Here is a 128,930-nt window from a genome sequence, read left to right as displayed (position 1 = left end):
GGAGCTATCAGAACCTCATGCTGTCACAAGGAAATCCTGTATAGGGAAGGAATTTTTTTAATAAAAAGTTTCATGTTTTATTGTGTTTTTATATGCTGGAACCTGCCCAGAGTGGCTGGGGCAACCCAGCAAGATGTATGGGGTATAAATAGTAAAAATATCATTATGGAATGGGGCGTCCCCATTTTCATCAGAGAACCAAATTTTAAAAAGTGCAACCATACAAATGTATACATCATTTAGGCTGTAATTCTAACCCATAGGATTTACTTCTAAGTAGACATGGTTAGAATTTGACTGTTGCTCACTGCCCTCTGTGAGTCTTACTTTTGCAGGTTTCCATGTGAATGCAACTTACACCTTCAATGAGCATCATTTTGCATCTTAAGTGTGTTTAGACCATGGGTAGGCAAACTAAGGCCTGGGGGCCGGATCTGGCCCACCTGCCTTCTAAATCCGGCCCACGGATGGGCCAGGAATCAGTGTGTTTTTACATGAGCAGAATGTGTCCTTTTATTTAAAATGCATCTCTGGGTTATTTGTGGTGCATAGGAATTCGTTCATTATTTTTTTCCAGAATATAGTCCGGCTCCCGACAAGGTCAGAGGGACAGTGGACCAGCCCCCTGCTGAAAAAGTTTGCTGATCCCTGGTTTGGACACTACACGGCATCGCTGTAATTCCTGGATTAATGTTGAATGTTGCAAGGGCTGATCTACAACATTTTTTTGCACAGAATCCAAATGGGGAGCCCAGGATTTCTTGTGACATTCTGTCAGAGAAATTTACACTTTTAAATGGTCACAATAAAAGATTGTGCCCATTTTAAGCTCTAAATATCTGGTCTAAAACAGGCTCCATCTTTTCCAGTGATAGTTTTGCTGTAGAATTAAGGGATTATTATTTTTAATATTAAAAAAAAACAACCCTGGGTAAGAAGTGAGTGTGGCAGGAGGGAAATGAGCACACATTTGATAGTCTTTTGTATCTTCTGCTGCTTTGAGTCAAGTAGCTTCGGCTAAGAACTGATGAAGGCTCAGTAGCACACCCACGAATTTAGATCCCCCATTCTGTGAAGGAGGAAAATTCAAGCTGTCAGGGCACTCTGACACTGGAGACAATTTGCATGCTAAACATACTGTATTTTTAGCAGCAGCTAGATTTCTCAGAATTTAACAAACCTGAAGACTTAATTATGGACTTTGGGCTTCTCAGGGCATCTGAAGCGTAGTTCTCGCATTGTTGCAACTCATTCTTCTGCCTACATTTTGCTCACTTTATTTAAACAGCACTCTGGAGCTGGCAAGACGATTGTTTTGTTCACCGCAGAACAACACAGAAAGCACAAAGACCTTGACTTGTAGCTGCAGAACTCGTGTTTTAGTATATGAGACTGGCTTTATCCTGCATTTTTCAACTCTATGCTGTTCTGCTCACGCGAGGAAAGTGCAGGCCTTGTATTGCCGCACCTCTGTAAGGGTATTGTAGAGCTGGAAAAGGGCAACCAAAACCAAAATGATCTAGAGCTGCAGCCCAAGACAGGAAAAGAGGTAGTAAGGGAACACCTAAGGTAAAGGTAAAGGGACTCCTGACCGTTAGGTCCAGTCGTGACCGACTCTGGGGTTGCGGCGCTCATCTCGCTTTATTGGCATACAGCTTCCAGGTCATGTGGCCAGCATGACTAAGCCACTTCTGGTGAACCAGAGCAGTGCACGGAAAAGCTGTTTACCTTCCTGCCGGAGTGGTACCTATTTATCTACTTGCACTTTGACATGCTTTTGAACTGCTAGGTTGGCAGGAGCAGGGACCAAGCAACGGGAGCTCACCCCATCCTGGGTATTCGAACAGCCGACCTTCTGATTGGCAAGTCCTAGGCTCTGTGGTTTATCCCACAGCGCCACCCGCGTCCCAAGGGAACACCTAGCTACTTTAAATGAATTCAGATTTCCAAGACCTGATGATCTGCATCCAAGGGTACTAAAGGAGCTTGCGGATGTATTTTCAGAGCCTTTGTCTATTATCTTTGAGAGTTCTAGGAGAACAGGTGAGGTCCCTAGAGACTGGAGGCAGGCAAATGTTTTCCCCATCTTCCCCAAATTTGGCCCTTCAGCTATTTTGGGACTACAACTCCCATCATCCCTAGCTAACATGACCAGTGGTCAAGGATGATGGGAATTGTAGTCCCAAAATAGCTGGAGGGCCAAGTTTGGGGATGCCTGCTCTAGCCCCATATCCCTACTCCAACACCTTGCCATTCTCATCACCCTTCAGGAATTGAAGGGTGAATTTGTTTTGGGGGGTATCTCCCCGCATTTTAGTACCCTGGTTACTCAATTACAATTATGCATGCATACTAATAAGTTACTCTGAAAGCCAACTTACTCACACAGGAAGTTGTCTTATATCATTGGTCTGCCATTGTCTCCACTGACTGGAAGTGCCTCTCTGGGTTTACGGACAACATCCTAGACTTGGGTGAGGAGAGGTGGGAGAGAAAGTCATTCCATTTGCATTTGAATGGGAACCTATCCTAGTCCCACTTCCTGAATCAATATGTGGACCAAAACACAACTAGCTTTGGAAATTCTCCCCATTTTTTTTAGGTGCAGTTCTCCTACAATCACAAAATGCATATGTTTGGGAAGATCATGCACAAAATTGCATACAATGGTGAAAATACTGTACAAAAATGCATTGTATTATGGATGAGTAGACACATGCCTTGTGCCACCTGGGCTTTTGATTATTTTTTCGAAGCAAAACTGTTTGCACAATGGGCACAAGGCTAATCATCCCACCGTAAAGAAAAGGGCCACGGCAATTAGACTAGCTTTTGTAGAGTGGGAGCTTAACAGGATTACATGTAAGCACAAGATTAATTTCCTCTGTAAACACAGGAAGGCAGCAAATCCCTTCCTGATCAGGAAACTGGAAATACCAAACTTCTCAAGAGCACCCGTGTTTCCAACTGGACGACTGTTTGTGTCTTAATCCAACTGAATCGACTCAATCCTGCAAATCAATTCTCCACCCTCTTAATTAAAAGGCTCAAACACCTTAAATGTCAACCTACTTTGCACCGTTAAAATTAAAAAGCGAGCGGCGATTTCCCCAGCTTCACTTGAGTGAGATCAAAACAGAGAAATGTCATTCAAGTGGATAAAATTCAGGTCATGGCGCCAAATCTGTAAGGAAGAAGGCGGGAAATCTCAGTCACAGGGTTGTGGTAAGGTTGCCAGGTCAGGAGCCTCCCATTCCCTGAGATTTCAAGGCCCAAATCTGAGACCTGGAGAGGCCCCTGGTGATGTCATGGAATGGGGTTTGGAGACGGAAGCTAATTGGGAGAGGGGAACAGAGGAAGGCAAATCCCCTTCCCAAGGGTCTATGCTATAATTTGCAGCAAGTTCCTGCCTCCCTGAAGCTTGCAAGCTGCATGCACAGTCTTCTTAATATATTGTTGCATGCCACCCCAGTCTTTCAGGGGGTTCCAGCTGCTTACCCAGGGTTTGGTTTCTCCCCCCCCCCCAAATGCTTTTTATTAAGATTTAAGAATACCAACACCAACCAACAAAAACATCACAATCTCCTGTAACTTCCACTTTGGGGCTATCAAAACTCTAGCTGCTGTTGTTGCATACAGGTATAATCTTTGGTCTGTCTTCTTAATTATCTTCTCCCACCAAACCTAGCAAAAATTCTTCCGACTTTTTTTGGAAAAGTATATTTAAACATTTTTTTTAACTCATTATAGATTGATTCCCAAAATTCTTTTATTTTGTTACATGACCACCACATGTGGTAAAAATCGTCGTCCTTTTCCTTGCATTTCCAACAAGTTTTGCTACTTGTCCTATACATTTTTGCCAGTTTGGTGGGAGTGAGATTCCAACGATAGACCATTTTCATAACATTCTCTTTTAAAGCAGAGCATGCAGTGAATTTTAGACTCTCATTCCAAAGTTTAGCCCATGCATCATAGACGCAGGGTTTGGTTTCCTCAGAATGAAGGACAGCGGAGACTATGATGTCTTCAGGATACATGGCTGATTTACACATATATACAACCTGAGCCTGCGATGGAGCATCAATACCTCAGGAAGGGCTTGCTTCTCCCATGGCCGCAATCTTGGATCCCACCACAAATCAGGCATGGCTCTGTCTCTCAGCTGTCCAGCCTGCCTCTTGCTTCTAGCTCACACACCTGTCCTTTGTATTTCTAACTAACAGGCTGTTGAGGGAGGCGGGTCCCACTCATTTGTCTTATGGCACAGAGCCACTTCCTTTGTTCCCTTAATGTTCCATATTTAGGGAGCCATATTTAGGAAGAAACTTTGGTTATCCCAGCAATCAGATCCTTGTTGGATCCAGGAATTAGAAGGGACCTGTCACTTGGAGGGGGCCAGGGAAACCTGAAGACTTCAGGTCATACCTGGAGGTCTGGCATCCCTAGTTGTGGTTGATAATTCCTGACAGTTAACCTTTTTTCCTACCCTAGAGGTTCAAAGAGGTTCAAAGACTGTTTCAAGGCAAATCTTTAAAAATGTAGTATAAGCACCAACAACTGGGAAACATTGGCCTGTGAGAACTCCAATTGGAGAACAGCCTTTACCAAAGGTGTCATGGGTTTTGAAGACGCTCAAACTTAGGATCAAAGGGAGAAATGTGCTAAGAGGAAGGCACGCTTGGCAGACCCTCACCATGATCAACTCCCACCCGGAAACCTATGTCCCCACTGTGGAAGGACGTGTGGATCCAGAATTGGCCTCCACAGTCACTTACGGACTCACTTTTAAAACTGTGTTTATGGAAGACAATCTTACTCGGCCACGAGTGATCGCCAAAGAAGAAAAAGGATCCCTTCACTGAGGAGAGGGACTCAACTTGAGTCTAGCTAGTTTCAGTCCTGCTGTGAATTCTGTGTGTGAGAAAAGTGTGTTCCCCCTAAAGCTCCAGTGTGTTAACAGTGGACTTTGTGTAAAGCACACTGAGGTAATGAGAGCTCAACGTTCCCAAAACATGATCATCGACAATTGTTAGGCTTAAACCTCAAAGGTGCTGCCTTATTCACCAGATGCATTAGTGAATTAAATTCCAGAGAGATCCATTTCCACGCCATTTTATTATTAACCGACTGTATAACATCGGCAAAGGTCTTACAAAAGGTACTGTGAACTGGGTACAGCTAGCAGTTACAGGGGTGGCAAAGGGTCTGTCAATTCAATGTGATGGCTGTGGGTGACAGTGACAGCTTCCTGATGGTGAACCACAAATACCTTGATGGTGATATGGAAACATTTAGTCAGAAAAATGCCCCCCCCCCCCCGTGTCTTACCAGAGACCAACTACGCATCCCCAGTGATCCCCAGCAATCTTTTTATAGCGAACACAAGTTAGAATTCTAATTAAACCTTTATTGGCAATGTCTGTTTAATTAGATTTCTAACATTTAAATGTTACTGCATGAAATGTTATATTCCCCCACTTTAAAAATTTATAGAGGATAGTATTTGAAGAGGTCACAGCAAGATGTCAAAGCATGAGATGTGACAGGAGACCTAGAAGCAAATGATCTCAGTCCCGGAACTAAGCCTGGATATTGAGGGTGGCGTTTTTGTCTCTTCTCAGTTAGACTGTTTGATGCGTTTTTTGTTGTTTTTTGCCTGAGCTGTGTTCTTACTTGATAACACAAAGGCCCAGGTCTGTGTCTAGGAAAGAATGCCATCTGGCACAGCCATTGAGAAAGGGTTCCTCAATCCATTCTTGCCCAATCACTGCAATGCAAACAGAAATGGGCAAATCCATCCATTTTTATATCTCCCTCCTTCTCATTTTTCTATTCTCCACATTCCCACATCATTTTGCATTTTTTTTTAAAAAAAAAATCCTCATCAAAACTCATCAGTGATTTTAGCGCAAATTTCTCCCAATGCACATTTTTGTTCAAAGCATTTCCCTAACAAATATAATGCATTTTTGTATGCTATTTTCACCAATACACGTGTTCTAATGCACATTTTGCTTGAGTATATGCTTCTTCTTTTCTTATACCTTACTTGGCTGGATAACTCCATTGCTAAACTCAGAGAAGTATTTCAAAGGACGGATGTGTTTCTGTTTGCGCATTGTTTCAGTGAGTATGAATTAGGCAGGCCCACTTTCAGATGTGAACTAAATCAAATTTCTTCCCCTCCCCAATTTGCAAGTCCTTAGGGGAGCACTCCCCTGAGTCCCTAATGAGCAATCCTGTATGGAACTTCATAGAAAGAACAATTTAGGTCCCTGCCCTAATGTGTTCGCTTTTTAAAGTTGCCGTAGATTGGGACTCAAGCGGAACCAATCTGCCTGAAGTGCTTCATTGCAAGATGGGCTTTCCATGCAACACGCTCTCCACAGATATGGGGCATGCTAGATTTTCGCAGCTTGGCTAAAGTTCCCATCATGCCAGAATAATGATGTCTCAGATAAAACCTTCTTGAAAATAAACCCTGTTCTTATGCCATACTGGCTATTGTTCTAACTCCACTGATGGAGGCAGCATGAACCTGAATTGCAATTGCTGGAAATTACAGGTGGGCATGATGTTGGCAACAGCTAATCTAAACCAACACAGCAATCTCTGACTGTGGCTCCCTCAGAGAGTCTTTCATCACTACCTGTTTGATCCTTTGAAAAATTTACTGGAGATACCAGGAATTAATTCTGGGGCCCACCGTGAACAATGCAGGACCTCTGGGTATAGGGCAGTATATAAATGGTAGCAGTAGTAGTAGTAGTAGTAGTGCATTTGCTTAGGGCCCTCGTATTTACGGGACCGCCTCTCCTGGTATGCCCCGCCGAGGACCTTAAGGTCCACGAATAATCATAGTTTAGAGGTCCCGGGCCCTAAGGAAGTCAGATTATCCTCCACCAGGACCAGGGCCTTCTCAGCGATGGCTCCGACCTGGCGGAATGCTCTGTCCCATGAGATCAGGGCCCTGCAGGATTTAACTTCCTTCCGCAGGGCCTGTAAGACAGAGCTATTCTGCCTGGCTTTCAACTTGAACTTAGCCTGATCTTTTATTCCCCTTCTTTCCCTCCCCCTCCCCTTTTTATGAAGATTACCCACTCTGGGATCCCACAGCTAATTCTCCCCTGGTCTCCTCACTGCCCCAAATAGGACTAATTTAGCCAGCTGGCCCTGGTGATCATCTAATGGTTATTGGATGGATTCCCCCCCCCCAAAAAAAATTGATTTTTGAATTCTGAATTTATTGTTATTCACGTTTTATGCTATTTTTGTTGCATCAATTAAGTGTTTTAAATTTGTTGTTAGCCGGCCTGAGCCCGGGTTTCTGAACCGGGAAGGGCGGGGTATAAATAAAAATTTATTTATTATTATTATTACTGAGCGGTCTTTTCCTAACAATTTATGCTTCATTGAGCGTTCCTTGGAGGTTTCTTGGAATGCTTGATTTAGGAACTAGGAAACTGCCTTAAACCAGACCATTAATCTGTCTGTCTTGACAGATTGACTGATTGGCATGAGCTCTGTAGGATTTGGGGCAGGGTTCTCTCCCAGCCCGCCCATCAGAGATTTAGCCTGGGGCCTCCTGCATGCAAAGCCACTGAGCTACAGCCCTTCCTTGTCTTCCACCTATCCTTCCTTGCCTCTTAGTTCTCTTTCATCCCCAGCTCCATTGGATTCCCTTCTGGACAATGGCATGTAATCAGAGAAGATGCTGGAGAAGGCAAGGAATGCCAGTGGATGCTGGTGGAGATGACTATTGTTTTTGAGCATCATGGGCAGACACTAATTACAATGCATACCATGCAAGACAAGATTTTGTATATTTTAATTTATTATTCTTATTTTTTTGGCTTGGGCTTCTGCTCAGTTCATTCAACTATATATATATATATATACACATACAAACATCATTGTTATACAGTGTCCTCCGCACTGAGGTTCCATTTTCTTACATTCTCCTCCTGGCAACAGTGTTTTGAGGCTACTGAATGCCATTATGCAGCCTGCCCAACCAGACCTTGAAGTCTGAAGACAAGGCCAATGAACACAATCCTAAGAAGTCCTGGCTGGTTTGGGGAGCAGTGGCAGAGAGAGGTTCTCCTATTGCAAAGCAGACAGGATGGTGGTGTCTTTGGTGAGAAATGTATCCATCAGAGCTACACACGAGCAAGTCAATGCATTCGACTGTTAGGCTCGGCTAATCACTGTGATGAATGCACTGGAGACCACAAGTGTTACTTGGGGCATTTTCCCTAACTGCTGTTGTTTCTAGCACAGTGCAAAGGTTGCAGTTGAAATGAACTCTTCTCCATCAGTCTCCCAGAATCTGAATGCCACCTTGGTCATGAATGAGACAACCTTCAACTGTTACAGTGGTTTCGACCCAGCTGACAAATGTATGTAGGCATGACACCCATAACATGGTGTGCTTCGTTGTCCAGGCAGAACACATGGTGTCTTCACGGTCCCTGTTAGGACCATGCTAATCATGCACCTGGTCCTCAGGAGAGTTAGCAGTGAAGGATCTTCATAAAGGCCTTCCGGAACTCAATATTGAAGGTGGTGTAGATAATGGGGTTGACAGCACTGTTGACATAGCCAAGCCATGTGAAGGCGTTGTACAGGGCCGGGGGGATGCCACAGTTGCAGTGCATGTTCAGGATGTGGGTGATGAAGAATGGGAGCCAACAGATGATGAAGACGCCTGCAGGAGGACAAATGAAAGGAGCCAGGTTAGCATTGCAGCGGCCAGCCAGTACTTTTTCACAACAAAATGCAGTTAACTTATGCAATCTGCTACCACCAGATGTGGGGAATGTCAGAGAAGCAAATGATATTCCTTGCCATTTGCAGCACGATACACGGGTGGCGCTGTGGGTTAAACCACAGAGCCTAGGACTTGCTGATCAGAAGGTCGGCAGTTCGAATCCCCGCGACTGGGTGAGCTCCCATTGCTCGGTCCCTGCTCCTGCCAACCTAGCAGTTCGAAAGCACATCAAAGTGCAAGTAGATAAATAGGTACCACTCCGGCAGGAAGGTAAACGGCGTTTTCGTGCGCTGCTCTGGTTTGCTAGAAGTGGCTTAGTCATGCTGGTCACATGACCCGGAAGCTGTACGCCGGCTCCCTTGGCCAATAACGCGAGTTGAGTGCCGCAACCCCTGAGTCGGTCACGACTGGACCTAACGGTCAGGGGTCCCTTTACCTTTACCTTTATGCAGTCGTACCTTGGTTTTCAAACAGCTTAGTTCTCCAACGTTTTGGCTCCCGAATGTCGCAAACCCTGGAAGTGACTGTTCCGGTTTGCAAACTAATTTTGGAAGCCAAACTTCCGAAAGGGCTTCTGTGGCTTTTGATTGGCTGCAATTTGGTTTTCGAACGTTTTGGAAGTCGAATGGACTTCTGGAGTGGATTCCGTTTGACTTCCAAGGTATGACAGTACGGTTGTTTTCCCCTGCATAAGGTGTGTTTTCAGCCCCACAATCAAGAGCCCCACAATCAAAGACCTTTCCAAAGTACCTCTGCCCGCTTTCAATTTCTACTGCATCTTTGGTGTTAGATTTCCCTCTTTATTTTGGCAGCTGCAGTTGTAATTTAATTCCTCACGTGGTAATGCTAGGATGGGTAACCTGTGGCCCTTCAGATATGGTTGGACTCTATAACTCCTGTCATCTCTGATGATTGACCATGTTGGCTGCAGCTGATGGGAATTGTTATCCAACAACATGTATTATGTTGGTATCAGCCTTGGCCAACCTGGTGCTCTCTGGATGCTGTTGGACTGAAACTCTCATCAGCTGTAGCTGGATTTGATGGGAATTGTTCAACAAATTTCAAGAAGAAATTCCTGCATCATTTGACCTTCTCTTTTATGATTCCTAGGAAGCAACTGCCTCAGACAGTGAAGTAACTATTGATCGCCTTATATTCAATGGAAGGAATCAGGTTGACAGAGGCTGTTGCAGAAATTATTATTATTATTTTAATTATATCTACTTTATTACTTTAATGATTTTTTAAAAATACCCACATTAGGAACTTTAAGAATGCAAACAGTGGTTTATAACGATTGATATAAATACATAGGACAAAGGCATCAGAAGTCTCCAATTTTCTATCAGACTCAGTGGAAGGTGGTTCTTGGATGGTGCAAGTGTAAACTGGAGGTGCAAGTGACATGAAACCCTTACCAAGCACTATGGCCAGCATCTGCGTGGCTTTCTTTTCCTTCTGCTGCGAAAACTTCCGCCTGCTCATCGTCTTGAGGGAGGTCCTCGTCTTGCCATTGGGCATTGTTTGGATCTCAAATATCTTGGCTGCTTTGGGGTTATCCATCGTATGCCCATTCTTCTCTACTTTTGGTGGGCCGTCCGTGGGCGACCGCAGAGTGGAATTGGCACAGAGGTTGGAAGCAGCTGGCATGGCCACTTCATCGTTACTTGGCACAGGTGGCTTGTGTTTGGTTTTCTCTGCAGGGCTGGTGCTGGTTGCCATCTCCATCTCTTCCATGTGATTTACTGCATCCTGGACAAAGATCAGATTTGCCCCCATTTTTAATTAATTTTTTACAAAAAGGATTTAAGAAAACCTACCTAAATTACTTCATTCAAAGAGTGACTCAAGGGGGGGAAACAGTGTAGGATGCAATTCTAAGCTCTGGTTGGCAGCAGCAGGGCTTGACGGAGCCAGGATTGTATCTGTAGCTCTGGTGCTCGTGCCATCCCAGGCAAAATATTGGGGAGGGGGGAAGTGCATTTTAACCCCATTCAGCACATTCAATTTTTTAATTCCAGATTTTAACAATTGCATTTGTAATCCAATTCATGGCTTCCATATACTATTGATATGTTGTTGTTGTTGTTGTTGTTGTTGTTGTTGTTGTTGTTGTTGTTGTTGTTGTTATCATCATCATCACTACATTTATATATCACCTTTCTTCCAGGATACAGGGTTCTCTACCCCCCTCACAACAACCCTGTGAGGTAGGTTAGACACAGAGACAATGACTGGCCCAAAGACACTCAGTGATCTTCGTGAGCGGGGATTTGAATCCTGTTCTCCCAGACACTCAACACCCAAGTGGCTCCGATTTAATGCACAATCTATCTCTAAGATGATACATTTTCATTCTGGAATATGAAAATATGTTATCTGTCCATGCCAAATGAATTGATGTATTAATTGTTCAAACTGTTATGTGGATAGATAGCCTCCTTTAAAAGAGGTTGGGGTGAGCTGTGAAGGGATGGGCAAAAGGATGGGTGAGGTGTAAAGGGAAGGGAGTTTGGTCAGGTGTAGAGGGAGGAGGAGCTGGCCAGGTGTGTGGGGAGAGGGTTGGTAAAGGGGCTGGCGAGCGGATTGAGTAGGAGCTGCAGCCTCATGTGATTTATATTTGTTACTTGCTTTTCTTAGAAAGTAACATTAAGGCCAAGTCAGAAAAGATAATAAAAATCCAAAAACACAGCCGTGTAAATATAGGGCAGGACTTACAGATCTTACCCCACTGAAATATGCCACAGTGCTAGCCCAAATTAAGGGCCAAAATGCTGGTAAAGAAAAAAAGTATTTGCCTGGCACCTAAAAGGAGATGAAGATGGTGCCAGGCATGCCTCCTCGGAGAGAGCATTCCACAAGTTGGGGCCACCACTAAAAAGACATGAACTCTTCTTGCCACTCTCTGAACAGGGACAGGGCACACAAAGAAGTGCCTCAGATGATGGTTGCGGGGTTCAGGTCACTTCATGTGAGCAACGCTGGTCCTTGAGATACTGGGGTCCTGAGCTGTCTAATGCTATACAGGTAACCAGTAGCAACAACAACATCAGGCATTTCCCCATTTTAAATCAGGTTCAGGGCTGGCACCAAAGGATGGCATTGTTGGGCATCTGCCAGGAAGAAACATTACACCAGTGAGCCCCACTGACAAGAGCGCTCCCTGAACTTGCTCCTCCTCTTCAGCACTGCAGCCCACTAACTTGTTCATCCACCAGTTAATTTGGCTCAGGCTCTGGTGGTGATGAGGGACGTGGGTGGCACTGTGGGTTAAACCACAGAGCCTAGGACTTGCCGATCAGAAGGTTGGCGGTTCGAATTCCCGTGACAGGGTGAGCTCCCGTTGCTCAGTCCCTGCTCCTGCCAACCTAGCAGTTCAAAAGCACGTCAAAGTGCAAGTAGATAAATAGGTACCGCTCCAGCGGGAAGGTAAACAGCATTTCCGTGCGCTGCTCTGGTCGCCAGAAGCGGCCTAGTCATGCTGGCCACATGACCCGGAAGCTGTACGCCAGCTCCCTCGACCAATAAAGCGAGATGAGTGCCGCAATCCCAGTCGGCCACGACTGGACCTAATGGTCAGGGGTCCCTTTACCTTTACCCTTTATGGTGGTGATGAGGAGGAGCAGGAGACATCCTTGCCTACATTTTCAGAAGTACATGTGATGAGGAAGAGGAGCACAGCAGCAGTTTATGGTGGTGTGGAGGCAGACTCACCAGGGAGCTGGACTCTGGGAGAGTGTCTTGCCCTCTGTACAAAACCTGGAGCTTGCATGGAGTGGACTTGCTGAAATGGATAAAGCTTGGGAGAAATCCCAGGGTGGACTTTCTCTGGGGAGGGGGGAGACTGAGGTTTCCTGAGCAGAGCAAGTGCTCAGAGGAATCCTCACTAAGTGTATGTCTGTTTCCCTGGAGCTGAGTTCCTGGCTCCAGCTGGAGGGACTCTAAGAACTGAAAGAGATCCTGCAAGCCTGAAGCCTGCTGTTGCTTGTAGTACAACTCACCACTCTCCGTTTGTGAAGCTGGAAGCTCCCATTGGTCTTCATGATGAGTGTGCAGAGCCTGACGTCTTCTAGATGAGTGCATTTGCTCTACGGGTGGGGAGGGAGAGAGTGTAAGGAAGGGAGGGGAAGCAAGGAAGGACAAACAGGGAGTGTAAGAAGAGATAAGTCTGGCCTGTGAGCTAGAGAGATGGATTTGAAATTCAGAAGACGGGGGATGGAGGATATAGATGTGAGGGCCCTGACTGTGTGTGTCTCCCTGAATAAACAGGGATCAGCTTGGCAAAGTCTGTAGCTCATCCTGGGTGAAGCAGGTGGGTGAAAAACTAAGTAAGAGATGTATTTCACAAAGTTTTCTATATTACTTCTGTAGCCTTTCCTTACAGAGGAATCACTCCAATCAAAATTATCAAGGGGCTGGAGCAACTCCTGTTTAGAGAAAGGGTAAGGGGTGCTGGTGGGTGGGGCTGGCCCACCCTTGAGCCAAGGTGAGGTAACTGCCTCAGGTGGGCAGCAGATTCCAATGTAGATCTTTATTCCACCTTGCTCCTGATGAAGAACTTCATTTTCACCTCTTCTTCGCTGGAGGGGAGGAGGGTGCCATTTTGTGGTTCACCTCAGGTGCCAAAATGTCTTGGGCCAGTTCTGGTGGTGGGAAATGATAGAGTTGTATACAATTATGCGTGGTGTGGGGAAAGTGGACAGAGAGATGTTTTCTCTCTCTTTCTCATAATACTAGAACTCAGAGCCATCCAGTGAAGCTGAATGTTGAAAAATTCAGGATTGAACAAAGCAAAGTACTTGGGTGCATTGTGGAATTTGCTTCCACAAGAGTCAGGGATGGCCACCAGTTTGGAGGGCTTTAAAAGAGGATCTGGCAAATTCGCGGAGGAGAAGGCTACTAGCCATGATGGTCCTGCCTTCATGCCAGAGGCAGTATGCCTCTGAATATGAACTGTTGCGCATCACCAGTAGGGAGAAGGCTCTTCTGCTTTCCAGAGCCATCTGATTGGCCACTGTGAGAGAACACGATGCTGGACAAGATGGGGCCCCTTGGGCCTGATCTAGCAAGGTTATTCCTACGTTGTTACGCCTGCAATTCTTGTGAATACCCCTCTTCAAAAAAAATAAACACAGATAGGCTCACAGTCATATACTGTGGCTTCCCAGGTGCTTGATAAACTCTATACTTTCCATCCTTTGGACAGGCAGCAAAACTAGAACATTTATTGAGAGCCTGAATGCATGGGTTGAGAAGCTTTGAGGGCCACAATCTGTATAGCCCCTGGTCATATTTTCCACTTTGATCTCAAGCTTGCACCTGTTCAGCTATTGTTATGGAAGTTGTCACTAAATGGTACAGGATGGGATGCCTCCAGGTTTTTGTTTTGTTTTGTTTTTTGGAGGTATGTAGGATGAACTGCTCTCCCCAGTGTCACTAGCAACATGCTTTTAACTGTTGCCTCAACTCCTGGTGTGCCAATTAAGGGCAAGGACAGTCAACCATGGTAGGAAGATGAAGTCCCCCTTTATTGGGGGTGCAATAATATAAGAAGAGCCTGCTGGATCAGGCCAATGACCCATCTATAGTCCAGCATTCTCTTCTCACAGTGGCCAAACTGATGCTTGTGGGGAAACTCTCAAGCAGGACCCAAGCCCAAGCGCACTCTCGCCTCCTGTGGTTTCCAGCAACTGGTATTGAGGAACATTACTGCCTCTGACCATGGCAGTACATCCTGGCCACCATGACTAGCAGCCGTGGATAGCCTGCTCCTCCATGAATTTGTCCAACCCTCCTTTAAAGCCATCCAAGTTGGTAGCCACTGCCATCTCCTATGGAAAGTGAGCTCCATAGCTTAACTATGCAATGGGATAGCGATGTCAGAAACCAGGATGGCAGCTGAGGACTGATGCCTCTTCTGCTTTTGTCTAGGAGCCCTACCTGAGTCAGAGAACCAAACAGCCATCTCAGGTCCACTCACGCCAAACAGCAAAGATTGGGGAAGGAAAAGGAGGAGATGGGAAATCCTTGGGGATAAATAAGGATCAGGGAGGAAAGAGGAGATGGAGATTGGTGTGTGGGTGTTGCTTGGGTTCTGATTACCTTCAGTGGGGCCTCGGTGTCAGGGTCCAGGCCCACGTTGGTGGCGGCGACGCGCTTGGTGTTGACCCGCTTCCTGCGTTTCCGCAGCACTATGTATATCTGCACGTACACCAGCAGGGTGACAATGAAGGGGACGTAGAAGGAGACGATAGAGGAATACACAACAAAGGCAGGATTGGCAATGAAACACTCATTCTTCTCTGGAAGACACAAGAGATTGCAGGAGCATTGTCCCAGCCATTAGGAGCTACTGCCAGCTTGCATGTGAGTTTGTGCTACTACAAGAAGGTGCAAAAGATGTTGTTTCTGGGGGAGAACCTCATCACACTTGGTCCCAACGCAATAAACTCCAATGCAAGCTTGAGATCTTCAGCAGTGGAGACTGCGTGGCTTTTATGGAAATTATCCAGCCTCATATACATGACACAGCCCCATCCCAATACACTGCTAATTTCAAGGGGGTGGCATGCTGTCTCCCTGCCTTACTAGTCTTTCTGACTTGCAGTTCCATAAAGTTATTTAAGAGACAAGGGGAGGAGGAGGAGAGTGAATGGCAAGGCAGGAGCCAGTCAGCAATAACTCCCCAAGTGTCAGTGAAGTTAACTTTATTCAAAGAAACAAAATAGTTCAGGCCTAGTGAGCACAGCAACTCTTCCCAGTATGTCTTGCCCCAGTGAGGCAGTTGTGAGGACTGAAGACCCCCACCTTCTCACAGCTCTCTAAGTCTCCTCCTCCCTTGGTTACTTCCCAAACAGTCTGAGGCTCCTTTGTTTTGCCTGTTTCTGCTTTACTCGTGTCATACTGCTGCCGGTTCTGGGTAACCAGCAGGGAGGGGAGCTGGTCACAGCAGGAAGGGGAAAAAACCCAGGCTTCTTCAGCAGCCTGCTTCATATCTTTCTCTGGGGTCCTCCTCCACTCCAGTCTCTGCTTCTGCCTCTGATTCTGGACTGCTTCTGCCTCTGATTCTGGACTGCTCTCTGCTATAGCCTCTTCCTGCTCACTAAACCCTGTTACCTCTGCAATTTCCAACACCTCCTCCAGTCCTCTTCCACTGACCACTCATCATCTCTCCAACTCTGGGCCTTCTTCCCTCGGTGTTACCCAGCTGCTGCCTCCCACCACACCTCTGTATCCAGCCAGTCCCTGACAGTGAGTGGTGGAAGTTTGCACCCCCTCAGGAGATCAGATGGTGCTGTGGCAGATATACAGCATGACCAAGAGACACCCATGGGGCTATTTTTCTAGATGGACCTTGGCCACTCTTTCCAAATGAACCATTGCGGATTCATAAAAATAACATGGAATTATAATTGGGGCAGGAGAATAAAGAGTATCTACACCAGCTTTTGACACAATGGTGCACTCCAGTTGTTATTGGACTACAACTCCCATCAGCCTCTGCCAGCACTGTTCGTAAAGGCTGTTCTTCCCAATTGCTGTGCTGAAAGTAGGCCTATTTTACTCTTTCTTGTGTGTGCACATGTGTGCATTTCAGTGGCGTAGCGTGGGGGGTGCAGGGGGGGCTGGCCGCACCGGGCGCAACATCTGGTGGGGGCGCACTCGCATTCGCAGCTCTCTGCCCCTACTAAAATCCACGGGTTAGGGGGCGCAAATTACTTGCCTTGCCTCGGGTGCTGACAACCCACGCTACGCCACTGGTACATTTGCTTGCTTTCTGCACAAACTACCCTTTGGGGTTACAAGAAGAGGAAGGCTGTGTTGTGACCAGGACACACAGAGAGAATGCTGGCTCAGTTTACAGCCTACCCCCCCAGACTTGAGCCCAGCACAGAATGCACCCCCTATTTTATTTTATTCTGCTTACTTGTGTTGTTCAGCCCAAAAAGCAGTGGGCAGGAGACAGCAAAGGAGAGGACCCAGACCACGGCGATCATGACAGTGACTCTGCGCTTGGAGCTGTAGCGTGTGTTGTAAAGCATCGGCATGGCCACAGCAGTATACCTGTTTGGAAGGGAGACACAAGAGTGGGAACTCAGTGTGGCATTGGAGCTCACCTGCACTGCTGAAAAACAAACAAGGAGGGGAAGGATGGCAGAGGAAAGTTCAGGTCCAGAGATAGCAAGGATTCGTGATGCTGTGCTGGAAGGAGCATGCAATCCCTTGCAAGCTGGGAAGCAACTCAGAGATGGATTCTCTACCTGTCGATGCTGATGGCGCAAAGGTTGAGGATGCTAGCTGTGCACATCATAACGTCCAGGGTGACGAAGATGTCACAGTGGATGCGGCTGAAACGCCACTCACCAACCACCTGAGAAGAAAACAGCATCGGTGTCAGGGATGGGGAAGTCCAAGACTCTGTACAACAATAATGAAGACTTGGGTGGAATCTACACACATATAAAAACACTGTGAAAATGTGTGTGTGTGTGTGTGTGTGTGTGTTTTAAAAAAAAACATTTTGAAAAATATATTGAATTAGCCATAGCTCACCATCGCCATCTAGTGTCACATTTGTATATTGCACTTTACAACACATTTGAAATGTTCTATATTCAGCTGTATAGCTGATTCCCTGGAGAGATTTGTTTATCCAGGTATACCTATTCCATTTTCCAGCCAGATGGCCTTTACAGCAGCCTCCCCTAGCCTCACACTCTCCTTATGTTCTGGGCTATGATTCCCATCAACTCCAGTCAACCTGATCATGCTGGGTGGTGATGATGAGAATTGTAATCCAAGCATCTGGAAGGCACCAGGTTGGGAGCCGGCTGCCCTAGAGGAACTTAGAGACAGTTTTGTTATGGAATAATCCAAGAAGCGCAGAAACAATGCTGGCATGGGCTGCATCTGAGCTTCTTTGGTGCAATCTCTTCAATCAATCAATCAATTTATTTCTCAAATGCCCAGAGCAAGACAGTTCCAGCATAACCACATAAGCGCTCTCTCCTTCCCTTTCTCTCTCCTGCACAAATCACACCTTTGATCAGGTTTCCAGATGTTCATCGCTTGCCGCTTTTGGCTGTTGCAGTCTAGCTTGTCTGAATGTAAAAATCTAGACCTGCCTGTCCAGAGAGATCAGCACTGATCCTATCAGCGGGGGGGGGGGGGATTTGGAAACAGACAACATGCTCCTGAATATACATCCAGCAAGCTGCCAACAGACTCCCCCCCACCTGCCCCTCAGCTCTCCCTGGCCTCTGTAATTCTTGGAATCTACATCAATGTCTCTCAGCATCATTCACTTTAAGGGAGAGGATGTGAGACTTCAGAAGGAATTAGAAGACAAACTAATGAAGTGTTACACACAATGCTGGTGGGGAGTGCACTCTTTGTGGTGGTTGTGGAACGCAGCTTACGAAGAGATCTGTCACATCAGGCCAGTAGACGCCCTGCCCCTGGCATCTGACACCCAGAATGACACTGTCTCTGGGATGTTTTATTTATTAATTAAATCACTTCATAGTGAAACTTTGTGAGTGGTTCATAGCAAAATAGAAAAGGTTGCATCCCCCCCCCCATTATGTCTTATAGCTGCATGGCAGAGAGGCCTTCTGGGGACAATGTGCATTTGCAACAGCATCCTTTTTAGCAGCAAAGCATTTTGGGTGCAGGTGATAGACAAGGCACCAAAAAAACATTTTGACTCTCATGTGGAGCACTCAACAACAGGGGTGTTTTTGATCTGGAGATGTAGGAAATGCAAAACCCAAACACCATGTGTCCAAAATGGTTTTAGAATTGTGGTGTTTTTTTAAAAAAAATGTATTTAAAAATCTAACCCCCCCCCCCACAATCACATACACTCTAAAGGGGAAAGAACACACCCATGCAAATATTGTTTGATAAACGCAGTTTCAGAAATGGGCAAACGTTCTATGTTTCAGTGGAATTTGATTTCTTGGCAGTCAAAAACTTGTTGGGAACGCTTTTCTTGCAGTGCATTCGTACAAATGAGTTTCATGCGTCACATTAAAAATATGCAAGCAATATTTCAACTGGAACAAGGCAAAACCATCAAAATCCAAATGACACTGTCTATTGTCTGATAAACAATCAGTCATTATTTATTTTTATTCTCTTGGAAAGGATAAACTGATATTCCATTTGAAAGCAGGTTGAGGATCATACAAAGGGAGTCCGGGTCTGTTGTTGCCTGTACTTGCTCTTGAAAAGTGTGGCAAGCATTGCCACAGATATATACATATAAAGGAAACAAGCTCCATTGATTTTTTTTGTTTGTTTGTTTACTTTGGAATGGAACACAGAAGAAAGAGCAGGAGAGGCATTCCTGTGCTGTAATGAAACTTAAATGTATGTCCATCCAGCAGGTGAATAGCATCCATTAGGGAATCTGTAAGATTCTCTATTATTGTGGGATTAATGTGGATTCCCTGCCAAATTTTGCCTCTAACAAAGTCAAACAACTCATCAAAGAAAAAATGTATTTGAACTCATTTGTATGAGTATATTGGCATACTCATTCTGGTATCCAATATATAAAACATCTTTTGGGCTGGAGCAATACTTCATTAATCTCACGCTGGCACCCCTTAGAAAAGCATTTACAGCTTTGTGTCTTCAGTGTATGCCCTCCGCGTATTGAATGGGAAGATTCAATAACATCCCTGTGTACCTAAGACTGCATCTGTTGAGTCGGGAGACATGGAGGACATTCAACGCTATTCGTTACGATGCCCCTTATGTACATCCCCTAGACAAAAATTCGTCAATTACATCCTTTGCTCTCTTTCCAACTGACCTCCCCTTGAGCAATTCTCTATTTAGCTGGCTGGCAATAACATATTTATTATTGCACTGGTTGCAAAACTTGCCTTGGCTGCAAGTAAGTTGAGAGCTAGGCGCCAAGACAAGTAGCATAAGGGGGAGTGTGAGATGTGGAGTGCTTAACTTATGCAGGTGTGATTTTTTGCATTTTTGTATGTTTGCTTTGCTGCTGTTGTTGTTCAGTTTCAAATCAATTATTTGCATTCTACGCATTGTGACCAACTGTGATGGCTTATAGCAGGCACCACCAGCCTGCGGCCCTCCAGATGTTTTGGCCTACAACTCCCACGATCCCTAGCTAACAGGACCAGTGGTCAGGGATGATGGGAATTGTAGTCCAAAACATCTGGAGGGCCGAAGGTTGGGGGTGCCTGGCTTATAGCTTTTGGCAATAAAGATTTCATTCATCCGTTCATCCACTGGGGAAATGAGTGTGCAAAATAACAGCTACTAAGGTAGATTTCCTGGAAGACTTGATGGTGCTTGCTAGAATATTGGGCCCCCTGCTTTTTGAGCCAACCAGGATTTAACTAACTCAAGGGCTTGCCTAGTTCCTCCCCACAGGAACCCCACAGACAGATCAACATCCTAATGAGGTGGAAGAGTAACAGGAAGGGGGGGGCATGTTTGAAATGGACAGGTCTTTCCTCAGCTTGGCAGTCTTTAAGTTGAAGTGTTAAGTAAGCGGGAGTGCTAAAATCTTGTGCAATGTTCTTGGGCGGGTGGGAGTTTAGCAGAGTGTAAGACATGGAAGGAAGGATTTTTAAAGTGAAATCTGTACAGTACCACAGCTGGCCCTTTGAACACTGCATGCATTAAAGACTGCAATGCCCTGAGCCAAAATTCCTGCTCCGGGATATACTGTATTTTTCGCTCTATAAGACGCACCAGACCACAAGACGCACCTAGTTTTTGGAGAAGGGAAACAAGGAAAAAAATATTCTGAATCTCAGAAGCCAGAACAGCAAGAGGGATCGCTGCACAGTGAAAGCAGCAGTCCCTCTTGCTGTTCTGGCTTCTGGGATAGCTGCACAGCCTGCATTTGCTCCATAAGACGCACACACATTTCCCCTTACTTTTTAGGAGGGAAAATGTGAGTCTTATAGAGCAAAAAATACAGTACATGTCATTACAGCCCAGGAGCCAAATGCAACCTTCTAGGCCTCACTGTCTGGTCTTTCTTTCCAATTATTTTCAATGCATTTACCTATAAAATACACATTTTGCATGGATCTTTTACATAAGATGCGTACATTTTCTGCACTGAAACAGCATCACAAAAGCAAGAAAAGTGCATAATCTGATTGGGTTCTGATTTTCAGTCAAGTCTGGGAGTGTCAGGTTGGAATGGTCCACTGTGAAGAGCAGGTGGAAAAAGTTCCTATCCCCTCCCTTTCTTAGGTAGTTAATTCAATTTCACTCTGTCAATTTTAATATTATATTTGAGCTTTTGCATGACATAAAACCCACTTCTAGCAGAATCTAATGGGAGTTTAGTGCTCCCTTCTGTGGTAATGGGTTCCAAAACAATCTGTTTGCAACCCCATTGACCCAGAATATTATGGAAGTAAAGTTACAAAATTTAGGGTGTTATACCGCCATACAGTCATTTCCTGCCATTTTCATGGGGGGAAACATAGTGAAACAGAAGCATGCATGTGTGGAAAGTGTGGGGGAGCAGCGACACTGTCTAATAACATTTGCTGTTATGTTATACCGTGCCCACTGGTGTGAATGGAATTTATTGTGGGATGACAGTATATCGATCAAAAAGCCGCAGTTCCATAATGCAACAGGTACTGCTCTGTGAAAGGAACATCTGAAAATGGGACAGAAGCAGTACCATTAGAATCAGAAAAATGAACACAATATTCCCCACATCTGAACACTTCCCAAGTGTTTGGGTCATTTCTTCCTGACCCTAAATGGATGAGCTTCAAGGCTTCTTAACCAGGGCAAGTTGCAATAGACTATTCCTAGAGTCTGCCTACCTCCAAGTAGACCCCCCATGGCATCACCAAAGTAGCCACAAGCAGGTCTGCCACGGCGAGGCTGACAATCAGGTAGTTGGTGGTCGTCTGAAGAGCCTTCTCCCTCGACACAGCCATGCACACCAGTACATTTCCAAAGACGATGACGAAGATGAGGAGAGTGAGGAGCATGGCATAGAAATTATACTGAGGGGGCTCCTGTCCTGGGCTGGACCCATTGAGGGTTTGGTTATCGTAGCTGTCATCATACGAGGACATGTTCTGGAAATCCATGAGGAAGAAGCAGCTGGTTTGGGGATCTGCCTCACCACAAAAGGGGAAGACAAAAGAGTTGGTCATTAACTGGTAACCAGCAGTGTGGAACATTTAGTCACAGATCTTAAGGCCACCATATTTGAACAACGATGTTTCAGAGAGAGGCTCCAGCATGAAACTGATGCTGAACTGAAATTTAATAAGATGCAGGCAGAAGCCAACATAAACTGGGGGGTGGTTGTCTCACTACAAACAAACAATTGCCCTACTTTAGGTGTTTATCATTTTCAATCATGCTATGCCAATTTATCACCAATGGCTGGTTGGGAATGAGCTGCCCATTCTAACTGGATCTTATATTCATTTCTGCTCTGCAAAGCAATGGGAGATTCCTGCTACTGTCTGTACACTGCACAGTCTTTTGATCTCACTTTGCCATGCCTCCCTTCCCTTTGTACATAAGTCTGCCTAGGACACCTAATATGATTTTATCCATTCATTCTCAGGATTTTTAGAACCTTCCTGTCTGATGATACATTGACACCTTGCAATAAGTCTGCATAGAAAGCTTTAAAAAGCAACACTGCGACAGAAAATAAAAATAAAAAATCTGTATTTAACAAAGTAGAATAGGGTTTGCAAAAATCGCCCTCCTTGAAAAGATCTCTTATAAACTGAGTGTATTTTAAGGGCTAAGCTCAAATGACCCATTTTCTTTATTTTTTTTGCTATACAAGGTGATTTTTATTTATCGGATGGATATTGTGGCACCCAGTTGCCTAGCATTACAAGTCTGTGCAAACACCTGGCTCATCTAAGACTTTATAGAGCTTTTATTGTCAATAACGATGGAGCTTACAGGTGGAGACTACTTTCATTTTTACCTATCTTTGATATTTGTAAAGGGAATCCTTGTATGAGTCAATACTTTATTATTCCTTTGGAGATGTGCTGTACCTCCTGTCCTTCCAGACTGCGAGGCTTTGTGGTTTACATTTTGATTCTTTGCTTTCTTTCATTTTGTTATATTTGAACTTCTTATCAAATCAATAAAAATATTTTTTTAAAAAATAAAAATAAATTCCAGGAATTTAAGAACAGCCTTCTGCATCAGCTCAATGGCACATCCAGTCCAACATCCTGTTCTCACAGTGCCCAACTACATGCCCCAATGAGAACAACAACTCTTTGCACTTGTGTTCTCTAGCAACTGGGTATATTGGGGGTGTGCTGGGGGAGAAACAGTGGAACACTTAGATCTAGAGGGAACAACTCCTTCCCCAGCTCCCTGACACACACAGAGACCCAGGAGAAATTTGTCAACTCAGGAGCTGGTACAATTCAATACCTTGTCGATATCCATTCCACTATTCCTAATAACAGCAGTGGATCTTGTCGTCTCAAATTTCAACGGCTCAATGGATATAAAATTTACAGCATGTTATGGTTTAAGAGAAAATTATATGAAAATGATATATCGTTGATATCTAACACCAAGTAAACTGACAAAAATGTATGAATCTAAATCAAACAAGTGTTGGAAATGTAAAGAGAAAGAAGGTTATTTTTATCATATTTTATCATATTTATCATATTTTATCATATTTATCATTCTGGTCAGGTTAAAGCTTACTGGGAAATGATATACAATGAATTGAAAAGGATGTTCAAAATAACGTTTGTAAAAAAACAACAGAAGCTTTTCTTTTGGGTATTATAGGGATCAAACTACCTACATTGCTACTAAGAATGCTACTCACCCGAAAATGGAAAGAAGCAGGTCCCAGCAAAAGAAGAATGGATACAAAAACTTACGGAATATGCAGAAATGGCGAAACTTACCAGAAGAGTAAGAAATCAAGATAACATTTTTATTATTATTAAAGAATAGATATTGTTTATTGAATATTTACAGATAAATTGCAAACAGGTAAGAACATTGGCAGGATTATTGTAATAACCCGCAGTTTCATAAGAGTTTATATTTAAAGCAGACAATTAAACGAGCAAATTAAACGAATTTGGATATGCAGAAGATATTTTAAAATAAATTTAAGGAACCACAGAAAGAGGGGGAAGGAAGTCAAACTTTGAAATGTTAAAATGGTAGTAAAGTTAATGGAATGTATACATTTGAAAAGTACAAATAAAAACTTTTTATTAAAAAATTTCAACATCCATTCTACATGCTAGTTGCTGTGCCCTCTGCAGCACCCCTGAGGCTTCGCACCCAGTACAACCAAACTAGTTGTGCTCCCCTAAATCTGTCTTTGAGGTTAGTTCGACACCTGAGATAAAGGGACTTGTAGAACTTTAAACTTTGCATATTGCTCAGTATGCGCAGGGGGGAGGGAACGCCCCTCCAAATGATCCATCTATAGCTTATTCAAGTTTCACTTCTTGGACTGAAAGGCTGGCTGGTCTGAGATGTTTAGTATTCCTTCCTAGCGGCCTCCCCTTGACTCAATGGCCTCCCCTTGACTTATCTCGGTGGGAGATAAAACAAGAAGGTTAACCATATTAATTGAAGAGGAAGTTGGATACAAGACTATAATCCCCCTCTATATTGCACTTGATGAGCTAAGCCATCTTCTTGGCCAAGTATACAATGCTTTAAAGCTCCTTCCTTGCTGTTCCTTTCCCCTCCCCTCTGAGATGTCCTTTCGGCAAATTATAGTCTACTCTTGGTGAAATTTTCTTCCACCTGTGGGCTGGAGAGAAGCAAGGTAGGGCATCCCCTTGGGAGGCAAGACCACTAACACACTTCTCCTGGTTTTGTGAACTTCTGTCAGATAACTTCACACAGAGAGTTAAAAAAACTACTGGGGTATTGGGTCCTAGAATTGCCCCCAAAGGTGGAGAACCTGTAGTTCTGACCCACATGAGTCTCCCAGACCCAACTCCACACCCTCTGTGCATGCTCTTGCATGGCTGAAGCATGTCCTTGAATTATTTTTATTTTGCCTGGATGGAAAGATGGCGAGGGAGTTGTAGAAACCCCTGGCTTTGTAAGCCTGAAATGTAGCCCACTGAACAAATCCATTGCTTCCCCAACTTTTGCCTCTGGCCTCCTCACTTTCATCTCTGGTCTCACTCACTATCAGTGGCATGCAATTCTCAGAAGGTTGTCCACAAGGGAGTGCTGCCCAAGTTCACCCAGCAGCTGCATGTGGAGGAGCAGAGACGCGAACCCAGTTCCCCAGATTACGAGTCTATCGCTCTTGACTACTACACTACCCTGGCTCTTGTACAGGGGTAGGAAATTGGATCTGGTTGGTGGGACAGATCATGGACCTCCCCCATGGACCACTCACATCTCAATTCAGACCCACAAATGCACAGCTCACAAAGTGCCTTTCAAAGAGCTCTGCAAGACCTGACAAGCAGCTAATGGATGGAGCTTGTGAAGCAAGCCTCTTTTGGCTGAGCCAGGTCATATATGGTGTCAGGTGGGAGAGGGTTGGCCCAAATGGCCCCATGGGCCAAATGAGGGAGGCCTGGTGCTTTCCCCATAAAACTAGTTGTTGAGTAGGGTTTGAAGATGGAGGCAACAGAAATCTTAATTGATTTCTCAAAAGCCTTGAGTGTACCTTCCTGGTTCTGCATTACAAGGGCACGCTTCTTGAGAGGAGAATTGCCAACAGGCATGTCTCTTAGGAAGACTCTAAGAATGCCAAACATATGATTAAATGGGCAGAAGATGTAGGTCACAACATTATGATGGATGATTGGGAAAAATTATGGAAAACTGACTTAAAATTTACAGATTGTTCCCTATCAAAGGAGAATTACATGAAGATGATGTACAGATGGTACACAACACCAGTGCAGTTAGGGAAAATGTACAAAACTAGTTCAAATATATGTTGGAAGTGTAAGGAAAAGGATGGGACATTTTATCTTATGTGGTGGGATTGTAAGGTAATTAAAATTTTTTGCGAAATTATATACAACAAATTGAAGAAAATGTTCCATTTAACATTTGTTTAAAAACCCGAGGCATTTTTGTTGGGGATTATAGGGAAAGACCTGCCAAAAAACTTGAAAAACATCTTCATGTATGCAACAACGGCCGTGAGAGTTCTGGTAGCACAAGGATGGAAGACTGAAGAAACCCCAACTAAAGAATCATGGCAAGAAAAATTCATGGACTATGCATAACTGGCAAAACTGACATATAAGCTATGGGACAAGGATAACTGTGACTTTAAGGATGAATGGGAACCCTTTACAAGGTATCTGAAGATGCAACAAAGCGAAATGGACTCCTTGGCAGGTTTTGAATAAACATTCACAAACTTTTTATTGATCAGCTAAATAGTTTGAGGATCTATACAACTTTGTAACATGCAGAAAACCGCATTCTTAGAGAAACCAAAGACTGGAACTGAGTGAAGTCGGGAGGTGGGGTGGGGGTGGGTGGGTTTTGTTTGGGAGGGGGTGAGGAAGGAAAAATTGGGGGGGAAAACAAGGGTGATATGTTTTTGGATAATATGTCTTGTTACAATTTTGAATAAAAAATAAAAATAAAAAAAGAATGCCAAACATGCTTGTCATAGGTGAAGCCTGTCACTACCTTTCAGCCTTGGTTTTCTACCTGTAAAATGGGAAGAATAGCAACATGCTTTCATGCCTGGATTAAAGCAACTGGAAGCCCTGAGCTAGGAGACCTTAGGAGGCCCAAACCTAATAGTATCTGATAACGAGAAGCAAAACTTTATTCTCTTCTTTATATACTCAATGAAAGTAGAACATTGCTGAAATTTTAGCACTGATAAAAGGATTATAAATTTCTAAATAATCTTTTATAAGTTTACAAAAGTTTGGAATTAATGAAGATATTCACATGGAATATTTGTAGGGGAATCATAGCAAGTAGGGGAAATTTACACTGTATACAAAGTCAGAACAGATTCGTTTGAGCTCTTTTCAATGCAAACTTATCAATTATATTAATATAATCAGTAAGAGAATGCTTAGATCAGACAACCAATCTTGGAGCATTGTTGACCGTAGATCATTCTTTATCCTTTTTAGTCTAGAAAATGATCTTTTGCCAGTACAGTTTGTAACCATTAAACACAGGAACAATCTGAACATCATTTCCCCATTTGAAAAAGCTGCCTGAATTTTCTCCTAGAATATGGCTGAATTTGTCTTTTTCAGGGTGAGCTTGTTTTATGTACAGATGGAGATGGAAGAGTTCATTGACTAGACTAAGGTTAACATCCTTTGGACACTCAAGAACTCAATGCCATTGTGAATCTGTTCCTTGGTTGCTCGCAGATTCACCAAAAATGAAAAAATTCCCAGCTATACTCCCATACACTGTTGCTCTTCTGTTTAGGTTGGTTTTGAGAACATCCATGATAGTTAATTGACCAACATGGGAAACATCAGTGGCTGAGTTCACTGATAAACTAAAATAACCTGCCTGTTGGATGTGCTCCATATGGCTGCCATTCTGATGGACCTTTCTTAATGCAGAATATTTCCTTGTTATTCAGTGTGGTCCATAAGCCTACATCATTATTGTCTCTGAAATCACTAGTAGGATGAACAGCTGGTATTTTTGTGTGTGCAATGCTGAGTTTCCACTAGATAATTTACTTTGTTTTCCAATTCTTTAAGGCAGCAAAGAGCTTGAATTGCTTCTTTGTGTGCCACCATCCCCTAGCATGTTCCTTTAGTGCCTTTTGTTAATTCTTTGGTTAGCCATTTCATTGTCACTTTCTTCAGAAATCTCTGTACTTGTACTGGTATTTACTCACAAAAGTTTTTGAAGTTCTTGAGAGGCTGTGTTCTGTATATTAACTGGTTCTTCATTCTGTTCAGACTGCTCAGTATAATCTACTTGATTGTCTTATGCTTGTAAACAAGAACATTCTGCATCTTAGGGATTGTGTAAGGCTGTTTCTGTCCGCTGTACAAAGCCATATGACATGATTGACTTTAAAGGTTTGTGTATTTCCTTCTGTTCTTTTTGTCTCTTGTTTACAAGCACCGCTTTCATATTGCTTACTCATTATCATTTCCACAACAAGTCAAAATTAAATATGGTTGTGATTCCCAATGATATAAAAGAATCCTCACTTGTTCTCAAAATGATAAGACAGTGATATGAACACTTGCATTGCTTCATAGCTGACTTTATAATTTGATTCTGAATAAAACCTCCATGCATTTTGCTAAACTGTTAGTATGCACTTGTGGGACTGTTAAACAGTCATAGATTCACATGCCACATGTGTATTGCTAATAAGCAACTGGGTCTAGATCGGGGATGCCATCTCCCAGGGACCAAGCCCATTTTTTGGAGAACCCAATATTGTGGAGGGAGTCAGCCCCCCCCCCATGTTCTGGTGGTAGTGGCAACAGGAGGAGGAGAAGCTGCCGCCATGTTTGGCTACACCCCGGCTCCTCTGACATCCTGACGTCACACACCGTGTGACACTGACACCCTCATTCTCCTTCAGAAGTTGGCACCTCTGGGCTAGAGAGTAAAATCTGCCTGGTGTTTGAAAAAGAAAAATTGGCAAGATGCCAAGGCCCCCTTAGATTATGAGGCCCTTAGATTATATGTAAAACCAACATGCCTTATTGAGCAGTCATGGGGGGGGGGCAAGAGGGGCAGAAGGCACATTAAAAATTGAAGTGCTGCTCCATAAGTTTAAATTGCTCTGTAAATGGTGGTATTTATGGTACAGTTTATGGTTTGCTGTTTAATTAAAATATGGCTCCCGACAGTTCCGAACACACTTTGGCAGGGGTGGAAGAGTATTAATTATTTCCCCCTAGAGATCTGTTTTAGTTATGCAACGAAAATGCTGCCAAAGTGGTCGTCTCTCCCCCCCCCCCCATCCCTGGCAGCTTCAAAAGCTTCTGTAACTGCATCACTTTTTTTTGCCATTTCTGTTTGATTATGCCTTTATCTAGGTCGGCTCAAGGAAAGATTAAACACTGATTAGAACACTTCAGTAAACAAAATGATTTTGCAAAGGTTTATGCTAATTGGATATGGCTATGGTGCTCATTGTCGAAGGCTGCATATAATTGTACAACATAATTGAAAAAGGCACGTTTTTCAAAACACTGCGCTGCAGAAAAGCACATAATGACAAGAGACTGGAGATTTACAATTCCACGGCTTTTGATGGAGGATTTTGAGAAACATTTGAGAAACGTTATCCTGACTTTGATTGAGTGTGCAGCCATGGCGAAAAAGGCAAATTCCATGCTAAGGGTTATTAGGGGGGTGATGGGAAATCTAAGTGCCAATATCGTAATGCCCTTTTGCAAATCTCTGGTTCAGCCACACTTGGAATACTTTCAAAGAGGATATTGAAGAACTGGGAAAAGGTGCAGAAAAGGTCAACTGAAATAATCAGGAGGGAGTGCTGTGCCTTTTATAGAGGGGAAAGCAGACTAAACCCCAATAATGTCGCATTAGTAAGGGAGGCTCAGTAAAAAATATGGCTGTTTGTACTTTCAGCCTGCATTTCTGTCTGCGATAAGAAAGAGAGCCACTTCAAAAAGAGTCCCAAAATTGTAGTTAAATGGAAAAGCAAGAATCTGCCTTCACATATAGGCAATGGTTTAGTGGTCCAGGCTCATGGGAGTGGGATGGGGGTAAAGACCCATTACTATTTCTGCAGCAGGGTGCCTGCAAGGTCACTGTCTCCAGCATCCTAGAGTTACCTAATCACCATGAAAGAGGAACTTTTTAGCCACTGTATGTTCTGAAGCTAAGCATTTGGGAACATGGAAAAGAAATGGGGCTTCAGTTTCAAGGGAACGGTGCACAAATTTTGCTACCTACAATGGAGCTTCAAGGGAAACACACCTTAAGTCATCCAGAAAGAAGATATTGGAGCTTTCCAAATCATTTGCCCATGTACATGTACAGAAAATATTAGATATAGGTGAACAGCAACACATGGAGATCTGCACTGATGGTTGCAATGCATCCCTGAATACTATTGTATAATTTTAAGATTATTGTGTAAATTTGTTGTTGTTGTTAAAATTTGTATACCACCACGTAAGGTAAAGGACCCCTGGATGGTTAAGTCCAGTCAAAGGCGACTATGGGGTTGCGGCACTCATCTCGCTTTCAGGCAGAGGGAGCCAGCATTTGTCCACAGACAACTTTCCGGGTCATGTGGCCAGCATGACTAAACTGCTTCTGGCACAACGGAACACCGTGATGGAAAGCAGAGTGCACAGAAATACTGTTTATCTTCCTGCCACAGCAGTACCTATTTATCTACTTGCACTGGTGTGCTTTCAAACTGGTAGGTTGGCAGGAGCTGGGACAGAGCAATGGGAGCTCACCCCATCTCAGGGATTCAAACTGCTGACCTTCTGATCAGCAAGCTCAAGAGCTCAGTGGTTTAGACCACAGCACCACCCATGCCCCACCGCCCTGTACCCACAGGTCTCAGGGTGGTTAACAGGAAGGTTGTTTAGAAGGTTGTATAATCTAAGAAAGGGTGAGGCTATGACATATATGAAGGGACCTTTCACATCTGAATTTGCCACCACATTTACTGGGTGAAATGAAGTATGGTAAGTATTAACCATGAACAAGATATGCTACTCAGCTTTGAGTTTGTTATTTTTTAAAAAGGTGATTTCTCCGGAATAATGGGATTTGCAAAGGATAATGCACTAAAAGACAAGTTGTGCCAACCACATCTGCTTTAGATGTACAGTTTAAGATTATTGATGAATGACAGCACTCTGGGAATACCAGACACAATGTTGACTGATTAGCTATTTTATGCAATTTGCACCCATCACTATTTACGGTGAAGTGGCGGCAGGTGGGGGAAAGGAGAGGGAACACTGCAAATAAAGAGGCAACAATGGGGCAAGGCTGGAAGTGAAAGTGGGGAAAGGAAGAAGATAACTCAAGTGACATAAAAGGTGTCAACAGTTTGGCCGAGCTGGATCAGCACAGGGTTAAGGCATGTGTGCTGAAATAGTCATATGGTTCTTCGAGTAAGCCAGTAGGCTCAGGCAACAGAAGCTGGGGAGAAAGGAACACTGTCCTCTAAGCTAGCATGCTATCCTCTGTTGCAGTGGAGGACCACCACCAATGTTCAGGGAAGATCCAGCAGCCAGTCTGGTTGGCTTCTGTACATTGAGCCGGGGGCACTGTAATTTGGACATGTGGCAGAACTATCACAAAAACCCTTCATTAGGCACCGACTTATTCATCCTTGGATTTCCTCAACTCATTTTCCAAAGAAACCATTTTGGCTGTGCTTGCTAGCCCAGTTTTCCACCACAGTTCTGCTGCATCTGCACCCAGGAATCAGATCTCTGTTCAGTATAATTAATTTAATTGAAACAGAAATGGGAAATGTATGTGTATTTCATGAAGGTTTAAAATGGAAAAATGGCTGGATGCGTATTGCTAATGTTTTTCCACAGTAGTTTTCTAAGTGGGCTCTGATAATCAATTCTCTCTTGTTTTCTGCTAGCTAACATGTGAGTGTTGTAACCTTAGATCAGGTGACCAAGGTCTTGAGTTGCAAATTCACCATCTTGAAAGGCTGGTGGCTGTTAGCCTTTCTCTGAATGCAACAAACAGATGTGATAAATGGCTCTCTCAAAGCTGCATAGCCTTAAAGCAGGCTAAGGCAGGCTGGAATGGGGGAGAGAAACACCATTTTTGATTTTTGGAGTTACCTTTTATTTCTAAGATGCTGAGCTTGTGCTGGACAGCACAAGACATTGCATAACAGTTTTGGATGTATCATTTGAGGCTTCTGTTTTGTTTTGAAGAGTTCTGCCAGTAAAACTTCAAATACAGTGGTACCTCGGGTTAAATACTTAATTCGTTCAGGAGGTCCGTTCTTAACCTGAAACTGTTCTTAACCTGAAGCACCACTTTAGCTAATGGGGCCTCCTGCTGCCGCCGCACCGCCAGAGCACGATTTCTGTTCTCATCCTGAAGCAAAGTTCTTAACCTGAGGTAATATTTCTGGATTAGTGGAGTCTGTAACCTGAAGCATATGTAACCCGAGGTCCCACTGTAATACTTTTTTGGGTCTGGACAACAATTCCTTTCAAAAGGACTCAGTTCTTATGCTTCTAGTACATAATATTAACATCTGCAATAATCTCCACCCAGTTTAAAGTGCTCTCCCCAGTTCTGATTCAAACTGTGGTGCACGAAGTGGCTAATTAGACAGCTTAATTAACCAACAACTTCATGTGTACCATTAAAAGAAGGTTTTAAAAAGAAGAAGAAAAACACTTTCTCCTAACTGTGATTTCCTCCAACTGATTACTGTTGACACAGTTTGATTGATCTGAGCCGCCCTTCTCAACCTGATGCAGAGTGTGTGTGGGATCTGGGGTTCTTCAGCAAGGCAAATCCAGAAGAAACCAATTCTGAAAGCCTCTCCAAGCTGAGCCCCCGGAGCTGCCAAGTCTCACCCTGTGATTTTCTGTTTCCCAGTAACGAATGACTTCTTGGCTCTGGTGGCTCTACAGCTGAGTACTCAGCAGGCAAACAGGAAAAAGATGTATTTCATTTGAACTAGCCACCCTCTCCCCATCCCACCATGGATTTAGCATTACTCTGAGCACTTTTCAGTTTTTGGAACATAACAGCAGCCCTGCAGGATAAAATCAAAGTCTCATCTTCTCAACAGCACCCTCTCCTTTCCCCTGTGACCAACCAGATGTCTCTGGAAAGCCTACAAGGGGGTGGGCCTCAATGTAGTATCCCCCTCCCACTAGTGGTACCCAGCAACTAGTATCCAGAGGCATGTTGGGTGGATGTGTTGGACATTTACTGATGGAAGAAGATATATGGCTACTGTTGTGCTGAGAAATGAATACCTGAGACCCTTCCACACCTTTTCTCCTTTTGCCCTCCTTCAAGAGAGTTTGCAAATGAGCTCACTCTGAAATATAGATGGACGGATGGGAAGATAATCTTGCATTTCACAGAGTGGTAGGAAGTTTAAGTGGTATCCTTTGTACAAAGCAAGTTCTCTCCTGAATAGTTGGTGTTTTTCAAACATACAAGTTCAGAGGAGTGGCAACCTGGTGGCCACTGGTAGCCTACAGAGTATTGACATTTCCCCATAATTACAGCCTGGAATACTGTCGCACCCCCCTCCCCCCGCTACCAACTGCCCCCATCCCACAAGGCTCCTTCTGTGACTGCCAGTGTGGTGTAATGGTTAGAGTACTGGACTAGGACCTGGGAGATCAGGGTTTGTTTGAATCCCCACTCAGGCATGAAGCTCACTGGGTGACCTTAGGCCACTTACTGCCTCTTGGCCTAACCTACCTCACAGGCTTGTTGTGGGGAGAAAATGGGGAGGAGAGAACCATGTACACTAGTTGCAGCTCCTTGAGGGGGGGAGGTGGTATAAACATGTAAGAAATAAACACAGAGAGAGAGAGTGCCAGTGACCTGCAAAAACACCAGACTTCTTTCTCATTTGCTTGGCTGCATTGTAGCTCTTTTTCTCCCCTAAGCAGGTAAGAAGTGTTAAATAGGTAGTTACAACCAACCATCAATGTTCGTGGAATGAAGCATCTTTCAGCAGCCATTAAATTCTGGAGAAGAGGCACTTTGTATGACTATAATCGTTCTATTTCCCAGCAACCCTTTCAACTGGAACCAATAAGAAATGGCTATGCTTTGTGGTTTTCTGTGAAATTCTGCACTGTGCATGACGCAAAGCACACAATGGCGCCTTCTGATGGATTGTTATGGATTGTTTTAAACTAGAAACGTTTCAGAGCAGCTTTAGGCATCTGAAAATCTCTACCACACAATGTGCAATAAATTATTCCCTGTTTAACAAGTTTCACGCTGGGGAGAAGAAAACATATTTGATGACAAAGCGAGCAACAGGAACCATAAAATGACAAAAGAGTGGAAAGCAAAAGGGAACCTGCCGCTCGTGGTATGAGATTTGTTTGTCCAAACACTTCAGCTGAATCATTCCAAATGACAAATTCGCTTAGAGGGAAGAACGAATTTACCAATGAAGCAGGGAGACGGCCAACTGGTGCTCACGAATGCAGAGTAATCATTCCACGAGAACAAACCAGATTATAAATGCTTTGTAAACATGTTTTATTTTTTGGGTCATGCACATTCCCTTTCTAGAGGATTCGTGTCCTGAGAAGACCACCACATTCCATTCCTTCTAAACAACTGTGCCATTAATATGTGCAGTACAACTGCCTCACCTCCATGGGAGATGGACACAATTTTGAATGGTAGAGGAAATGTTCAAAGCATTGCAACCCCCAAATGAAGAACTATGGGCTCTCAAGAAGTGCTAAATGGTACGAGGCACAGTTGTTTGGCCCTTACTCAAAGGATTTTTAAAGTGGGAAATGAAACACAGCCTTGCTGGAGGGGTGGGGTTGGGAATTGTGTTAGGAGTGACGGGAATAGCAAGGGAAAGGGGCTGATAATTAACTCATTCTCCATAGACTGTTTGGCCACTCAAGGCTTTTCCACACCTCAGTTTGCTGCACTGCTTCCCCTCCAGAAAATCCTTGGTTTACTGCTGAATGGTTGTCTTGATAATTGAGAGTACCTCAGTTGGTAATTGTGTTTTCCATGGAACGGATCTCTGTTTGTTCTGATTTTGAGGAAGATGTTGAGAGGCTCCAGAGGTCTCTCCATCAAATGAAACTGACCACAAAGGATGGGAGGACAGGACATTCTCCCTGTGCTCAAAATCCTTGTTAGAAACAGTTTCCAACATGCCTGCTTTAGTGTTAAGTCATTCCATTGGCCTTTTCAAAATACTGCATAAGTAATAGATGGTGACACACAACCAGCTCCTTGAGGTTCTCTCAGTTATCAAGATAACCATTGACCTCTCCTCGAATTAATAAATTGTTCTGCTTTGCACATCTCTTTGGCAATTTAATCCCAGTTTGCAGAGGATCTTTTTCTATTGTCAATGAATCATTTTTATGATGACACTTCTCTGCAGCTCTCTCCATTTTCAGAAGCAGTATGCTAACAATCATAGCAGGTCTGAGAGATATTACAGCATTCAGATATTAGACTCCCACAAGGAAGATACTCAGAAGGGTTTCTAAGGATCAACCAGGAAACTGCCTTTTAGGGTAGTAAATTATGCATTCTCTAAATTGCTTTATATAACCTACAGTTAAAACACACACACACAAACACTCAAAGGCAAGTAAGAATACACACCACTCTGCCATCTCTTAGTTACTTGAAGGGAAGAACAAGCAAGGGACAACCCCCCCCCCCAATAAGACCCTAATATTGTGTTCAGAGTTTTAGGTGGCATAATAAATATATCATCCTTATACGGGTTATAGAGGAAAGTAAATTCATTTTACTTTGCCCCCAAAAGCCCCTGGATCGAGTTGTCTGCAATTTGGCAATCTTCATCCACTCTGGCTGGGCTCCTGTGGCTGCAAAGTTTATCCACTTCTGCCAAATGTCAAAAAAGTGATAGCTGTTTTTGTATTTTGAGAAAGTTCATTTTACACAGAGCAGATCAGGACAGAACAACAGATGAAAGCAGGCAGGGGGCTCAGAATCAAATCAGATTTTTTTTTAAAAATGTGCAGGTATAAGGTGGCTCTTGGAGCTGGCACACACCTCTAGAAGTAAATATTTATCTACAAAACTTTATATTCAGTGTCATGTATAATTTGACCATGAACAGTTTATGAGAGTTCATATTTGATGCCCGTGAAAAATCAAAGTAAACAAAAAGACTCCAAGTAGAATTTCCTAGTTAATGGACAAAGAAATCTGAAATTTTGACCACAGTGTCAACTAATGATTTAAGGAACAATATAAACCTACAACAAAACACATTGCCTACTCTCACCTTAAAACCTTACCTTTCCCTTTTGAGGAATGTTGGTGTGAGTTTTAGGATATGCCCTTACCTAGGATGGCCATGTGGCCTGTGTTACAGAGCATAGTCCTCTACTGAAGTGTCATGTGAAGGGTTTAAGTTCTTATCAACCTGGACATCATAATATATAGGGCACCTGGTCACAATCTTAAACTATAGTAACTCTTTCTAAATTTGCCTTTATCAATCTGTATTTGCTTATTCACATTTTAAGCCAATGTTTCTCCTCTTTTTTGGGTGCTGTGCAAGTAGACACCCTACCTTGACCAGACCTTAAAAGCAGCAAAACTCCAAGAGCAGGACTCAGCAATCCCACACAGACATTGGGGACTTTCGGTTTGCAAAACAACTGCAAGTCTCCTGCAAGGCCGGAGGGAATCTCTTATGCATTCTTAAAATCCAGTAGCTGCACAGAAAGAAAGTGGAATTGTGATCATTTGAGGAGAATAGCTAGGGTTGCTGAATAATTTAGTTCCAAGCAGGTTTTCTCAGCAATTTCATCCCCTTTACACTAATATGGGTTGTTTCTAAAGAATGAAGCAAACACCGATAATTTCCTACTAGGCTTAAAAGCTGGGGAAATGTTTCCTTTGGAAGAACATACCAACAGCTTTGCTGAGTCAGGCCAAAGACTCATCTAGTCCAGCATCTTGTTTTCACCATGACCAACCAGATACTCATAAGCAGGGCATGACTGCAACAACATGCTCCACACTTTTGCCCCCTGGCAGCTGACATTCAGAGTTTACCCCTCTCTTTTACCTTTCCTGCACTGAATTTTAGATTCTAATCATCTTGGGACAGTGGCCTTGTACTTTGCAAAGTGTCATGCATGTTGATATAGCACAGGTAATTCTCACAATATCATTTTTAGCACAACACTTTGGCTCACACATCCAACTGGGTTATCAAGTAGTGAAAAGAAACCGAACTATGTGTGAATGTGTGTGTGTGTGAACCAGAATATGTCTACCCAGATTGAGAGTGGAAGCTTGAGATAGACATCCCTGCAGACACAACTAGGTGCAAGACAGAATCATCCCTGTTAAATGCATCGGCAAGTGATTAAGGAAAGAGGACATCTAATTTCATTTCTCTTTCTCAAAGACAAAGGGGGGGGGGGTGAGGCTGAGGTGTGCACGCTTTTTTACCTTTTAAGGGTGGTGATGGGGAGAGAATTACTAAGATAGCAAAACATTTGCAAATATCAAACTCTCCCGTGAATAATGAGAGGCCTTTGGAGCGCTTTTGTGTGGTACTTGATTCTGTCAAAGAACAAAATGTGTGGCACACCTTGGCAATGTGTGGCATATAAGTTTAAGAGCTGATAACTCCCAAAGGGCCCTGCTTGACAGTATTATCAATTCAGATTGACAGAACTACTAATGTCGCCTTGCAAACTGTCAAAGTGTCACAAATTAATTAAATGTTAGCTCTGATGATTCACTTTGCAGGGGGCGGGAAAGGGGAGAAGAGGGGGATCAGGATGCTAAGCGAAGCAGCAGCACTTAAGACTGTTCCCTTGTTCCCCTCGGAGAAGGCACTCGAGAAAGAGCCACACAACATCCTGTGCTGACCCCAGAAAGATCTGAAGTTGCATGAAATTGTGAGCAGGAGGCAGTGATGGCCACCAGCTTGGAAGGGCTTTAAAAGAGGGTTTGGACACATTCATGGAGGACAGTATCAATGGCTACTAGCCACAGCGGCTCTGCCCTGCTTCCATGGTTGGAGGCAGTAATGCTCTTGAATACCAGTTGCTGGAAGCCATGGGAAGGGGAAAGGACTCTTGTGCATCCTGTCAGGGACTGGGCAGAGGAGGAATGGTGGAGACCACCTCCCCAGCCTGAACTTTCCAGAGAAGAGGAAGACAGTATAGATGAGGGGTCAGCAACCTGCGTCCCACGGGGGCAGTTTAACCAGCCCCTGAACCTCCCCTGAACCAAACTGCCCATTTGGCGAGTCCCCGTGTGCTGCACTAAACCAGCACGGTGTGTGACGTTAACATATGAGAGTGCTGGAGATGAAATAGTTAAACAGGTTATCCAATCAGGGCCCAGGGGGGTGGAGTCAGAGGGACTATAAAACCAGCTCTGGGAGGGGCAAAGGGAGGAGTTCGTTGGGAGTTGGGTGGTTGGTTGGAGTGGGAGTGAATTGGGATAGAGTTTGTGGGTAGGTTGAGTTAGCGTAGCGAAATAGGCTGAGTCCGGAACAGTTAGGGGCTAGGCAGACAAGTAAATATCTGAGAGGTGGTTTAGTGAGTGAGAGCAGGTAGCAGAAGTTGTAGGTCTGGATAGGCACCTCATGAATGTAATTGACTGATACCGTTTATAAAACCACACACTTGTTAAACTGCAATAAATAAACAGAAGTTTATGTTCCGATTTAACCCTGACTGGACTCAGTATTGTACCAGATATGGCCTGGGTGATGGCAGCGAGAAATAAAGTGGTGGCACAGGGATCAATCGACAGTGAAACGTCCGGGGACCCTGTGTGATCGCCACACGGTGTGGTGCGGGGACTCACTTCTGTGGTGCTGGAAATTGCGTCTGCGCATGCCCAGATGCCAGAAATCATGCTCATGTGCTCAATCCGGCCCAGGCAGGTAAAACCTTGCTGACTCCTGGTATAGATTTACAACAGTGGTTTGCTGGAGGTCACAGCTCAGAGGCTGATGAGGGGGAAAGTTGGGAAATAATGGGAGAGGAGAAGGAGGCAGAGCCGGAGTGGCTGGCTGACACCTTATCACTAGAAAGCATTCCAGACCCACCCCCTTCTCCCAGAACCTGGCGAGCATTGAAAGTAAGAGAGCAAAGGGCTCAGCGACAGATGGCCCTAAGTGGCTGCCATAAGGTAGGTGGTGTCATTGACGAATGAGGAAGTAGGAAAGAAGAGGGGTGGAGATTTATTCGGAGCAACACCCTTACTACAAGAGGCTGCATTTCTACACTTCTCTCTGTGAATATTGAATAAAAACATTGGTAAGAACTTTCCTTGTCTTATCCATTCCTTATCCATCTACTGTGGCGGGTTGGATCCTCTGATGCCTCACACTTAGGTTCTGCTTGAGAGTTTCTCACAGGCATCTGGTTGGCCACAGAGTGTAGGATGCTGAACTAGATGGGTCACTGGCCTGATCCAACATGCTCTCCTTATGTTCATATCTTCTTAACACAATCAATAGGAAGGAAGGATGGGAGTGGGAGTCCAACAGAATGGCTACGGGTTCCCTCCTATGTAGGGATGATCGCTGGGTGCGGAGCACACTCCCCGCCTGCAGGCAGCCTCAGCTGCCTGCACGCATGACCTTGGGATGCGGGGCAAACTCCCCCTCACAGATAAAGCCACAGCTGTCTGAACACCTTGCCCTCTGTCTAACCTTTTGCAGTCTCAGTAGTCTGTGGTGTCCTGTCTGTGATCTTTGTCTCTGAGACCTTTGTCTCCTTCGTCATACACTGTGCAAGGGGAAAATGACGTGGTGGAAACAGGTGCCAAAATAACTTTGTACCACCCCACAATCTCGTGACTGGAAGATGTGTAAAGGTCACCACCCAAAATGTACAGTATCTGCCTGGGTTTGCATATTGTGACAATAAAAGGAGCCTTCACAGAGCTGGCCGGCAGCTTGCTTGCAACTCACCTGTGCCAGCTCACCTGCACTATCAACTCCTGCCTCGTGTCCTTCACTTCACTCCTACCCATGCCAAACAACCACTGCTGACCAGTGTAGAATTATAGAACTTTCTCCCACCAAGTCCCACCTGAGAGGGCAGCAGATGTGAGAGGTATAGTGACATAGCTTTCCAATTTTAGCTAGAATTTGTGGTACCAAAGAGTAGAGATCCACTGGGGAACATGCTGCAAAGGGGCAACCTATTTGCAGGAATGAAAGGAAGAAAAAAGGAAAAATCACAAATTTTCCCCTCAGAATTCTGTCCTCCGAGAAATTTCAGCTCTAGCTAAATTCCTCTTGGTCTTCCTTAGCATTATGAGAAGGATCCTCTGTGACCTGGAGCACTACACCTCTGTATAAATGAATATTTAGAAATAGCCACTTTACAAAATAGATCACATCTCATTTTAGTGGGGACAGCTGTAGCTGGGTGACCTGTGTTCCTGCTGGTGTTCAGGTGCTGCAAACTGTTATGGGCAACTTAAAGGATCTTGCATCTCTACCTTCTTATGGTTCTTCTTCTTTAAACCAGATTTGGACCAGACAGCTTTTCAAATGTGTGTGTGTGTGTGTGTGTGTGTGTGTGAGAGAGACAGAGAGAGAGAGAGAGAGAGAGAGAGAACTGGCTATTTATCCCAGTCCCTCAGCTAACTTCTGCAAGTCAAATGCCAACCTTGCTAGAGTGTTCTAAATTGCAGGACAGACCCAATGGCAATTCTGCACTATCCAGACTTAGATGAAGAAAAGAAGAGGGAGGTGGAGAAGTTAACATGCAACCATTCCCACAACACCTCCTGCTGAGGCAGACCTCACATCACATTTATTCTTCATTGCTGACATTAAGATAGATGCCGAAAGTGTTTAATTACTGTCGGTCTTTTGGAGATGGGGGTGGTGACAGCTCTTTCAAAATGGTTATACCTTGAAGGCTTTTTGGCAGCACATAGAATCAATTTTGTACTAGTGGCAGGACCTAAGTTACAAAAACTACTCCCTCCCTTTCTGAAATAGCAACACCAGAAAAACCCAGGGGCTGCGTGTCTCTCCCCGGGGAGACAGGCTTTCTCTACAAACTCCCATGACTGTGCTTTTAGGGAAAGGACATTCTTTGGGGAGTATAAATTGCCTGTCGTAAAACACAAAACTAATCTCTCACCCTACCCCCAATATTTTCCCTGAAGACTTGGGTGAAACATAAAACAGTACAGTGGTACCTTGGTTTAAGAACAGTCCTGTTTACGAACAATTCGGTTTACGAACTCTGCAAAACTGAAAGTAGTGTCCCGTTGTGTGAACTTGACCTCGGTCTACAAACGGAATCCAAATGGTGGAAGTGCACCAGTGGCGGGAAGCCTCATTAGGGAAAGTGCACCTTGGTTTAAGAATGGTTTTGGTTTTAGAACGGACTTCCGGAATGGATTAAGTTTGTAAACCGAGGTACTACTGTATGGTGGTACCTCGGGTTACAGACGCTTCAGATTACAGATGCTTCAAGTTACAGACTCCGCTAACCCAGAAATAGTACCTCGGGTTAAGAACTTTGCTTCAGGATGAGAACAGAAATCGTGCGGCAGCGGCAGGGCAGTGGTGGGAGGCCCCATTAGCTAAAGTGGTACCTCAGGTTAAGAACAGTTTCAGGTTAAGAACAGACCTCCAGAACGAATTAAGTTCTTATCCCGAGGTACCAATGTATAAGATATGAATGGTGGGAACACAAGTATTTCCCCTCTCCTGTTCTTTTAAATGGCCACAGAGAATTTGCAGGAGAGGTCCAAGCTCCCCACTGCTTATGTGTCACACACATCCATATGTTGCTGACCACAGTTATGAAACTTCCTTCCTTCCTGTAAGCCATTTGAATCAAAGCCCCTTTTAATTAGATCGAAGCAGAGGCAATCCTTGGCAGGATCTTGACATTTATACATTCTCGGCACATAAATAATAAAACATTTGCCATCAAATGTCACCTGTGTTCCTCCTGCTTTCTTACTACCACCAGTGCAGGCCAACTCCAGCTCAGTTCTTCATGGCACAGTGAGCCAGACTGGGTCTCAAGGTATGGAGAAATGCTACCTTAGGCTGTGGGGAAAGGTGCATGCATGCATGCCACAGGAAAAGAGGACTCCCAAGGTACAGGGCTGGTCCCATCATGTCAGAGACCAGACTGATGAGTACTGTTCTGATGAAGAATGGCGGGAACATCCCCCTTCCCCTGCTCCTGGTCAGGATCCTGAAGCTGCACAGGAGCAGGAGAGCAGTACTGATTTGGAACAATGGTTTGTGGAGCGACACAGTTGGCAGGGGGGGGGGACAGTCTGAAGAAGACAACAACAAACTGGCAGAGAGAGAACAAACAGGCTCTCCATCTCTGGAAAGCATCGAGTCCAAGGTCATGGAGATTAGATAAGGTAGTTGAACAAAAAGCTAGGTGGTGGAGAGATCATGTTTCCAGGACTGGAAGTGACGGGAGTAGCTAGGAGGGAAGTGGGTGTAACCTTTAATTGGGAACACCGCCATTTCAAGATGGTTGCTTTGTTCTTTTGTTGTCAGCATTAAAAGCTCTTTCACTGGTAAGAAACTCATTTTGCTTTGTCTTTCTTATCTCCTGGCCAAACGGGGGGGGGGGGGGGAGCCACATCCCCTAAGCCTGACACATCGTTGGGTAGAGTGAGACGAGCACCTCAAGTGACAAGTGCTGTTGGGCAGCAACAGCAGATGCCCAGCTTTTCCTCCTTAGTTACCCAACCAACTCTCACTAAGGGGCTAAGGGGCCACAGGGGTGTGTGCGTGTGTGTGTGTGTGTGCGCGCGCTTTCCCATCACTAGGGTTGGAGTCAATTCCTGATGCAAAATGAGAAGGGAACACCATCATGTATTGTAGCCAGTGCTTTTTTTTCTGGGGGGTACGCAGGGGTACGCATACCCCCTAAACATTTTGTGAATCTAACAGGAGAAGAAACTTAATTTTTTTAGTTTCTTCTCTAGCACAGTGAATCTTTTATGGACTTCGTTTTATTGGTTCATTCACATTTCATGAATTTTATTTACAGCATTGGATTGCTTGTCATGATTTTAAGGGTGATTCGCCTCCAGCCCTGAAAAACAGTCTAAAAATACTTAAATAAAAGGAATGAAGAAATAAATAATAGCTGTTCTAGCAAAAAATCCTCCTTTGCCGTTTTGCTTTGGCACTTTCCCCCCACCAGGTGGGATTCTGGCTGCAGTGCACGAGTCCAGACTTGCTGATCGGTTCATTTGTCCTGGTTAAGTGCAAAGAAACACTGTTAACTCAGGTTCCTAGCAGGAAATGCTCTAAAAGAAAGGAAAATAAAACCCCATTTTACCTCTCCACTTCTGGCTGCCACAATATTTAACCAGCGCTCACGGTTCATTTCTGGATAATTGCATCATTTGCAGCACTTGGCTCTCATTCCATAACATGAATCAGATCCCTTGAACTGAACTATTAAAAGGCTTATAGGAAAGAGGGAAATGAAGAGAAAGGGAGCTCGATCAAATCCTCTCCTGTCCCATATTGGGGCTTCCTGGTATATGTGGGATGGGGAGAGACAGGGGCTGCGTTGGCCATCCATGGTAGGGTGGACTGCTTCCACCTGCCATGACCCAGCTTCATTTCCTACAAGTGGCCGAAAGGGTTGCCATGTGTCCTCTTTTTCCAGGATACATCTACTTTTTCAGGGGTAAAATTTCTGTCTGGGTGGATTTTTAAAATTTCTCTGGCTCTACTTTCGGGAGGAGACATAGACATAACTGGTGGCTGAAGACTTGCTTTCCTCTTCTCTTCTCCTGCCCCCCTCAGCAATATATCACAGCTTCTATAGCTTACATATAGTAGGGGGTATTTAAAATGAGAGTCTTCATAGCATCCTCTTTTTTGCTCTTCAAAATATGGCAACCCTAGCAGGGGTGTGTGAAAGAAATTTCATGATGTTTGGGTTATTCCTTCATAGAAGCTGAGTACAGCTGGCTTAAACTGGTTCTCTTATCTTTTTCTGTCACGGTCATGCTGATTATAGAAGTAGGGCCAGAAGGAGCCTGGGTTTCACTTTTTCTATCTTTTTTCTTTCTGGTGTGCTGTTGTGTACATAGTATGCTTAGTCTTAAGGTTTAGACTTATCATAAGTTATTGTAAGTTTAAGTTAAGTCTGCTGCAACCGGATTTCTTGTGGACTGTGCCAATCCCAAACGTATTGGATTTGTGACCATTATGCTCATTTGTCTTCAGTAATAGTAAAGCTCTGCTGGATGAAGTACAATTGCCTCTGGTCTATTTTGGGGGGAACTCTGCAACGTGTTTAAGTTTTTCCTCCACATGACTCATTCTTCTGTAGAAACAAACTTACTCCACAAAGATAAATTAACATGATTTGCTCCACTCACTCTTGCTTCCAGCCCCACCCACCACTGGGCTGGAAAGAGGTTTTCAGCTCCTGGCCTGAAAAGAGGTTTCCCCCATGTCTGTTTTGAATCAGTTATTGATGACTGAATTGTTAATGTAGCGATACAATTTTTATTACCTGTCGGTAAAAAAAATCTGTTATTCAGATTTTACTATTGGAGCTTTACCCTTCAGTTTGTGTAAAGCGTTTTGAGCACAGATGTATCTGTGGAATATGTGGTATATTAATAGCCTGCCTCTGATTGAATGTATTCGGCTGGAATCCAAAGAGCCTCATCAAGGCACATATACAAGTACTTCTGTACAGAGTTTCTGATCTCCGCACTCCCTGGGACCACTGGGATGCCAGCAGCACAGCATCTTTTAATAGACCATTTTAGGACCATAGAATCATAGAATCATAGAGTTGGAAGAGACCACAAGGGCCATCGAGTCCAACCCCCTGCCAAGCAGGAAACACCATCAGAGCACTCCTGACATATGGTTGTCAAGCCTCTGCTTAAAGACCTCCAAAGAAGGAGACTCCACCACACTCCGTGGCAGCAAATTCCACTGTCGAACAGCTCTTACTGTCAGGAAGTTCTTCCTAATGTTTAGGTGGAATCTTCTTTCTTGTAGTTTGGAGCCATTGCTCTGTGTCCGCTTCTCTGGCGCAGCAGAAAACAACCTTTCTCCCTCCTCTATGTGACATCCTTTTATATATTTGAACATGGCTATCATATCACCCCTTAACCTCCTCTTCTCCAGGCTAAACATGCCCAGCTCCCTTAGCCGTTCCTCATAAGCCATTGTTTCCAGGCCTTTGACCATTTTGGTTGCCAATGAAGGCCTGGCATTCATTTCAGACCCTGGAGATCTGAGTGACAGATTCTTCTCTTTTGCACAAAAAAATCCTGCCTTGTGTGCAATGGTTTGGGATGAGCATAAATATTAGCCAGCCCAGAGGAGACTGAGCATTCATTAGATCAATGCGGGCCACAAAGCAAAAGCAGGGTTTTGTCACAGATTGTTTAAGAGAAGTCCTTCCATGCCCAAGCTAAGCCATGTGCTGGACGGCTACACTTTTTTTTACACGGAGGAGGCAGAGAAGGAGGAAAGAGTGAAACTGTTCTAGTGAGGGCTGAGCCAAAATTTCTCTTGTCTGTGTTTTTTTTTAACACTCTCCATCAATAAGTGGGAAAAGAAATTGCCATTGAAAATGGTCAAAGGAGACAGAAGACTTTAGAAAATTTTTCATGAATTGGGTGCTTGCTGAGTTTTTGTAATGTTCATCATACGTTAAGGCAGCCAAGGGGAATCTGCAAGTTCCCTTGTTCTGCAACACATTTTTCTGAGGTTCTGCATCATGCAGCCTCCCTGGGTGCTTGGGCTTCAAACAATGCCCAAAGGAAGACATCACAAGGTCCACTCCTTAGGTCTTTTTCCGATCAGGAAGCATGGGAAGCCAGAGTGGTGGAGAATTGTTTACTGGGAAGAAACACACACAGTCCTTGGCCACCACACAGCAATAGGATAATCTCCAAAACTCCACACCCACTGAAATTCTAAAGGAATTCTCAAGTTCTCTGAGAATGAGGTGGGAAAATGGAAGCTTTTTTTTTTTTTTTTTGGAAGCAGAAAACTTTTGAGAAACTAGGGGCAAGATTTTGGTATAATCCTAGCTCTAGCATCAAATTCTATCATCTCAACATTGTGTGTGTGTGTGTGTGTGTGTGTGTGTGTGTGTGGTCTATCTGGGGCTTACACTTAACAAACTGCATTACGCCGAATCACACCATTGCTCTATGTAACCTAGTACTGTTTTCTCTAAGAGACAGTGGCTCTCTGAAGTTCTCTTATTGGAGATTCTTGCAATAGCAATGCCAAGGACTGAAACTGAAACTTTTTGCATCCAAAGCAGCTATTCTACCATTAAGCTATGGCTCTTCCTAAAGTCTGAATATGCCTCTGGAAGCTAGCCCAGGCTTTCACAAGCCTGAATCAGGGCCATTACAGCCTCCTCAGCCAATGCTGTGGAAGGTTGGAAGACTATGGAAGAGCCCACAGATGGAAAGAAGACAAAGTCCCTACCCGAGAAGAATGGCAAACTAAGCTGTTGGACTATGCCAAAATGGCAAAACATACCGGAAGTCAAGAAACCAAGAAGTCCAAAACTTTAACAAAGAATGGGAAAATTTTATAATATATCTGGGATACCATTGTGATCAGATGAAAACATTAGCAGGATTGCAATAACACTTGTAATGGAGCAGATACTATGGACAAAATGGAGCGACATAAAGTATGGATTATGGAATAATATGCAGTTGAAAAAGTTGACAATTGGATCCATGGAGGGGGAGGTGGGAAGTCCAGAGATTCAGAGAAATCTCTAAATATGGGTATGTATTTTGTATTGTTACAATCTTACACTTGTAAAATCAAATAACAATTATTTCAAGGAAGGCTATGGAAGTAATGAAATCATGGGCAATGGGGGAAAATACCATAAAATCAAAAGTGGTGGTTGTACTGGGGAGAAAGCTTGTTTTATTATAGTAGTGGGGAAGCATATAAAATATGCTGGTGCTTTAAGAAAATGGGGTAGCTGTAACTCTGCACAAGATAGTGTCCTTCCACCCTTGTATTTATATACTGCCTCTCTTCCACGAAGGAACCCAGGACAGCATCCATGTGATTCCTGGGTGGTCTCTCATCCAAGCACTGACCAGAGACAGACCCACACCCACTTAGCTTCAGCAAGGTGGTAGGCTCTTGTGCCTTCAGACCATACCCTGTGATAGATTGAGTTTTATAAACAGGAATAATGTTATACAAAAAAGTATGCCAAGTTTTCTCATGTCATTTGTATATCACAAAAATAGCATAATAAATGTGGAAAAATATCTACAACATATGGATGGGGGTGGGGGTGGGGAGAGAAATTCAGCTCAGTTTACAAAACAATACAAAATCTGAAACACAGCCGGCATTAGAAATTTGCATTTCTCTGAATTTTGCAGTGCAGTTTTCAAGCCAAGTAATATGCACAAAAAATGCATCATAGCAGAGAAAATTGCTTTGCACAAATGGTTGATTAGGCACACAAAAACCTGCATATTAGGAAAAAATGTCCTAAGATGCTGATGGATTTACTGATGCAGAAGAATGGAGAACCTGAACTTAAGACTGGGGAAAGGCGGAAATGAGAGAAACTGAGGTTAGATTTGCCTTCACCTACTCCCATGGACTGCAAGAAAATCAAACCTATCCATTCTTAAGGAAATCAGCCCTGAGTGCTCACTGGAAGGACAGATCCTGAAGCTTAGGCTCCAATACTTTGGCCACCTCATAAGAGGAGAAGACTCCCTGGAAAAGACCCTGATGTTGGGAAAGATTGAGAGCACAAGGAGAAGGGGATGAGATGGTTGGACAGTGTTCTAAATCCATAGCCAGAATTCAAATGAGAAGTGGGATTAAGAATAGCTGCAACTGTCCCATTATTTCATTTGGTGATGTTTCTTTCTGTTGCATTAAAATCTGATGAAAGGGACAGTTTCCCCCACATTCGTTCTTAGCGCAGGTATTTTGGTACCTTGGATATTTTTCAAAAGAGTTATCTGTGGAAGAATCTAACAGGCTATGTGTTAAGGCTTCTTAGACTCAGCTTCTTCCAAAAATAAAGGTGTGCATTGGGGGAGGGAGGAATCCATTTGTTCCCAATCCTATGATCCAGTAATGTTCCCAGCTGAAGCAATGTCTCAGCTGTCACTGTAATCAATAACATCATTGAGGATTTGCGGGAGGTGGGAGAAGGAGCTCAGATTATACATCTTTGATCTTTAAATAGAAAAGAAAAAAGTCTTGGCAGTTGAGAGGAGAAAGTTTATTTCAAGGCAAGCTCACAGACTGCAGAGGCAGAGGTCTCTTGAATCAAGACATCAGAGTTCTCTTATCGGGATGCTTTCCAAAAGAGGAAAAAGATCAACAGGGAGCGGGGAGAGGCAATGTAGGAGAGGCTCCCATAGCCGTTAACTATATGCCTTTCTTCCCAAGGCTATTTGTTGGAAGCATAGCGTAGATGAAAGGTCTTGATTATGATTTCTGCATTCACAGCTAGCCTTTTAAAAAAACAACACAGCCACTTTAAAGGTGATGATCACCTTTAATGTAACATGTTACCCTGGTATAGCTCATCCTCACCCCAATAGTACAAGAGCTCTTTGCCCTAGACCACCTGAAGTGCCTATAATCTTATATTCATTCTCCAGCAACGGACAGGCAAGAAGCTTCCAGGGAAAGTGCCAGGGGTCAAGACTGCTTGTTCCCAGTGACTAGTAATTCACTGGCTGGAAAACTCTTTTTTTCTTGATGTCTGTCCATCTCCTAATTCCCTGCAACCCAGGTGCCTCATTAAGAATTGAAGGAGGCAGGATGTCAACTTCCATTGTTTCACCTTCTAAATATACCCATCAGTGAGATTCACAGCTATACCCTAAAGGGCTAGTAATTGTAACAGAGCTCTGTAGGAAGGACGTGGTGTGTACAGTATCCCCCACCAGCAAACAGGCAATCAACCAGCATCCTGCCTTGCTTCTTGATGCAAATCTTCAGACTCCTCTCTCTCTCTCTTTCCTGGTTGTATTCCCATTTCGAGCAGCTTCTCTGCAGCCTCTACCCAAGCAAGTAAGGAAATATGAAGTAGATAGTAGCCACCAACTATCAGAAGTCATCAGAGAACCCTCTCTATGCAAGGAGCTAGAGTTGGCTCTCTCTTTGACACAGTGACATTCTTTTTGGCATGTTATGCGTTGGACCATCATCACATACAAGATAGTTTCTGGAGGATATTATACCACCAGAAAGTATGCATTTGTAAGCCACTAAGCCAGTTTTATATAGATATATTTTTACCCACTGAATAGCTTTAGGCACAAAGAACTTCACAGTTGGGGGATCTAAGCTACTGCCATCATCTCAAATGAGACATGAATATTGTAGAGAATCCCAGCAGGCTTTCCTCCACAGTAATGATGATCAGAATCACAAATTCAATGTGTGAATGCAATGCCCTATGGAGCACAGACCTTAGAAGAGGTTCTCTTTGGTATAACTTTCCATTGACCTGCTAGTGCTACCTCAATATTTTGCATTTTTATTAGCAGAAAGTGGTCGTATCTAGGGATAGGGAGGGGAAAAAATCAGTTCGATTAACATTTTAATATGCACCTATCTAATTTGCATTTCATGAACCAATATGTAAATCTAAATACAGCTATCATTTGAGATTTTCACTTCTCTGAATTTTGCAAAGCAGTTCTCCATCCAGTATCTATATCTGTCTGTCTTTCTGACTGTCTGCCTACCTACCTACCTACCTATCTAGGGGTTTGCATAAAGATGCATATATTCATGGAAATAACAAAACAGCAACAACCCCATAATCTATTATTCAAGAGAAAACCCATTGCAAAGGAATGTTATATTAGGAAAAACTGCATAAAAAGTTGTATTTATTAAAATTCAAGTGACTTTCCTTGAGGATTGAACCTTCAACTGATGCAGAAATTTGGGGGATCTAATTTAAGACAGGGGGAAATGAAAAACTGAAATAGACATATTTGTTCACTCCCAGTTGTATCCAACCAAGTTCTACCAGTAGGCTCACTGAAAGAATGAAACTACACTGGTCATGTTCATTCATTCAACTTTCTAGTGGATCTGGAGGAGGAGGACTAATGAGAACCACAACCAGCCTGGCCTTCTCTTGGGACTTGAACAGGAGCTGAAAGTGTAGGAACCAGTAGCTGAAGCTTCTCACAACACAGAGATGAATGCAGTTCACCTGCTAAATGGCTGCTGATCAGAGGGCCGTTAATGACCAGCTATAGAGACTAATGCAAAAGTTGGCAATCTGATTTCAAAAAGCAAATTCAGTACCTCAGTTTAAGAATGTTAAACTGGTACCTCAGTTTAAGAATGTTTTCAGGTTAAGAACGGACCTCCAGAACGAATTAAGTTCTTAACCAGAGGTATTGGGTATCCACAAGTTCTAGTTTTATGACAGAGGAAGAAAAACTTTTCTTTATCCACTTTCTTCATGCCGTACATAATGTGATAAACTTCTGTCAAGTCACCTATTTTAAGGAGAGATTTGTTCTGGTTTCCCCCTGTTCTGTATCTGCATTTGGATTTGAAATTGTTTTTATGCATGAAATTGGCTTTGTTTTTATATATGAAATTGTTTCAGAGATATTTTTATTGCTGGTGTGCTTATTGTTCTATTGTTTCAAGAGGCCTCATAGGAAGCAATCTGTAAATAAAAGGAAATAGAGAAATAGAGAAATGCCTTTATCCTATGACCCTCCAGGTGTTGCTGGACTGCAGCTCACAGACCCTCCAAGTGTCCCTATTTTCCAGGGACAGTACCGGATTTACAAAAGCTGTCCTGGTTTTTTATTTTATCCTGGAATGTCCCGCTTTTCGTTAGGACATCCCTATTTTCATTGGAGAAATGTTGGAGGGTATGTGACCCCTAAGCCAAAGTGGTAACTAACTATACAGTTGTACCTTGGTTCTCAAACATAATCCACCCTAGAAGTCCATTCCACTTCCGAAAGTGTTTGAAAACCATTGTGTGGCTTCTGATTGGCTGCAGGAGCTTCCTGCACTCAATCGGAAGCCACGGAAGCTACGTCAGACATCTGGCTTCCAAAAAACGTTCGCAAACCAGAACACTCACTTCCGGGTTTGCTACGTTCAGGAGCCAAAACTTTTGAGTAACAAGGTGTTTGAGAACCAAGGTATGACTGTACAACCTTTAGAAGACATCTGAAGGCAGCACTGTATAGGGGAGGTTTTTTTAAAAAAACATTTAATGTTTTCATATATGTTTTCATATATGTTTTCATATATGTTTTCATATATGTTGGAAGCCACCCAGAGTGGCTGGGGCAACCCAGTCAGATGGGCAGGGTATACATAATAATTATTATGGAATGGGGTTGTCCCTATTTTCATCAGAGAATTGTTGGAAGGGTTGCAGCCCCCTGATGGAATCTAACAGCAGCTGGAGGGGGCCTACAAGTTTTCCATCTCTTCATTAAAGCCACCATTTCCAAGTGCTGGGGATTTAGCAGCAACTCCATAGAATTAAATGTGCCCATCTCAAAATACTCAGTTTCAAATCCAACATAAATGTTAAAAAAGCAAAACATTGCATTCACTCGCATCTCAGTTATCTTAAACACCAGCTTCTTCTCTCTCTCTTTCTCTCCATCCTGCCTGCTATCATTTCCATTCCGTAAATACATCTTGGCTTGGTGTGAACCCCAGGGAATATGGATCTTGGCTCAGTTTTTGTATTTGTTCACCTCATTAGGACTAGGAAGTGCAATTAAGATTCATTGGCTGGTTGTATCCTAACAACCATTTCCCAGGCCTCCAATATGATGGCATAATTCAACCATTAAAATGATGTAAACAGGACTAGAACTACTCATTCGTAACACTGACAAAGACCTTTTCATTCTTTCACAGCAATTGCTTCCATGACCTGTCTCATAAAGGAGAGGTCATCAAGGGAGCACACACCCAATCTAGGACAAAGAACATTTTCAGCAACTTTCACTTAAAATAAATTGGGATCATTTTTTTTTAACAGCATCATAGGTGACATTGGGCAGAAGTTGCCAACATTTCCTCTGACAGATGATTTTCCGTGTTGCTGAGTAGGTTTTGCTTCACCATGCTGAAGACAGACATGGCTCTATACTTTAAACTGAATCTTTTACTGTATCTGGATACAAAAGAAGGAAGGAAGGAAGGAAGGAAGGAAGGAAGGAAGGAAGGAAGGAAGGAAGGAAGGAAGGAATAATAATAATAATAATAATAATAATAATAATAATAATAATAATTTATTATTTGTACCCCGCCCATCTGGCTGGGTTTTCCCAGCCACTCTGGGCGGCTTCCAACAAAGATGAAAAATACACTAAAATGTCACATATTAAAAACTTCCCTGAACAGGGCTGCCTTCAGATATCTTCTGAATGTCAGGTAGTTGTTTATCGCTTTGACATCTGATGGGAGGGCGTTCCACAGGGCGGGCGCCACTACTGAGAAGGCCCTCTGCCTGGTTCCCTGTAACTTGGCCTCTCGCAGTGAGGGAACCGCCAGAAGGCCCTCGGAGCTGGACCTCAGTGTCCAGGCTGAACGATGGGGGTGGAGACACTCCTTCAGATATACTGGACCGAGGCCGTTTAGGGCTTTAAAGGTCAGCACCAACACTTTAAATTGTGCTCGGAAACATACTGGAAGGAAGGAAGAAACAGCACTGGCAACTCAGGAAAGCCACAAAGCTTTCTCTTCCTAGGTACATTAACAATTTGGTTTTTCTCTCAGCACATTGGGATTAATTAAAGCTTGTTGCTTGTTCCAACACCTCTTTCAATCTCAGCAAATTAATTACCCGGCTAGGCTAATTTTACTTAATAGTTTACAATGATGCTGACCTGATAAAGTTTTTGTTAGACCATCTGCTATCGTACCTTTCGTAGGACAATACTGCAGTGCTATAAACCCATCAATCTCTTAACAAACGATATTTCACACCTGTATGTGTGATTCCGGGGCTGATTCTCTCCATTTGTGTTCACAAATGAAATACATCCTTCGCTGCCTTCCAGAATTTGTGTAGGTCCATTCAGTTCTTGATCCAAACCATCGAGTCACCCTATTTGCATGCCAGCAAACCTACCCTAGTTCCATTACAGGAAGCAGCAATCAGTTCCCTCTCCACCCACATTTCACAGGCAAAAATGGGGATATTTTTTTTTTGGGGGGGCATTTGCAACACCTTGTTGTGGCACATCAGGGCACATTGCTTTGAGCTGCCACCCACCAACCCTTGAATCATTCCACATGTCTGATGCCTTTCTTCCACACATTCCGTATTCTGCAATGACCTGAAACCACTGGCTTCAGATGCCAGAGGTGTTCCAAGTGACTAAAGCAGCACAGAATGCAACTGGTTGTACTTAATGCAGAACAGTGTGTTATAAAGGAAAATTTCATGAGCATCAAAAGAATTGGATAGCCTCCTTCCCTCATCTCTCAAGCCTATGTCTGCCTCCTTTCCAAAGTTAAAACCATACTCAAGGCAGCTGACAACATATAAAAAATTACATGCTACAAAACATAACAAAAGCCATCATAAACAATGAACAAAACATAAAAAGGTACCCAACTAAATTGAACAATTTCCACATAAATGCGCTGGTGTTGTCCCCAACTAATTCCTAAAAGTCATTAATGGGTCTCCATGTATTCATTAAATGTTTCCATCTCATTATTTGAAGAGTCTACTATTTCAGATACGGACGTCAGATGGAACACTAATGTTTTTAATTATGGAAGGGCGAAGCTGTGGGTAATTGTGGAACTGAGGGCTTGCGGGGGAAAGGCTGGGCCGTTACGGCTCAAGTGAAACTCAATGGATTGAACATGTCAACTTCATTATTGGCGTAGCATTAATGTGCTCAGGAAAAGGAGAATTTGGGCAAAGGAAAGCAATTGGGAAATTGGTAACAGAGTTTATAACCTGTGTGGAGAGAAAACCTCTCATAATCTACAAAGTGAATTCCATTGCAGGATGGAAATAACTCTACTGTTTCCTTGAAATTTATTACATTTGTTGTTCCAGCCCCACTTTTCTGTTGCAAAATGCACACAAAGTGGCTCACATAAATTAAAGGAGCTCATTTCACTATATTGTAGGGGAGGAAGCGTCCCCATGGAACTCTGCTCAGGCCACACCCCCTCTCTAGAGGCCACACCCCTTCACTGGCCTGCTTTGCACCCTGAGTGTTTTTGTCTCTTTGGAATCTCTCTGAATTCTTATAAGGCTTCCTGCTTCTTTAGATGAATGGGTGTGAGTGGGTGTAGAAACTAGCCCATTGTGCAAAGGTAAAAATCCACAATAGTTGCTCCACCCGCTTTTGTCTTTGGTCTCACCCACTACAAGCACACCCAGTGCTATGGAGGTTTTGTACACTTGATGGAAATTGCTGTACAAAACCTACCCACAAAGAAGGATTATTCTGAAATGAGTCGGGCACAGAATAAATCTTACTTCAAGCATCTGCCATATCTTCCTTCTCTCCCCGCCCCCCCATACCCAATCAGTAGTACTTTGCCCAGTTTTCTGGTGTTTCTTCTGCAAATATTAAAGACCGTAAAACAGTAAATAAAAGAAAGAACCTAAAATGCCAAGCATTTTTCTGAAAAGACCAGCAGGTAACAAACTGCACAGTAAGTAGGCAGAGTGGAATCCCAAACTAAATGCACACTAAAAACCAAAATGTATTCAACAAATGTCAAAAAGCACGGTTGTTTGGCTGATTTCCAGAGGGAAGGTCTTTGACAAACTGGGTGCCACCACCGAAAATGTTTTGTCTGTTATCCGTGTGTCCCATATGAGGATCACTTGTGTCCCTGTGGAAGACGATGTAGCCAAAACTTTGGGTCATGCCTTTTTTTGAATGCAATCTTCACATAGAGGAACGTAATAGATTACTTTGCTCCCTTATAAAGAAACACCTTAGAAGGACACTGGAATGGTATCTTGAAATTTTTTTGGCTGATGCAAACAAATTAATAACAGAGATAGTGGTGAAGTTCCTATTCTCTACTCAAAGGCCTCTTAAGAGGATACTTTCACTTTAGCTGCAGTGTGTATCTCATGTTTAAATTCCTTGATCATATTGCATATCTCATATTGCATTTAAGTGTATTTTAATGATAACATTTTATTCTTTGTTCTGTTTTAATGGCTCTGCAACTGTATAATAAATTGATTGATTGATTGCTCCATCTGTCTTGGAATACAACTCCCATCAGCCCCCGCTAGCATGACTGGAGGGCATCAGCTTGGGGAACACTGGACTAATCTTACAGAAAGGCAATGCTGGCAGAAAAATCTCTATATCTGTGTCTTTAAGTGCTTGGTTGGGGGGTTGTTTTTGTTTGTTTGTTAACACAAAGTGCCCATCACCTGGAGTCAGTTCCAGACTGGGACCTGGTGTGTAGGGATCTTTAACTGTGCCCTTGTTCTGGATCCGATTTGGGGTAGCTTTTCCCACCTCAATCTCAGCAATTTAAATGGGTGAGCTGTGGTGGGGGTGGGGAATTGCCTTTCATTTCCTTAAATGGTCTTTCCTTTAACCTCCACCCTGCATGCAGATTTCTGGCATTGGATGAGGCACAACACCTTACAGTGGTACCTCAGGTTACATACGCTTCAGGTTACAGACTCCCCTAACCCAGAAATAGTACCTCAGGTTAAGAACTTTGCTTCAGGATGAGAACAGAAATCGTGCTCTGGCGGCACGGCGGCAGCAGGAGGCCCCATTAGCTAAAGTGGTGCTTCAGGTTAAGAACAGTTTCAGGTTAAGAACGAACCTCCAGAACGGATTAAGTTCTTAACCCGAGTTACCACTGTACTTGGAACCAGAGTGGGGGTCAAAGGGTTAGATTTTCCCCTACCCCACACTATGGGCCCAATCAGAATCAGGCTCCCACCCTGTGTAAAAACACTTTACACTTAGGGGCACACAGTGTTTTTTTTCTAAAAAAAAGTTTAGGGGAACTCTTATTTTGACTCAAGAAAGTCACCATTTTATAGGTGAAAAATAAATATAGTCAATGGACAAAAGTAAATATAGTCGGGGAAAATAAATATAGTCAATGGACAAAAGTACAAAGATTCACAAAATGTTTAGGGGTATGCATACCCCTGCATCGCCCCAGAAAAAAAGTACTGGGGGCACATATACGGATCTAACATAAGCCTCAGATGCCAGTAAGCAGGCACATGTTCATCAATATCCTGTTATTATCAGGGTTATTATTTCATTTCATTTATGATGTCACAGTTGTGACACTCAGCTTGTTGTTTATTTCGCTAAACCAGGTTTTTTTTTAAAATAAATGAATGAATACTGCCCTTCAGTTGAAACTTTCCAGAGGAGTTTACATCAGCTCATAAAACAGCAATAAAACAACAATGATCAATAAAAACAACAGTTGAAAAACAATAAAAAGGCAGATCTGAAAACAAATCCCAGCAGAAATAAAAACCAAGGGAACCAGAGCTTAAATGCCTGAGTCAGTTAAAAAGAAGAAGAAGAAAGGTATTTGCCTGAGGTGACTGCTACAGTCTCTGTTCTGGAGAAGGTTGCAGTTCCCCCTGTGCTATCGAGGAAGTGAATTAAACTGGGTGTCCTTGCACTGAAACCTCGTTTGATTTTGCACTGCAATAGACCTGGTTCCTTTGAATCTTCCTAATTCACAGTTGTCTCGCTGTGAAAATGTCAGGTGGAAATCCCCAGAGGAATGTATTGGATTGGCAGTTGCCATAGAAACTACACTCTCTGACCCCGCTCCAAACATCTGTATATCCCACGGAGTTGAGGAAAAGAGCAGAGGTTGGTGACATTGGTCCCCTTCCTTGATAACCTGAGAGCTGCCATTTCCCACGATGCTTTGTAGGCAAAGGCAATGCTGTCACTCTGCCTGCCCAGTGGGGGCTCTCAGTGGTAGAAAAGCCCCCTCAAATCAAGGGTGGCATGTTTCGTCGCCATTGTAAACTCGCCATGACATACAATGCCTTGTTTTACATGGCCATAATGAAATGCAGTTCCCTCATTTTTACCGCTGATGGGGTTAATTAGCACCAAACTTGGCCCAGTCTGCATGATCTTGTTCTTTTCTTTGCACCCTCCAGCCCCTCCACCTGCACAGCTCCTTCTTGGGTCTGTCTATTAATGGCATCTTGAGAAGTGGTTCTTATCATTGTACATAAATCTCTGCCAAGATGCTATTTGTAAATTGCTTGCATGTCTCAAATATTCCTCCATTCTGAAGTGAAGTCCTTGATGTTCAGTCCTATGAATATACATGACATATTATTATTTTTTGGATGGGTAAATAGAATAGTGTGCCACGAATTGTAAGTAATCTCCGTGTACATCAAGAACACAAAAGTTCACTCCGTACAGCTCCTGCCTGTCTATCACACCTAGCTCAAATTGAATAATATACCATACTTCAGCCACTCCACATTGTCTTGGGCTATTCATTGGCTTTGTTACCTTAATTTCCAGATCTACGCCAGCTGAACAGCAAGTTTGTTCCATATTATCAAATCTCCATGAAACTTAAAATCCACAGGGCCTGAATGGTATGTAAATGGAGAAATTGATACTAGCATACTTGCATGCTTTGAATTTTCAATGCCTGGTTTATGTAGGTTTGTATAAATAAGAACCTGGCGAAGAAATTCACAGAAGTAAACAACAGTTTGTATAGATTGTGCAGCTAAGGACCTATCCGAACATCCTTTTTATCATGCATTCATGATGATTTGTGTACAATCCGGTCTCTAGGGTGGTTATACACTACACCTTTTAAAATATAGTTTGCACCTGCAAAAGTTGCATGGCAGAAATATGCCGCTTCATTTCCAGTTGGTGAATGTCCTATAACGTCACACAGAAGAAATGCTTTCACCTTTTGTACTATGAATGTTCTAGGGTGCTTTTTAATCCTGCTTTTGCTGCATCAGAACACAAGTGCCCCTCCTTTGCGGAAACATAGGTGAAGCAGCACAGATCTAACAAAGCCAAATGCCATGTGGACAATCCAGAATAAATCTACCATTCATGCCCTAATATTGTATCAATGACGTGGTTCAGAATACACCAACCCTCCCATAAAAAGAAACATTGGTGTGAAAGGGCCATGAGGCTGTGGAAAGAAGAATTGGAGAGGTCAGGTTCTAGCCCAAAGCCTCCCAGTTCATAAGACTGTAATCACACAGTCATTCCCCTTTGAGCACATGTTCTGAGTAAACAGGTATAAAAGAGCTAAGCACAGAAGACAATAAGTGATTCTACAAAGAAGACATGAGAGGTAAAGTTCAAGGAGAGACCAGCTAAGATGCAACAGAGATGCTTTAAAGTGTTTTCAGCAGTGATGAATGAAGAATCTGGTTACTGGAAGGGAGAGATCAAGAGAACCATAAAGAGAGACAAAAACCAGAAAAATAAATATCAAACATGCAAACTACATAAGCACAGGAGGAAGCAGATGATGGAGTGTACACAGAAGAGGAAAGTACTGTGTGTGCAAGAGGCTGCAAATGCTTGCAGACCAAAAAGACAGGGACAGAAAGGAGAGGCAGGGAGGAGTCACACAGTCCAGGGAGCCAAGGGGTAGGATGTGCCCCCTTCAAGGAAATATCAGGTCCCTTCATTATTTTTTCAGCTTTCATCTAAAAGAAGGGGGAAAGGAACCCACTAGCCCTGTGGAACTATTAGAAGCCTGGAAGCAGGATCCAACCCAACAACTTCATTGAGAACTGGACCTGAGCATAGGTGCCTCAATGACTGCCAAGCATGAGAGGTAAAAATACAATAAAAGAAGAAACAGAGCCTCCAGCTTAAGAAGCCGTCTATGCCTGCTAAACAGATTATTGTGCCGCGCAGATTCTTGAGGTTACATGATTGCACTTTTTCACACCAGCAGGAGGTAGCTTCATGGGCCAAAATCAGCTGTGTCAATCTGCCGATCGGTCTCTTCCATCCTTACCATTCAAGTTCTGTGTCTCTTGTCAAAGTTCCATGTCACTGTCAAGCTTTTTTGAAACTATGTACTGAGAGAGCATTTCCATTCCATTTCCTTGCGGCCTCTGTACTGTTTTGGCCCAAAGCTGGGAGTGGGGAGGAGAGATGTTTGGAGAGTTTTATCTAGACAGAGCTCTACCCATTGTGTGTGTTATGTGTATTGGGGAGGGGCAGGGCTTTGTGAGAATAAAGCTGCTCTCATCCATTTAGTGCTGGTCACACAGGCATATAGTGATTATATTCTGGGTAGAACTGAACAGCTTTGTCTGAAGCCAGTGTAACCATCAGGGCCACAGAAAACCACTGTGACAATGTTGGCAGTTTGCATATCCTGATTCTCCAGCAGTATGGGATTTTGGTTGCCAACAGAATCGCTAAGTTGTAAGGGAACCAAAGTGAATTTGTTCCAGCTGTCAAACAATTAAAAGCAACAATGAGCTAACAACCAGATTAAAACACATGCCATATATTTTACATATCTGGGTAGGCTTGGCGAAACAAAAATCTTTTCAGCAGGCACCAAAAAGAGTACAATGAGGGCCTAATGTCACTAGAATACTGGAATATGAAATATTAGTTGTACAATTGTAGAAAGGGTCTTACTGATTTTAGAGTCGGTATTGTATTTTATGTCCTGTTATCTTATTTTAAATCACTTTTATAGCCTCAGCTATGGTTTATGGTTTAACAACAACAACAACAACAACAACAACAACAATAATCTGCCTTGGGTAGTTTGAGTTCCTGCTTCTATGCATGTTATTTTGAATTTATTTCATCCTTTCATGGTGTGTTCCTTCCCCGTTACTGCAAATAGCAAGAATCCCAGGGTAGCCAAATTCATTCCCAGAGAAATTATCATTGCTTTTCTCCTCTGTTCAGAATGGAACGGATAGTGGGTGCCCAGTCCTGGCATCCAGGGAAATCTTTGATTAAATGTGAGTTTAAGGAGGGCATATTCAGTGTGGGAAAGAGTGAGTCAGACACAATCTGAACAGCAACAGCAAACAGTTGCTCACACATTGTGGATTTGTGTGTGTGTGTGTGTGTTTACTGAGAGTTTTTGTGGGTGCTCTGGGGAAACCCAGCCAGATGGGCAGGGTATAAATAATAAATTATTATTAATATTATTGATATTATATTAGCTATGAAATATTGGCAGGCACCCTAGCACCTATGGGTGCTGAGCTGGTGACCTCTCAGAGTTTATTGTTTCACTTGGATTGCACTTCTCCAGACAGAAGCTCATGGCTTGTCTTTAAGTTCCATGGAATTGCTGCAGACAGTTAAGGAATTACCATAACATGAAGAGGCCAGAGCAGGTCATTCAACACTACTTGAGCTCTAGGAAAAGTATCCTGGGTTCCACTGGTCTGAGCCACCAAGGTGGCTCTGACTCTGTTGCTGTGCTTAACCTCTTCACCAAACTACTTTTGTATGTGGTGGACTCTCCATCAGAGATTTGTTAACAGAGTCTGGATGGCCATCTGGTGTTTTTAGCTGTGATTGCTGTGTTGCAGAGCATTGATGACCTTTGAGGTCCCTTCCAACTCTGCAATTCTATCATTCTCCTTCGCCCGCTTTCCAGAAGGAGCTGAGTCCAGCAATACTTCACATTCTCTGCAACATACCGGTGGCTGCACCACTCAACTCAGTGTGTGCCACACCCCCTTGGTGTCAATAGAATTATACTACCCTAAACCCCCTCTGTGCCTTCACATGTGGGCAGGCCAGCTCTGGAGGAGAATGTGATGCCTCAGAAAAAACCACCAAACTTTTAGGAAGCTTCTCTTTATCATTCAATCCACAGCTACCACCGTCAATTCCACACCATCAGAGGTGCTCGTAATCTTTTAATGGAGTCTCTTTATCCTCCCAGAACTTTTGTGAGGCAGGGAAGTGATGCTATCTGTGTTTTATAGACAGGAAAACAGAATACAGGTTTAAATTTTTTTAAGAATCCCTTTGGCTCAGCATTCCGGTTTCTTAATCAGATACTGGTTGATCCTTACTGCCTATCAACATATCTTGTGCTGGTTCACTCATGTATACATAGCAGTGAATTACTGGACCACTGATGGCTATCAGCAGAATCTGTGACTATAGACGCCAACTGAGCTTTGCAATGGGTTGGCTCATAATGACATGCTCACAAAGCTTATCAGTATTCTGAACTGAGCTATCGTCCCTTATCATTGTTTTGGCTCAGATTGTAATCTAGGCCCCCATGTATGATGGTATAGATGGTGTTAGGAAGGTGTGAAGTATCTTTCTCTTCCTCCCTGGTATTTAAAACACTGTTATAAGCTTACAAACACCAGGGGTGCTAGGATATGCCATTTCTCAACTCCTTGAACTGTTCCCCATAAGGCATGTCTGAATGCATCGCAGCAGCACATCCAGAAAACATGTTATCCCCATCTTTTTATAGCCATATACCAAAGCAATGGTGTCTGTATAACCCAGCAATTCCAAAATATAGACGTGCTTTTACCCTCACAAGATTGAATGTATTATATACCAGTATACTTGAAGGAGCGTCTCCACCCCCATCGTTCTGCCCGGATGCTGAGGTCCAGCGCCGAGGGCCTTCTGGAGGTTCCCTCAGTGCAAGAAGCAAAGCTACAGGGAACCAGGCAGAGGGCCTTCTCGGTAGTGGCACCCGCCCTGTGGAACGCCCTCCCATCAGATGTCAAAGAGATAAAACAACTACCTGACATTTAGAAGACATCTGAAGGCAGCCCTGTTCAGGGAAGTTTTTAATGTGTGACATTTTAATGTATTTTTAATCTTTGTTGGAAGCCGCCCAGAGTGGCTGGGGAAACCCAACCAGATGGGAGGGCTACAAATAATTAATAATAATAATAATAATAATAATAATAATAATAATAATAATATTGCCCTCGGCTGTACTTGAGGGATGATTCCAACAGATTCCACATGAAAAACGCTTATGTCCCTGCAGAGATGGCATCACTAAATCAGTGGCACATGCCCTTCTGGCTTGCACTCTTTATAAAGATTTGAGGAATGAGATTATCACCCCTCTTTTATTGTCCATTCCAGGTCGCCCAACCACTGCCACAGTGTCTTTCCTCCCGGCAGATCAAAAGGAGCAGATGACAGCAAAGGTTGCAAGGTTTTTAGCTGGGGCAATCAGAATAAGGTCCACTATTTGATTGCTGATTCAGGACCCTAAACTGTGTTTTATATAATTGATTTTTATTTTGTTCTGTGTATATTGCAATGTTCTTTTGTTGCTATGGCCGATGGCTAACGCAAATAAAGTTTTATTCATTCAAAGCAATGGTGTCACACAAAGCCAGACCAAATGTTGTGTCATGCCCCTGCCCAGTGAACCCAGCTGTGTGATGTGCATGACAGATGTATGCCCTATGAAAGCTAAATGCTAGGTTAGCTTCCAGTCTTGCTGCTTTTCTAGTGCTTGAAGGAGGAAACCTTTGGTAGGTGGTTCTTTAAGAATCCTGTGCACAACTCAGCCTTCCCTCCATCTTAATGCAAGCATTTGAAAAATGATTGCAGATTTACTTCAGATATTGGAAACGGGCATGCCATGGTGATTGGCCAATCAGCACTGTTCACAGAACTGTCCATTGCTTAGCTTATGTCAAAGATGATTTTACAAAATATTCAGTCCTGGAGAGGAATAGATACATTTGATCAGGACACTTCAAAACTGGCTTCCCAGCTCTACAAATATCTCACATTTCTTTACCCAGAAGAATTTTAGAAAAGTTTACTTTTCAGTTGTGCTCATTAAATTGTTTGCACAGTGGAACTACTGAGTTACCATATTCCAGAAAGAACCAGACTTTGTGCTGCTTTTAGTTCTTTGTATGGTATTGTTAATATTATATTTTGTTCCTTATTTTTTTGTGAGCTGCCCAGAAAACATATGTGATTGGGAAGCCAATCAAATGTCGTAACTAAGTGAATGAATAAATATAAATGATTTTGTTATTCGTTTTTGGTACGGCAAACCCAGCAGAATGGAAGACATAAAGTTGCTACAGGCTGCAGCTGTAAATCATCACCATCATATTCATTTGCAGAACTCTTCATTTGCATAGAAAAGAACATGTTGACTTTTGGTTTGCCCCCATGAGAACCAAGTTAATTGAAAAAGCTTTAATTGTTATTACAAGCTGTATGGAGTTCACAGGGAAAAAATGAAGCAGCTTTAAGCAGTCAATTTGATTTTATTGTGAGCTAAAGAGCTCCCAGCCAACTGCAAAGGCATTTCCTGCATCTTCCCTAACCATAGGGAGAGTAGAAATGTATCTGCTCCTTACTTGCAGGGTGAAAAATGAGGAATATTCCTCTGATTGCCAGATGCTGGGACAAAAAACAGCAGGGAGCTGACTAAGTGAGGCCCTGCTTAGAAATTAGAAATATTTGGGGCTGTTTGGAAAGAACAGCAAGTGCAGAATGTGGCATCTAGATTGTTAAGTGGAACATGAAGACATGGACATGTAACACCAGTTCAGGCCTGACTGTACTGGCTACTGGTTTGTCCTTGAGCCCAATTCAAAGTGCTTTTTTGACCTTCATAGCCCATTTGCTCTCCCCCCCCCAGCCCCCTTTCCATGCTGGGCTTTGGCTCAAATCAAGATCCCACCAAGCCCTCTCCACCCCACCCAGTCCCTTTCTCCTCCCTCAATTATACTCTGGAGTCTCACTGTCAACACCTGAGTCTCTCCCCCAGATGTTCCTTATCTAGCTTATCTCCCACCATTCTCCAGCAGGGACTTGATCCTGCATCCAGGGGCTGTGGGGAGGTCCCTGGTGGTCCTTCACACCTTGTATGGCTTAGAACCCCTATACAATAATACAATATGAACCTCTTTGGACCCTGAGATCACAAGCTGAGGCCCTTCACTGCAGATGACCTCCAAGGGTGACAATGAGAGAATGGGACTTCTCTGTAGTAGCCCCTCATTTATGGAATGATCTCCACAGGGAGGTCCACCTCCTGCCAACTTGGTCATTGTTTCAGCACCAGGCAAAGACATTATCGCTTTCCAGAAGTTTGGGTAGTGCCGATGATATGGTTGCACAGTTAAATCTATTTTTTAAAATAATGATGCTTAGGTGATTTTATTATTGCATTTTTTAATTAAAAAAATCTGGTTTGAAATTGATTTGAGGATTTCTCAATGGAAAGTGATGTACAAATGTAATAAACCTAAACTGAAAAGCATCTGGATGACCACTGTTAACACCAGATTGAGAATCCAGCAAGCAGCATTTGGGCATGCGGAACAGCACCTATTCCAAGCCAGTTTCAGCAAATCACATCAATAATACCAGCACAAATTAATGACCTTTCTAGGATTAAATCTTAGATAATATGTATTAGCAGCATTTTGAATGCTCTTGTCCTGTCCTGAACTGTTCTGATTGCAGGATATAGTGGATGCCTGCAGCACCTGTTTGGATTTTCAGGACCTTGGATAGCTCCAAGGAAGAAGCTTCCTCAACCAGGGCCCCCATTCAGGTTTTCCAAGTGCAAAAAGATTCCTGGGTAGGGAACGTGGAGTTCCTTTTCAGATGTCCATATCCAGCGTATGGACTTGATCAAGAATTTTGTATCCAAATAGAGATTTAATATCTAGCTCTACTGCTGCTTTTAAGGATTTGAATGACTACTGCTTTTAATAACTGTTCAAAAGCGATGCCTTTAAATACTGTTGTCATTTATTGTTATTTCATTTTGTTTGCCAATCTTTGAGTCAAAGAGTGGGATAATAGATTTAAAAAAATACTATAACAATAGCAAACAAACAACAGAACAAGTAAGGGCTATTCACAGATGCAACACATTTCACTTTCGCTGCAATACTTTTTAGTGGAGTCAGTATGCACCTTCAGATGAAACCTAAGAAGATACCCACTCTGTCAAGAAATATAGAGTATCTGTTGCAGCAGCTTGCACCCCACAGTGGTCGATCAGATGCCTCCAGGAAACACCAACAGAATGAGAAAGTGACAGCCCTCTATGACAGTGTCTCATCAGCAAATGGTATCCGGAGGTAGACTGCCTCTGAATTTGGATGTTCCATGCTGCCATCTTCACTAATAGCCACCCATTTCCTCCTGCTGCTTCATGAATCCCTCTAATCCTCTTTTAAAGTCACCAAAACAAAAGGCTGAGTTGGACAGCACTGAGTTCTAGCCTTACGAGAGATGGAGTAATACCTCTCTCTAGCCGCTTTCTGCACACTGGTTATAGTTATATACTTCCACTATGTCCCATCCTTCCCCAGTTCTATTATTTTCTAACCCCAAAGATGCTTCAGCCTTTCCTTGGAGAAAAAGGTATCCTACTCTCTGACCATTTCAGCTGTCTATTTCTGCAGCTGTATCCTGCTATTCAGAGCTACGAGGTTTCCCCAGATCAAGTGGTGCGACATGCCTGTGCAGACTGCTCCAAAGAGTCAAGAGAAATGCCAGAATACTTCCTTCACGAGATGTTGGTTCCCCACCTTATAGGCTGGGGACAGCCAATGTGGTATCCTCCAGTTATTGCAAGGGATCCCACCACTCACCAGCCCCAGCCAGCATGGTCAATGGTCAGGGATAATGGGAGTTGTAGTCCACAACATCTAGAAAGCCTTAAGCTATCCAGCCCTGTTTTAGATCAACACAAGAGCAACCCCAAGCAGAAAGTGCAACTCTTTAAAACTCCCTTTCACTAATGAGGTTCCTCACCCAGAGATTCAACACTCCCATCATTCCAGCCAATGTTCTACAAACAACTGGGTGTGCATATGCAACCAGACTTTGAACCAATTAGGCTATCTGAAATAATCACTCACAGTTCTACTATACAAAAAAAAAAAAAAAAAGCAACCTGATGCTCCCAACATATTCTTTCAGGAAGTGAAGTGTCTCAATGGCTGGCCTGGGAGTGGATTCAAGATAAATGGAGGAACGCACACAGAGGCAGATAATGCTGGCAGGACACAAAATTCATATTGACTACACACACACACACACACACACACACACACACAACGGGAGCCAACATATTGCTCCAGTGGCCTCAGTCCTGGCCTTCAAGCTGATAAGCTGCTACCAATGACTTCTCCATGCAGGCAACATGCTAATTTTGTTTGTTTGGTGCTTGAAAAACATGGTAACCCAACCAATGTTTGCTCCAAACAATGTACAGCATTTAAATGTGGCATCCTGATGTTGCTTTGGCTTTGCAGGCTGGTCCTCTCTCACACACACCTTCCCTTCCCCACCTCCACCATGTGTGCTGCACAGCATAGAAGATGAAGATGGCAACATTTACATTTTCTGAATGGGCTAATCACAGATTTGTACTTTCCACATGCTTGCCTCCTCCAGAGCTGCGTGGAAGGCGCAGGAGGAGCGGGCTGAAGCCAAAAAAACACATGTCTCTTTATGGGGAGAGGAGGAGGAGGAGGAGATAATTAGGAAGATGTACAAGGGGATAAGCAACAGCACATATGCAGTTGTGATGCTTTCTTTATTGAACAAGAATCACAAGGTTAAAAATAGACACTTGAGGGACAGCTGAAGGAAATGTGATGGGAGAAGGAACAATTGGGAAAGGAGGTGGTACTTATTATTAAGAATAGTTTAAGGCAGACAATATGCTGCTTTTAGAATGTTTCGAGGAGTGATTTTACTTTGACAGCAAAGCCTTCCTGCTTTTCAGAGCACTGTGGAAGGACCAGTTTGCTTACTCAGTGTGGCCAAGTGGCAAAACTTCCCCTGCATGCAAGTTCCACTTCAGGCTGTAAGTGGGAGACCACAAGTTTAATTCTCTGTCTTATACACACATGCACCCAAACTTCCCCTTGACAAAGAAATACATTGTGCCATGGGGAAACCTAGTCTAAACCCCTCTCTAAACCCCAGTATACCTGAAGGGGTGTCTCCACCCTCATCGTTCTGCCCGGACACTGAGGTCCAGCACCGAGAGTCTTCTGGTGGTTCCCTCACTGCAAGAAGCCAAGTTACAGGGAACCAGGCAGAGGTCCTTCTCAGTAATCCACCCACCCTGTGGAATGCCCTCCCACCAGATGTCAAAGAGAAAAACAACTACCAGACTTTTAGAAGACATCTGAAGGCAGCCCTGTTTAGGGAAGCTTTTAATGTTTAATAGATTGTATTTAATAATATTGTATTTTAATATTCTGTTGGAAGCCGCACAGAGTGGCTGGGGAAACCCAGCCAGATGGGCGGGGTATAAATAAATCATCATCATCATCATCATCATCATCATCTCCCGGACATGCTAGGTTTATAAATGCAGAGAGGATTTTAAAAGCATATATATGTGAACAAAGAAACATTTGTTCTCTGCCATCTGCAGCCTGACGTAGCACAGCTTTCCCACTTGGTTGTGCTAAATGCATGAATTGGATCTTAACCCTTCCCCCCCCCCACGGGTGTAAAAAATGACAGGTAGATGAATTGCATACAGCCAGTTAAACATATGGTTGCTACTTTTTAGTGGCTCAAACCACACGGGCAGCTGATCAGCAGCAGCCTCCACCAATCTGTGAGCCGCGTGCTGCCACTTCATGCCTCCTCCCCCGCAATTGTGAGAGTGCTGTCATATTTACTTGCTGCGATGCCAACGTTAACACAAATAAAAACAAAAACGCCGGGCGGAGAAAGCTCCCGTGTCACACCTTGTTTGAGAAAATTACCACTAGAGGTTGAGTAAAAATGAATGGGCACCCAGCGTGACTGGGATGGTGTGGAACTGTTGCAAGATACAAGTGTGTTTAGCCTGGTGAAGAGGAAATTTGAAGGGGAGGCCCAGCAGTAGTTTGCAAAGAAGCTTGCCCAAGAAGCATCTAAAATTAGAGGTGCATAACATTACTCATGGTGTGTAGAAAGTGAACAAGGAAAAGCTTTTCTCCCTCTCTTTCTCAAAACTAGAACACGGAGATATCCCATGAAACGGAACATTGAAAGATTTGGGACAGACGAAGCATAGTTAAACGATGGAATTTACTCAAATTCATGGACGAGAAAGCTATCAAAGACTGCTTGCTATGATGAAGTGTTGGATGTTGGATATTGCAGAGTTGGGAAAAGGTCCAGAAAAGGTCAACCAAGTGGATGGAGCAATGACCCTATGAAGTGGTTGCAGTGCCTGGAGCATTTTAGAGAAAAGATGAGTAAGAGGTGATATGACAGAAGTTTATAAAATTATGCATTGTATTACACATGGTGTGGAGAAGTGAACAGAGAAAAGCTTTTCTTCCTCCCATACGACACTAGAGCTCAGGGACTATCAATGAAACTGAACATTGAAAGAACACAAGACAGACATTTTTAGAAAATGTCTAAAAAGGAAAAAAGTTTATGTTGGAAGTGCAGTGAAACTGAGGGATCTTTATTCACATGCGGTGGTCCTGTAAAATAATTAAGGAATATTGGGAAACTATATATGATGAAGGGACGTGGGTGGCGTTGTGGGTAAAACCTCAGTGCCTAGGACTTGCCGATCGCATGGTTGGCGGTTCGAATACCCGCGGCGGGGTGAGCTCCCGTGTCTTGGTCCCAGCTCCTGCCCACCTAGCAGTTTGAAAGCACCCTTAAGTGCAAGTAGATAAATAGGTACCGCTTTATAGCGGGAAGGTAAACGGCGTTTCCGTGTGCTGCGCTGGTGCTGGCTCGCCAGAGCAGCTTCGTCACGCTGGCCACGTGACCCAGAAGTGTCTCCGGACAGCGCTGGCCCCCGGCCTCTTAAGTGAGATGGGTGCACAACCCTAGAGTCGGACACGACTGGCCCATACGGGCAGGGGTACCTTTACCTTTACCTTTATATATGATGAATTTAAAAAGAAACTTTTAAAAACTTTCCCCCCAACACCTGAGATTTTCCTCTTGGGGATGGTAACAACAGAGGTCCCACCAAAACAAAAGAGTTTACTACTATACGCCACCACTGCAGCTAGAACCTTATTGGTACAAAGGTGAAGAACAAGTATAGTATCCACTAAGGAAGAATGGCAGTGTAAAATGTTTGAATATGCTGAACTGGCTGGTCAGGATAAGAGAAAACAAATATAAGGAATATCAGGAGGAATGGTTAATGTTCAATGACTATTGCAAGAACTAGTATAGACAAATACATAGCTTAGCAGGTCTCGTGTAAATCCAGCAGAGTTGAAACGGAGTATTTAATAGATAACAAATTGGATTATTAAAAAGATGGGGATTACGCATAGCAGTAGAAAAGCAAAAGGAACCAGGAAAAGTGTGGAAGGCAAGTCATATGGTATATGTATACATGCTGTATTTGGTATGAAGTTGTAAGTGGGACAGAGGGAGGGGAGGGGGGTTAAGCATGCTCTCTGTTCCTATTATTGAAAATGCAAATATTATTTTTTTTAAAAAATAGAATCAAGAAGAAAAGAGTTTGGATTTGATATCCCGCTTTATCACTACCCTAAGGAGTCTCCAAGTGGCTAACATTCTCCTTTCCATTCCTCCCCCACCACAAACACTCTGTGAGGTGAGTGGGGCTGAGAGACTTCAGAGAAGTGTGAGTAGCCCAAGGTCACCCAGCAGCTGCATGTGGAGGAGCGGATACGTGAACCCAGTTCACCAGATTACAAGTCTACCACTCTTAACCACTGCACCACACTGGCTCAAGACAGACAATGCACAGCGAAGCTATAGAATTTGTTCCCACAGGAGGCAGCGATGGCCACCAATTTGGATGGCTTCTTTTTAAAAAAGCATTAGACCAATTTACAGAGGTGAAGGCTATCAATGGCTACAACCATGATGGAGGCTGTGCTCTGCTTCCATGGCTGGAGTCAGTAATGCTTCCAAATACCACTTGCTGGAAACTGCAGGAAGGGAGAATGTTCTTGTGCTTGGGTCTTTGCTTGTGGGCTTCCCCTTGGGGTATCTGGCTGTGAAAGCAGAGTCCTGGACTTGGTGGGCCACTGGTGTGTGATCCAAAAGGCTATCTCATGCCTCAGTTGCTGGGAATTGTAGAGGAGAGAGTTGCTGTTGCACTCAGGTCCTACCTGCAGGTTTCCCACAGCCCGTGAGAACAGGTCATCGGCCCAATCCTGCAGGTTCTTTTTGTGTTATTCCCTCTGATGTGCCAGAGGGAAGGGCTAGAACCAACAGGTGGAAATGGCAAGGAAGTGGGAAGACTTTGTAGCACTAAGAGCCACTAAGAGCCATGCAACCACGGAAGAGGCTGCCTCTGCCAACTGTGAGCTAGCCTTCACTGGAAGTATGAAGAGGCAGGTTGGACATCAGCCAGGGATGCTGTAGGATGCTGCTGTTTCATCCCGCATTGCAGATCCTGATTAAGCATTGGGTTGGACTAGATGACCTACAAGCTACCTTCTGATTTGATGATTCCAGCTGCACTCAGTACATAAGATGGTATGAGTAGCCCTTCTGCATCAGTACAAGTCAGGTCCCTCTAGCCTGGCATTCTATTCCAGCAATCATTCCTATTGCAAGCAATGCTAATCCTACTCAGAGCAGACCGACTGAAGTGAATGGGAATGACTAACTTGGTCCATTCACTTCAATGGATCTACTCAGAGAGGGACTAGCCTTGGAGACAAACTAGTGAAAGCTACCCGGAGGTCCATAAGACTCAAAGAGAGGAGCAAATGCCATTTGATGCAAGCAGGCTCCATTGAAATTAATGCAAGCAGCAAAAAAAATACAGCATAGAACGTAACTGAGCAGGAAATTGAATGGGTCATGGGGAAAGACCACATGAAACCACATGGATTGCACAAAATGATATGGGAGAGATGTGACACGATCCTGGAGACCAGTCAGCCCCGGGAAGCTCACAAACAGAGCGCCGTCAAAGATATACTGCCGCAAAACATGGAAGCTTCATTCAGTTAAAAGTTGCTGCTTGGCTTAAGCATCTTTACTTTGCAGCACCCTTTTCCACAAGCTGTTTAAAAAGCCAATAGCATCTTCTCCCCAGAGGCAAATTGCAGCTGGGGGAAGACTTTGGTCGGAACTGTAGCCTGGGGAGCAGAATAGATCGAAACCCCTTCTGTGCAACATGAGCCCCATCCTGTAACCCACCCATTGCTGCTGTTTAAAAAAATAAAACACAGAGAGATAAAGAAGCACATTGTGCCTTTAATATAATGCATTGTATGGCCACAAATATGTGACGCTTGACTGTGACTGACAGCTGAGTGCACAGGACACAGAGAAGCTCCATTCATGTTGATTAACACACTATTAAGTAGTCATGAAGCCATATTAAATCCCTGCTATTTTAAACGGTGCTGTGTGATCCCTATTGACCAGCAGGACTCTCCAGCATGCAGTATAATAGTTCACTCTGGAAGTTTTAAGGCAGTTTTGGGAAAGAATACATGGTGTCATACAGAATTTGCACTGGAGTCTTATAGCGTAGTGGCTCCAACTTTGAATTCCTAGTAGCAGATGATGGATCAGGCAGCAAGTAAGAGGAATGAAAGACCTCTCTCCCTCTGAGACTCTGGAGATCTGCTGCTCATCGGAGGGCTGTAGATGCACAAGTGATCTAATTTCAGGTAGCTTCCTAGGTTCACCTCTTTCAAAGCATTGAGCTGTACTCAGAGGAGACTCAGGGAATCATTGAACTTAATGCACTTGACTAACTTGAGTCCATTCATTTCTATTCTGAGTAGAACTTAGGTCACATCTACACCTTATATTAAAAGCACTTTAACAGTCATGCCCCCCCCCCCCAAGAATCCTGGGAAACTGTAGTTTACCCTCCACAGAGTTACAGTTCACCACACCCCAAACAAACACAGTGCCCATTATTTGTTTGGGTTAGCCATGTGTTTTATACATGCTTTAGGTAGGTGTATGGTGTGATTGTGACCCATTGTCTTGGAGAGGCTGTGATAAATTTCTGTCTTCAGTGTTAGATCTGTCATGTGGCCCATTCATTTTTATTGTGTGTTGTATTTATGTCACTGTTTTCAATGTGCTGTAGGTCGCTCGGAGACCTTCAGGTTGCAAGCAAGTCTAATAAGAATAATAATGATGATTCACACATCCATGTTGACACGGTAAAGTGACGTCCATGGTAAAGTGAAGAGCATGCACACAGGAACCCTTCCTTTAATCAACCTCTTTTTCTTGTGCCAAGATTGTCCATAAAATTTCTCTCAGAAAAACAACCACCAGGAATAAAAGAGAGAGTGGGAGAGAGAACTTTTTTCCATTCTGTTAGTACATGATCTATGAGGACTACATAGTCTAAATCTTTACTAGATGCTAACTGGCGTCCCTTTGCTTTGATGGCTGCTCATTTGGCTGCCCTAAGAACTCCACAACAGCATTATTTGCAGTTATTAGAGGAGGTAATCAGTTGGCAAATGGAAATCATTGTAATATCCTGCAAGGTCTTGAACCAACTGCTGTTGCATGCAGAAAACTTGCTGCGTACAGCAACCCCTGTGTTCTGTGTTTAATTAGTAACATATGAGGATTATTGCTGAGCAATAGGCAGGCTATTGAAATAATTATTATGGTAATATGGGGTTTGCTGATGCTAAGTGCACGAGCGTGGCATTTGGATAACATGGCATTCAAAGCCCTGTAGCGCATACAAAGAACAAATGCCTGTGTGTGAAAAGGAAGCCGCTCCAGGCATCAGAGGCATTCCTCAAACATATTAACAGGGGCAGGGCATCCTGGCATGTCCAATACATGTTTTGTTTTTCAGTTAGCATGGAGTGAAGGTGCTCGTGCAATGCATTACACAGGGTTTAGAGGACATAAGAATTCTTATGTGCAGTCAGGCAGCGGCCGGTATAGGATTTTCTGGTTCCCACCAGGGGTGGCCAGTCAGAAGCAGCATGTCTAGTATATATATATTCTGAGGAGGGAGGATGAAGAAGAGGGTTCGGGGAGGGGGTATCCAACTCTGTCTTTCATGCACAAGTGCAATGGAAGTGGTGGGAACAATTTGGGAGGGTGAAACGCTGGTCACTTGTTGTGGTACTTAAATGGGAACCAGCATGGTATAATGTCGGACTATGATCTGGGAGAGGGACGCGGGTGGTGCTGTGGGTTAAACCACAGAGCCTAGGACTTGCCAATCAGAAGATTGGCGGTTCGAATCCCAGCGACAGGGTGAGCTCCTGTTGCTCGGTCCCTGCTCCTGCCAACCTAGCAGTTCAAAAGCACATCAAAGTGCAAGTAGATAAATAGGTTCTGCTCCCACAGGAAGGTAAACAGCATTTCCATGTGCTGCTCTATTTTCACCAGAAGCGGCTTAGTCATGCTGGCCACATGATCCGGAAACTGTACACCAGCTCCCTCGGCCAATAAAGCGAGATGAGCGCCGCAACCCCAGAGTCAGCCACGACTGGACCTAATGGTCAGGGGTCCCTGGGACCCCTGGGAGACCAGGATTCAAATCCCCACTTGGCCATGAAACTCACTGGGTGACCTTGGGGCGATCACTGTCTCTCTTAGCTTAGTCTACCTCACAGGGTTGCTGTGGGGAGTGGAGAACCATACATGCCATATTGAGCTCCTTGGAAGAAAAAGTGGGATATAAATGCAGTTAATAGAAGTGCATGATGCATCATTTTTACTTGATTGGTAACTGACGGGTAGTCAGAGGTATGCCATGTCTCATGCTTTTCTGGCTATCAAAAAATGGCCAGGACAGCAGCCAAAAAGTCTAGCTTTTGGACCTTCATTCTTTTTCAGCCTCTGTGCCATAAAGGTACCATAAATTCCATCCACTACTGTAGATGCATCTTCACTTAAAGGTTTTCCCAACGCACAAACACCTTATGCCAGCTGATCCTCCCTTTTAGTGTGTTACCCCAAATTTCGGTATTTTGAGAGACGGAATAACTTTCATCCTCCTTTTCAACCTCCTTACACATTTTATGTGCTTATCAAGAGGACCGTGTCTGGTTCTCTCTCTCTTTTCCCTTAAGCTAATATGCTTCCTTTAAATCTTTCCTCAAATGGATGGGGGCAACAGTCAAATCACATTGACATTCTCAGCATGTGCCAAGAGAACTGTGGATCTATCTGTTACACAAGGAGCTGTTAATTTATATGGTCAGCACATTCTACATCAGTGGTTCTCAAATATTTTTCTCCCCTGTGGACCACTAGATAAACCTTTTTTAAAAAATAAATAAATAAATCTGCAAATCAAAGTGCATACATAACATTATTTTCATTACTGTGGCCCTTTCTTTAACTGGTAGTTTTTAAATGGAGAATTAGTAGACTGTGCCAGCTCCGTATTCTGAAAATCATGGGCACTAAGCTCAGATCTTATTAGCGTGTTCAGTAACCAGGCCTTGGTTAAAATTAGCCTCTATGTCAACTGTTAGAGAAGGCAAATGAAATACGTACGAGGTCAATACAGATATTCTGGATTATTCCAAAAGCCTTTTGCAGACTCTGCAAAAAGAAGTCATGGACAACCAGTCTGTGAACCTCTGCACTACAGGAATATTTTAATGACACCCCTGTCCAAATGGAGTATTCTGAGTGAGACCATCACTTTTTCCATCAGCACCTCTGCCTGTAGACTCACTGACACAGTTTTTCTGTTTAACTTTTCCAGCTCAACACTGTTGATTCACCAACTTGCTTCTTGTTGCTCTCTTCCTTCAACATTTCCACTCCAAGATCATTTTGGATCTTCACTGCCCAAATGAAAAAGCAATCAAGGTATTTTGATATTTGGGGGGGGGGGAATCCCTTGATGTGCCATTGGTAATTAATGTTAGATGAATTTTCCTATGAACCTAAACAGCACACACTGTATGCATGCATGCATGTATGTATGTATGGCTTTTTTTCAGCCAGAACCTCTCTTTTCTTACCAGCACCTCTCAGGTGGGTACCATTTCAATTCTAAGACTACAAGGGAGGTGTTCAGAGTGAGTTCTGGCACCTCTTTTTCTATATAAAAAAATTAGCACTATATGTATGTATAGGAAACTCACATTCCTCTGGGGAAATAATGGAACCAGACCGTGTGTGTGTGTGTGTGTGTGTGTGTGTGTGTGTAACAACTCCTTCTTTTATGGACAAAGGGAAAAAAGCAGCCAACTCCTTCAGGGTTGCCAGTAGCAACCCACAGAGAGTTGTTCGGAAAGACAAAAAAAAAAAAAAAAATACATAAACAGGAGATTGCACCATGTCAGGGCCCTTGAGTGATTAATCATATTTGCACAAAATAAATGAGCAATGTTCTTTAAGTGTACCCAGATCTTTTCAGTGTGGAGAGTGCAGCTCTTCTGAAATGAGAACTGCAGTGTCTCCCAGCTCCTTTGTATCACTAACTTTTCCTTGCCCTCGCTGGTGATCACAAACTTTGAGTTAGCCAGTGCGATTCCTGAACTGCAGCCCTTCGCTCTGTTAAGAATTTGTTGGTCAATATCTTATATTGGACTAGGAAAGAGCTAATTTAACACAAAACTTTCTTCTCTCTGCTTCCTAAACACGACACCCATGCAATCTTGACCACACATTTGTGTGGATCATGGGATGTGAGGCGGAATACAGAGGTGATGGCAGTTCCCCCCAAGTGTGGGTCTGGAGCCCTTCCGCTACCCAGTGCACCCTTAAATTTTCCATGGGCTGTATCCATGGCCACCTAAATCACAGCAGAGGTGGAGGTGTGCCAAATTTTGATGCCACTAAAGGAGCCGCTGAAATTTGAGACCCCCAAGATCCGCCACGGATCACAAGTTACAATATTGATGCAAATAGGTGCCTGAAGATGGATGAGGTCACTAGTGTAGAAAAAAATAACAATTGTGCAAAGCAACACTCAAAAGGGATTTTTAAAAAGATAGTTCAAAGTAACTTCTTCATTTAAATGATGGATCTATGCATGCAATGGATGAAGAAGGATCCATAACCTATTCCCACCTAACATTTGCCACTGATTTCTTGAAAAGAGGAGATAGATTTAAAGCTGAGAAACAGTAGGGGGTAGGATTGCCATAGTCTCAGTCTCACACCTGCAAAATGGGAATAGAGGTGACTGACTTCCTGGTGTTGTGAGAGCAAGAAATATCAACAAGAAACACTCTTTGCACATTCAACAATGCTGTGTGAATGGTTGCTTTGGCATAAAGAGATTAATGCCAAAAAGCACACATCTATAATAAAACTGCAGTGATTATGGGGTGAGTTTGCCTGCTGATGTGCAGAAGAGAAGAGTAAGAACTGTAGTGGAAACAGTACTATATCCAGATGTCTGTCTACATTATTGCATTGGGAGCCGGAGCTCATAAAAAGCTCTGTCTAGGCAGATGCTGTTTCCTCCTCTCCACCCACCTTTCTAAACTTTGCCTTTCATCTTGGGGCAATGCAAAAGGCCTCTGCAAATGCTTCTTGCTCCACAATCACTTCTCATTTGTTTATTCATTTCTTGCAGTCTGGAGTTGTTCTGCCTACAGACCTCTGGAGTTGCTCTGATTACTTTGTTATCTGATTAATGGGAGTAAAACAAATTCACTATGACAGATTCTAAGATTTTTTTAAAAAATATATACAAATATTTAATAAACATTACAAGCATTACACACACACACACACACACATCACACACAAGAGAGCATCTTTGCAGTTTTAACATCTGAAAATCTTTCATACTTGCAACTCTTCCAATCTTCATTCTGGAAAAAATGTGTTTTCTAAGTGAAAAGTATTCAGTTGTTCTCTCAAGTCATGCTTATACAATACATATTTCTTTGTCTTTTGATACCCCCCATCTTTTTGTGCCCCCTACAAATAGGTGAATATGTAATACATTACTATTTATTGAGCCATCGCTACCACTGAACCTTTTACACCCTTAGAAGACAGTTTCTGCTATCCTTGAAGAGAAAGTGAAATACTGATGATTTTGCCCTTACCTTCAAGCCATAAGATAAGACAGCGAGAACCACGAACCACAGTGCTGACTTCACGTCTTGACCTGTATATCCAAAAGTTTCCACGTTTTTGCTCCTCTCTTCCTCCTCTTCTCACTTCTCCCTGCTTCCTGCCAGACTTCCCATCTCCATGGGATCTCTGGAGATACCCAGAGAGAAAGCAAGGCTAGTAGGGTCTTGCCAAACCAGCATGGATCCCCCCAGTGGAGAAGAGGCACTCTCTCTTGGAATCTTCCCACCAAGAAAGACTATTTCTGTTCTCAGACAGAACCTCCTGAGGCTAAGGAGGGTCAGCCTCTTGGAAAAAGGGACATTGACTGAGTAGGAGCTCCCACCCTATGGATTTAGCCTTCGCCTCCTCGGAGAGAATGTCCTCCAACTTCTCAGGAGAGCAGCTTGAGTTGGGCAAAGCTCTTATGTCGCTCCGTTTAAGGGAGACAGGGTTTCTTGAAGTGGGGTTCATGCGAACAGGGCGCTCCTCCCTTTCATTCTCTTGTAGAGTTTAAAATAACAATAGGAGGAGGAGATAAGGGAAAGGGAATCTTGAAAGGTGAGCCGAAGCTTTGTGATGCTGTTCCGAGCAGCAAAAGCTCTGGAGATTCTTCCCCTCCTCCCACTCCCGTCGGCTTCCCAGGGGATAGCGGCCGCTGGCTGGCGAGGAACTTGCTGAGCGCACCTCAGCCGGAGTTGCCCTGCCTCTTCTCAGAATCAAAACGGAACACCCGGGAGACGCAGAGGTGGGAAGATAATTCAGCACCAAGAGGACGGACAGCTCCGACGGAGTCGGCGAAAGGGAAGGAAAAGAAGAGGGAGGAGGCGGTGGCTCAGGTTGGGGCGGAGACTCGTGTGTGTGTGTGTGTGTGTGTGTGTGTGTGTGGTATAGTGTTGACGGGTAAGAAACAGACCGTAACCCGCCTGGCACTGCTACAAGCTCTAGGCAGCCAGTGGCACACGATTCCCTTACGTTGAAGGGAGCAGCTGCTTTGCACACGCAGGCGCACCCCGTCCGCACGGACCTCCGATGCAGCTGAGTCTGGTGTCAGGCACACGAGGAGTGCGGGGGGGGGGGGGAGCGCTCTAAAGTCACAAGCAAAGATCGAGAGACAAAATGATGTCGAACTAGAGGTGAGAAAGAGATTCAGAACAGATTAGAGAGCTGCGGGACAGATCGATAGACGGAGCTTTGATAGGACCTCGGAGAGCTCCCAAAGGGATACACGGAAAACCGCCATTCATCCTAATGGAGAGAAGTATCTGGCAATACCAAAGTGTATTGATACACATGTAGAAATGGGTAGATTTCAGCGGAAATGGGGGGGGGGTCACAGCGCTGTTTGCGTGAATGGAAGAAGGGGTGTAGAGAGACGAGTTAGATGGATGCAGGGGGAAATCTCAAACAGACACTAATGGGTCAGGGTTGAGAGGGACGACCGAATGGTGCTGAGGAGCTGTTCAGACACATACAGACGACCCTGGGTTGCTTTCAACACACAATGTCCTTGGACTGTTGCACTAAACTCTATTGCGTCCATTTATCCTGGAACATGATGGAATGGCAGAGAGCCCTAAAAATGATGATGCATCTAGCCTAGCTTTATGTTCCCAACAGCTGGAAGCTCACAAAAGGTCATGGAGGTGACAGCCACCACAGCCTCATTGCCTTCCCTCAGCACCTGGGCCTTGGAGGTTGGTTGGCTTTAAATGTGGATGTTTCATTATCATGAGGAAGTTGGGTATTAGCCTGGTAAAGAGGAGACTGAGAGGAGATATGATAGCCACCTTCAAATACAGTGGTACCTCTGGTTATGTACTTAATTCGTTCCGGAGGTCTGTTCTTAACCTGAAACTGTTCTTAACCTGAAGCACCACTTTAGCTAATGGGGCCTCCCACTGCTGCTGCGCCACCGCCACGTGATTTCTGTTCTCATCCTGAAGCAAAGTTCTTAACCCAAGGAAATATTTCGGGGTTAGCGGAGTCTGTAACCTGAAGTGTATGTAACCTGAAGCGTATGTAACCCGAGGTACCACTGTATCTAAAGGGCTGTCACATGGAAGATGGAGCAAGCTTGTTTTGTCCTGCTCTGGAGAGTAGGATTCAAACCAATGGCTTCAAGTTACAAGAAAGGAGAGTCAGACTCAACATCAGGAAAAACTTTCTGACATTAAGAGCTGTTCAACAGTAGAACAGATTCTCTTGGAAGGTGGTGAACTCTCCTTCATTGGAAGTTTTTAAGCAGAGGCTGGGTGGCCATCTGCCATGGATGTTTTAGTTGAGACTTCTGCACTGCAGGGGGATGGACTAGATGAGCCTCAGGTTCCCTTCCAACTCTACAATTCTATGATTCTATGATCATGGCCAGAAGCCGCTCACAGGCATTTCCCCCTAGGAATCCTTAAAAATTAAATCCTTTAAAACCTCTCTGATCTAGTGACAATTGGAACAGTGAGCCCCACATGAATTATGTACAGAAATGTCTGTCCATAACTGACCAATCAACTTTTGTTGATGACTCCTGAGGAAAATACCTCTTTAGCCACACTGATCATAATTGTATCCCTTTAGTCACTGCTTCCAAACTAAACAAGTCCCAAGTGCTCCAGATGTTACTTGCAGGGAAGATGTGCCAACCCCTTGGAACCACAGAATTGTTCAGTAGGAAAGGGACTCGGAAGGTATCCAATCTTATGTGGTCTTCAACCTTCGATCCCCAGATGCTGCTGGACTACGGTCCCCATAATTCCCAGACAGCTTATCCAACTGTCAGGGTTGAAGGGAGTTGTAGTCTGACAGTATCTGGGGACCCAAGGTTGAAGAACACTGATCTAGCCCGTAGTTCCTCCTCAATGTAGGAATCACTCAGTGACAGCATTTCAGACCACCATCTTCTGTAGCAAACAGTTCCACTCTTGAGCAGCTCTTCCCATTAGGAATCTTCTCCTAAAGTTTAGCAGAAATCTGCTTCCCAACCATTTCCTTCGGTGGGTTCTAGTCCTGCCCTCTGGGATCTTTTCTATATTCTCGCTTGGCAGCTGCTCAGAGATCTGAAAATGGCTATTGGGTTTCCCTTCATCCTCTCTCTTCCCCAGGGTAACCATCCCCATGCCCCATCCCCCATCCCCCTCGCCTTCAACCATACTTAATCAGGCTTGCGCCATTGCAACGCTGCACCATTGCATTGTCATACAGATTTCGCTGCCCTAGCTCACCTCCGTGAAACACAACATTGCACTAGTACAAAGCCCCCTGCAGTTGATCATATTCACTTTTTCCTTGCCCAGCAGACCAAGGCATGAAATTGTCAGTGTTTTGCCCGCACTACCCCTATTGTATACTTTACAATGACCTTTATTTATTCATTTACTAGTAGTCTCATACCCAGTGTTGGTTGAGGATTCGAAGGAACCAAAAAGATGGGTGCAGATCCCCAGAGAACAGATGGGCAAACAAATTTCCAGAAGACATAATAGATTATGATATATTTATATCCCACCTGTCCTCTGAGGAGCTGAAGATGGCATGGCAGACATGGTTCTGCCGCTCTCCATTTTATTCTCACAGCAACCTTTTGAGGTAGGTTAGGCTGAGACAGTGACTGACCGAAGGCTGCCCAGTGAGCTTCATGGCTGAGTGGGGAGTTGAACCCTGGTCTCCCAGGTCCTAGTCCAGTGCTCCAAACACTACTACACCACACTGTCCCCAACCAGCACACCAGAGCTGATGGAAGCATCTGCAGGGCAGCAGGTTGTAAGGAAGGCTACTTTACAATATCTGCACCTTTAGCAAAATCTTCTTATGCTGAGTAGCAATGTCTTTTTCGTACGCTTCCCAAGTAAACTAGGGAGCATTTCTGTGTTGCCCTTTCCATCTGTCTAATATAATCTGCTTTCTGCTCAAACTGCAGTAGTTATAGGTCACCTCTTATTATATATTTATCCCTGGGTCTTAATATCCTTTTGTGCTTCATCACAGAGTCAATGCATTCATTTCCCGACGAACAACAGGCAGTGCGAGGCACAAATTATTGCTTTCAGATATTTCAGCTTCTTCTAAGCTCAGAAAGCCACTTGTAATTATTTTAGACCACTGTGCCTTTTAGCAACCCCCTCCCCCCTCCACCCGCAATTCTCTTTTATATCCAGCCACTGGCAGGGAAAGGGGGGTGGTGGCAGGGTTAGAACAGAAAAATAGCAGTGCTGTTAATATAAAATTGCAAGTGCCACAGCAGAGCTGGGAACAGGAGACACTACAGATTAGGACTTTGCTTTCCATTGATTCTTTATCACGTGTCAAGGCTGTATGTGCCAATCAATACAGCCATTTTTATTTACAGGCTTCAATCATGCAGTGGGGGTGTTGTGCAGCTGTCCCTAATAATCTTATTTATATTGGCTGTCACCTCGTTTTTCCTCTCTCATTAAGAACGGTTCCGTGCCTGCCTGCCCATGTGATGGAATGAATGACAAGAGAACAGGGAGCCTGTGTCCCTCCTGATGTTTCTGGACCACAACTACCACCATCCCTGGCCATTGGCCGTGCTGGCTGCTTGGAGCTGGAATCCAACAGCATCTCCCCAGGCTCCCCATCCCTGAATTAGAATACAAAAAGTCGTCTGCTGGATCAAACTTGTGTGTGTGTGTACCCATGTGACCCAGCATCCTCTTTTGAAGAGCTCCAAGCCATATGTCTCTGAGGCAACCAGAGATAGTGTAAGAAGACAACAGACTTATTCTGCCATTCCCCCTGTATCCCTTGAGAAGTAGACTGCACCCAAGCCTGGAGGTTGCATCTTAGTCATCCTAAAATCACAACAATCTCAAGAGAGTTACACTAGCTACATGATATCCAACCACCCTCAGTCCCTAGATCTCATGTTCCTCCTCCATTCTTACAATCAAGCTACTACTGCACATACTCAATGTAGGAGACCAAGGCACCACACACACACACACACACACACACACACACACCACACCACACCACACCACACCACATTAGCTTTTGTTCTAACTGCTGAATGAACATCTGTAGAATGTGAACCTTTTTTCCTGAAGCTCATATTCTTGATGCTAACAAGAGACAGAGAATGCATCAGATAGTGGACTTGTAAAAGGGTAAAAGAGTGTTGGGAAATGATCCATGATGAATTGGGAGGGGTGTTTAAAAGTACTTCCCCCAAAAAAACCCCCCAGAGTAATTTCTGTTGGAGATAATTCAGACTGAAATCCCCATGTGTCAAAAAAGGTTATTTATGTATGCTACTACTGCAGCCCATGTTTTGTTAGCCCCCAAATGGAAAATGAGTGAGGTCCTAACCAAAAAAGAATGGCAACTTAAGTTGACAGAATACGCACGGCTCTCAGACTAATAATAACAATAATAATAATAATAATAATAATAATTTATTTATACCGCACCCATCTGGTTGGGCTTCCCCAGCCACTCTGGGCGGCTTTCAACAAAATATTAAAATACAGAATATAGAATATATAGAATAAAAGAACAAGAAGAACATATATTTAGAGAAGATTGGAAAACATTTATTGAATATATGGGAAATAATTGTGTACAGCTGAAAACGCTGGCAGCATTAAGATAAATTCAACAGTGTAAATAAGTTGTGATGGATGTAATAATGGAATACTGAATGGTATAGTTTCCGTAAAATATGCAGGGATTTATGATATGTAAAATGAACCGTGGAAAGAGAAGAAAGGAAATCATTGATACCTTAAGGATGTAAAATGAGTACTTTAAATTGTAAAACAGAAAACATAATAAAATTATATGCAAAAAAAAGAGAGAATGCATCAGAAGGTGGGTGAGAGACCTGTCCCCAAGTTACAAACCCCGATAGTTGAGGATTTTCCAGGTAACAAGTAGTCAGACATTTAGAGAGAGAGATTGTGAATTAAATTATTATATAATTAAAATATACTTGGGGAAAGCAGTACTAAGTCTCATGCTTCAGGCATACAGCCTGTCATTACAAATTAGGGCAAGAACTGCAGGGAGTGGGGGAGGGACCCAAAGCATTATCCTGAAACTGGGAGAAGCTAACCCCCAGTTCAGGGTTTCATCTCTCCACCAGCAGCCCCCACCCCAGTTCACAAAGAACTCACAGATTTGGGTGGCAAATGCAAAACAACAACAACAACAGCAATGTAGAGACAGTGCTGGAGAAGGTAAAGCCGAACATTCTGCTAGGATGCAAAGCACTTCTCCCTGGCCCTGCAGTGAGGGGGTGTTAATCCTTGACTGCAGTTGTGCACATATTAAATGAAGTGTGTGTGTGTCTACCTGTCTGCAGCCTGTGTGTACATGTGGGTGGGGGGCACGGTAGCCACACCCATCTTTGCCTCTGCCCACCAGTGGCATGTGGTCTCTGAGGATTGTGCAAGGGTGAATGAGGCCCTCATACTTAAAAGGCGAGCCACTCCTTGTCTAAAATGTCTTGTTGGAGCAATGCTTCTTTAAATACCCCGTTGCTTATTTAAGCATCCTATTTGTTTGAAACTGCAGACATTGGTGAGCATGCAAAGGGCATCAGCAATGGAACGCAATGGGCTTTCCAGAATCATTTTGCCAGCTTGTGTTCCCAAAATAAGCTGCTAGACCAGGAAGGCTTTAGACTAAGATAGCAGCAGTGGTGGAGACAGTGATCAGGGTTTCTAAAATTCTGCAGAAAACTGGTGCAAAAACCAATGGAATTGGTGCTTTCCTCTGTGGTGGCCCACACTTATGGAAGCAATCTCTGCACTGAGGTGTGTTATGCACTGATATTACTGCCATTTCACTCACAGTTGAAGATGCACCTATTTGCCCAGGCCTTTGGGAGGAAATGAGGTTTAGCGCCTGATGCTTTGTTCTCTGAATTTTCCATTCACCAGCCTCTCTGAAGGATGATTATCAATGGTTCTAAGTACTGATTTGCTCTGTTTCACATGTGTGGGATTTTAGAAATGCTATTGTTTTAATGATGTGTGTACCTCCACTTGGCGAATGGTGTGCTATAAATAGATGAATGAATGAATGAATGAATGAGCGAGTGAGTGAGTGGGTGAATTAATGAAAAAAATAAACAAGATTCAGGACAGAAGAGGGAAAGGACTTATTCACACCATGCCTTCATGAAACTCACTGCCACAAGGTGTAGCAATGGCCACAAGCTTAGAAAGTTTAGAAGGGAATGAGACAAACTGATACACCTTTTCGTCAGTGGTTCAGATCAATTCTGCCACGAGGACTGTACAGAACATCCATGTTCAGTGGCAGTCTACCCTGAGTACCAGTAGCTAGAGAGCTGTTGCCTTTATGACCTGCTGTGACTTTCCTGGAAGTATTGAGCAAGATAGTGCTGTCCTGGATGGACCAATGGTCTGACTCATCCAAAGGGCAGCTTCACATATTCATATATTTGTCGGCTTCCTGGAAGCAATGGATTGACTGCAGTTGGAGGAAAAGGATACTGGATTAGATGGGCTTTTCTCCTCTGGTGAATGCATGTTGGGTAGGAAAGGGTGGTGGTATTTGGGAGACACAAATCTAATTCTGACAGTAATTCAGCTGGGAGGTGTGAAATTTGACTTATTAATGCTAAGTAAGTCAAATAGTGCTTCAGAATTAATTATACAATATGCTTTCTGGCTGGAAGGAATTCTCTGTAGTTTCAGAGCGGAAATTAAATCATGGGTAGATTGCTCAGAAAGAAGCCTTTGTGGAAGGACCACGCTGGAATAACCCCAGCACTGGAACCCGTTAACACTATCAGTGTAACATCTGACACAGAAAACTAAAGCGGTATGTGGTGGTGTAAGCTTTTGGGTCCTGAAAGAAAGAGAGCAACCCATGTAATGCTAAGAGCTACTTTACTCAGTCAGGTCATATATGTGGTATAGATGTCCAATTAGCGTGTAATCAGAGGATTCAGAGAGACAATTTTCTCCCCAGGAAATGAGCAGAAGACTTTTCAGCTGCCATGTGCCAATGGCCTGGCCCATCCAAAGGCAGTTTAAAGAAAATGTGATGAAAATGATGTATAGGTGGTATATTACACCCGTAAAGTTAGCGAAAATGTATAAAGTTAGTAATAAATGTTGGAAATGTAAAGAAAAAGAAGGAACATTTTATCACATGTGGTGGGAATGTAAAAAGGTGAAAAGCTTCTGGGAGATGATATATAATGAGATGGAAAAAATGTTGAAATATACATTTATAAAGAAAGCAGAAGCATTTTGACTTGGCATTGCTGGGAGGGATATAAATAGAAAGGAATGCAAGCTCTTTTTATATGCAATAACAGCAGCAAGAATATTATTGGCCCAAAAATGGAAGCAAGAAGAATTACTGATGATTGAGGAATGGAGGATGAAGCTAATGGACTATGCAGAACTAGATAAACTAACAGGAAGGATTCGAAACCGGCGGGACCAGAAATTCACGGAAGACTGGAGTAAATTTACGGACTATCTGAAAAGTATTTGTGAAGAGCAGATGACGTTTGTAGGTTTGCAAGAAGTTTTGTGAGGAGTACTAATGGAAGTATTGCAAAAATGGAGAAGGGGAAGGATGATTTGTTAAGAGATGTAAAGGCAATATAAAGTTTAGAAATGCATAAGAAGTGGTTAAAATGGTGGATCATCAGAGGTGCTGATGGAAGTCTAAAAAGATTATATAAGTGACAACTCTGTCTAACAGGCCCTGCGGAAAGAAATCAGATCCTGCAGGGCCCTGGTCTCATGAGGCAGAGTGTTCCACCAGGCCGGAGCCAGTGTTGAGAAGGCCCTGGCTCTAGTTGAGGCTAATCTAACTTCTTTAGGGCCCGGGACCTCTAGGGTGTTGCTATTTATGGATTTACAATTATTTATTTACAATCCTAGTTTCAGAAGAAGTACATCCCTAAGGAATAGCTGCTGCAGAGAAAGGATGCTGGCTTTATGTTCTGCTCCTGGGAGGCTACTATGGGATGCAGGAGGCTGGAACAGGTGATGGTACTTTCAGCCTTCTTAATATTCAGAAGTTGCACTTTCTGTCTGGTACGCAATGCGTGAAAATTAGAATCTAGATTCCCTTAGAGTACAAATCAGCAGTATATCCCACCGGTCCCTGGAGGTTCAACCAACAGGAGCCATGAGTGTTCCCCTCAAAAAGGGCACTGAAAATGTTAAAACATTTCTGATTAATAGTCACTTAAACACACTCACTCACAGCCCTCACACACTATAGCTTTAAACTGCTTGGATTTTCTGGAAGTGGATATTAACTCCCCTGCTCTCCCCTGAAGGGCTGTTTGAAGATAAACGAAGTTGACATTATTATATGCAGAGACTTGAATATGAAAATAAATCCTGTACATTATACCTGTAACTCTTCACTTTATCATAACCCGTTCTTCCTCGTGACTCCCTCCAGTTCCTCAAAGACCTCTCTTTTTGTAGCCCTTGTCGGCAAACTCTGTTAATTTAAACAGAAATTGCTGCTGCTGTAGAAAACATTTCCTTTAGGATTTCTTCTTCCAATGCAAATGAGTGTAAGGAAATAAACAGTAGTTTGTTAAATAAGCATATTTGCCTCCCCTTCTTTTGAAAGGTGGGGGACATCTCTTTGTGCCATGAGTGGCTGGAAGGCTGGGTGGGTGAAGTGGGGAGGGGGAGAATTAATTTCCTTCTTGTGGATGAAGCCTGACCAGATGCTGCTAACAAGGGCTACAGATACTGGCATCGCCTTTTCTCCTTTTTGCCTTCATATCTGGATGATGGATGCTGGTCTTGCAGTACACAATATTTCCTAGCAGAGATAAGAGCTGAGTTTTCAGCCTCAGGAGTAATGAAGATGGCCAGATACCCAAAAGAGAGCAATTATTTTGGATTATGTGGGGATAGGGGAGGCGATGCAAAAGATGCTTCCTGGGCAACAGGAAGGAGATACTTTTCTTGAGCAGAGCTGTCCTTCCTACATCCTTTCATTACCTGGAAGGTGCAGTAATGAATAAGATATGGACAACAATGGCTGTGAGAGCTTGCAGTGGTCATTTGTGTGGGCAAACAGTTTGCTTGCTTGCAAATTATTTCATGTTTGGCTGAGAAAAAGAGAGCCAAGGGAAGAAAAACTGAGGACTGAGCGAGTGGGGCAAGTTGCTGGCAGAGGGTCACTTTAAGCAAGTCACTTTAAGCTCCCTGGTAGACCAAGCAGAAGGTCCCAGGCTGAACCCCTGGCACCTCCAGGTAGGGCTGGGAAGTCCTAGAGAACCACTGTGAGTCAGTGCAGAAAATACAGGATGTATCAATGGTTCAGCTCAGTATGATGCAGCTTTCTAGGTTCCTAGAAATAGTGTGAGGCTAGAAATAGTTGGCAAAGGAATGTGTGCCAGAATGGAACAGCATCTCCAAAGATACACAAGTGAACTGTAGCTCAGTGGCAATTCTTACTTTGAACTGCAGGCCCCTAAGCTCCAATATACCTGAAGGAGTGTCTCCACCACCATGGTTCAGCCCGGACACTGAGGTCCAGCTCCGAGGGCCTTCTGGCGTTTCCCTCACTGTGATAAGTGAACCAGATAGGGAACCAGACAGAGGGCCTTCTAGGTAGACGCTCCTGCCCTGTGGAATGCCCTCCCATCAGATGTGAAGGAAATACCTCAGGTTAATAACTTAATTCGTTCCGGAGGTCCGTTCTTAACCTGAAACTGTTCTTAACCTGAAGCACCACTTTAGCTAATGGGGCCTCCCGCTGCTGCCACGCCGCCAGAACACGATTTCTGTTCTCATCCTGAAACAAAGTTTAAAACTTGAGGTACTATTTCTGGGTTAGTGGAGTCTGTAATTTGAAGCGTTTGTAACCTGAGGTACCACTTTATCTGACTTTTAGAAGACATCTGAAGGCAACCCTGTTTAGGGAAGTTTTTAATGTTTAATGTTTGATGTTTTATCGTGTTTTTAATATTCTGTTGAGCTGCCCAGAGTGGCTGCAGAAACCCAGCCAGGTGGGCAGGGTATAAATATTATTATTTCCATATTCCATGGCTTTCCATATTTCAAAAAGTAAAAACCAGGACACCCTGAAAATTGTTGAGCTTCTTTTTAGGAAAACATGAAAGTTTTTCAGGTTTTTTTTTAAAACAAAAACACCAAAAACAGCAATTTTTCGATTGACTCGCCTAAGATCCAGGACAAAGCACTGCCTTTTGGAAATCCCCACCCCTACCCCTGGACATCAATCCTGGTAATGTCTGGAAAAATCTGGATGTATGGCAGGCCTATATTAGTTTATATAGTGCTAGCAGTGCACACCATGTTGCATGGCTCCCGTGCTGGACTCTGCTTGCTGTCTCCCTGCAAATGGAGCCAGCCACAGCTTCCCAAAGACCATCTGCAGCCTCTGCAGCCAGCAACTCCTTCTGGTTTCTCTAGGCCTTTCTGCACTTGGGACCCTGTGATGATTTAAGTGGCAAGCCCACATATCCTGACACATCAAGTCTAGGAATCTAAAACCAGCTGCTGAGTTGCAAGAAAGAGAAGCAAGAGGGGGGAAATAACAGAGGGAGAGTTCTACAAGGAATTGATCTCTCAACAGATGGTGACTGGAAAGGTTAGGAAGTAGAGAAAGGCATCTTCAGACGATTATTCACTGTCACTCTTAAAGACTGGCAAAGAAGTGAGAAATCGATCCCCAAAAAAGCACAAAAGCTGATATGGCGGCAGCCATCCAGCTTTTGAAAAGCCCTCATTTTTCGTAGCTGGAGTTGGGTTAAGTAAGAGTTGATCTTATGGCCTATGAGTCTCAGCTTGGCAAAGGAGCTTTCGGTGGTTTACCTTAAGCCACTGGTGCTTAGAGGAACAGCTACTTTAGTTGGCTTAGCTGCTGATGCAATATATAATAGTTGGTTGGGGAGTTTGTGTTGAACTGAAGCAGCATCTCCAAAGATACAGATGCGGACTGTAGCTCAGTGGCAGGGTACACAGAATGGGGACAGCCTGCCCATTTCAGTGGCGTAGCGTGGGTTGTCAGCACCCGGGGCAAGGCAAGTAATTTGCACCCCCTAACCCGTGGATTTGTGCCCCCCTAACCCGTGGATTTGCACCCCCTAACCCTAACCCCCAGATGTTGCGCCCGGTGTGGCCGGCCCCCCTGCACCTCCCACGCTACGCCACTGGCCCATTTCTTCCACTTCCACTGTGCTGCCTACTCCTCCTGCTCCACAGCCCTGACCATATGCTCCCCACCACCATGGCCATTCAGCCCACTCCTGAGGCCCACCCTGGCCCACCATTGTGCCAAGCTTCCTCAGGCTTCCTCTAGGCAGTGGTGGCACAAGCCACGGTGGTGGGATTTTTTTCCACCTCAAATAACAAAATGTCTTGGGGCAAGCCTGATGTGGAAGATCCCAGCTTCAACTCCCAGCTTCTCCACATAGGGCTGAGAAGGTCTCCTGTTTGAAAGCATGGAGATCCATTGCTAGTCTGTGCAGACACTACTGAACTAAATGGGCCAATGGTTTGTCTTGGTAGAAATGCCTGGTGGCCTGCCTTCTATTGCACGAATTGACTTCCTAACCCTTTGCTATTCACTTCACACTTTCCTCCATATCCCCTGCAGTTGGGTGGGAAGGGGGCTCTCTGGGTTGTGGCACAGCAAAGCTGGCTGGGGCTGATGAGAGTTGTAGTCAAACGCACCTTGAGGGTTCCAGGTAGGGGAAGACTGTTCTTTGGAATGCCCTCCCCAGACATTTCATCTCCTGGCACCACCAACTCTGATGTCCTTTTGGCAGACGGCAAGGATTTGTGTGCTTTGGTATGTTTAAACATTTTCCCAGGGCTTGCAGCATGCCTTATAGTTCATCAGTCATGATTCTTTTTTAATGGATTCTGCTGGAGTTTATGGATTTACTCATTTTGCTTGTTCTTGACTGATGCCTCTACAGCATGTACTGATTTTTATAGGCTGGTTTATTGCAGTGTTTATATTCTTTGCAGCCCTGGAAGGGTGGCTTATAAAATGAATAATTGACTGAATGACACATCATTTGATGTTATATATACATAATGACTGGCATAAGAACATTAGAAGAGCCTTGGTGGATCGGATGGAAGGTCCATGCAGTTCAGCATCATCCCACTTTCCCAAAGTGGCTAGTCAGATGCCACTAGAAAAATCACAAGCAGGACATCAAGGCAATTGACCGGTCCTGTTATTGCCCCCAGGAACTGGATTTTCAGTAGTGGCAGATTAACTCTGCACCCAGAGGTGTTTTTTTAAAAAATGTTGATATTGTAATTAGTGTCCATTCATAGAATTATGGAAGGGATATCTAATCCTGAGTGATGCAGGAATCACAGCTCAAGAATCCTTGACAGATGGGCATCCAACCTCTGTTTAATAACCTCCAATGAAGGAGAGTCCACCACCTTCCCAGATGGTCTGTTCTACAGTTGAGCAGCTCTTACCATCAGAAAGTTCATCCTAATGTTCAATCAGAATCTTCTTTCTTGTCATTTGAATCCATAGATAGCCAACCCTCTGGAGCAGCTGAAGACAACCTTGCTCCATCTTCCATGTTGACAGCTCTTCGGATATCTGAAGATACCTGTCACATCACATCTCAAACTTTTCTTCTCCAAGCAGAACGTACCAAACTCCCATAACTGTTCCTTATAAAAGCTTGATTTCCAGACAGATCCATCCTCCATATTTCTTATTTCCCACAGTAACAACAACAACAACACTGGCCCTACTCTCTTGAGATGGAAGAGTAGCACAGGAAGCCTCTGATATGGACATTCAATTCAATGCATATGTTACAGTAGGGAGTCTGAGTGGGGTAAGGTGTCTCCCCTCAGATGAGGTCCCATTGGTCCATCCAAGAAACAGCTTATCTTACCACTCATTCTGCTCTTATTTTTTACTTCTGGTGCTAAGATTGCTTCTGTTAAGATGTTCTGGTATAGTCACTGTGCTATATCAAACCTTTCTATTCTGTTCTATATCAGAACTGTCATGTAATGACAAAACAAGCAGTGTTGAATCATCATAAAATTGCAGAGTTGGAAGAAATCCAGTGGGCCATCTAGTCTAGGGCTGCCATATTTTAAAAAGTGAAAATCCAGACAGAAAAGTTGTTGAGCTTTCTTTGCCAAAGTTGTTGAGGAAGAAATTGGATGTTTTTGAGCTATTTCTGGGGAAGACCAGCAAAATCTACACTGCCGACATGGTCTGCCATACATCCAGATTTTCCCAGACATTTTACCAATTTCCACCCAGACACTGCTTGCATCTGCAGTATTCTGGAAAATTTCAGGCATATGACAACCCTAAACAGGAAACACTACTGTTTTGATCTGTAGCTCCTTGGGAACAATCAGGGAACACCCATCCCCAATAATTACAATCTGCCATGTAAATGTTGGTTGAAGGAAGCATTTACAGAAACTGGTGAAATACAATTTTTTTCCTTCACAAGGAAACATATTCATCACACCCCTAATTGTGCCATTTCATGTAATCCTTTGCTGGAAACTACCATTCAGACTCTTTCTGCAGACACCCAACCTGGATTTTTATTATTTTTTTGCTCCTGGGTAAATAATTACTCCAAGCATAACAATTTGCTTAAAACTGTGGCAGGTTTAATGATCATCTGGGGCTAAATGACAGCTCAGCGTGACAGCTGGTGAAAAGCCAGCCTCTAAATGACAACAGAAGCTACCTAAACAATCCCAATCCACTGGGAGAGTTCAACTTCAAACAAACACCAAACCTTCTTGCATTGTTTGCAAGCATTCCAAATGGTGTTGAATGTTTTCTCCACTTCACAAAGATGTGCAGCATATGCCATGTTGGAGACCTCCTTTTCTTTCAGTAATTAATTGTGCCCAAATACCAGAGACTCTCCTGCAAAAGGCTGCCCTTTCTTCTTTGTGGGAAGATAAAAAATCTGTTTGTCTTATCAGAGCGTTTCTCATCACCCTGTGTAATTAGTTGCAGCCGGAAAGCGGAGTTTAATTAAATTCTAGAGTGCTCACTGGATCTTTTCTCTGGAAGATGGTGGACAATGTGGTTAATAACAAAGCTTTTTGTCGCATTTTCTGCTGTCCTTGGGCATGGGCAACATCTGAGCGAGGAATTGCTCCAGAGGCAAGGATATAATGAAGTACCACAAATGAGCAGCTCTGAAAGTTATCTTGGCAATTATAAATGTACAACACAGCCCCCGAGTTGAGCTGTCAAGAGGCCAGGATTCTAGAAATGACAAGAGTTCAGCAAAAGAAGCCGATGGATCAAGCTTGGGGCATTAAAATGGCAGAGGTGTTGTGAAAGCTGCAGCTAATGGGTCATGCAGACTGGATTGTTAGGAATATTAACAGAAGACATCAGACTAAACTGATGCAGAGTCCTGCGGGATTAAAATTTAAATAGGCATTTAAATAGGGATACAGAGGTCTCCACCAGTGAGAAGGTGTGGGGGAGCTAAGAAAGGTTAAGCTCTCCTGTCTGTTTCTGAAGAGGCATCAAACCCTAAATGGCTTTCCCACTTCTTTTTGGGAGACATATGTAACCCGCCCCTATTTCAAGGGTGCATTGATGCTGACAGTAGCCATCAAAGCATATCTTCTCCACCTTCTCCTTCCCTCAGGTACTCTTCTACATTCTCATATTGGTACAGTGCTGTTCCTTTGGCCAACAACCTCTCTCCATCTCCCCTTCTCCAGGCTGCTGTGATTAAAGCTTGGTGTTAGCCTTTAGCAGAGCTGTTCTTTCATTCTTTCCATTGAGAGAACATCCTGATGTGGGTCTGTCTGGTAATAAAGATGTGTAACATTGGGGGGGGCAGAAGGTAGATTGGCATCTCTGGTAGGTTTCTGGCACACTGGGAGTAGAGTGGCAAGGGTTTCTCAGATGTTTAACAACCCCCCCCCAACCCCAAATGCAGGGGGCTGAAATGAAAATTAACCAGAGGATGCTGAAAACAAATCCCTAGGCTCAGAAAGTACTCAGAGGGGCTCTGGTCGTTCATCCTAGGTAAAGGTAAAGGAACCCCTGACCATTAGGTCCAGTCGTGGCCGACTCTGGGGTTGCGGTGCTCATCTCGCTTTGATGGCCGAGGGAGCCGGCATACAGCTTCTGGGTCATGTGGCCAGCATGACTAAGCCACTTCTGGCAAACCACAGCAGCGCATGGAAACGCCGTTGACCTTCCCGCTAGAGCAGTACCTATTTATCTACTTGCACTTCGACATGCTTTCGAACTGCTAGGTTGGCAGGAGCAGGGACTGAGCAACGGGAGCTCACCCTGTCGCGGGGATTCGAACCGCAGACCTTCTGATTGGCAAGTCCTAGGCTCTGTGGTTTAACCCACAGCGCCACCCGCGTCCTTCATCCTAGCTATACGTTCTTTTTGTTTTCACATGGAAGGTGGAGGAAGCTTGTTTTCTCCTACTCTGGAAGGTGGGACTCAAACCAATGTCTTCAAGTTACGAGAAAGGAGATTCCGACTAAACATCAGGAACCTTCTGACAGAAAGAGCTGTTTGACAGTGGAATGGGCTCCTTGGAGGTTTTTAAACAGAGGTTTAAAACAGCCTGCCAGCTGCCTCCTCCTTAGTCTCAATGTTGCTCCCTGTGAAACTCAGAGAGGAGTGTGTTGTGCTCAAAGCTAGAATCAATTGGCTTTGCTTGTCTTTTATGTTCTGCTTCCACCCATTAATGGCTCTGGCTCCACCTTCTGTTGGCCTCCCTGCCTTCCGTCCTATCAGTCTCAAAGGGCACTGGCTGCCAGTGGATTTGACTGGTAAATCTTGGGGTGGGTAAACCAAAGTAGATCCAACCAGCCTGAAATCTCCCGCCCTTCCACCCACCGCATTGCAGCATATGTTACATGGCGAGAAATGCAGAATAATTAAGACACCTAAATCTAATTAAAACAATGAACAGGAACAAAATGCCCAGAGCACTTGTAATACAATTGAGTTACAATTCAGTGTAACTCCTGGATAAGAATTCTCAATCGTCTGTCAAATTTCTAATGGGTATTCAACTGTTGCATCAACACCATGTTTTGTACCCGCAGTTGTCTAGTTAATTGTGGTGCCAAAAAGTACTTTTCTTGTATCCTAGTTATTATTTATGATGCCTAGACAGCAGTGTTGGGAAGAACACCCAGAAACTTTTCTCCAGACTAGTATGCCTCCAGCTGCAGTAATGAACAGCATCTAAAATTCTACAGTTCCCTTTGCTGCAGAAATACCTCATAAGTAATAGCATAATACTTGTTCATAGTCACTTGATAAAGAGACGCTGGCTTGTTATGCAGAAGCTGGCACTTATTAGCTGAGATGGAAAAGAATGTTGCACAAATTTCAAAACTCCAGGCAAAGGATATTATTAAGAGGCATGCACACACACACACACACATTTCAAAAAGTGTTATTGGTGAATCTTCAGTTGGGTTAACATTCCACACCCTGGGTGGGTGGGTGTGAGGAGAATAGAAGTATATTAATCCAAATTTTATGAGCAAATTGGAAAATGTCCCTGTCCAGGTTCATTTCAGCTCTATAAGGAATTTATCCTTGAAATTAAAAACAGGTATTAATTTTCACTGAATTTGGATTTCCACCCTCTTACTCCCATATTAGTTAGAATTGCACAGAGGCTAGAGTAAAGTGCTCTGCACATCTTTAGAGGCATTCAATGTATGATTGCATGATTATTCCAAGGCCAAGTCCTAGTGCCCAAAGCAAGCTCCAGGGATTGGCTCTTGTTACCCCAAATGAAACTTGCCTAGGGCCAGGACAAGGCATTTTGATTTCCAAGGGGAAACACATGATGAGGCACCTGCCATTTCATGTACAGAAGACAACTGTACTGGCAGCGGAATTAGCACCTAGGTAGTGTCCCTCACCACACCTGAGAGCAGCAGATCAGCTGGCAGGGTGCACAGCACCGCACATGGTACACGCCCCTCAAACAGAGGCTTCATCAAAGGGGCTCAGAAGGGACAACCAGGATGCCTCCCACTACCCTCCAGTATTTGCTACCTGAGGCGGTCACTTCAGCATCCCTAATGGTAGGGTTGGGCTCATTTTCCTCCTCACTTGGTTGGAGCAAAGTTGTCATTCTGTTTAGACCACATCATACTGGCAAAGGCTGGGAAGAGGCTGATTTTGGAGCTGGAGAAGAGCAGTTTGGTCCTCCTTTTTGGAGAAGTTCTGCACTCGCCAAGCTTAGGAACAGAAGAGCATCGAACAAAGCCTGAAACTGACCTCTCTCATTTGTGTGATTGTTACATCGTCACTGTATATTCACACACAAAATTGCGTTCCCACACTAGGGGACCACAACTCACATCGTTCTATTTAGGAAAGGTTACAGAAGGTAAGACACTTTCTCTGAAGCTCGCCTCTCATTTAGTGACCCAGTTCTTTGGGGGAAATAGGAAAACATCCATCTTCGGAGTTATTAGCCCATCTTCTTTCTCCGTAACAAAACTCCCTCGTGGAAAAACTGACAGTGAAGAAGATAAATTCTGAACACAACATAATTTACTAGTGTGTATAACGATGGGCTTTTCTGCCTTCATAAAGCAACCTTTTTATACTGCAGGTGTAAAAGTAAAAAAGAAAATAAGTTGGGCTGTTACTCTCCTTAGTTGTTCCCTTGTTAAGGCTTTTGTCAAGGTCAATAAAACCATGCAAATAAGTAACCCAAAACAGAAACTTCTCATCCTGATTGATTAAATGCAGGAAAGGTAGAAAGCTCTAAAGAAGGAATCCTGTACACCATGTATAAAAATGTGATCAAATGTGAATTTAGAGCTCACCAATTAGTTTTGCATTCATGAGGAAACCAGAAAAATTGGACCACTCCAGAGTTAGGGAGCAGCTGCTGGAAGACTAGTCAATCAATCCATGCCAAACAATAACTAGTCCATAAATGTATTATATTATCTGTCTGATTTACAACATAGTGCACCAACTTAGTACAGTGGTACCTCCGGTTGCGAACGGGATCCGTTCCGGAGGCCCATTCTCAACATGAAAAGAGAGTAACCTGCAGCGGCGCATCTGCGCATGCACTGGTTGCAATTCACCACTTCTGTGCATGAGTGTGACTTTACTTTGCGCTTCTGCTCATGCGCGAGCGGCGAAACCCAGAAGTAATCCTTTCTGGTACTTCTGGGTTGCCACAGGACATAATCTGAAAGAACGTAACATGAAGCAGACGTAACATGAGGTATGACTGTAGTCTGTCTTACTAATTAGCCTCCCTCTCTTCTCGGTTTGTGAATTGAGGTTATTTCTGTGCTGCCTTTCAGCCAAAACGACCCATAAGATGGCTCACAAAATTCAATAAAAGTACAGCTTACGTTTTGTAAGACAACAAAATCCTAGCAACATCTTTAAAAATAACCATACACCCACCTCCCTGCTTCAAGGCAAAGACAGTAACACCCCCTACCCTATCAAAGAGATAGTGGGAACAAACTCAGGGGGGGGGGGGCAGCTCCTTCTTGTCCTAGGCAAAGCAGGGGAACAAGTCTGTCCCTTGACCCAACTTCCTTGCAATGCTCAGACACAATTTCCCACAATGTTCACTCCAATAGTGTTAAGTGTTTCTCAGACTGAAACACAGCCCTTTGCATGATGTGTAATGTATGCACAGGAGAAAAGCATGATGTATCATGATGATGGAGAGCAGCCTTCACCTTTCATACATTTTGGAGCTGTAGAAACAGGTAGCTTTTACCTTAAATCTCACAAAACCTCATTTGCTCCCCCCCTTTTTTTTTTTTTGCTCTTTCCTCATTTCAAAGTAAAGTCCTTCAGTCTCATAAATGTAAATGTCCTCTCTACAACATAAAACACTCTGGCAAGTTATAAATATTGCTCAAACTGAATAGGAAGTAAGTGAGCCTTGGGGTTTATTTGAAAGGAACTGGGAGCTGGTTGGTTCATTCTGGTCCTGTGACTTTCTGGCTTACCAAATTCCTTCCAGAAGTTTATCTCATAAACTTGCTGACTTGCACACAAAGCCTTGCTTCTGGGGTGACTTTGTGGTTTTTCCTTTTCTTTCCTCTGCGTCTGAAGTGAGAGCTGCCATAGAAATCCAGGATTTTTGCAAAAGAAATCCAGAGTAGAGGCTATTCAGCAGCTTGCCCCTTCCTAGCAACAAAAAGACCAGCAAAGCTCTTTATACCTTCGATCTTACTGGTGGTGGGAAATGTCCGCCCCCCCCCCAAATTAATAAAAAAATAGATTTAAAATATTTAAAAGTGCAATGCAAGTAAATGGGTTCCAAGGCTTCTGTGTGCAATTGACTGCCAGATTCAGACTGGGAAAGAGGCTGAGTTGACAATTGAAATAGAGTGAACTTTGCAGCAACCAGAGAGGCATTTTGCACAGGCTTTAAAGTTTAAAGCAGCTCAGCTCAGGCTTCCAACCTGCAACATTAACAGTGAACCACACTGCAAGGCTGTCCCATGCTACTCTCTTCTCAGCTACACTACTTTTAATGTGGTCTAAACCATTGAGCCTCTTGGGCTTGCCAATTGGAAGATTGATGGTTCGAATCCGCACGACGGGGTGAGCTCCCGTTGCTCTGTCCCAGCTCCTGCCAACCTAGCAGTTCAAAAGCGCAACAGTGCAAGTAGATAAATAGGTACCACTGCAGCAGGAAGGTAAACAGCATTTCCACACATCTGGTTTCCGTCACAGTGTTCCGTTGCACTAGAAGTGGTTTAGCCATGTTGGCCACATGACCTGGAAAGCAGTCTGTGGACAAATGCCAGCTCCTTCGGCCTGAAAGGGAGATGAGTGTTGCAACGCCATAATCACCTTTGACTGGACTTAACTGTCCAGGGGTCCTTTAGAAGAGTTTGATTTGATATCCCGCTTTATCACTACCCGAAGGAGTCCCAAAGCGGCTAACATTCTCCTTTCCCTTCCTCCCCCACAACAAACACTCTGTGAGGTGAGTGGGGCTGAGAGACTTCAAAGAAGTGTGACTAGCCCAAGGTCACCCAGCAGCTGCATGTGGAGGAGCGGAGACGCGAACCCGGTTCACCAGATTACGAGTCCATCGCTCTTAACCACTACACCACACTGGCTTTACCTTACCTTTTGCCTTTTTACTTTTAATAAGTGGCAGAAGAAAGGTATGCCTCCAACATTCACTTAGAGCTTGGGAGCTGGTACACTTCAGTACCTTCCTGTGCTGCTCACATGCAAAGCTTGTGTCATAATAATCAACCACTTGAACCTGAGGCAGACAGGACCTCCTCACCAATGGGACAGGGAATCCCTGGGAATATAGGAAGCTTCGTTTCACTGAGTCAGACCATTGGTCCATCTAGCTCAGTAGCATCTACAGTGACGGGCAGCAATGGGTCCCCAGGATTTCAAGCAGGAGTCTTTGCCAACCCTTCCAGGGATTGAAACTGGCACCTTGGGCATGGAAGGCATGCTCTATCCCTGAGCTATTACCCTGACTCCCAAGGCCCCACTGCATGAAGATTAGGGTTGCCATATTTTGAAGAGCGAAAAAGAGGATGCTATGACGGCCATTCAAAGCAAATAAAAGCAATTTGTCTCAATTTTTACCCCTGAAAAAGAAGGTGCATCCTGGAAAAAGAGGACACATGGCAACCCTAACTGGGGCCAGGAGGAGTTGGTTTGCACCCGCCCCAAGTGGAGACTCTGCAATGCACACTCAGTGTAGGAGCTCTGATATTTCAACAGACTGCGCCTTGCCTCCAACCACTTCTGAACCAAGAGGAGCCAGAATGTTTGGCTTTTCCTCTTGGCCCCTCTCAGGATGTCAATGCAGAGTGTCAGTGCTGTGCCCTATTTTAACAGAGCAGAATGCAGGGCAAGTGGAATTGAATGAGCTTTGCCAAGGAGCAGGGGTCTGCAATATTCCATTGGTAGCTTTAGACCATATTTTCTCCTAAACATCCTATTAATATTCATTGTTGAGAACAGGGCAAGAAACGAAGCCCATCAAATCCTATTATGTGGAAAGTGAAAGGTGAAGAAAGCATGGCACAGAACTATGTGCTGCTCATTTTGAATGTGCCTGGACTCCATAAAAGCCCATGAAGAGTTATTGGGGGATTTAGGTGAGAAGGGCTTGACAGGGCATCCCCTGATGTACTCAAGCCTTCATCCCCATTGCCATCTGCTGGGTGCAGCCATCCTAGCTAGCTCCTTGTTCATGGTAGAGAAAGTTAGCCATGAAACTGGCCATGATACCTATGCTCTGCTTCCATGGTTGCAGGCAGTAATGCTTCTGAACACTAGTGGCTGGAAACCACAGAGCGGTAGAGCGCTTTTGTGCCTGGATCCTGCTTGTGAGTTTCCTGGAGCCTTCTGGTTGGTCTCTCTAAGAGCAGGATGCTGTCAGGATTGGACTCAAGAAGGCGAGATGGAGGAGGAATGGTGGAGGTCATGACACTGCAGGAGAAGGGGAATGCAGCATTGATTTACAGCAGGGGTTTGAGGGGTCTGAAGGAAATCACAGCTCAGAGATAGATGAACAGAAGAGTTGGGCAGTGTTAAAAGCAGGCGGGACACAGAGGCAGGGTAGCCAGCTGACACGTTGTCACTGGAGAGTATTTCTGATTCCCTCTGCATTCATTAAGAGTTCAAGAACAATGGAATCAGAAACATTTGACCACAAGCAGCCACCGTAAGGCGAGATGCTGTTGCTAGGAAGGAGTCAGTTGGAGCAACGCCATTGTCAGGGCTGGCTGCGCTCTTTCGTCTCTCGCTATTACGATTGAATAAAGTCATTAAAAAGGATTCTACCTTGTTTTCTCTGCTCTTGCTGCAAACGGGGGGAGGAATAGTTTCCTGAAGCCTTGACAGATGCTGAACTAGATGAGCCATTGGCCTGATTCAGCAAGCTCTTACGTAGGACTAGACCGGGGGTCCCCAAACTAAGGCCCGCGGGCCGGATAAGGCCCGAGGGACTTGTTTATCTGTCCCGCGGTAACCGCTGCCCGCTCTTACTGGTGCTGCGCTGTGCGGCTGCCCACTTCCGGGTCGGAGGATCATTGGAAACAGCTTGTGCGCATGAGCAAGCATTATTTCCGGTGCACATCCAGGTCAGAGGAGGCCTGTGCACATGCACACAAGCTATTTCCGGTGCTCCTCCAACCCGGAAGTGCACCAGAAATAGCGTGTGCGCATGCATATGGGCACATGCTCCCCCGCCCTCCGGCCCGCCACGCGATCGGCGCTGGAGACACCAGCCCAAGGTGTGGTATGTTTGCTGACCCCTGGACTAGACAGAGCAAATCTAGTACAGACCAGTTATCCAGGAGGCAATGAGATATGCTGCTATTATGTTTGCAGATCGTCTGTCGGCATCCAGTGCCTGCTCAGCCCAGAAGGGGAAAGGAAAATGCCAAAATGGTATAAAAATGAGAGATACATCCCAGCATCTTTAGAAACACCAGGAAAACCGCCAATCGGAGGCTGTGGTGGTATTAACTTCCACACAGGCTGTCCACAGATGGAGGGAGCCAATGAACCCTCAGCAGCAGATATCGCTGTGAACTGATTGGGGTTTGGGGTCCTTATTGCTCTGTGGTCTTTACAGCAGTGGGCTGAAAGGGCTATAACCTGGTGTGGCAGCAGCTTGCTTCAAGGAGCCCCCACCCAAAAAACCCTTTACCTGATTACCATTCCATCTCTTCCTATTTAGAGGAAGGTTTCTGAAGCAGATAAGAATAGACAGCAAGCAGACTGTGGCTGCAGTCCTATGCATGCCTACCTGAGATTAAGTCCTAATGAACTCAGTGGGCTTTTCTTCCAAGCAGACACACATAGGTGTGGGGCTACCTTTGAAGGTGACCCAGAAACTACAACTAATCCAGAATGCAGCAGCTAGACTGGTGACTGGGAGTGGCCACTGAGACCACATAACACTGGTCTTGAAAGACCTACAGTATGTTTCCAAGCATAATTCAAAGTGTTGGTGCTGACCTTTAAAGCCCTAAATGGCCTCGGCCCAGTATACCTGAAGGAGCGTCTCCATCCCCGTCATTCAGCACTGAGGTCCAGCTCCAAGGGCCTTTTGGTGGTTCCCTCACTGCAAGAAGTGAGGTTACAAGGAACCAGGCAGAGGGCCTTCTTGGTGGTGGCGCCCGCCCTGTGGAACGCCCCCCATCAGATGTCAAGGAAATAAACCAATATCTGACTTTTAGAAGACATCTGAAGGCAGCCCTGTTTAGGGAAGTTTTTAATGTTTGATGTTTTATTGTATTTTTAATATTTTATTGGAAGCCCCCCACAGTGGCTGGGGAAATCCAGCCAGATGGGCGGGGTATAAATAATTAATTGTTGTTGTTGTTGTTGTTGTTGTTGTTGTTGTTGTTGTTGTTGTTAGTTTGCATTGTACAATCTCTACCCTCCTCAGCAACCCCCCATTCCCACAACAATGACTGCATTTAACAAATCAAGAAAAGTTTTATGCTAAAATACAACTTCGTGCTAACACACGCTTTGTGTCTTGGGAGGCAACCCACCGCTGTTATCTGACTGTTACATTCTTCCATGGGAATAATGATTCTGCCTTTGCTCTCAGTGGATGCTTTGTTTGTGACAATTCCGTTCTGCTTTGCACATCAGGGGAGCCCGGTTCTTTTTTGTATAAATTAGCTGGGCAAAAGTAGATAAACATCTGCTTTATCTCTCCTCATAAATTACCAACTTGACTGTAAATACAATGCAATGCAAATGTTCCCCATTATTGTTACTGTTAGGGGTCTAATCCGCCATTGTTTACATGGAAAGCAAAGGGAAGAATCCATCGCATTCTTTTAATGAAGGAAGCAAAGGACTGGTAAAATCTTCCAACAGCCAGCAAGTATACTTATCGCCTTAACATGGACACCTGCAGAGGAATACTGAATCACGCACACTTGTGTGGGTACAGCCATAGTTTTTAATAGTATCTTGTGGTCTGTTTGAGAGTAGGATGTGATGGAAATTTACCCTTTGGGGGCATTTCAGCAGTGCAGTATATTGCCCAAATCCCTTCTTCCACGCAGTTACATTAAAAGCAGAGTCCCCTTCCCTTGCATCAAAGGGATGGTATTATTTCTGGTTCTCAGAGTTGGGGGGGGGATGACACAAATCCTAGCCTAAGGCTGTATTTTTTCCTCTATTCCTTTTTCTCTCACTTATGCCAGTTTTTTGAAAAATAAAAAAGCTTTGTGAAATCTAAAGCCTAGCGACAAGAAATAAAATGGGTTCTATTTGCGAAACATGATTTCCTAATACTGTGGATTCATAAGTTTCTAAAACAAGCATGGATGTCTCTCTCACTGAATGGAGCAATCACTCTCTGCATCTCTGCTGAGCAATGAATCCTACCATGTCCCACTGTGCTCAATGAGTCCTGGGTTACTGTGTGCAGAATTTCAGCCTTAGGCTGCAGTTCTAACCCTACTTATCTGGACGTAAGTCCTATTAAATTCAGCAGGATTTCCTTCAGGTAGACATGGTTGGGGCTGCACCACTAATCAATTACTCGGTAACATTTAAACAGCACGGGAAGCCACTTGGCTCTATTAGGAAAATTGCAAAAATCCACAGTCAGGCAATACTGTTAGAGATATCTTGGCATTGTTTACTTGTGTAACTAATGTTTATTAAGGTATTGCCCAGATCCAGAATCTGTTTCATAACCTGGGTAGAAATAGAGGAGGCATAACAGGGAGCGGGTGACGCTGGTGTCTAAACCACTGAGCCTCTTGGGCTTGCTGATTGGAAGGTCGGTGGTTTGAATCCGCATGATGGGGTGAGCTCCCATTGCTCTGTCCCAGCTCCTGCCAACCTACCAGTTTGAAAGCACACCAGTGTACGTAGATAAATAGGGAAGGTAAATGCCATTTCTGTGCACTCTGGCTTCCATCATGGTGTTCTGTTGCACCAGAAGCGGTTTAGTCATGTTGGCCACATGACCCGGAAAGCTGTCTGTGGACAAACGCTGGTTCCCTCAGCCTGAAAAAATGAGATGAGCGCCACACCCCATAGTCGCCTTTGGCTGGACTTAATCATCCAAGAGTCCTTTACCTTTACCTTTACCTTTTAGAGGAGGCATTGCAGTTTTAGTAAGGAAATAATGAAATATAAGAACTCAATTCCTCTCAAGATCCATACGCAATTTTGTTTGCCAAATTATGAATGAATGTGAGACAACTCAAATGGGACCATCCAGGGGGCTGATTTCTCTGAATCTCTAGACTTCCCACCATCCCCTCCATGGGTCTTTTTGTCAACATTTTCAATTGCATATTATTTCATCATCCATATTTTGTATCTGTCCATATTATCCATAGTGATTGTTACATTACAAGTGCTATTAAAATCCGGCTAATGTTTTCATCTGCTCACAGTGGTCTCCTAAATAACTTATAAATTCCCCCCATTCTTTTGTAAAGTTCTTGTCCTCTTGGTTCCTGAGTTTTCTGGTCAGTTTTGCCACTTCGGCATAGTCAGCTTGGTTTGCCATTCCTCTATCGTAGGGACTTCGCCTTCTTTCCATCTCTGGGCTAGTAGCATCTGTGTGGCTGTTGTCGCATACAGGTACATAAAGGGTCTGTTTTGCTCCTCTGGAATATCACTACCTACAATTCCTAATAAGAAAGCTTCTGGATTGTTGTTTTTTATAAAAGTTATTTTAAACAATTTTTTCAAGTCATTATATATCATTTCCCAGAATGCTTTTATTCCTTTACACGACCACTAAATATGATAAAAGGTACCTTCTTTTTCTTTACATTTCCAGCAGGTATATTTAGTTGTCTTATACATTTTTGCTAAATGATTTGAAATTCTTGGCATGTTGCACGCTGAAAGAAAACTATATGAAAATGATGTACAGGTGGCATTTGACTCCTAATAAGTTAGCAAGAATGTTGTGTTCCAATGTAAATGACAAATGTTTCAGGGGAATGAACACACAGCTCCTGGAATGGGCAGGCAGACAGAGCCTTTAATGTGCAAGTTGAAAGATTCTTGCAACCCTTTATGGAGGAGATCCAGGTAAGGAAGGGGAGAAATTTGATCCTGAAGAGGCTTTTTTACAAAGTGGCATATAAATTTTGTTAAATAAAATGAATTATATTTGAAAAAAAGGTTTTTCAAAAAATTGTAAAATCACATAAAATGTGTATGTTTAGACACGTATGATGAATTTTCACAAGGACTTCTTAAAAATAAATCACACACCAGTGAAGAAATGTCGAAAAGACTCATTTTCTTCAAGACAGGAAAAATTAGAAAAAGAAATTGATTTCTCCACCCCTAGATCCACTGCATCTTTACTTTGCTCCTTTAATAAGTCATTGATTGTCATCATAATTCCTCCGTTTTGTCCGTCAAGAGTTGCCCTTACGTAAACCTCACATCCCAGGACCTGTGAGGAGGGGAAAGGAGAAGGGAGGGGAAGGATTCAATTGGAGTTCATCTGATAATAGTTCCCTCTGCCTAACTCCTTGAACGAAATGATTTATTTCTGTATTTGTTTTTGCCATTGGCCATAACAAACGAAAATCTGAAAACATAATGTGTATATATAGTAACAGGAAACTGAAAATAGTTAAAAATCATATTTCCAGTGCAGAGAACCCTGAACATATCCTCAAGGGGTTGACCCACATGACAATCAAAGGCCTGGGTTTCATTACATTTTCTGTCTCGTTTGGCCAGAGCAAAAGTCAAGGAAGCTCTTGTTTATATAGACTGATTGTTTTTGAGTCTGTGTGTGTGTGTAAAACTGCAACTGACCTATGCAGAAGTTCTTTTTTTTTTTTTTTTGTAGGTAGCTATTAAATACATTTTATTTAAATACATTTATTGAGTTGGTAATCTTTTGTATTTTATCTTATTGTAGACCAACCACTTTAGAAGCAATTTATAACAAAGAAAGAAAGAAAGAAAGAAAGAAAGAAAGAAAGAAAGAAAGAAAGAAAGAAGGAAGTGATTATGGGAAGGGCCAGCCTTGCCAGCAGAAGGCCCCAGGTTCAATCCGCAGCATCTCTAGGTAGGGTTGGGAGAGACTTCTGCCTGAAATCCTGAAGAGCTGCTGCCAGTCAGTGTAGACAGTACAGAGCTAGATGGACTAATGGTTTCACTCAGTATAAGGCAGCTTCTTATGTTTCTATTATATAAAAGAAACTTAGGCAAAAATGTATTATTTTTCATATGTCTGATTGGTTACATGATTTGCTATCCTATACATTGTTCCTGACTTTTATATGCATGTTAACTTTAATCAGCCAGCCAACTAAAGGCATAGCCCGGATTTTTTTGGGGGGGGGGCAGAACCTCAGTTAGTTATGTATTTTTTTTTTAAATTTTTTTTTTTATTAAGGATTTTCTTGTTTTACAGAAGTGTAGTGCCTCGTATTTTTTTTTTCCTTCTTCTTCCATGTAACATTTTTACAAATCCGTTTCATTTGTTGAGAAGTTCTGAAACCACAAAGAGGCTCTTTTGACCAAAAATATGGAGCGCACTGTTGATAATCTCTTTGATTCTGAGAAGCGCAGTCTGTCGGGCTTATCAATAATTGCTGCAGAGATGTTAACGAATCCAACAATGTGAACAGAATGGGTGAACTTCTGGATGTACATGTCAGACATATTAATACCACACGCCTCAACCTACAGCATCGCTCAGAGTCAGCGAGTGAAAACCTTCTGAGCATTCAATCCACAGATTGCTATATTGGAAACAGCATCATTTTTGTTAGAGCAACAGGTGAAGGTAGAAGTGGAAACTTTTTGACATACATATGCAACATTTCTCTCTCTGGTTTATCCACATATTTACACCTTGATTTAGGAGGGAGTCCAGATCTTACAACATGGTCATCTGAAGAGGAGCTTGCTTACAGCAGTGCAGCGTTCTGACATTCATCAATGTCTTGGGTTTAGGTGGAGTCTCCCCCTAAAATGTAGAACAGCAGTATTGGATTAGGACCAGTCTAGTCTACCTCACAGGGTTGTTCTTGTCAGGAGCTCGTCCTACACTCAAGTAGGACCCTGGTAGAAACACATGCCCAACTGGCATGTTCCCTCCCTCCTGGTCGATCATTCGGGAGCTTCAAAAGCTTTCTTCTGCCCGAACATCACAGCGCCCGATGCCAACAGACATCGGCACACTTAGGGATCCTCAGAGTCTTTGCAGCTTGCGTGACAGACCTCAGCAACTCAGCATTTTGGCTAATCTACTTTATTTACATATAAACATACACGGAGCACTGCAACATGGCTCCCTCTATCTCTAGCATCAGACAGCAAAGAGAAAAAGAACAAAGGACAATAGTCCCACTTCACTGAACACAGTAACAAAAACATTCTGTTTCCGTCACTTCCCACTCTGTGGAGTCAAACATATACCGTCATGTGATAGACAAAAACCCAATGACTGCAATCATGGAGCAGTAATTCTAACAGTTCTATAAACTAGGTGGAGGGGAATGTTAGAATTGGGCCCACCATCTGTCGTTGATACTGCCCCACACTTTGACCAGCGTGATCAGAGAGTATGCACAGTTCCAGCAGAGTCCTCTAGCAGAACACCAGAGTTTTCCTACTATCCAGTAAGCCAGCCTTTTTCAGAGATCCCAGTTTGGAAAACTCCTTTTGCACTCAGTTCAGTTTAGCGTATAAAGTGTTTATCGTCTCCTGGCACAAGCAGAGGTGGAAGAAGCCGCTTGGGCGCCTGGGGCGGTGCGCCCAGGGGTGTGGTGAGCTGCCCATAGGGGCAGGGCACACTGTGGGCCCTCCAGAGTCTGCCTGCTTCCTCCCACTCAGCCGCCCTACAGCTGGGAAGGGAGGCAGCGGGTGGACCATTTGGGCGCACCCCCAAGCCACAGTGCCTCTCCCTGGAGAGATGCATGGCTCTTGCCACCCGGCATTTTGTCACCCCCCTCAGTGGCGACACCCGGGGCAGTCCGCACCCACTGCACCCCCCTTCCTCTGCCCCTGGGCACAAGACACGCATAAGCACACTAGCTACAAAAACTTTCAAGACATGCTGGTACATTGCAGACTAATCTACTATAATACAGTTCTCCTGGTCTTAAGAAGTAAACCTTGTAAAGATACAAGCACAGTGGTACCTCGAGTTACATACGCTTCAGGTTACAGACTTCGCTAACCCAGAAATAGTGCTTCAGGTGAAGAACTTTGCTTCAGGATGAGAACAGAAATTGTGCTCCGGCGGTGCAGCGGCAGCAGGAGGCCCCATTAGCTAAAGTGGTGCTTCAGGTTAAGAACAGTTTCAGGAGAAGAACAGACCTCCAGAATGAATTAAGTTCTTAACCTGAGGTACCACTGTATACAGAGAAATCCTCTAGCACTTTACTATTCCAACTCATCATGAACCATATACCATGCAACTTTCAGCTTCACCATGGATACTTTGCACTCAGTGAATACCTCACACTCCTGCCAACACTGCTGAATGCATCCTTGGCTTTTTAACCACCTCTGCATATTCCTTAGAGAAAGAGAGGGTAGCCATGCTCCAAGAATTTAGGCTTGGACTGTTTCTAAGTCACCAAGCACAGCTGACATGCTAACTCTAAACAGAATCTAGACACAGAGGATGGGCTACTCAAGACATGGCCTACTTAGTGCAATTTCACCAATTTATTTATTTTTCAAATTACACCAACAGGGATGAGCTATGAATTCTACCTTCAGTGGAAAGAATGTACTAAAAAGTCTCTCTGTCCCTGTCCCCCACTACTGTTCTGGATGTTTGCAAACCTGAGCAATAAAAGAGTGTGTGTTCAAAATCACTAATACAGAACCTTAAATGTATACATTCATTTTAGTGTCTTTTCTGACGGACTGTAAGATAAATAAGATTAATACGAGAAGGATAGAGGCATTTCTCAGGGGACACCTAGAAACAACACTAGAAAAAATAATATTTTTAAAAAATGCTGAAATGTTAATATGGTATAACCAAAAGCAACCTTAGCATTGGCCAAAAGAATAATGTCATGCTGAATATGAACATCCCTTTCCCTTCTTGTAAGTTCATGTTGAGCAAAACAGAACCAAATAAAAGAAAGCTACCTTACAAATTCTCCTGCGGACCTTAACATGAGGTCAGCTTACAGATCACACAGAATGTCAGGTTACCTGGAAGAAATCCACAGACAGCCCAACACTCAATTTATATCCCGAAGCTGCCTTTTCTCCATGAGTCAGAAGAAACCTTTTCAGCATTCATGCAAAGCGTCACTTTCATATATTATGCAACATAGAAAGAAGAAGCGAGAGAATAAAGGAATGGAAGATGCCGAAAACAAATGGAATGAACCTTCCGCTCCAGTTTCAGTTAAGAGAACGCTGATCCTTACGTCTTGCTTTCAACAAACCCTCTAAACTTGAGATTGAATACACAAACACTCACTGCCCACCATGAACCACCGTGAACAGGTTTGGCAGCAGCAGCAGCAGCAGCAGCAGCAGTGTTCTCTGTCTATGATAGTATTTTTACTCTGTTGTTAAGTATGCTGTTTTAAATGTGTGCTTTATATCTGACTTTCTTTAGTAATATTTCCTTTTGAAAAGTTTGAGATAATTTTTTGTTAACTTTGCTGCATTAAATGTGCATTCTGTAGCTGACCTCTTTCGTAATGCTTTATTTCGAAATCCTGAAGATAATATTTTGGTTTCCTGTTAATTGTGTTGCTCTTAATGTACGCTTCATATTTGAGTATCTTCAGTAATGTCTTATTGTGAATTGTCTCGTTTGATATTTTGATATGTTGTAAAATGTTTTTTTAAAAAAAATAAAATAAAGATTTCTTAGTTTACAAAAACAAAAAAAAACAACAACAAACCTCTAAAGTCCATATATGACAGGAGTGGGGAACCTCAGGTGAAGGCTCCAAACATAACCCATCAAACCTTTCTTTCCAATCCTTGACATTCTTCTCAAGCCACGCCCCCTCTCCCAAGGCCACACCCCTCACTTGCTTTGCATCTTCCTTGATTGTTTTTGCTTTGCTGGAATGTGTCCTTGAGCTCTGACAATGTTTCTTGCTTGTCTGGATGTGGGGGGGGGGTAAAGAGAGGAGAGATTGAATCTGTCTGAATCGAGACTGTTGTACAAAAGTATAATTCGTATTCATTGCTCTGAAAAAAAGGTTCCTCACTGTCAGGACTTGATGTCCCTTGCGGTCCCTTCCAACTCTACAGTTCTAGGATTCTATGATTTAGAGCATTTGCACCCACTCTTCAGCCAAAAAGCTTCCCAGAGTGGCTGTGGTGATCACACAGGGTCCCTGGACGTTTAATGATCTATTGATCCCTGTGCCACCACTGTGGTTGCTTCCCCGCTGCCACCAACCAGTTACTTTCTGGTAAAACACTAAGTCCAGTCAGTTGTTAAAAGTGAGCCAAAAAAACAAGTTTATTTTTCAAACATTAACAAGTTTATGGTTTCTCAGATAATATTCCTGTCAGTATCTTAATTTTAGGTTTTTTTTACCAGCCTATACCTTCCTAATACCTTCTGACAGATTATCTCAACTGTTTGACTGACTCCTCTTAACAAATTCTCTCACTCTCTCACATCAGACTAGCACAACCCACAGACTTATCTTCTCTGTCTCTCCTAACTCCAGACTGTCTTCTCAACAACTCTAACTCACTAAAAACCTCTGTGCTTAAATCTTATACACCATTAAGGCTGCCCCCTGGGTTCCCATTGGTTAGTCATTTTACAATTAGTTAACCCTTTCCCTATGAACCCAGTATGATGTCACACACACAGGAGGGCAAACGCCACAGTGGCTTACATACAATTAGTAAAAGCAAGACAGTTCCTGCCTGCTGGGTTATTCTTTTTTAAAAAACAAAAACAAAACTCAAACAAACACATGACACACAAGGGGAAAAGGACAGGGATGGAAGAGGAAAAACTCAGGCACCAATTCTTAAACGATTATTCTTATTTTTAAGAAAGAAAGGATACAAGGGTCTAGGGCAGTGTTTCCCAACCTTTTTTGGGCAAAGGCACACTTGTTTCATGAAAAAAATCTCGAGGCACACCACCATGCCAGATGGGGAAAGGTCACTTTTTACTTATGTAAAAAAAAATAAAAAAATAGTAACAGCATAGAAGGTAATGATTATCTCTTTGATGTCTGATGGGAGGGCATTCCACAGGGCGGGCGCCACTACTGAGAAGGCCCTCTGCCTGGTTCCCTGTAACCTCACTTTTCACAGTGAGGGAATTGCCAGAAGGCCCTTGGCACTGGATCTCAGTGTCTGGGCTGAACGATGGTGGCGGAGACGCTACTTCAGGTATACTGGACCGAAACCGCTTAGGGCTTTAAAGGTCAGCACCAACACTTTGAATTGTGCTCGGAAAGGTACTGGGAGCCAATGTAGGTCTTTCAAGACTGTCGTTACGTGGTCTCGGCGGCAGGTAGCAGCGCTCACAGCTTACGGACTGCACCGTGTAACAGGTGTCTGGCCCAGCAGCCTAAGGCGGACAAGCCACTGAAACAGGCATTCAGAATCCATTCATTTCATAAAACCTGCAGGGCTCAATCTCTGTGTTTGTGTATGTGTGTTTCTGTTTTGCCCAAGGGTCTGGGGGTGGGAGAGAGCTCTTTAGCATGATGCTTTTAAAACAATTAAATTATCAACAAACAAACCTGATGATACGAATAGCAACGTCAGGTGCTACCGGGGGGGGGAGGGGGCCTACTCGGAAGTAAATACTGCGTCCAGGCGCAATTAGCGCTGATTTAAGGTGCACCAAGACTGCCTAAAAACCTCACCAAAGATATGCAACAAAGCGCTTCGTTGCAGAGGGGAGAGTTTGTGCACCGTGGAGGCTGGAGGGCTTCTATTCTACATGCTGGGGTTGGGGGGGCGAGGAAAATGTGCTCCGTGGGGGGGGCGGGGAAGGCAAGAAAAGGAGCTGAGCTCTAACTATAGGCTCCCACGCTTGAGCACGCCCGACTCGGTGGGGCAGACCACCCTCTCTCCTGGAGGAGGAGGAGGAAGAGGAGGAGGAGATTCCCATCCACGGCGTGGCCTCCCGCGCTCCTGAACGGGAAATCTCTGCAGCCCAAGACTCTCCGCGAGGCAGCTCCTCCCTTCCTGCCTTGAGCCGCCGCCAGCCGTGCCCCCTCCCCAGTTATCTGCTGCCTGCCAAGCCCCGCCCCTCTTCATTGTCCTCCCCTTCTGTTTATTCCCCTTCCTCCATCCCTCGCTTTTTTCCCTCTCTTTCCTTTTTTTAAAAAAATATTTTCTCTTCCCCTTCTTTTTTCCCACCCTTTCTCCCCGCCCTCCTGGGTTAAAGGATTTGAGCAATGGGTCTGGAGGTGGAGCTCGTCGGAGGATTAGCCCGACTCGCCCGCCTCCCTCCCACGGCACACTAGGCAACGTCCGGCGGCACACTAGTGTGCCGCGGAACACCGGTTGGGAAACACTGGTCTAGGGAACAAATATTACAACTGGAGAGAGACCTGTTGGAATGTAATGTAAAAGTCTTGCCTAAAATGTATAAAATATTACTGTAATGGGAGACAAATTAAAATTCTCAACGATACATTGGGCAATAGATATCAGTCATCATATAGATATGGATGCATGGGAACAATTGTAGAATATGGATATAAAATTTACAGCATGTTATGGTTTAAGCGAAAATTATATGAAAATGATATATTGATGGTATATAACACCGAGTAAACTGGCAAAAATGTATAAGTCTAAATCAAGTGTTGGAAATGTAAAGAGAAAGAAGGTTCTCTTTAACATATGTAGTGAGGTTAAAGCTTACTGTGAAATGATATACAATGAATTAAAAAGGATGTATAAAATAACTTTTATTAAAAAAAAAACCAAACGCTTTTCTTTTAGGACAGAATTACCCAAATTGTATAGAAATTTATTTATGTATGCTACCACAGCAGCAAGAATGTTACTTGCCCAAAAGTGGATAGAAGCAGCAAAGGAAGAATAGATACAAAAACATATGGAATATTCAGAAATGGCAAAACTTACTGGAAAAGTAGAGTAAGAAATCAGAATAACAAACTGTTTATAAAAGAATGGAAATGGCTTATTGAATATTTACAGATAAATTGTAAACAGATAAAAACATTCGGAGGATTATTGTAATAACCTGCAGCTTTATAAAGAGTATATATTTACAGTAGGTAATTAAACGAGCAAGTTAAATGAATTTGGATATGCTGAAGGCATTAAAAAATAAATTTAAGGAACCACAGAAAGAGGGGGAAGGAATTCAAATTTTGAAATGTTAAATTGATTGTAAAATTAGTGAAATGTATAAACTTGAAAACTAAATATTCTTATGATGACCAGCTGGCACATTTCAGGAGTAGGGTGTGCTTGGTGGTACGGGGCTTTTGGCAAAGCTGGTAGAATAAGCGCTGTCTCATATCTCCCCTGCTTAAGCCAGATGGCAGTAGAACATGAGGAGGCCTGATGGAGGCAGCAGCAGAGCTGATGGGAGTGAGCCCTGCTTCCCATCTCTCTAATGCTGCTCCCAGATGACAGTCGAGGGAGAAGAGGCCTGATGGAGCTGGTGGAAAATGGCAGTGTGCTGGTCCGGGGGGGGGGGGTTACCGTGCGGCAAGGTCCGTGTCCAGTCTGAGGCTGAAGCGGGGTCCAAGGCAGGGAGTCGGGGTGGTCAGGAACTCTGGAAGAAAGCAGGACAGGGTGCTGGCACGAACAGGTAACCAATGATGTTGCTCCCGCAACCTGGGACTGGGCGGGCTGGCCTTTATCTCCTCTGAGGCATAGGGCAGCCCCGGTCCACAGGTGACTCGCCTCTCCTGGTCTGGAGGCAAGCACTCCTTCTGCGAGAACTTAGTTCCCTCTGCCTCTCTGCCCTGAGCCTCTGCAGCTCAGGAGAGGCTGGAGGGTTACTGGACCCAGAGGCAGCCTCACCTTCCCCTGACAGGGCTGGGAGAGGAGCACCTGCAGGTGATGGGTCCTCGATCACCTCTGGAGCCAGCTCCTGAGGATCCGGCACAGGCGAGGGCCCTTCAGGTTCAAGCCCCTGCCCTGGCTCAGCCGGCCCTGGAGGCGGGGACTCCTGTGCAGGCTGGGATTCCTCAGGTTCAGCCTCTGAATCAGATTCCCAGGCCATCACAGGCAGACATTTACTGGCCACAGGTGACAGAGAGTGTCATGTGGTAGTTGGAGGGTACGATTGTGGCAGACCCGTGGCACGGCACTCTGCAATTCTTACCCTTGCATTCTCCACCAGATGTCTTCTACTTAGGTACATTGATTGTGGAGGTGAAAAGTTTGGACTCCCCGCTGGACACACCACATTTGCAAACATGTCGCGCAATAAAACCATCATTTGCAAGGTGCCTGAAAATGTTTAGGAAGTTCTGGGATTTGAAATCACAGGATTAGCTTCCCGAGAGGTGGCAGCACTCCATTTCCAGTAAATTGAGCAAAAACTTCTTCTCTCTTTTTTGCCTGTGGCATTTTTTAGGCTTCTTTCTCCAGTGCAAGGTTTGCTGAACAAAGCCTGCCTGCCTCGGAAGGTTAAACTCTGCATATAAAAATGGTCTCCTTGCTTGTTTTTTTGACAGAATTGGAGGGAGGCAAAAGTCTGACCCCCCTGGTATTTGGATGCTGAGGTAGAGACTTGGAAAAAAAATTAGTTGAGAGACTTAGGGAGTTAGTAAGTTTGCCTCCTTCAGCTTCTGCAGACAGACAGAGCCCAGCTGGTGTGAAGCGGACAGCACAGAGTGTGCTGCAGATGGTACTTTGGGGCAAGTATTTCAGAATTGGGTCAGACTGGTTCTTTTCTCTTTGGACGGCTTCAGGTGAGAAAAGTTATTTGCAGTTTATTTGTGCATTTATAAAAGTATTTCTGTACCTTATCGTAAAATAGCAGGGCAGTGAACAAAAGTAAAACTCAGAACACCACTAAAAGCAATGCAAATAACTGTTAAAGTGACAGTTAATTAAACAAATGCAAAAGGATTGTTAGCATAGAAAGGTCATCAAGGGAAGCAGACCCTCCAAGAGTCCCTATTTTCCAGGGACAGTCCCAGATTTACAGAAGCCATCCTGGTTTCTGATTTGATCCTGGAATGTACTGCTTTTCATTGTTTGTCGTTTAGTCATTTAGTTGTGTCCGATTCTTTGTGACCCCATGGACCAGAGCACGCCAGACACTCCTGTCTTCCACTGCCTCCCGCAGTTTGGTCATTAGGACATCCCTATTTTCATCGGAGAAATATTGGAGGTTATGGAGAAGCCTGCAAGTAAAAAGATGGGGGATGCCTGCCACATCTCTGCTGGAAGAGTGCACTGTGGCATGGGACATTAAATGCCTGACCTCTAGATGAGGTCACTTGGGCCTCTGTAACATGGGAGACAACTGGTAGACTTCCTCCAGAAGGTCTTAGTGATCAAGCTGGGCTATGAGGGCTCAGGAATTTCTCAATCCAAGAAGCTCAGGACTTTCTTTCTTTTTTAATTTTTTATTTTATAATAATTTTTTATTGTTAAAATAGTTCATATATTACAGATATACAAGCATACAAACATACATTTCATACAATCCTTAAAAGTGTTCAAACATACTTTCACTCAATCCCACAAATAATTCCTTTTCCCATCACCATCCACCACCCTACCTTTGTGTTAGACTTCCAATCTACTCAATTGCAATTTCTTTCCACTTCTATTACTTTCTTTCACACACCTTTAGCCTAATTTCATACTTCTTTTTCTATTACACATTGTTATCCATCTTATTTAGTATTTCAGTATTTGAAACGGAACTTGTTTATTCTAATAGGAGTTCTGATTTTTCGATATGATTTTGCAAGTATCTTTTAAACACCTTCCAGTCCCTATCTATCTTCTCTTTTGAGATCCTTCCAATTTCTCCCATTATTTTGGATATATTGTAGTAGTCCAATAATTTGGCAAGCCACTCTATTTTTGTCAGTACAATACCACTTTTCCAGTTTTTCACAATCAATAGCCTTGCGGCTACTGTTGCGTATAAATATAAGGTATTGTCTTCTTCCTCTAGGCTTCCTGGTACTATTCCCAATAGAAAACCTTCTGGTGTTTTCCTAAATGAATATCTAAACATTTTTTTCATTTCGTTATATATTATTTCCCAAAATTGTTTGATGTTTAAACAATTCCACCATATATGTATCATAGTACCTTTTCCAGTATTGCATCGCCAGCAGACATTGCTACAATTTTTATTCATTTTTGCTATTCTTTCAGGTGTTAAATACCATCTATGTTGTAGCTCAGTAGCTCAGGGCTTTCAATACCAACACAAAAGTCTTCAACCTGCCCGAGCAACCTATGGACAGTCATTGTAGTTGTTTGAGCAATGATGCCATGTGCTGTTAGCCATCTGTCCCCATCTAGCAGCTCTGCTCTGAGTTAGCTGCTATCAGGGACTGTGCTGAGGAGGGCTGCACTGAGGAGGAATGGTGGGAGCAGCCCCCTCCCCCTGACCCTGAATCTTCCCAGGAGCAGGAGGACAGTATAGATTTGGAACAGTGGTTTGCAGAGGGGCCTAGTTCAGAAGGCAGAAGCTGGGAAATACTGGATGGGGAGCAGCTAGCAGAAGAAACACTGGAAGAGAGAGAGTTAACAGATTCACAGTCTCTGGACAGCATTCCTCCCCCTCCCCCCCCCCATCCCCAGGGACAAAGAGAGCTCAGGGAGTGTTAGAACAGAAAGTGCAGAGGGTACAAACTCAGATTACAAAACATAGGAATGACATAGATTAATAGGGACGGAGGGGGTACATCTCAATTAGGAGCACCGCCATAACAGGGAAACGCTTTCTTTTGTCTCTCACTGTGTTTATTAAAGAAGCTAACTGGTAAGACTTTCCTTACGTTTGATCTGCTCATTTACTGCCACTGGGGAGGAAGCAGATTCCCCAAAGCCTGACAGCTGGAGCCTCTGGGACAGGCCTTAGCTGCTGAGGTTACTTGGGCGTCTAATGACAAAGACAAAATAAGGATAATGCAACTGAAAAGAATAGCCGATTGGATGTGAACATCAAATACACATAATCACTTGAAAACAAACAACCCACAAAGCTGAATTATTTAGCCAAATAAAATTCTGAATTACTCAGTTTTCTTCTCCAATGGAAAAGAAGGAACAATGATGAAGACATCTGACTTCTTGAGGTTAAATAATTTAAATTGCCCAACTCATTTAGTGTGATTGTTTTTGTGGGCATCTTACTGGATCCGGGAACTAGCTTGTCATCATACATGATATAGTCTAGGAAATATCATCATGCACTTTGCCACGAGCATACACTGAGCCCATCATTTTGCCTATTTTATAATCTCCAACTACCTGAGCTCGCTGCGATGTGTTTTTTCAAAGTATGAATATTTATGACCCAGCAAACCAAATAGTGTGGATATTTGTTTTCCAAATCTTGTGTAGAAACATTGTTTTTGTTCAGTAGCTGCCATCCTTTGTTTCTGGAAAGCTATTGACAGCCCAATCCAATGCATAGTTATCACTCAAAAATGTCCCACTTTGCTGGATGAAATCTACTTCCAAATAGGTGCAAGAGTACTGCAGACCTAGCCATTCCTTAACTTACATCCATGTAAGTTTCAGGGAACATTCAGGGGTGGTGTCTTAAAGGTGGTTCCCAAGGTGTTTCCTGGGGGGGAGAGAGCAGTGGTATTTTCTAGTGGGGCACTAAGAGGCAAGGGTGGGGGCTCTGGTGGTGTAAATAACTATCAGACTTTGAAAATACGGTATCACTGGGTCAAGTTCATCAATTTTGTTGAATTAATTGAACTAAATCATTTTCATTGGATTTTGAATTAATGTGCAATTAATCACTACTGTCTTTTTTACATACTTTATTGAAAGATAGAAAGGAATCTTTGCACCCAGTATAAAACTATAAGTGCACAAGGTAAAATAAGCTGTGAAAAGAATAGTCACTGTAAGATACACTGGGGCGGGGGGGAGAAAATCTTATAACGTAGTTATTCTACTTATCCTAAACTTAACCTAATACAGTGTTTATAAAAAAAGTGATCTAGCAGCTAAATTGTTACTGATTGTTACTGTCTTGAATTGCATTGTGTTATTATCTCCCTTAATGGGTCATGCAAACCACTGTTCTGAATAATGCTTTTTATAGAGTAGGGTAGGGGGCACTGAAGATGAGTTTATGGAATTAGAGGGGCGTGGCCTGAACATTTTTGGGAACCTCTCTTGGAGAGACAAGCAAAGATTAAATTAGCTCTGCGGAACACTTGCAGGCAAAGCCCTGGGACTTTCCTGGATTTAGATAAAGAGGAAAGCATCTCTCACCCTGTGGCCACTGTCTCTTTTGTGCGGAGCTGAATGTATCTTGATAATAGGCAGACATCTAAAATTAAGGCTGCCTTTGAGTTCAGTTGTGCTCCTTCATGTGCTGCCTCCAGCTCTTAAGGCTACTTTTGCCTTATCTGCCGCCTAAACGAGAAACAGGACTGTGCAAAGTAGCTTCTTCATCATCTTGCTTCATGGCCTTCTGCAAGCCACAGAATTACTTTGCTCTGCCCAAGAGGATAAATGAGCTATAATCTTATTGCTACACTAGGGGCTATTTTTTTTAAAGAAACTGCTAGTCAATTTGTATGGTGCCATTTTCCAGCCTCTTTTGCTGAGTGTGCTCAGGGCATGAGCTGAGATGGGGCTGACCTAGGCAGGTAGCTGGTTAATAGCCCAGAAGGGTTGGCTGAGTGAGAGCTAAGGCTTTTGAAGACAGCTGGGGATCTCTGTATGGGATTAAATGGGAGCTTGATAACACCTCTTCACTGGAGGAGAGGGGGTGGACTTTTTCTCCCCTTCCCTGTGTGTGTGTGTATGTGTGTGTTTGTGTGCGTGTGCGTGTGAAAGAGAGAGTATCTGAAGAATCTCTGGTGTATCTGAAGAAGTGTGCATGCACACGAAAGCTCATACCTAGAACTAACTCAGTTGGTCTTTAAGGTGCTACTGGAAAGAAAAATTTTTTTATTTGGTTTTGACCATGGCAGACCAACACGGCTACCTATCTGTAACTGAAAGAGAGAGTGAGAGAGAAGCTGCAGCAGCAATTTGTCACATTTTTGGAAGAGGGAGACAAAGGTCACAACCATATCTTACATTTAAAGCACAGCTCCTCCCCCAAGACACCTGAGAACAGCAGTTGCACAGTAAAACGATCATGACGTTATAAGAATTTTAAGGTCTCAAACGTAGAATAAATATTCGTAAAGGCACACACTTCTAAATATATGAACCATGTGTCTGAAATAATACAGGAGAGCAATCCTGAAGCCATTTTGGCTCTCCCAGTGACCTCAAATATTCCTCTACAGTAATGGAGGCAAATGGGGAACGCCTTCCCATTGTCTTTTTGCTTGCAAATCCTGTCTCCAGGGCATATTAGTGTATGAATAGGGTGAGGCTGTGACCTGGATTCAGGAACTAAAGTATTAACCATCCCAAAGGAATGGCCAGGCTGCCCAGGTAATGCAATCAGTGACCATTATCAGGTATCCTGACAGGCAGGATTTCTGCTGTAGACTGCCTCCTTCTGTGATGTATGTATGATTTTTTTTTGGTGGGGGGTGTTCTTGGGCTACAGGGCGGGCAATTTCAAAAGTCTACATAAGGGCTTGTGCAACATAGTTCAGGGTTCTCCTCCCTCCTGCGTGTGATGAGTGGTGACCCTGTTGCAACAGTTCCTTTAATAAACATCAGGCTTACTAGCTCAATATACTCAATATTCTCTGGTTGGTCTCTGTTATTTTCTCCTACCAATAGGGAACCCACTTTAGGACTCTGGAATACGCCATAAGGGAAAGGGAACAGTTTTTCTTATAACAGTGATCACAGCCACCCTGCAAGGAAGTCCAGCAATACTTCCATCATATTGCAGAAGAGGAACAGAAGTGAAGAGATCAGCATCTCATCTTAGACCACCTAAGCAAATTCTTGAGCTTAGGCTCCACTGCTTCACAATCATTTTGCAGCAGCTGCCATTAGAGGTGCCAGCATTTGGTACTGTCTAAGCTCTTTGTAGGAGCAGGAGGTCTATGTGCAAAGTGGATCAGCCCCTTTGTTCCTGAAAGAGGACAGCCAATGCTTTTGGCAATTTGAATCAAGCAAGATACCTTGCCACAGCTTTTCAGCTTTGAAAAGCACCAGCATTTGAGGGCAGAGGGAGGCGCCAGATAATGAGAGAACATGGGGACAATGCTGTTTAGGGAGGTGGGAGGAAGGAGCAGAGCGTCCAAATCAGTCATGAAAAGCAAAAGAAAAAATTATTAAGCTGGCCAACATCTCTTCCCATTCTAGTCTGGATCTTGGCAATAAATCAAGAGCTGACAATGTCCTAATTAGCCCTTATCATAGAAGGCTATAAAGTCTGATTCCAAACCAGTTGCAGAGTGTCTGAGCACGCTTTTGGGGAGTTCCAAGCTGCTCTGCTGTTGTCAGTTTTCCAAAAGGGGAAGAAAAGACATACATCGGGCGGGATGGTTGAAGATTCATTTAAGCTCTCCGTTCCTCTCTCTTTCTCTCAGCAAAAGGCATGAAGGAAATCAACCTGCTAATTAGCAATGGCTGCATGAGGCGCGAGGAGAACAAGGGGAGGGATGGTACTCTGGACACAAGTTATGTGAAACAAGCAATATTTGCATGAGCTGGTAAGTAATTACATTTACAGTTCATGCACTGTTGGGCTCACTTGAGCAGCAAAGTGCTGTCTTTGTTTTGCAGACGCAGATTAGGCTAGAGAGCATAAGCCAGCCTTCTACAACCAGGTGCTATCTATGCTTTGAACTACAACTCCTACCAGCCCCAGCCAACAAACGCATACTAGAGGCCATCATCTCACTGGGTGTCTAAATGCTTCGCCTAGATATGTTTCTGGATGCTGGTTTCCAGGGGTGTGTGATCAGCTCTGTGAGCACCCCAAATAATGAACTGAACTAGGGTGATTTGAGGTAGATTCTCACATTCTTGGTTTGTGCATTACCAAGACATGTCCAGGTGCATTAGGAAGTGCTCAGTCTTCCAAGTATCTCTATTGCCTCAGTTTTAATAAAATAACAATAACAACAACAACAACAACAACAACAACAACAACAACAACAACAACAACAAATGTACAGCTTCCTTCTCACCCTGAGAAATGGAACCTACTTGGCCAGGGAAGTGCTCAAAATTTGTGGGGTGAGTGGGTTTACAAGAGAAGGGAGTGGTAGAGAGGTGGGATAATATTTTGTTACCAGAGAAGAATGGCAGATCATGTCTGGACAAAATACAAAGACTTATTGGAAAATAAAACTCCAAGGTGGCTTTCACCTCTGGAAGCTAAGGCCCGAAAAAGACCCAATATGGAAGCCGACTGGCCAAAATATTGGGAAATATTAGAAAAAGATGGAAATAATTGGAAATTGCAGAGTTTGGAGAAAATGAAGGATAAAGTGCGAGACTGGTTACATTACGCTCAGATTAAAGAAGTGTTTAAAAATGACAAAAAGTTAGGGTTCCAGGTGGAGAAATCGAAGTTGGAAACAGAGCTGTTAGAACCTAAGGCTAAGGTACTTTCAAGAATGTATAACTTGCTGTTGAAATGGAATACACAAGACGAAATGGTTAAATCGGCTATGATAAAATGGGCACAGGATATTGGGCATAACATTATGTTTGAGGACTGGGAAAGGTTGTGGACCACTGGGCTGAACTTCACTGCATGTAATGCTTTAAAGGAAAATGTAATGAAAATGATATACAGATGGTACATGACCCCAGTTAAACTTGCCAAAATATACCATTTGTCTGATAATAAATGTTGGAAATGTAAAGAAAATGAAGGAACATTCTTTCACCTCTGGTGGACCTGCCCTAAAGTGAAGGTCTTCTGGGAAATGATATATAATGAGCTGAAAAAGGTATTTAAGTATACCTTCACTAAGAAACCAGAGGCCTTCCTTCTGGGTATTGTCAGCCAGAAGGTGTTAAAGAAGGATAGAACATTCTTTATGTATGCAACAACGGCAGCAAGGATACTCATCGCTAAGAACTGGAAAACTCAAGATCTACCCACACTGGAAGAATGGCAGATGCAGCTGATGGACTATATGCAACTGGCGGAGATGACTGGCAGAATTCGAGACCTGGGAGAAGAAAGGATTGAAGAAGATTGGAAGAAATTTAAGATTTATCTACAAAAATATTGTGATTTAGAGGAATGTTAATAAGGATGCTTGGTTATAAATAATTGGCCATCACTAAATTGGATCGGAAATTGACGATAAATGAGATTAAGAGAAACAAAAATTTGTTGGAGAATTGTTACACTGTATTGAATTGAGTGGTTATAAATTTGCAAATAAGATGATAATTTGCTTGAAAAAATTTATTAACGATGTAAGTGGGAGCGGGAGACGTGAGGAAGTCCAAAGAAGTTATGAAATTTTGTTAAAACAAAGCAATGCTGTTTATTATCTTTGTATTTCTTTTATAAAAAACCCTAATAAATATTTTATAAAAAAAAAGAGAAGAATGGCAGATCAAGTTGATGGACTATGCTGAAATGGCAAAATTGACCGGAAAAATCAGGAACCAGGAAGACCAAATCTTTAATAAAGAATGGGGAAATTTTATAATTTACCCCAGAGACCACTGTAAACAGTTAAAATTGTTAGCAGGGTTATAACAACACTTGTAATGTAACAAGAACTAGGGAAACAATGGAAATATAAAAAAATGGATTATCATAAAAAAGATGCAGAAGAAAAGATTTAACAATGAGACCCATGGAGGGGGAGGAGGGAAGTCCAGAGATTTGTGGAAATCTTGTTGTGTTGGGGGTTTTTTGGAATGTGTTGTGGTATGATTGAAATAGTTAATATGTAAAATCAAATTTTAAAAATTGAGGGGGGGAATAGAATATTTTATTTTGATGGACAGGTCTACCATTTAATCAAAGGGTTATTTCTCCAGTGTACTCCAGAAACAGTGATTTGGGGGGTGAATCAACTTATGTCTTTTCCTATGTCATCATTTTCCTCAGAGTTTTGACTGTGAGACCAGGACATAAGTGGTGGAGTTAGACTACTGGGACGGCCTGCTTCTAGCACAGTCATTGTTTTTCCTAAGAAAAAACTACAAATCTTCTTTCTCTCGGGTATTTCCAGGGAGTGGGGAGTGAGGAGAAAAAGACAACTTTTCCACTTTCTTACAACAAAGGTAAACTCACTGAACATAATAGTCTCTGAACCTAATTTTCTGAATCTCAACAGGTTACTTACTGGGGCAACTCCCTCATGCTCCCCACACCCCAATTTTCAAACTGATTGCCAACAGAAAAACTAAGGAAGCTAAGGAAATTTGTATTTTCCCACCCAAAATGGTAACGTCAGTCATTGAAGAAGACTGACTACACCTTCCTTTTTTAAATTTGGCACACTATATTCTTTCAGAAGGAGTAACAATGCCTACAATTTTCATTCAGTTCCAGCAGAAAAATGACAAAGTTAGATGCTTTTTAAATTTTTAAATACATTTTAAAAGTTCCCTGCTGAAACTCACCTAGATGGATCTTCCTGAAATTTGCCAGGTTTAACCCACTCTAGAGTGACTTGATTGCCTGCAAATTTCACTCACTTATGCAAAAGGGAAACAATGTTATACCTATTTTAGTTTTCCCATTATAGTTGATGGGGGTGAAACAAGGCTTTGGATTTAATAGATCAGATCCCTGAATAACAAATCAAACACGAATGATACAGAGCAGGTCTGAAGCAGATCTGGCCGACTCCAAATGCTACAGATGCAAGGCAACTTTTGTGGTTGCTGCGCATCTCTGATGATTACATAAAGATATCTGTGTACATTTTTGTTGTTGTTGTTTAGTCGTTTAGTCGTGTCCGACTCTTTGTGACCCCATGGACCAGAGCACGCCAGGCACTCCTGTCTTCCACTGCCTCCTGCACTTTGGTCAAACTCATGCTGGTAGCTCCGAGAACACTGCCCAACCATCTCGTCCTCTGTCGTCCCCTTCTCCTTGTGCCCTCCATCTTTCCCAACACCAGGGTCTTTTCCAGGGAGTCTTCTCTTCTCATGAGGTGGCCAAAGTATTGGAGCCTCAGCTTCAGGATCTGTCCTTCCAGTGAGCACTCAGGGCTGATTTCCTTAAGAATGGGTAGGTTTGATCTTCTTGCAGTCCATGGGACTCTCAAGAATCTCCTCCAGCACCATAATTCAAAAAGAAGAACAAGAAAAAGGACAAATTATGAGTCCCGCATCCAGTTTCATTTCCTACAACAGTCAACCAGAAGCCCCAGGAAGCCCACAAGCAATTGCTTTCTTCTATATCTTCTTAACAACTGGTATTCAGAGATAGACTGCTTCTGAGGATGCAGGTTCCATATGGCCCTCTTGCCTAATAGCCATTGATGGACCTCTCCTCCTGCTGCAGGAGTTGCTTTATTCACTATATTAATATCTCACCCTACCTCCCAAATGAGCCCAGGGTGGCCAGTGCACAAGGAATAAAATAATTTAAGCATATAAAAACAATTCCAGTGAAAATGAAGACTGGGAAAGAGCTCAATATATCTGTTGCTTTGGGTTGTTGTGGTTTCTTTTATGGGCCATGACTAGGTCCTGCAGCAATTTCCCTCCATTCTTTGGCTAATAGGTATTTTTCTCGCCCTCTTTGTCCTCAGTTTCTGAAATTGCTTCCACTCCCCTGGTTATTTTTTTGTTTATGCCCCACATCTGCCAAATTATCACTTAGCGAATAGGTCCTTTCACAGAGAAATTGGTCTCCATAATAATATACATTTCCTGTGCACGGGTGCATAAAATTACTAAAAGAGAGAAAAGGATCGGAGATAATTAGGAATGGAGAGATAATCTATTTTCCAGAACAAAGCACATCTTCCAAATCAAATACCCTCATTTGGTTTTTAAAAAATTTGCATCTCTGTAGTGTATGATTAGCAAACATGTCTTAGTTATTGGTTACACTGCGGTCCCTTTTCACACGCCAGGTAATACTTACTCAGTGAGCTTGAGCCCATCAAACCCATTCCCACTGCACTGCAGATTTCACTTGTATAACATTTGCGCAAAAGAGATGTGCAGAATATCTCACCCACCCAAAATACAGAAGCAATTTCAAGAAATTGTAAATAAAGTCATTTTGGAAAAGAAAGGATCTGAAAATAGAAAGAAGGCAAAAGTGAGCAATTCACTGTGGACTCCAACTAACAAATACAAATATTTAATGTATTTGTGAAAGGTAAAATGCTAATTTCCCTGCTGTCAGCACCCAGGAACAATTTGACAATAAACGAATCAGCAGTATAAAGATGTACAAAAACAATTTCAAATCCATTACAGATGCTGACAGCAATAATAATAAAAAATTGCACTTAAAAGGTTTTGGAAGAAAAGACGGTATTCAACAGGCATGGAAAAGGCACTGGAGATGGTGTCTGTCTGATATGTAACAGGACTATTCTGCCTTTGTCTCAGACCACGCCTGGAGTACTGTGCAGAGCCTCTTTCCCATAGGGCTTAGTGGTGCGTCGCGCCAGGGCGCCGACCTCTCAGGGGTGCCCCAGAGAGTGGGGGAGCTGCGCGGCTTTGCAGGTGGCCTCCCCTTTCCCTGCACACCTGCCAGCTGCGCCCCGCCAATCATATGGCTGGCAGACATGCAGTTTGCCTCCCAAGCCTCCGCGGGAGGAGAGCGATCCCCGCAGAGGCTTAGGATGGAAGCTGTGCCCCGCCAATTACTGTATACGGCTGGTGGGCATGTAGCTTCCTTCCTAAGCCTCTGCAGGAGGAGAGTGATCCCCGCAGAGGCTTAGGCTGTGCTCTCCTCTCACGGAGGCTTGGTCGGCGTGGTGCAGCTTCCCTCCCAAGCCTCTGCGGGGATTGCTCTCCTGCAGCGGCATGGGGGAGAGTTGCGCCCCCCGATGGCTGGCAGTGCGCAGCTTCCCCCCCCCATCCGTGGTAATTTGGGGGCCCTGGGCGGATATTTGCACCCCGGCGCCGCATCTGTTAAAGATGGCCCTGGTACTGTGTCCAGTTCTGGGTGCCACAATTTATGAAGGATATTGATGAGATGGAATGTGTGCAGAGGAGGGTGATCAAGATGATTAAGGGTCTGGAAACCAAGCATAGCTGTCAACTTGTCCCTTTTCTTGTGAGGAATCCTATTCGGAATAAGGGAATTTCCCTTAAAAAAGGGGAAACATTGACAGCTATGAAACCAAGTCTTATGAGGAACGATTGAGGGAGTTGGGTATGTTTAGCTTGGAAAAGAGGAGACTGAGAGGAGATATGATGGCTATCTTCAACTATCTAAATGGCTGTCTTGTGGAGGTTGTTTTCTCCTGCTCTGGAAGCTAGGATCTGAACCAATGGCTTCAAGTGACAAGAAAGAAGATTCTGACTAAACATCAGTAAGAACTTTCTGACAATGAGCTGTTCGACCGTGGAACGGACTCCCTTGGGAGGTGGTGGGCTCTCCTTCCTTGGAGGTTTTTAAGCAGAGGTTGGATGGTCATCTACTCCTGGATGCTCAGCTGAGATTCATGCATTGCAGAGGACCCTGGAGTTGCTTGCAACTCTACAGTTCCATGATTCTGTGACAGGTGCCACCACACCAGTGCTATTTTTCTAGGAAAAAGAGGTACCAAAACTCATCATGAATGCTTCCCTTTTTCTTTTATCATGGCAACGTTGCCCATCTGAGGAGTTCTGGTGAGTTCTGGCTGACAAAAATACTTGCACGACACTAAAGGCCCAGTTCCTGTATCTTAAACCACCCAATGAGATGGTACCCATGTTCCCTTGCGCTCTTAGGTTCCTGACTCAGTCACCTTCTCTTTCTGGGAATCAAGGCACCAGGCAGCTGACCATTGAGTGCCTTTGTTTCCCAGCCAGAAAAAAAGGAGGCAGTTGCACAGAGATCAGGGGTCAGCAACCTTTTCAGCTGTAGGCCAGTCCATCGTCCCTCAGACCATGTGGTGGGCCGGAATATATTTTGAAAAAAGAAAAAAAAATGAACGAATTCCTATGCCCCACAAATAACCCAGAGATGCATTTTAAATAAAAGCACACATTCTACTCATGTAACAACACGCTGATTCCCGGACTGTCCGCAGACTGGATTGAGAAGGTGATTGAGCCACATCCGGCCCCCGGGCCTTAGGTTGCCTATGCCTGACAGAGATCATCCAATTGTAGTTTGCATTCAGGCAGTACTTGGCTTTGCCCTGGATTTATTTTTTTTGTCTGTTGATGGAGAATACATCAGTCTATCATCTATCTATCTATCTATCATCTATCTATCTATCTATCTATCATCTATCTATCTATCTATCTATCTATCTATCTATCTATCATCTCTATCCAGTGCTTCTTTTCAAAAAAAAAATGTTTAGGGGTACTCTCATTTTGACTCAAGAAAATCACCATTTTATAGTTAAAATTGGAAAAAAATAAATACAGTAAATGGACAAAAGTGCAAAGATTCACAAAATGTTTAGGGGAATGTGTACCCCTATGTCCCCCCAGAAAAAAGCTCTATCTATCTATCTATCTATCTATCTATCTATCTATCTATCCCAAAGAGTCGGACATGACTAAACAACAACAAATCTATCTATCTATCTAGCCCTGGTTTAAAAGTTGAATACATTTAGACCAGGGCCAGATAATGAAACTGATAATAAGATCCTGACAGTGGGTCCATGATACTGCAATGGTTTCTGTAATAATGCTGACATTGATGAAAAATGTTATGATTGAATGAGTTACATGCTTTGTTGTTGTTTAGTCATTTAGTCTTGTCCGACTCTTCGTGACCCCATGGACCAGAGCACGCCAGGCACTCCTGTCTTCCACTGCCTCCTGCAGTTTGGTCAAACTCATGCTGGTAGCTTCGAGAACACTGTCCAACCATCTCGTCCTCTGTTGTCCCCTTCTCCTTGTGCCCTCAATCTTTCCCAACATCAGGGTCTTTTCCATGGAGTCTTCTCTTCTCATGAGGTGGCCAAAGTCTTGGAGCCTCAGCTTCAGGATCTGTCCTTCCAGTGAGCACTCAGGGCTGATTTCCTTAAGAATGGGTAGGTTTGATCTTCTTGCAGTCCATGGGACTCTCAAGAGTCTCCTCCAGCACCATAATTCAAAAGCATCAATTCTTCGGTGATCAGGACTTCCGGGTTAGCGCGAACGGCTAATGGCGGATTCCCTCCGAGCTCCGGAGGGAATCGGCTCTGCTGAAGACGGGTCTTGCCGTGCCGGCGACACGGGGACCCTCAGAAACCGCAGGCGCGGAAGCCTGCGGACTTGGTGACTCGGTGGGCACCTTAAGCGCCCTCCCCGACCCACGAAGAGCCTTTTTAAAGGCTACGGAGAGGGTACGGAGAGTGGCGTGGTGCTGAGAGTAGACCGCTACTTCAGTAGAGCGAAGCCGCAAGCCATGGCCGGAGAGCGCTGACTTTCTTCCCAAAATTTGGACTGGATAACAAAGGACCCGTGAGTAGTGGAATTTGGACTTTAAAAAATTTTTATCCTTTGAATTCGGCACGACCGGGGGATGTGTTAAAGGGAAGTCCGCACCCCCTTTACTTATAGACGATTTAAAGCAAGGAACGGAGAATTAAGGCGGAATGAATACTGTTTTGATGATTTAAAAGTTTTTCACAAATTTGATAGAAGAAGATTTCATGCTGGAGAGAAAGGGAGGAACTTTGGAACTTTGTGTGTAATCCCCCCCCCAAAACCCGGGAGTGTCCTATTTGGGTGCCGGAGGAAGAAGTGAAAGGAGTTTGACAGCTGTCAAAGAAGCTGTCAAACGGGCGGACAAAGTAAAGAATTTTGTTATTTAACAACTCTCTGAATTAAAGGTGATACATTTGAACTGAGGCGATTGGAAACAAAGTAGTGATTATAACAAAGTAACAGATTATTGGAAAAGAACTACTAAATAACTGAAAGCCCCCTAGGGGGAATTAGTGACATTACAATGGCTGCAGAGGGAAAATTACTGGCGGAGATAGAAAAAATGTTCTTTCTCGTGGGAATCCTGCAAGAGCAGAGTATGGCTCTGAGCAAAGTATTTATGACCTTGAATTCTGAAACAAACAACTCTGCTGAATGTACAAAGGAGACGTATGATAAAAACTCTGCAGCTGAGCAGGAAGAGATGCTTTTGGAATTGACAGAGAAGAAAGAAGGAGTGCAGACACTACAAGTGGAAAATATCAACCAGGAATCTACACTGTTAGAGTATGAGCAAGAAGACCTTTGGATTACAAACCTGCGAAAGATGAGAAAGAAGAAGAGGGAAGTCCCTGGAGTACTTGGAATATTAAAACTAAAAAGAATAAAGCAACATGATTGGGACTTTCCTCTTGAGTATGGAAAAGTAGATGATCCTTCGCAGCAAACACTTTTTAACATTCTGGATGAAAGAAAATATGATGTGACTCTGACTGAACTCCTTCGGGGTCTTAGGACCAACAAAGAGGACTACCAATATAGTTGGCAGAGAGGGGCTGACAGAGAATCAGACGCCTCAGACGTGAGGAATCCGGGCTAAGAACTAGTTTTTGTTTGTTTTTTGGACATTTGTTTGGGAAGGGACAGAAACCGGGGCGGGGGGGGAGAGAGAATAGAATTATAAAATGTTATGATTTGTTTTATTTGGTCAATGTGACCTATAATTAATATAATAAAGGGAAAATTTGTGGAAGGGAAGTTAGATCGACCTTAAAAAAAAAAAAAGAAATTAATGATTATAAGAGAATTGGATAAGTTGATTATAGATAAACAAAAAGAATTAAATTTTTAAAAGCAATATGATTATGTTTAAGACGTCAGGTAAGAACTTGCTGAATTAATTATTGGAACTGGGATGTAAGAGGAGGGGGTGGGGGGAAGTCAATGAAAGTGGGTAAAGAAAATTAGGGTATGAAATTGTATGTGTGTGTTTTTGTCTTTGTGTGTGTGTTTGTTGTTATAAAATGTAAAAACCCAATAAAAATTATTTTTTTTAAAAAAAAAATTCTTCGGTGATCAGCCTTCTTTATGGTCCAGCTCTCACTTCCTTATATCACTACTGGGGAAACCATAGTTTTAACTATACGGACCTTTGTTGGCAAGGTGATGTCTCTGCTTTTTAATAGTGCTAGGGGTGCTCAAATGCTCAGAGATGGCTATAGACCTGTTTGGTCATTTGCCCATGTATACAATAGACATGTAGAGAATGAGGACATAAGGAGAGCTCTGCTGGATCAGACTAATAGCCCATCTAGTCCAGCACCCTGTTCTTGCAGAGGCCAAGCAATTGCCCGTGGAAAACCTGCAAGCAGGGCTTGAGCCTAAGGTCACTCTCCCCTTCTAA

At 43.6% G+C, this 128,930-nt stretch overlaps 1 protein-coding gene across 4 annotated transcripts; it reads right to left on the bottom strand.

Annotated features, from left to right (window-relative positions):
• Positions 1-7,814: 7,814 nt before the first annotated feature.
• On the bottom strand, positions 7,815-77,369 carry DRD2 (dopamine receptor D2). 4 transcript variants are annotated; one of them, XM_081844428.1, is made up of 8 exons: positions 76,447-77,369; positions 21,616-21,914; positions 17,038-17,147; positions 16,704-16,840; positions 14,879-15,078; positions 12,778-12,864; positions 10,195-10,528; positions 7,815-8,710 (listed from the first exon to the last, which is right to left on the bottom strand). In XM_081844428.1, the coding sequence occupies exons 2-8, from the start codon at positions 21,886-21,888 to the stop codon at positions 8,517-8,519; spliced, it is 1,335 nt and encodes a 444-aa protein (XP_081700554.1). In that variant the 5' UTR covers positions 21,889-21,914; positions 76,447-77,369; the 3' UTR covers positions 7,815-8,516. The 4 variants fall into 4 exon arrangements, with proteins under 4 accessions (XP_081700554.1, XP_081700555.1, XP_081700556.1 ...); XM_081844429.1 differs by having other exon boundaries at positions 77,141-77,369; XM_081844430.1 differs by lacking the exon at positions 76,447-77,369 and adding an exon at positions 75,866-75,955.
• Between the last annotated feature and the right edge of the window lie 51,561 nt (positions 77,370-128,930).

Source organism: Podarcis erhardii (assembly GCF_964252035.2).
Source record: "Podarcis erhardii genome assembly, chromosome: 16".
Lineage (NCBI taxonomy): Eukaryota > Metazoa > Chordata > Lepidosauria > Squamata > Lacertidae > Podarcis > Podarcis erhardii.
The sequence above is the reverse complement of the archived record's forward strand: the minus strand, read 5'-3'. Positions and strand labels throughout refer to the sequence as shown.

What these genes read in the sequence shown, in the direction of transcription:
- DRD2 (XM_081844428.1), bottom strand. Translation starts at nt 21,888, where the DNA reads ATGGATTTCCAGAACATGTCCTCGTATGATGACAGCTACGATAACCAA. An exon ending in TTTTGGGCTGAACAACACAA is followed by an intron (nt 15,079 to 16,703) that starts GTAAGCAGAATA and finishes TGTGTCTTCCAG; the next exon opens with AGAAGAATGAGTGTTTCATT. An exon ending in ACACCGAGGCCCCACTGAAG is followed by an intron (nt 12,865 to 14,878) that starts GTAATCAGAACC and finishes CCCCACCCGTAG; the next exon opens with AGCAAATGCACTCATCTAGA.